The 125,728-nt window shown below is 36.7% G+C and overlaps 8 protein-coding genes, 5 long non-coding RNA genes and 5 pseudogenes across 22 annotated transcripts; 8 read left to right on the forward strand and 10 right to left on the reverse strand.

Moving 5' to 3' along the window:
- Window positions 1–7,469: 7,469 nt before the first annotated feature.
- Window positions 7,470–10,637, reverse strand: LOC137726274 (uncharacterized). Of its 2 annotated transcripts, none has more exons than XM_068465175.2 (4): window positions 10,473–10,637; window positions 10,179–10,281; window positions 8,592–8,763; window positions 7,470–7,776 (listed from the first exon to the last, which is right to left on the reverse strand). In XM_068465175.2, exons 1-4 carry the CDS (start codon window positions 10,545–10,547, stop codon window positions 7,716–7,718), a joined length of 411 nt encoding a protein of 136 aa, XP_068321276.1. In that variant the 5' UTR covers window positions 10,548–10,637; the 3' UTR covers window positions 7,470–7,715. The 2 variants fall into 2 exon arrangements, with proteins under 2 accessions (XP_068321276.1, XP_068321275.1); XM_068465174.2 differs by having other exon boundaries at window positions 7,470–7,779; window positions 10,473–10,636.
- Window positions 10,638–10,987: 350 nt separating this feature from the next.
- On the forward strand, window positions 10,988–16,207 carry LOC137724644 (multiple RNA-binding domain-containing protein 1-like; annotated as a pseudogene). The gene is made up of 9 exons (XR_015962121.1): window positions 10,988–10,991; window positions 11,198–12,294; window positions 13,172–13,229; window positions 13,671–13,851; window positions 14,605–14,710; window positions 14,790–14,891; window positions 14,976–15,146; window positions 15,456–15,587; window positions 15,675–16,207. The product of XR_015962121.1 is annotated as a multiple RNA-binding domain-containing protein 1-like (transcript).
- A 2,516-nt stretch (window positions 16,208–18,723) lies between these two features.
- On the forward strand, window positions 18,724–19,378 carry LOC148696630 (polcalcin Phl p 7 pseudogene; annotated as a pseudogene).
- Window positions 19,379–20,908: 1,530 nt separating this feature from the next.
- On the reverse strand, window positions 20,909–22,475 carry LOC137722770 (transcription factor JUNGBRUNNEN 1). 2 transcript variants are annotated; one of them, XM_088693959.1, is made up of 3 exons: window positions 22,168–22,475; window positions 21,683–21,969; window positions 20,909–21,446 (listed from the first exon to the last, which is right to left on the reverse strand). In XM_088693959.1, exons 1-3 carry the CDS (start codon window positions 22,430–22,432, stop codon window positions 21,048–21,050), a joined length of 951 nt encoding a protein of 316 aa, XP_088550085.1. In that variant the 5' UTR covers window positions 22,433–22,475; the 3' UTR covers window positions 20,909–21,047. The 2 variants fall into 2 exon arrangements, with proteins under 2 accessions (XP_088550085.1, XP_068317961.1); XM_068461860.2 differs by having other exon boundaries at window positions 21,683–21,972; window positions 22,168–22,418.
- A 4,422-nt stretch (window positions 22,476–26,897) lies between these two features.
- On the forward strand, window positions 26,898–31,349 carry LOC148696631 (CBBY-like protein; annotated as a pseudogene). The gene is made up of 10 exons (XR_015962384.1): window positions 26,898–27,236; window positions 27,427–27,475; window positions 27,579–27,642; window positions 27,998–28,046; window positions 28,159–28,226; window positions 28,493–28,871; window positions 29,521–29,601; window positions 30,172–30,326; window positions 30,387–30,519; window positions 31,025–31,349. The product of XR_015962384.1 is annotated as a CBBY-like protein (transcript).
- Window positions 28,819–31,249, forward strand: LOC148696632 (uncharacterized). Its single transcript, XM_088693326.1, has 5 exons — window positions 28,819–28,871; window positions 30,172–30,326; window positions 30,435–30,575; window positions 31,025–31,088; window positions 31,237–31,249. Exons 1-5 carry the CDS (start codon window positions 28,819–28,821, stop codon window positions 31,247–31,249), a joined length of 426 nt encoding a protein of 141 aa, XP_088549452.1.
- On the reverse strand, window positions 31,312–32,762 carry LOC137726941 (uncharacterized). Its single transcript, XR_011067703.2, has 3 exons — window positions 32,722–32,762; window positions 31,729–31,833; window positions 31,312–31,625 (listed from the first exon to the last, which is right to left on the reverse strand). It is a non-coding gene; the product is annotated as an uncharacterized LOC137726941 (long non-coding RNA).
- Window positions 32,763–32,812: 50 nt separating this feature from the next.
- On the reverse strand, window positions 32,813–36,662 carry LOC148696633 (protein ROOT HAIR DEFECTIVE 3 homolog 2-like). Its single transcript, XM_088693327.1, has 8 exons — window positions 36,612–36,662; window positions 36,054–36,212; window positions 35,899–35,967; window positions 35,710–35,801; window positions 35,544–35,622; window positions 33,793–33,955; window positions 33,374–33,498; window positions 32,813–32,875 (listed from the first exon to the last, which is right to left on the reverse strand). Exons 2-8 carry the CDS (start codon window positions 36,102–36,104, stop codon window positions 32,813–32,815), a joined length of 642 nt encoding a protein of 213 aa, XP_088549453.1. The 5' UTR covers window positions 36,105–36,212; window positions 36,612–36,662.
- A 101-nt stretch (window positions 36,663–36,763) lies between these two features.
- Window positions 36,764–37,470, reverse strand: LOC148696634 (uncharacterized). The gene is made up of 4 exons (XR_015962385.1): window positions 37,399–37,470; window positions 37,206–37,280; window positions 36,925–36,972; window positions 36,764–36,823 (listed from the first exon to the last, which is right to left on the reverse strand). It is a non-coding gene; the product is annotated as an uncharacterized LOC148696634 (long non-coding RNA).
- Window positions 37,471–41,298: 3,828 nt separating this feature from the next.
- On the reverse strand, window positions 41,299–48,662 carry LOC137724647 (putative LRR receptor-like serine/threonine-protein kinase At1g56130). Its single transcript, XM_088693963.1, has 24 exons — window positions 48,375–48,662; window positions 47,838–48,036; window positions 47,621–47,692; window positions 47,229–47,300; window positions 46,911–46,982; window positions 46,380–46,451; window positions 46,190–46,261; window positions 46,013–46,084; window positions 45,851–45,922; window positions 45,629–45,700; window positions 45,445–45,516; window positions 45,289–45,360; window positions 45,040–45,105; window positions 44,827–44,889; window positions 44,594–44,638; window positions 44,431–44,489; window positions 43,894–44,282; window positions 43,552–43,747; window positions 43,287–43,451; window positions 43,047–43,165; window positions 42,696–42,906; window positions 42,355–42,586; window positions 42,053–42,203; window positions 41,299–41,962 (listed from the first exon to the last, which is right to left on the reverse strand). The coding sequence occupies exons 1-24, from the start codon at window positions 48,586–48,588 to the stop codon at window positions 41,567–41,569; spliced, it is 3,225 nt and encodes a 1,074-aa protein (XP_088550089.1). The 5' UTR covers window positions 48,589–48,662; the 3' UTR covers window positions 41,299–41,566.
- An 11,910-nt stretch (window positions 48,663–60,572) lies between these two features.
- Window positions 60,573–61,432, forward strand: LOC148696635 (uncharacterized). Its single transcript, XR_015962438.1, has 4 exons — window positions 60,573–60,908; window positions 61,014–61,069; window positions 61,167–61,257; window positions 61,360–61,432. It is a non-coding gene; the product is annotated as an uncharacterized LOC148696635 (long non-coding RNA).
- A 3,992-nt stretch (window positions 61,433–65,424) lies between these two features.
- On the reverse strand, window positions 65,425–66,496 carry LOC148696636 (uncharacterized). Of its 2 annotated transcripts, none has more exons than XR_015962436.1 (3): window positions 66,121–66,496; window positions 65,825–65,905; window positions 65,425–65,726 (listed from the first exon to the last, which is right to left on the reverse strand). It is a non-coding gene; the product is annotated as an uncharacterized LOC148696636 (long non-coding RNA). The 2 variants fall into 2 exon arrangements; XR_015962437.1 differs by having other exon boundaries at window positions 65,821–65,905.
- A 6,003-nt stretch (window positions 66,497–72,499) lies between these two features.
- LOC137724511 (putative LRR receptor-like serine/threonine-protein kinase At1g56140) lies at window positions 72,500–79,847 on the reverse strand. The gene is made up of 24 exons (XM_068463254.2): window positions 79,654–79,847; window positions 79,084–79,270; window positions 78,867–78,938; window positions 78,474–78,545; window positions 78,157–78,228; window positions 77,658–77,729; window positions 77,469–77,540; window positions 77,292–77,363; window positions 77,130–77,201; window positions 76,908–76,979; window positions 76,723–76,794; window positions 76,567–76,638; window positions 76,337–76,402; window positions 76,124–76,186; window positions 75,892–75,936; window positions 75,726–75,784; window positions 75,097–75,485; window positions 74,755–74,950; window positions 74,490–74,654; window positions 74,250–74,368; window positions 73,897–74,107; window positions 73,556–73,787; window positions 73,254–73,404; window positions 72,500–73,163 (listed from the first exon to the last, which is right to left on the reverse strand). Exons 1-24 carry the CDS (start codon window positions 79,763–79,765, stop codon window positions 72,768–72,770), a joined length of 3,111 nt encoding a protein of 1,036 aa, XP_068319355.2. The 5' UTR covers window positions 79,766–79,847; the 3' UTR covers window positions 72,500–72,767.
- Window positions 79,848–83,772: 3,925 nt separating this feature from the next.
- On the forward strand, window positions 83,773–84,633 carry LOC148696637 (uncharacterized). Its single transcript, XM_088693977.1, has one exon. It carries the CDS (start codon window positions 83,773–83,775, stop codon window positions 84,631–84,633), a length of 861 nt encoding a protein of 286 aa, XP_088550103.1.
- Window positions 84,634–84,912: 279 nt separating this feature from the next.
- On the forward strand, window positions 84,913–86,237 carry LOC137716949 (uncharacterized; annotated as a pseudogene). The gene has a single exon (XR_015962122.1). The product of XR_015962122.1 is annotated as an uncharacterized LOC137716949 (transcript).
- Window positions 86,238–93,170: 6,933 nt separating this feature from the next.
- LOC137727028 (threonine--tRNA ligase, chloroplastic/mitochondrial 2-like) lies at window positions 93,171–100,093 on the reverse strand (annotated as a pseudogene). Its single transcript, XR_015962386.1, has 12 exons — window positions 99,454–100,093; window positions 98,845–98,992; window positions 98,607–98,754; window positions 98,025–98,271; window positions 97,527–97,904; window positions 97,123–97,436; window positions 96,361–96,914; window positions 96,155–96,203; window positions 95,672–95,838; window positions 95,015–95,249; window positions 93,812–93,852; window positions 93,171–93,509 (listed from the first exon to the last, which is right to left on the reverse strand). The product of XR_015962386.1 is annotated as a threonine--tRNA ligase, chloroplastic/mitochondrial 2-like (transcript).
- A 4,709-nt stretch (window positions 100,094–104,802) lies between these two features.
- LOC148696638 (uncharacterized) lies at window positions 104,803–108,031 on the forward strand. 2 transcript variants are annotated; one of them, XR_015962435.1, is made up of 2 exons: window positions 104,803–105,224; window positions 105,581–108,031. It is a non-coding gene; the product is annotated as an uncharacterized LOC148696638 (long non-coding RNA). The 2 variants fall into 2 exon arrangements; XR_015962434.1 differs by having other exon boundaries at window positions 104,803–105,212.
- Window positions 108,032–108,124: 93 nt separating this feature from the next.
- LOC137724508 (putative LRR receptor-like serine/threonine-protein kinase At1g56140) lies at window positions 108,125–117,978 on the reverse strand. 2 transcript variants are annotated; one of them, XM_088693970.1, is made up of 25 exons: window positions 117,537–117,978; window positions 115,578–115,745; window positions 114,980–115,166; window positions 114,396–114,467; window positions 114,000–114,071; window positions 113,695–113,766; window positions 113,124–113,195; window positions 112,935–113,006; window positions 112,763–112,834; window positions 112,604–112,675; window positions 112,446–112,517; window positions 112,273–112,344; window positions 112,107–112,178; window positions 111,857–111,922; window positions 111,647–111,709; window positions 111,410–111,454; window positions 111,245–111,303; window positions 110,637–111,016; window positions 110,295–110,490; window positions 110,066–110,194; window positions 109,826–109,944; window positions 109,483–109,693; window positions 109,140–109,371; window positions 108,841–108,991; window positions 108,125–108,743 (listed from the first exon to the last, which is right to left on the reverse strand). In XM_088693970.1, exons 1-25 carry the CDS (start codon window positions 117,577–117,579, stop codon window positions 108,423–108,425), a joined length of 3,090 nt encoding a protein of 1,029 aa, XP_088550096.1. In that variant the 5' UTR covers window positions 117,580–117,978; the 3' UTR covers window positions 108,125–108,422. The 2 variants fall into 2 exon arrangements, with proteins under 2 accessions (XP_088550096.1, XP_088550097.1); XM_088693971.1 differs by lacking the exon at window positions 113,695–113,766 and having other exon boundaries at window positions 117,537–117,726.
- Between the last annotated feature and the right edge of the window lie 7,750 nt (window positions 117,979–125,728).

Consider the following 125,728-nt stretch of genomic DNA (forward strand, 5'->3'; position numbering starts at 1 on the left):
TTATTTTCTATTTTATCATTTAATTATGTTTCCTAGTTTTATTCTAAGATCTTTTCAAGGTAGGGTTTTATTTTCTATTAGTATAAATAAGACTTTGTAGCCATTCAAAAAAGGGGAACGTACATGGAGAATTTAGCTAGGCTTTAACGCTTTGTATTTACAAGGTGTTTTCTATCCATGTTTTTAATAATATTTTGGTTTATGGTTGTTCGCAGCTAATTTTCGTTTGCTAGGGCGATGCCTTGAGCCTTAGCATGAATATGTAGTCTTTATTTAATTGCTTATGATATTATGCATGTTTACTTTGAATTATTAATCAATGTGCTTTAAAATGTCTCTATATCTTAATGCTTAGCTACCATTATGATGTTTAGATAAGTAATCGGATGAAATTCGGTCGGAATACCACCGGGGGATTGAGTATTGCTTTTTGTGATTGATAGTTGTAATTTCATCCAGAATGGATACCACGTCTTAGGGGTTGCATATTTTTTCAAAAGGTTTTCACAAAACGTAATGAGTCATGCATGTTTATATTTGATATGAATACCACAGATGGATTGCATGTTTGATATATGTTCTAGCTTGAATACCACGAGTAGAATATGCATTAGGAAAACCTAACCTTCAAAGTTGCATGGGTAATTCATAAGTAATTGATAAATCTACATAGGATTGTTAAAGGGACGGCAGAACCCTAGGCTTTTACAATTTGGTTTTCAAAACTATTTTTCTTTTGTTTTCTTTTCTTTGCCAATTTATTTAATTATTTTTAATTAAATTCGTTTTTATTATTTTTAAATTCAAAATCAAGCTCTTCCCAACTTTGTTTTCAAATAATTAATTAAGAATTAGTTTAAATACAAATTATTCATTCAATCATTGTAGAAAACGACCTTACTTGAGTTATTTATACTACAACTACCTTGTTCTCTTGCAAGTATTTTAAGTGTTTTTATCCTGACTTTTGCAGGTGGTAAAAATACCTATCAGATGTCATTGATTTTGGATACGACATAATTAGAAAATAAAAAAATAAAAAAATAAGATAGCTAATTATTACTTCTCATTCCCATCCCAAGTTAACATGCTCTAATTGTTTAGGAGTAATTTTACTTTTAGGTACACCGAAATCAATTCCACCAACAAATGCAAAGGGGATTATTTTATATACTCAGAAAATTGCAAAGAAATGGATGGAGGATGCAAATTGTATGGTCCCAGAAGCTAACTCATAATGGAGAGATTTTTCACTGTTATCAGAACACAGACAGTAAGCCACGTTATTTTACAATTGGAGGAAAGTTTTCTTTTTTCAAATATTCTTCCAATTGTATAATGACAAATGACGTACCGTCATGTGTTCCTATCAGATTAAGACTCTTTCCTCCAAATTCCTCACCCCCTTCAGTCATTTCTTATTTGAAAGGTCACGATTAAGCCATATCAAAGTGTGGTGTTGACTTCTTTGTAGAGAAAGAAAGACCAAGATGAAAGTGAGAAAAGAGGAGTGGATGGGAGGAAATTTAAAGGGCAGAGAATCTGGATAGTGTTAGGGAGACCAAAATTTTAAAATAAATTTGCATACCAAGTGATTTAGTTGTTGATGATTGAATTATTATTTAAGCGTTGATTAACGTGTTTATTTCTTATTAGTAATACATCATATGATTTAAAATTTTAATCTCTCTAGCATTACCCTAAAGAATCCTACTCGCTAGAATCACACTGAAAAATCCCTACTCATAATGAGGTGCTCAATGGCAGGATCTTAGAGTTTATGGCTTTAATGATTGTTTCTCGGTCAACTTAGGGTTAGGGGTCTACTGGCGGTTGGTCCATGATTATGTTTCAACACTGATTAGAGCTCCACTACCCTAATGTACTGGTAAAGGTTAAAGAAAACTAGGTCAAGTGGTCGTTGAAATTTGTGGCAAGAGCTGCACTATTTTGAATCGTGTAAATAATTATTTGATAATTTTTTTTTACCAGTAATATTCTAATTAATTTACTAAAGAGAGATGCTTGAATGCAAAATGCAATAAGTTGAAAGGAAAGATTTTAACCATCAAGACAATCCACTATTAACTAATTGTTAAATAAATGATAGCACACTTGACCAACGCAAATCATTATCTACAAAAAATAATCGCCTAGTTGTAATAAATTGGTTTCGAATTCCTTCTTAAGGACTAATTGACCCTTTTTTTTTACTTGCGCATTTATACTTTCTTTTGTTTCTAAATTTTTCGGCGCATATAGACTTTGAAAATCCAAGTGATGATAAGTATGGTCCTCATCTCTACTCTCTAATCCATGATTAGGGATGGCCAAAAGAAAAGTCTTGAACTGACTGGTTTTTCAACAGATAACGAATTAACCCTATTTACCTTTTGACTTCGAATCAAATTAAAAGGTTAATAAAATTAAGATGAATTAATTAACAACCCTTCTTTAGCCATGTATGCTCCTAGTCATAAATTAAGTTTCCCTTCCAATGAAGTGTGTGTATATAAGAGGTTCTTTTGCATTTTTGGTCAATATGTAACAGTTTATTACACTACTTTGCAAGATATGATTACTTGATATTTTATATACAAGTTAGTACGTAGGTATAAAGAGTTGTTATTAGCACTCTAAATTCATAAAAAACGCACGAAATTTTTTATACGAATATCAAAACCCCCAAGTCTATGAATATACACACTTTAACAAAAACTTACTGATCATAAATTACCCATACATAATTGTGATCGCTGATCAATATATGGGTATATATGGGTGATAACCACTAGTTTTGTTACAGTCCAGCGGGAGACCCTTACTAGTGGGGGGAGTCCATATATATGTATATAACGTATTATGTAAGTATATATATACATACTACATACATAAAAAGTATTAAGCATCTGATCTGAATATGGCCATGAGAACCGAAAAAAATTCCAATGGCAGGTGAGTTCGGTTAATTAATCATTTGGCGCGTGGAGACTTAATAACCAACCAGCCCTTTAGGACAACACAATTAGGTGGTGTTGGTCAAGATGATGAAAATATATCAAGATGATCTACAGTGATGGAGTGACAGCCACTGTGGTCAACCTCCATATTTCATTTGAGCACCATTCATGCACATTCGAGGTCCTTAATTGAAAGGAAAAGGGAAGCCGGCCCTTTGGGTTGGTAGAGAAAAGGAGGGAATTAGAAACAAGAGTTTAAAATTTAGAAACCCAAGTAAAGGATGTATTTTCAAAGCACAAGGGTCCCAAACTTGGTACAAATTATCAACTTTCTATCCCCAAAACACCTTCCACTATGTTGGCTTCATGCTTAATTTCAACCCTGAAGTCCCAATACAAATCCAATGTAGAGGGAACATAAGCATAGCACATGTGTTTTTTTTTTGTCTTACAAATGTGTAAATATTTAATTTGTCTTCACCTAATGTCTAAGAATTCAAAACTCAAAAGTCTATTTCTCATGGTCATATTTTCATGGCTAGCTATACGGTAACTGGTTCATGCACAAATTAGTGTTTGACCTTCTAACATATCTGTGTGTATATATAACGGTATCCAAACCCTAGAAATTCTAACATGCATGAGACAACATATAGTTGATGTAACATTGTCCAAGTTTCTTTAAACAAAAGTTATTGTGTATATCGAGCATTGAGAAAATTTTAGCTAATCTCAGGGACTAAGATAAGGAGTTGTGCTAATTTTAAAATCATTTTAACTATAAAGTTAATTGTAAATTAAGCAGTGCAATTAACTAGTCCTTTATATTCTTAACTAAATCTTTTCATAACCAATAGAATCGTATATACGGGAATGGTATAATAGTGATGTGATATAATTGCATTTTTTTTAGCTTTAGAGTATTTAACAATTAATTAAAAGTAAATTCTAGTGAAGTAATGTCACCAAGATTTTCTTTTGATTGCAAATGCAAGATCCTGCCTGGAGCTGACATGCATGAACAAAATGAAGGATTGCTGCAGTGACACTGACCCTTTCATCAAATATTTCTTTAAGTATAATTATATTTCTTTTCTTTGGAAATTATGACATTGACATTGAAGGGACTTCATCCTAGCCATTCATCCAAGGTCCTATTGAATTTATATAATAATTGCAAAAAAAACGAAAAACAAAAGTTGAAAACCTCTCATAGCTAACTTCTTTAGTTCAGACATCCCATGTTTAGGGATCACATGTGGGAATATTTTTAATTGGAAGATGTAAACATCATCGAGAGAGAGTGCCTTGATGCTTAATCAAATCTTTTGCGTCTAATAATGCCCATTATCCACTAATAACAAGTGATTAGCTAGGGGACCATTTGTTAATCTAATCAAGCCGACACCAATATATATACAAACAATCTTTAGGATTAAGATGCGATAAGATTCTCATACATGTTTCTTGTTGACAAGTGCTTTTGTTCCTTTAAACATCTCATTGACAAACATTCTCCTCCACGTAACACCAAATTATTATGGTCCATGTAGAAATATAAAATATCTCGATTATTGGAAACACATCATGTGTATAATATTGAATATGATTATTTTGTCTTTGACGATATACGCAAATCATTAATCGAAGTCTAACAGGCTAATGGACCATATTCTCTACGAAGGCCCACAATCAACATGCCCCTGGGCCCAATTCCTCATCAATAGTCCAAGTCGATCGTCATGCGACCTATGCAGATTACTCTAATATGTAATTGGGTTACTTATCAGTCTCTTAGCAGAGCAAGACTTTCCGATGCATATTCCAGGAATCTCAAAGAAATATGCCTTGACCAATGTGGAGATTAGCCTGATTAGGTAACACTCTACTAACAAGATCAATGAACCTGGATGCTAGGGTTAACTCCTCAGTTCTCTATAAATAGCCAAGGTCAACCACTTTATTTCTATAATCTATAACTCTCTCCATACTCTTATTACTTCTTACAGTCTTTTTGACTAAAGCATTAGATGCTCTTTGGCTGACACCAAACTCGTATAACTTCGTTTATCTCTTTTCTTTATTTGTGTAAGTTTTCGATTCAATCTAAGGCGGAAATTTTCTCCCACAATCCATTTTCAAGGTTGGCCTATCTGTGGTTGGGACTGAGACACTGCCCAGACTCTTATGAGAGGCAGCAGTGGGGAATTTTCTTCAATGGGTTAAAGCATAACAAAGCAATGCCGTGTGGAGGTAGAAGGCATACGGGTTGTGAACTTCTTTTCTAGGAAAAGAAGCAATGACGATATCTGGGGAATAAGCATCGGCTAACTCTGTGCTAGAACCCGCGGTAGTACAGAAGACGCAAGCGTTATTAGGAATGATTAGGCGTAAAGCTTCTGTAGGTGGCTTTTTAAGTCCACTGTCTAATTTGAGGGCTCAACTCTGGACAAAACGATGGAAACTACCAAGCTAAAGTACAGTAGGGGCAGAAGGAATTTTCGATGGAATGGTGAAATGTGTAGAGATCCGAAAGAACACCAATGGCGAAAGCACTCTACTGGGCTAACACTGACATTGATAGACGAAAGCTAGAGGAGCAAATGAGATTCGATACCCAAGGTTTAAGATGAAAAGGAAATAAGATCTTGATCTAAATGCCGTCTGTTAACCAATTTTTTGGAAATTCTTTTTCTGATAATTTGAATTGTCTTTTAGTCTCTCTTTTGAACTTTAAGGTGTATGAAGTTTTATTTTTAATTCAAGTAGGGTGATAGAAACTCCATTTAACTTAAGTTGTTCTAGGCCAGAAGTAGACCTATGTCGGTAGCTGCATAACCCTTAATGCTTCATCTATTAAACAAAAAACAATATTGAACATATTTATCCATTATCCTGAGCGGATTAGCGGGAATCAAATCCGTATCTTCTCCTGGCAAAGAGAAACTTTCTCATTCGACTATACTCACATTATATATATTTTATTGAGTATGGGCCAATTTGATAACTAGGTTAATTTGATGACATGATATGACAGTTTTATACTAATTTTCTTCTTTTAGCATGGTCATTTAGTAAATATCTTAAACATTGAAAAACTAGTTAGCAGTTAAGCACTCCCGTATAAGTGTATAGATTCAAAGGATTGTATGGTGCACGTGCAAGTGGATGCAATAAGCCGATACGTGGCTAGAGCATTTGAAAGAGAAAAGGAAATAATTTGGGTCGTGATGGGGACAAGTATGAATATCTTTAATCATTAATTTGGTCTTAATCATACTTTATGAACTACAACTTTAATATTATGCTCTTACATTGGAGGTTAGAAAACCAAGCATGGGAGATATCTTGGTCATGGCATGATGAGTTTGACTTTTGGAGAAATTTCCATTTGCTCAGTGGACCTAGCTATTCTGCTTCCAAAAAGAAATTCCACAATTAAGGCGATGATGATCCAGTATTTGAAGCAAAGTATATACGCATATTTAATTAGAAAATGTTTAAGGAATAATATACTAAGAGAACTTCGTTAATTTTGGTCATACTACAAGTGCAGAGGTTTAAATATAAATAAATGAAGAGGGCAAATAATATATTAAGAGATAAATCCGCTAATTTTGTTCAAGTTACAAGTGCGGAGATTCAAACTTGAATGAAGAGACGAAAACATTCACCTACATAATGTTGTTTAATTAGATTGTCTGTTTGATGCATGCTTAGAACTTAAGTGGAGTGGGAAGGCAAACGGGGTTTTGAGAAAAGATTGGAAATAAAATTTGGCTACATGGGGGGCCCAAAGACCCTTTCTTGCCATGCGGTGCCTAGAACAAACAAACAAAGAAAGCAAAGCATGGCCAACAAGAAAATCATGCTCTCGTCACACCAGCATAACAAGATAGAGTGGAGAAATGACTTAACACAAATTCAAAAAGCTGTTTGATTTATTAAGTTATTGCCTTCAAACATCACCTCCCTTCTTTTGTCCCCCTAGGGTTACCAATGAGCCAAGCTCCAGCATGGGGTTTAAGTCCTCCAAGCCATGCAGAGAAGGTGAACTGGAATGGACTAACATGCCCTCCCTCTCTCTCTCTCTCATACACACACACACACACACCCACCCCCACCCACCATGCATAAAAGGAGGGATAAGAGCCAATGACCCCCTTACTGATTCAGATTGATGACGTGATGAGAGAGATAGAGACAGAGATAGAAATAGAGAGACATTACAACAGTTACAAAGGGGAATCTCTCCCTCAACTTCCATTATCGATGGTAGAGACAAACCATGAGTTCCCTCGTGGGGTTTCAGTTCATTAGTCCATAAGCGCGCTTGAAGCACAAAAAGCCTCTCCAACACACGCACGCAGACACACCAGACATACCTAAAAAAGGGAGGGATAAGAGTATAGGATCGCATTAACAGACTTAATAAAACATTAGAATTTATCTCGAGTTCAATAAATAATAACTATTCTTGAAAAAATTAAATGGCAAGTGCAACAGGACTAAAGTTATAAGAAGCCTTGCATTGATATTTCCAAAATTATGTAAGATCAGTACAAAATTTCAAGTAATATAGACCTTGGCCTTCATACACATATAAAAAAGAACAAAAAGAGATGAATTCTGCTCCTGTATGATCTGTTTGAGTCCAACTACACATTTAGAACCTGTTTCCAAAAGTGGGGCACTGGAAACTCACTGGTGTTATAAACACGTGACTATTCTTCTCTGCCTCTGCAATTCCTGATCTCACAATTCACTGGCTTCAGTTTTCTGTTTCTTTTGATTTCGCTTAGTTTCTTTGTGCGGTCTTCTGGTACAGAGAAAAATGTAACTGAAGTTAATCAACTAGTGGTAGGGAGCTAAAAGCGTAAAATTAACACCTGATGCATATGTACAAGACATGATTGACCTTTCAAAACCATTGCAGATCTTTTTGGCAGGTAAAAAACTTCTGGTAAAAAATAAAATAAAATAAAATAAAATAAAATAAAATAAAATAAAAACATCATGCTCATGCTTATGCTGAATTTGGTAAGGATTAGTATTTAAAGGATGATGGGGTTTGGGAGAGAGGGAATATCAAAAGGGAATTATGAAACACCAAGGTTATCCATGGGGGGAAATTGGCGTCCCATTCAACCACTCATTGCCAGCTAAAAAACAATATCAATTCGGTCTGAAAAGAGTATTAAACTTTGGAGCCACCACATGCATTTGAAACTTGGTAAAAATCGACCCTCAATAAAATTTCATACGATAAACTTTATGAGAATTCCCGTGGTTCCACAAACTAGAGAAAGTAAGCATAAATCAGTATCAACAGCATATAAATACTACCAGCACAGAACCAAGACTCAATAGTGTTTCCTGCGGCATATTGTTGTCTGCATTACTAGACATACAATAATACCAAAGGCATGAAAAAAAACAGAACCACAAGTGAATAAATAGTCTAAGAAAAAAAAGCGATCAGCCATTCTCACCCACATAAACATGTCCATGTACGTTTACATATGCTTTTAGTCATTTGCATATACACACACATATACATATTACAAGTCAAAAGCATCGTACTGTTACCAAAAAAATGAAGCAATATTGACCCTTGTTGTCTGAACTAACCTTTTTATTGGACCCTTTCTCGAATCAATACCAATACAAGCCATTATCTCTTCAAGACTCATAATATCACCAAGGTTATGTTTTAATAGATTGCAACTTCCCATAAATGCAGCAGATTCTGGCGGTGCCAAATCCTTTACCTCATCTTTGACGCATTCCATCAGAACAAATGCTGCACAAATCCTCAGTGATGAAATGAATAAAGTCAGAAAATTGTGCACTTCTAAATATAAAAACTCAAATACAAAAAGTTCTATTACTAGTTATCTAGTAGCTTGAAGCTTGATATTTACCAAGAGTTAACATTAAAAGGCATCCAAAACAGGTAGGAGGGATATTGGTTTCAGGATAATGAGGCCTGATCAAATCCCAAACCAGAAACACCCACGCAAACCAAACACTAACCCGAATGTGATATGTAATGGAGGTATGCAACCAAACCTTCCCAAACAAAACAAGCGAAGCCACACCAAATAAAGCAAGAATTTGCTCTTTCCTTCTGCTAATTTCAGTATTTCAAAAACAGAAAAAGCTCATAAGGAGGATTATTCGAAAAGAAGGAAAGGCAAATCCGAGTTGCACATCCAAAGCACAAGTACAAGAAAATAAAGCTAGCAAGCAACCACAACTACATGAAACTCTGTCATAATAAAACAACTACATGAAACTGTATGAAAGTCAAGCCTAATTGACAGCCCTAGAAAATTATTCTCAAGTATATTCTGAACTGTATGAAAGTCAAGCCCCTTATTGTGCACTTGTTTATTGATATGAAAAAAGCCGCAGATTTGAGGTCGGATTTCATTTGATCTTCACTTGTAGTTAAAAGAAAAGGCACAAGTAGCCCTTTTCGTCTTTCTTAAGCTGAGGCCAACATACTTGTTTACTGTGTCTTTTCTTGAGTCCAGCCTCCGTGCAAGGCAATTACAATATAAAACCTACAGATCTTTTCCAAGTGAAAAACCTGAGGACAAACCACCAGGGCTTACTTTAATTACAAAGTTGAGAAACAAGTATAAATAGCTTATTTCGCCTCTCACATTATTCTCAGGAACGCAGTTACAAGCCACACATAGTTTCCAGCAAAGAATGTCACCAATTATCAGAAAACACATTTCTCATTATTGAAATTGGAAATCCATAATAAACCAGTGAGCTATAATTTAAGTGACAACTACTGCAGAAAAGACAAGCAAAAGTTCTACCCCTCAATCCGAAACCTTTATTGTCAATAAATATGGATGATACCACAAATCCCCTCATAAGTAAACAGAATTGTCAGTTAAAGCATCAACTTTTGGCTTTCATTGTTGAAAACATAAACCAGCCTCAATCCATCCAAGGATCATATAAGACCGCTCATAAGCTTCGGCTTCTGATGCAGATGCTAATCACAATTTTTTAACCGTATCACTCATATACCAAATCCTTAACATTGGAACACAAAGTTTCGAACTTTATGCACAACACAATCAATGAGGTGTTTTACTTTCTTTATTGCTCCAATCAAGAGCTCAATTCGAAATTCGACAGCCAAGCAAAACAAAAAACATCGAAACAGATAAAGCTACCGCCTATCGGACATACCAAGAGCTCGAAGCACCTTGAGATCAAACCTTTGAGCAAGTTCATCGCACCCAATCATCCTTGCACGATGAAGAACAATCCTTTTTATGCTAATCAACATGTCCTGCCATAAAATTGTGTGTTTAATTCAAAATTTTCGACCCCATTAACCATAAAGCTCTAATCTTTAACGTCAACTTGTCTACTTTTCTATGTACAATTTGATATGAACAATGAAATTAACAAACGAATTCATAATTTAAATTTACCAAAAAAATAATAAATCAAGAAATTAAGTATGTAAATAATACTTACAAGTTCGGACTCAGAGAGCGAGCAGAGCCAGCTCACATCGTCAACCTTGTTCTGCCCTAATATCCCTTCCATCATCAGCACGAACTGATTTTATTTACCGGCACTGCCGAGCCTCCGCAGAGCAGACGTTTGTGGAGTTGGCGCACACGGTGGGAGTTTACAAAACCCTTTTCTCTTCAGTTCAATTTACGGAAAACCCCCCGAAGGTTTTAGAAATAACACTGACATCCTTGATGTTTCAATTAGCTTCATAAACTCTGTTTCGTTGAAGTCATCATGAATTTTTACCTGACAAATTTAACCTCAAAGATTAAGCTTACACGCTCCTTCAAGTATATTTGTGTTTTCACATTAACCTCTCGTTCATACCCCTTAAGTATATTTGTGTTTTCACAAATAAAAATAAGGTTGTAAACAACACTACTCGTTCTTCTTCCTTTTTAATCTCTTTTTCCTTCTATTACGGTTTAATTATATTAATTTTTTATATTAAATTTTTTATAATATAAAAAATAATGTGTGAAAATATAAGAGAGATAAAGATAGGAATGAGAGGGAAAAAAATGTTTTATTAACAATAAAACTATTTTTCGACCCAAAACCCTGCTCAGGGTCCTTAAACCCTGCTCTCTCAACACACTCGATTTCCAGAATTCCTTCCAAAAATACGACTCAAGAATCTCATTGTTAGCTCTATAATTCAAACCTCGTATTGAAAATGTGAGTTCCGGTTTATTTTCTGTTTGTTTCCCGGGAAAATTTCACTTCGGCGGTTTCTAACGCACCGCAAGGTTTTTCAATATTCAGGTCGAGGATTTGCGTCAAGAATTTGCCCAAGCATGTGAAGGAGGACCGACTCCGGGAGTTTTTCTCGGCGAAAGGAGAGATTACGGACACGAAGCTGATGCGGACCAAGAGGGGAAGAGCCGGCAGCTCGCGTTCATCGGGTTCCGGACGAAGAGGGAAGCTCAGGAGGCCACGAAATACTACGACAGGTCGTTTTTAGATACGTGTAGGATTAGCTGTGAGGTTGCGAGGAAGGTTGGGGATCCGGAGATTCCCCGGCCGTGGAGCCGGCATTCGAAGAAGAAGGAGGGGAAAGGGGGTGGAGGCGAGAAGAAGAGGAAGAAGGAGAAGCGCGGGGGCAGGGGCGGGGCGAAAAGCGGGAGTCTTGAGGTGGAAGATGAGAGTGGTGATATTAAGCTTCACGAGTTTTGATGCAGCCGAGGGCTAAGTCGAAATTGTGGGCGAACGACACGGTGGTGGCTCCTGTGGCTGACAAAATTGGGAAGAGCAAAAAGGAAAGTGAGGAGAAATCAGGAGCTGAGAAAATTGGAAAAACCAAGAAGGAAAGTGAGCAGAAATCAGTTCTGGTGGATATGGAGGAGGCAGAGAAAGGTGCTAAGAAGAATGATAAACGCAATGTAGCTAAGGACGATGTTGTTTTGGATATGGATTACTTCAAGAGCAGAGTGAAGACTGAATGGTCGGATTCCAAAAGCAGTGAAGAAGATGATAATGAGGAGGAGGAGGAGAAAGAGTTTCGAAAAGTCAATGAGGAGGAGGAGGAAGTATGGTGTGAGCAAAGGTGATTGCTTTGGGAGAAACTCAAGTGATTGCAGAGACCAAAAAGTCTCTTACAAATGCTGGTATAAATGAGAATTTTGCTGCTGGGAAAACTGATGGTGTTAAAAGAAGCAACCATGTTATACTGGTGAAGAACTTGCCATATGGTTCTACTGATGGTGAACTGGCAAAGATGTTTGGGAAATTTGGGAATTTGGAAAAAGTTGTTCTCCCGCCGACGAAGACATTGGCCTTGGTATGTATTCATGTGTTCTTCTATCAAAGACTTTTTCTTATTTTTATTTAGTTTACAGCAGATGTGCATTTGCTAGGTTGATGTTAAAAACATGTTTACAGTGTTTTCATCTTGTATTCAGGTTCTAGTAAAATATATTCTGGAAATCATGTTTCTGACTGCTAATTAAAAGGCAGTTAGACTTTCTACCTTTCACATTTCAGTTCAGACATCATTGTGTTGATGAACACTTGACCTTGCCAATCATAATTTCATCGATTGTTTTGTCAACGGTTTGTTCATTTCTTGCCCTACCTCCCGATATAAAATTGGCGTTCTAATCAAGGTATTGAACCTTATTTATGTTTTCTAATATAGTGAGTTTTATTTAAGAAAAGAGGGATGAGGGAGATACCAAAAAAAAAAAAAAAAAAAGGGTTTTTGATAGGTATATCAATTCTTAAGTGACCCTACAGTAGATCAGTCGGTATGAAGTTGTTCATTGATTTGGAGAGTGGAGTTTTTGACTTGTAGTCTGATAGTATCTGGTAGTTTGCCGGAGTTGGAACAAAGTTTGACCATGATCATTCAGACTAAGGCAATGAAAGGGTGGAAGTGACACGGTTCTCCGAGTCATTAAGATTTTTTGAGGAGTAGAAAATAGTTTTGTAATGTTTTATGAAATTGGACACTTTGCTTTTGGTTTTTTAATTAGTTGAGTTTTTCAACTCCTCTTTGACACTTGGTTAATCATGCCTCATTATGTACTTTTATTCTCCCAATCTTTTGATACTACAGAGAGGAAGAAACTTCTAGATTACTATATTAGTCTACTATGATGCTGTGTTGTTAAAGAGTGATTCTTTACTAATTATTTTCTTGAATTATCATTCTTCAGGTTGTTTTTCTTGAACCTGCTGACACTCGAGCAGCTTTTAAAGGTACAAGCGCTACAAGTAAGTGTTGAAAAATCTTGTATGTATGTAGGTTCCATCTTTCATGTTTGTATTCTCTTTGTGGGGGTGGGGGCTACTTATATTCTCCTAGTTTAGAAACGAGCTGGTTTTTATTTGCTTCCTTGGGGTCAAATACAAGATACATAGTATAAAAGAGTGTAAAGCAGATACCTATTCACTTCAATGGCTTACTTATTTTTGCTTCTGGTCTCTTTGCCGTTGGGTCAATGACAAAATGAATTCTCAACAAATGTAAAATAAGGCCCAGAACTATACCTCATGTCAATTGAAATGTACCCTTGGTTTGACTTGGTATCTTTATGCATAAGTATATGGGTTTTTCCTGTAGGATATCTGTTGAGGCGTATTATTAGTTGCAATAAAAATCTTTTTGTTACTCAGTTATGTCAGAGAATAAATATTCTTTTCCCCATGTACAATGATACAGGGATGGTCCTTTATATTTGGAATGGGCTCCTGGCAATGTTCTTAGTCCAAGTTCAACAACTGAGAGCATTGAAAAGAACAATGCTGTTGCTGGTGAGCATGATGTCAAAAGGGTTATGTTAGAGCAGTATGTGGGAGGAATCGCTGATGTGGATGCGGATCCGGATAGAGTTGAGGTTGGTGTTTGCGTGCTTTTCTTTTTTCCATTAGTTTTATTTTTTCTTCCTCATTTGTCTACACAACTATTCATATGACAAACAAACTTGGTGTGCCCACATCTTTACTTCCTAAATGAAGTTCAAGAAAGTATTCTCACAATCCTTTGCACACAACTTTTTGGTGTTTAGACATGATTAGGACAATTAGTATTGCAAGGAGAATACCACTTTTAGCTGGGATCCAACTGACCATACTTGATTATGGAGACACTAAATCCTTTTAAGTGTTAATCGATGTGAGTTTATAATGCTGCCTTAGTTAATGGCTGGTGTAACCATCCTTTGAGCGTTTATATACATGTATTGTGTATTGTGTATATATGGTTTGTGTCACCTTGTTATTTGTTCAATTGATCTGGTTGGGCAACTACTTTTGCAATAGGTAACTCTTTTGTATTTAATTATTCAGTTTCATCATCTAACAGAACCCATGCAAAGCATTGTTCATGTAACTGTTACAAGACAAAACTCTAGTTTGGTGATGAGAAATTCTGCAATTTTCTTGCGTTTAACTGTCATTTCAAGTTCAATTTTGACGAAACTTAGTTGATTATTCTGTTATAAGTTAAAGCTGGTAACCTTTGGAGGTTTCCTTTAGATAGTTTTACATTTATGCTGCCGTTTCTTGTCTACGAATTGTTGACTCCTCGCTTAACCTTTTGTCTTGCCAATATAATATTTTTTCTGTCTTTGTTGTGTAACATTCTCCCGTCACGATCTCTATATGTCAAGAACCTGAGCTTTAAGACATCGGACGAGAGTTTGAAAAAGCCTTTTAGTGAAAAAGTGAAGGAGGGAAAATTATTAAGTGTCAAGGTAATCATCCGCTGCCTAGAAGCCGTACTTGTATTTGCTTGCTGTATTTCTCATCTATATCATCTTTCTGTATGTGCAGGTAAAGAAACACTTGAAGAATGGGAAGAATATTTCAATGGGGTTTGGTTTTCTGGAGTTTGATTCTGTGGAGACAGCTACAAATGTTTGCCGGGATTTACAGGTGAAGCCAGAATCTGGTCAAAATTATTTGCATTCAGTATGCAATTGTGAAATTCATTGCAACTAATATTTTACCATTTTCTAGGGAACAATTTTGGACGGGCACTCTCTTATTTTGCAACCTTGTCATGCCAAGAAAGAAGAAGTGCCAAAGAAAGTTGACAAGGATAAAAGTTCTACAAAACTACTTGTGAAAAATGTAGCTTTTAAGGCCACAGAGAAAGAACTGAGATAGCTATTTAGTCCATTTGGTCAGGTAAACTACTGACCTTTGATGAGTTACTAGATTCCGGATCCTCTAACATTTTTGTGCAGAATTTGTACTTATGACCACGTCATTTCATACCTTGTTTGATTCTACTGTAATTCTTAAACGGTAAATTTTAGACAATAGATATGTAATCCCGTGAACCCTATGGCAATGTTTTAGCCATCACTGTGACTGCAGCAAGCGTGTCCTTGCCCCCTATGGCAATATGGTGTTCATAGGATGATAGACAACCTGACTTAGTACACCAATGTATTGTTCTTCAGTAATTGACTTTAATTTCTTCTTATATGGCAGATCAAAAGTTTACGGTTGCCAATGAAATTTGGACAGCATAGAGGATTTGCATTTGTGGAGTTCATCACAAAGCAAGAGGCCGAAAATGCCCTTGAAGCGCTTTTGAGCACCCATTTGTATGGTCGGCATCTGGTAAGGCATTGAAACTTATGTAGACATGTGAGTTCTCTTTTGTAAAGTAAAATCAGCCTATATATGACTGCTTGCTATGAACTCCAGGTTCTAGAGAGAGCAAAGGAAGGTGAGAGCTTGGAAGAAGTACGAGCGAAAACAGCAGCTCAGTTTGCAGATGAGCAAAATGGGGTTTCGAGGAAGAGGAAGCACGTGGCCACCTCGGACGAAGGGAAATTCAAGTTTGAAAGACTCGATTAAGATTTCAGGTTGGTGTGTACTACGTGTTAGATGATGATCCGAGTTGCAGTTTTCATTCGTTATAGGTTGAAATTAGTTTTAGTTTTGTTAGGCTAGCCCCAGTTTTGCTTTGATGGGAACTGGGTGATTACAGTTTTGTTATCATACATGTTTTATGTAAATCAATGTTTTAAAAGGCTCGCCTCAGGGCGCGCCTAGGCGCCCTGTGAGGTTGGGCTTGAGGGTTGCCGCCTCTGTTTTGAGGGAGTGGGCGGAAGGCGTCGCCGGAGCTGCCTAGGCACGTCTCAGGGGATTTTTTTATTTTTTTTTATTTTTTTTTTCTGATTTTAATTTTTTTATATAATGGATGTGTGTGCTGTCTGCGTGCATTGTTATATGTATGCTCATTGTGTTTTTCATCCTCTATTTTATATATATATATATATATATATGTGTATGTGTATTTATAATATGTGTGTGCTCAAAGTGATTATTGATTAATAATTTTTTTTTAATATAATATATGTGTATGCATAGTGTATGTATATAAAAATTTAGGCCCAAAGCCTCACGCCTAGACTGGGCTATCCCTCGGACGCCTCGCCCACGCCTCACGCTTTTAATACATTGATGTAAATTAACACATGCTACTTTGATTGCATAAATGTTCGGCCATTCACCACGCTAAAGATGAACACCCGTAATTAACGATCCAGTTGCGGAACAATTTACGTTGGGAAAATCCGCTTTTAGGGTTCCGGAATTGTATGTTGCCTCCGCTTCTGTTTGTCAGTCGACTGGCACCAGAAGAAGAAGAAAGTAACATACTAGATGCTCGACGTAATTCCTCGTGTCTTCGTAGTGACTCTAGGCTTTCTCAAACTTGAGGCATCATGGACATGAACTTTGAAGATTTAATCCGAAAAATGTCAATTGAATTTTGAAATTACAAAAGTTCTCTCTTACATAAATTGGGGATCAACACTAGTTTCGGAGACCAAATAGAATTTGATCAATACTACTTATTTCTTAATATCTGTAGTGTTTATTTGGAAGTGTTTTTAAAATACTAAAATCAGTTTTAGAAAATATGTTTTTGGGTTCCAAAATCACTTGAAATGTTTTCTGCAAGAAACACATAACTTGTGCTTTTCTCAGGAAGCACTTTAAGTATATTTTCATGATTTGTTTACATTTTTACTAAGAATTGATTTCAAAGATATTTTCACTAAAAATACTCTCAGCTATTTTGAAAAATTTTCCAAGCAAGCTCGTATTCATAATTCTTATATGGTCCCATCATATAAGTTGATCAGGGGCCCCTGTTCATTTATGGAATTTTCTTTTTATGAAGAAAAAATTTATTAAAGTTTAAAACCTTTAGTACAACCGTTTCCCATACAATTAAAATTAAAGGCTGTCATAGCCGAAATCGAAAGATAATAATCCCAAAAATAAGGGTTGGCAACAATGAAACCTATATGAGCTAATGCGTTTGGCATGAAATTAGCCAGGTGGAGAAAGATGTTTGGATGCCCCTTGACATCTTAAACCTACCATAGAGGATGTCAAATAGTTGGTTTCTGGACTTTTCAGCATATTAGATGGAAAGATATTTATAGGACGGCGAATTTTTTAATATTTTGAATGTTTTAGCTCCTCGTATCCCTTTGGCACGCTGACCAAGTTTTACTAAGTATAATCCGCTTGTTAATTAGAGACAATGTTATGGCATTTTCGTGATAAATGGAGCCTTTTGGACCATGGCTGCTGGAGACTCAAAGCATAATTAAGCACTAATAGACTAATTTTTAAGTTTTCTTTCCTCCCACGTAAGCACTAGCTAACTAGTAATTGATTAACCACCAAGGGGTGACCCTGTGGATGAGACTAATTACAGACTCGTATTCTACATAGCATGTTTTGAGTTCGATTTCTGAAGCTGGTGAATCACACGATAGTGCCCATGGTGAGGCTGGAATGCCGTGAGTCTTTTTGTCTCCACAAGGGTGGACTATCATATCGAAGTCATCAGCTGGTCCTATTTTTAAAAAATAAAAAACTAGTAAGTGATTAATTTTGAAAGCTACTAGACCCACCCCATTATCTTATTTTCCCACCCATATTATAATCCCACCCACCTTAAAAAATTAAAAAATTAAAATGCTATTTTCCCAACCACTATTATTCCCAAAATAACCTTTAATAAATACATACATATGAAATTATAAAATTGTCTCTTAAAAAATATAACAAATAATATGTAAATAAAAACCACTAGAGTTTGCAAATTCAAATGAAAACTTCAAAAGAATTTAACAACAACAAATTTAAAAATACGATGGACAAATTCAAATGACCTACACACAAATTATTCTTCTACCTTTTCAATAGAAACATAATCTTCTATCTTTTCCGTAGAAGCGTCATCTTCCATCTGTTCAATGAAAAAGTCATCTTCTAAGTTCATTGATAATTTTTTACTTTCTCTGAATGAAAGGAAATGAAAATGTGAGTTAGGGTTTAAGGTAGACAAATCATCTCCCATGCCCAAATTATTTTTTTTAATTAAGCAAAACAATATAATTAATGTCCTTATTAGTCTTTTTGTAAATGGACATATTTGTAATTAAAAATTTCATTAAAAGGTGGATAGGAAGATAAGACATTAAAGTGGGAATAACATCACTCTTAATTTTTTAGGTTATTTGATATGGTTACTACGCAGTACGTACTAATTAAGTAACTTGAAAATTGCCAAGGCCCTAGTAGAAAATATTTGTCTATACTTACGGTTAACTTATGTCTAAATCAAGAAGGTTTCTTCCTTGTTTCTAGGTGATGATCCGCTTCCTGAGCATTAATACCAGGTCCAAGAACAACCCAGATCGATCACATAAACTTGTCAACTATTTGGTTTCGTGCCAAATTCCATAAAAAACCAAAACTTAAAAGAAAGAAACTCGAATACTGCAATCACAATACAAACACAATGGCTGATGATCATGCCAAGGCTGGATGTGAGCGTTTGTTTAAGCGCTTTGATTACAATGGCGATGGCAAGATTTCATTGACTGAGCTGGCCGATGCACTTAAAGCACTTGGCTCTTCTTCGCCGGATGAAGTCCGTCAGAGAATGGAGGAGATTGACAAGGATCGCGATGGGTTCATTTCACTCGAGGAGCTGTTCGATTTCCAACATGCCAACCCTGATTTGATGAAGGAAGTCATCAAGCAATTGTAACAAAAGAAGCCTTATAAAATGTATTATTTTTACTGACCACATCTCTCACAAAAGTTTAATTCATACAAATCAGTCTTGAAAACATGGTGAGAAAACGTGGTAAGAATATGACATGTAGCGCTACTCAATTTTATTTTATTTTTATTATTTTTTTATATAAATTGATTCAAACTTTAAATATGTATGACCTTAATTACTCACAATGGTGAGAGTTTGTACTCTAATCATTCTAGAAGTTCATTTACATATTTATAAGGCCTTTTAGGTTTCATTCATATACCAGCTTCTAGCTTTCATGTGCTTATTAGCCATAAATTTTTCTTTGTGACCTCTACCATTGCATTATGTTGCCAATTCATTCACAGAACACGTGTTTATTTTTACAATATTATAGCCCGAGTCTATAAATTCAACTTTGTTGTCCACTAATATTAAGAAACTTTTGATTGTGATCATCACTTGTGTTACTAATCTACGCGTTATAAAATAATTGATATTTTATGGACATAAGATGAGCATAATAATAATATTACATGATAATGAAGATTATAAAACGTGATTAGTAACATTATGTTACGACACCTTTTCAATTGTGTGTGATGTATCTTCCTTTCATTTTTTTAGTTTCCAAATACCATTTTTAATGAAATATATAGTTTCAAAGTAAATATGTCACGGTTTTGCAGCTATTGATGAATAAGGGCAATAGCCTATGTAGCTTTTGACCACTACAGATTGAAATTTCATCTGGCTAGGACGAAGTTAGTCAAACTAATTGAAGATAGTGATCGAGTTATGCTACAAATCCAGTACAATTCGTCAAATAATAGACAGTGAGTTATCCCATACTACTATTGCTGCTCCCCCTACACCCCAAATCATCACAAAAGCCAAAAATACACAGAAACATTGACTTCAACATTTTAACTAGGATTTTTATCACAAATGATCCATGAAATTGATGCTTACCATCAAAATGGTTCATAAAATTGAAAATCAGTCAATGTAGTCCCTGAAAATAGTTGTCGCAAATCAATGTGTTACTTCCGTCACAATTTTGTTAAAAATTCTATTAAGCGTTGATGTGACACATAAATGGGCCCACGAGATTTACAGGTTTTTATCACAAATGGTCCCTGAAATTGACTCACACTATCAAGATGGTTCCTAAGATTGACCCACATTATCAAGATGGTCCCTAAACCTATTTGTAATTTTATTTAAATTTAATTAGACTTTGTGATCCATTTATGTGTCACATTAGCATATAATATAATTTTTTACAGAATTGTGACGAAATGACTACATTGATTTGGGACACTTACTTGTGTGACTACATTTATCGATTTTCAATTTCAGTGACCATTTTGATGGCACAGGTCAATTTCAAGGACCATTTTGATGTGACAAATAAATTTTGAGGACTATTTGTGAGAAAAAATGACTTATGAGACCATTTATGTGCCACATCAGTACTCAACAGAATTTTTAACAGAATTGTGATGGAAGGACCACATTGATTTGAGGCACCTATTTTCAGGAACTATATTGATTGATTTTCAATTTAAATTACCATTTTTGTGATAAAAACCTTTTAATAATTATTTGTGCCTGTGAGTTTTCGTCTCTTCAAGAATAGGAGGTTAGGGTGGCTTATTTTGTCCAACTACAACTTCTTTTAAAAAATTAAATGATATAAACGTAAAAGAAAGGAACTGTACTAATATAGGGTAATGCTATCCACACATCTCTTTTAACTTTATACCCCTCTTTCAATTTTCGATCGTCGGATTGAGTGAATTAAAGAGGATAAAAATGACAGAAATTAACAGAAGTGTGTAAAATGTAAAAAGAGACATGTGGATAGCACCGTTCATAATATGTTATTCATGTAGAGATAATCATCAACATCCAAGAGTAAAAAAGAGTCCCGCATGCTATGTGGGTGTGTAATCCCCCTAACTATGACAAAGGTTAGAGAACTTAATTTCCGCTAGCTACATATAACTGTATAGCAGTGATGGATTAAGAACACAGTCAACCATTGGTCTGAGCTCATCCCAGTTTCCATTCGATGTTAACATCTCTTCATTCGGAGTATTCGGAAAGCTCATGCATGAGTTTGGATTGTTTACGTCGTCATTTAAGCTCAGCCAGCCTAGGGAGAATTGGTTCCCTTCATACGTTTGAACATTATTGAATAGAGGACTCCTCTCAGATTGATCGTTAGCAGCCAAAGCACCAAAAGTTGCATCTGACTCAGAACTGCATGTTTTAGAACTTGAACCAGCCACACTTTGCTTGGGATTCAAGGTTGTCATACGCCAATTATTTGATGTATACTTTCCACACGAAGTATGATCTCGCTTCAAAATCCGGCAAAGTGTCCAAACTTCCTGCAGTCATATGAAAGAATTAATCAATATATATTGATCGTAGTATTTTCTCAACTAGATAATCTAATATGTTGTATTGTTAAACCATCTAGACTATTAATTATGTCGTTCAATGTGCGATCCAAATTCAGAGTTTGTGGAGTACGTAATATGTTGAATATTGAGTAACAAACGTACAACTAGGAGAATTTAATTAATAGTACTGCAACTCGTTATTTAAGATGAATTAATCTTACAGCTTCTTGAGTACTGTTCTTGATAGAAGTATCATTGTTTGAACTAGCTGGAAGACGAAACTCGTGCATCATCCAATCAGTTTTGGTACCTTTTCCAGCACTTCCTCTGTAGTAGACTAAGGATTTCTTCAAGCCAATGCAATTGTGAAAGTCTCCAACCGAATATACAGGCTTGTCAATGCCAGTAGCTTTCCAAAACCCAGATTTTGTAACCCTATTAGGTCTTATGCTATTTCTGTATTTCCTTCCCCTTCTGCAAAAGAAGTACCACTCCTTGTCCCCACTCTCTTCTACATTTCAACAAATGGAGAAAAAAACTTGCGTAAACACAAAAAATAATACGTAATTTCACTACACGTATGGACTGATCAATTCTATCCATGCTTTACTCACAAGTTGTATCTACATAAAATCATGAGCATGCAAATATGTTGGGAACAATATGTAGTAGTTAGAAATTGAAGGGATGGATCGGAGGAGCTTACTTGGAAGATCCCAAGGGTCATATTTGTAAATATCGACATGCTTGATTAGGTCAAGACGAATAGGTTTGTTCTCCACCTTCCTCCGAAGGTAAAACCTCACCAGCTCTTCATCAGTAGGGTGAAAGCGATACCCAGGAAGCATATTGGCATCTTGATTCTTATAAATCATGTTATTTGAATCACTAGCACTCATCATCTTCTGATCGACCTCCTCCATTTTTCTCTTTAGCTTCTTTTTCTTGGTGTTTTCTGATGATCCATTCATATTTGAGGATTTAAAGAAAAGCTTAAACGGGTGAAAAGAGTGATTTGGTCAAAAGTCGTTTGCATTGACAGACAGTTATATTGACATTGTCACTTTTGGGTGGAGGGCAAAGGGTTGAGAGACTTGGGCGTTGAGAGAGATGTTATGGAAGAAATAAGGCAAAGTACATCAATAGCATTATTAGTTAGAAAAAAATCAAACCGTATTTATGACACATGGAAAAAAAATTTCCATCTTGTCAGATGTTTGACCAAGCTACAGAATTATTAAAAAAAAAAAAATATGTGACGCACTGGCTCTGAAAATGTTTGATAAATTAATGGAATATGGCCCATAGAGGAACAAGTTTGACCAAATCTACAATTCCTAAGCTCTAATTTAATTTTCATTCAGAGGAAAGAAAGCATGTAGCCGAAATAACCCACTCAGAATGCCAAACAAATTGGTGCAACTATGTAAACCTCAAACCTGTGTTTTTCACTTATGCTTCCCAAGTGAGAATGTAAAACTGGTTTTCAGTTACTATGTCAAATATTCAGCATGCTATATATATATCATGCAGTAATGTCTCATCATTTGGAAAACTATCTGATAATAAATAGGACAAAAGACGTTAATACATGATGTTAATGATTTGATATGTGTGTGTTTAAACTATTTCGAAATGTGGTTCAATGATTAGAATTATTTAGTTTTTAAATTCTCTTTTAAAATTAATTCATGCAAAAATCGTCTTCGGTGTCGGCATTTTCATTTCTCACTCTTAGTCTTATGCAGTTTTTTTTTTTTTTTTGGAACTATTATTGGCACTTTACGTACGTCATTATGCCACTCTCAAAAAGAAAAAAGAATAAAAACAACGAGTGTAAATGTTATGTATATTTGTACGTGAAATATGATTCCCCTTCCCAGTATCTTTAAGTTTCAATGTCTCATGCAGTCGAGCTGCATTCATGTCTAAATTGTGCAAAGAATGAAACTAAAGGGAATAGAGATCTCATTGAGTTCCATGTAAAGTTGTTTACTCCGTCTCTCGTTCATACATGTAACCGAAGATTAAAAACTTTGATCTGGAAAAACTTGATTAGTATCTTTACAAAAGGTCAACTTTTTAGATTGACTTTTAATCAACACCCTTAGTTACTTGTAAAATCATACATGCAGACGAGAGATTTTTCAGTGTAACCATTATACAAGATGGTACACTACGTGTCTTATATAAATTGTGAAATATATGTGTTAAAAGGTTAAAAATTTTAAAAATAAAAAATTTCACCACTTACATAAAAACACATGATGTACCATTCGTGTTCCGTCACAATAAAAAATTTCTTTCATGCAGTGCATTTTTGCTCACCATCATTTAATGTAGTGTATGCTCACCATCCTATTTATCACCGTTAGATGAGTTTAAATTTTGAGATTTGTGTTTATCCACTACGCGAATCTTGAAATTCAAACTCATCTAACGATGATAAATAGAATGGTAAACATACACTACTTTAAATAGTAGTGAGCAAAAATGCTTCCCGTTGGCTGCCGGTATTTCTCCCGCAGCAGGCTGCCAAGATTGATTGACTGGACTCGCGCTCAAGCTGGACAACAATGGTCAACATATAGGAAAAATAAATGCACTCGGAATGATAACACCGATGAGGTTTTATTGCAGAAAAATAATTATATTTATAAATTTTAGTGTGGGTTCGATCATTTTCTCTTCTAACAACTTTAACAATTTAATCCACTAATAAAATTCTTTATCTAATAAAAATGATATATCCATATATACTTTAAAATAAAATGTTAAAATTTTCACATTGGAAAATTGACAAACAAATTAAAAAAATTGTTGAGAATGAGTCCTACATTAATGGTGAGTAGCCCAACCTGCTTATAAGTCCATGCACAATCCCTCATCTCATCAATAATGTGAGATTCATTTTCAATACACCTCCTCAAGTGTGGCGAATTTTCAAACGTAACATGTATACAACACAATGGGGTGACGTGGAGCGTGTGTGGCCGTTTGGCTTCACACGTGCGACAACCAGCTCTAATACTATGAAGTTGAGGTTTCACTATAAAACCAATTGGCAAATTGGGGATTAGCCCAACCTATTTATAAGCCCATGTAATGTCCCTCCTTTTATCAATGTCGGACTCATTCTCAACAAAAATATGGTTCTATTCATAATTGCACGGAGACCTTTTAAGATAAAACTCAACTTTAATTAGACTAGCACTAGCAAGTGGTTAAGTTGAAGCGATGTTGGAACATTGACTCATGACAACTTATTTACAAACTCATGTACCTAAATTTAATATATATATATATATATATATATATATATATATATATATATATATATATATATTACTAGAATTCTCAACAATGAATATAATTAAAATAAATTAATAAAATAGTTAATCAACTTGATCAATGATCGATGTTAATGTTCATAGTGTATGTATAAGTACTACGAACACATATTTTTGTGTATATAATTGATTTGTTAAAGTCAAAGCTTCTAAAGTGCTTATGTATATAATTAAAGAATTAAATATAATCCCAACTTACGAAACTATAGTTCATCTCATCCTCTATAAAATTAAAAACAGAGCAGTTTTTTTTTTTTTTTTTTTTTCAATCCAAAGGCCTTTCAGTGTACTAAGAACAGGAGTGTCACAAAACAATTGGTTCAATACTTGAAAAAAAAAAACTTTCAATTAATTATTTTATAACACTTGGTGTTTCGAACTGTGTTTCTGAGTACACTAAAAAATTTCTCCTTTCCCAGACTCAAGTGATCGATGATGGCACGCTATGCGACTTTTCGCACTTTTATAAAAAGTTTCCTTCAAATATTAAAAATGAGTGGGTGAGATGACGAGTGTCACATCCCGGTCTGGGCTCCCATCACATCCCAAACTCGACTTCACCGTAACACGATATTGTCCACTTTGGGTCTCGACCACACCCTCACGGTTTTGTTTCTGGGAACTCACACGAGAACTTCCTAGTTGTCCCAGTGGGTCACCCATCCTGGGATTGCTCTCGCGCGCTACTCGCTTAATTTCAGAGTTCCTACGGAACCCGAAGACAATGAGCTCTCAAAATGCCTCGTGCTAGATAGAGATAAGAATATACATATAAGGCTTACATGATCTACTCTTCTAGACGATGTGAGATGTTACAACGAGATCAAAGATTGTCCATCTTTCCAATTAGAAGTGCGTTGAAATTTTTACTAAAAATTTAAAATGTTTCTTCAAAACCAATTTATGCTCAAAAATACTTTTAGTAAAAGTACTTCTAGTAGAAGTATATTGAAACTTTTACTAAAAATGCAAATGGCTTTTTAACTCTACTTCTAGTATAGTTAGAATTGTCTTTGGTAATCTGCAAACGTTTTTAGTTATTAAAAGCACATTTAAACATATCCTTAACTCCATGTATAATTTACCTAGAAAAACTATATAACCAAATATTTGCATGATCAAATTTATGACCTAAATTAGCAAAGTCGTCTATCTATTGTTCATCGTTCATATTTTCTATTTTGTGGTTTTTTTTTTTTTTAATTTAATTTTTATCTATGACCTTTCGCTCACGTCACCATCACCTAGGCATAAACCTGCTGGGAGCTGGAGTCAACGGTTCACATTAATATGTTGATATTGACCAGGAGGAACATGACCACAACAATTAAACTTTGCTATAACAATTGGATAGCTTTCATTTTCAACATACGTAAGGGGGAAGTTAGGGCTCGTTTAGAAATATTTTTACAATGACTGAAAATATTTCTTAGTGAAAATAAATCTGAAATTAATCTCAATAAAAATCTAAGTAGATTCTAAAAAAACACTTAAAGTGTTTTCTGCAAGAAGCACATATCTGGTGCTTCCTAAAAAAACAATTGAAGTGCTTTTGACAGCCAAAATCAATTTACAAAAACACTTTCAATTATTCAAAAAGTAGTTTCAACGAGCGCAATTCAGACGCTCTTGACAAATTGAAAAAAAATATACAAAATCCTTGTATTTGGTTTTCTAGTCCTCCTCATATAGTGACCCTTGTATTTGGTTTTCTAATCCTCCTCATGGAGCGACTTCGAAAGTGTTCTTTGACTTAGTTCACTAGGAATCCCAAGTGAATCCAAGTTGTAATTTCTTATGTTTCTTAAAAAATAATAATAAAAAATAAAAAAAATATGATCGCAATTGAGCACAATCCCTAATGGGCTAATTTATTAATTAACACTTTGGGTCAAAAAGCCCAAAACGAGCTTGAACTTTATGGGCTTTAACAGAAATTGGACTGCCGAATCAGCCCCGAATTATATCGGGTTTTTCTAGGGTTGAACTTCGGGTCGTCAGGACACAACAGACAGAAAATCCATAAGGGGTATAAGAGTCATTTCATAATAACGCTATTTCTTCTTCAGTTGAAGTTGATATTTTCTTCCCCGGTCAGCTGTAAATCAAACAAAAACCGTTTTCAAGCAATCACCTTTCTTCTGCTAATTGCCATGGATGCCGCTTCGTGCTCAATTCTCCGAGCTCAGCCCTTTTCTTCCACCGCCGCCGTTTTCCCGCCAAGTAACAACCCCACCGCCCGCTTCTTCGCCCTCCCCAAGAGCAACCCCAACTTGGTCCCTTCATTTTGCTCCACTTTCCCAAGAAACTCAACTTTTCCCGGAAAATGCCTGCACTTCGATCGGTTCACCGCTTTCAGCTCGCTATCCAGCGCTCAGGACCAGAACCCATCTCAGGAACTCGCTGTTCTCCTCGAAGTCGACGGGTGGGACGATTTCTTTCTCCTTCTTACTCCAAGCATTTCAATTTAATTGCTTTCCTTTACTTCACAGCTTCTTTGTTTTATTTTTATTATTTTCTTGGTTTATTGAAGCTGTTTTTTGCTGCATTGTTCGAATTGGAGTTGGGTTTTCTCGGAGACCTTTTTCTTGATGATTTCTCTTTGTTTCTTTCAGGGTTCTTATGGATGCTTATCGGTTGGGAACCGCCAAACCTTCAATGCAGGTGAGAAAATGCAGTATTTTCATCCTGTTGTATTAAATTTTCTTGATTAAATTGTGTTTTATGTGTTAATATTACTGTATTTTTTCTTGTGATATATTGGCAGCATTTAAGAAGCTTGGACTTGACTGTGCAAGTTGGACAGAGCCTGTTTACTTGGATCTCCTAAGGTGGGAAATTAAAATGATGAGTAAAGATTCATGAATTTAGATTATTTAATTGGTTTCTTGTTCTTTAAGTTATTTATTTGGTTTCTTTTTCTTTAAGTTATTTAGTAGGCTTGAAATCATGATTCATGACTTGCTTCAATCTAGTATGAGTCAATTTAATTACATTTCCAAGTGTGTATCTGGGTCGTAGGGTTTTTCGATATGAAAAATCACAAGATTCTGACCCATATTACTTGTTCGTTTTACAATCATTCTTTGCCTTGTTCATCATAATTGGTTCGGATAAGCGTCTGGACTAAAGGTTTATCAATTTTTATACTTAAGGTTCTGAAATGTAGTTTATGTAATTTTTCAGGAAGAGCGCTGGTGATGAGCAAAATATGGTGAATTTGTATTTTAATCGGGTGTGTTACTCTTTTGTCGTCTTTGAAAATAATGAATAGCTGAAGTAGCTCTTCGAAATTTTCCTTCATTTAGTATCTTTTCTTCTGAATCTACGGTTAATCTGTCCTGCAGATTGGTTGGCCTAGTTCATTGCCTACAAGTGAGAAGGAGTCATTCGTGAAAAATGTTCTGCAAAGAAGGTATGGTCTTATTAAGGGCAAAGAAGGTATGGTTTTAGGGATGCATCTCAACATTTATTTCTGATCTTACCACTGAGATACAAGTCTAGACTTAGGTACTTGATCATACACAAAAGGAAATATTATAGTCTTTGAGTCAGTATTTTGATCATATAGTTATGTATACTGAGGAACAAAAATAAGGAAAATTTATAATTCCAGGGCTAATGAGGGATCTGCTTTCGGTTAATAACAATAATAAGAGAACTGTTTGTATATTTTTCCAGGGAAGGTGAGCAGGGCTGATTTAAAAACAACAGAACCTTTTTATTATTTTCCACTTGAAGCCACCTATGAAAATTATCAATTTTACACAAAAGAACTGGCTGCTTGTCTGAGATAAGTGCAAACTCATTTCACTTGTTACTTTGATAGCTTATTATTTTGTATCTTACAATACAAGGTAAAACCTTAAAATTACAAAACTCATTACTGAATGGGAGAGTAAATGTCCTTTTATTTTCGACTTGTATCTAAAAAGTAATTAAGTCATGCTTTCCCGTATGGAGAATGAAAGTAGCTAATATTAATTTGTTTTTGGCAGAAAATTGCAATGGATGAGTTTCTGATGTCAGAAAGCTTGACTTTACGACCTGGAGTTGAAGAGTGAGATTCTGATGACAGAAAATTTACTTGGATGATTACACAATCTTTTAGCTCTCAAATATACCGAGTCTAAATTTCTGCTTGATATTTTTACCTTCTTCAAATATGGATAGCGTGGACTAAAACCATGTGCAAAACCTCTTTATTTGCACTCATTTAGTCATTCTTGGCTTCAGCTATACTTCCGGAATTTCCAAAATTTGGAATTAGCTTAAAGCAATACATAGAACTTGGGTGTGAATATTTTTCACCATGACCAGCATTTGGAAATTCTGCTGAAGTGTTGCCAAAGAAATGATGTGAAATCGAAGGTAGCTTGCTACTTGTTATTTTATTTCAAGAATATACCAGACTTTTGCTCTCAGAAGTTTTGGCTTAGACTGGGCCTTAGGCATGCTGGGAGTTTATTCTTGACAAATATTCGCGAGTCTATTGGTTGATAGTCTAGATGAACTGATGATCCTAAATCTATAGGAAGCTAGAAGTGATGAACCATTGACAAACAAAAACAACTGGACTAGAAATAATCAGTTGACCTTTAGTGAGATTTCATTTGCATGTCAATGCCATGTCTAGTTGGATGTTTGTGTATATCCTGTTTCTCCATTGTTTCCAACAGTTAGGCTTATTTTCTCCTTTCCATTTGCAGGTTTATTGATGATACATACAAGTAAGGGATACCTGTGGTTGTACTGACAACTTATAGTAAGAGTGGGGATCGAATTGCCAGGTAATAACAAACATTTTATTCTTTGTTTTTATGCCTTTTTTTTTGTTGAGTTTCCAGACAGTTATGAACATGCTCTGGGCTTTGGAGACTATGGAATGCACTGTAGCTATGACTATAATTGGACAGTAGTTTCTTTCGATGTGGTCATAAAGGACTCAGCCACTGACATAACTGCAACTTTATATTTTAGTTTTTCATTCCAAATTTCTGCAATAGCACAGATTCTAGTGTCACTTGACAGCATATGCGATTTCCATTGTGGAAAATAGTACATAGAATTATGATAAGTTTTAATGCGACTGATTGATCTATTAATCATTCTTAAGCAACTTGTCATTAGCTCTTTGTTTGCAAGTTAAATACAATAAAAGTATGCTAAAAAATATAGTTAAGTACACAGAAAAGCACATATACACATACATATTTGTGTGCATATAATATTGAGCCAAAAGCTGCAGTTAAGTACTCTCTATTAATCCTTACCACCACATACCAGTTTTAGTTCATTATGTTCCTTATGGATGGTATAGGACTGTGCTAATACTCCATTTAACACTTTATAAATGTCAGATCAGTCGTTGGAAAGCTTGGCGAGGAAAGAATTTCAAAGCTAAAGATTGTCGGAGATAAGGAAATTGAACAGAGTTTGTATACCCAACTAGTAAACGATACAGGATTATCGTCTGGTATGGATGAGCAAGTAGCTAAGGAGGCAATAAAAGCAGGTAGACTCTTCATCTTGGGTTGATAGTCATGTATATGTTTTGTGATATACATTTTTCCAGTGCAGAAGGTTGGGTACTAAGGGGCTCTGTTATTGGTTTATGGGTCAGTTTCTGCTGAGAAACAAAGGATTGCAGAGGAGGTTGCATCTATGCTAAAGCTGAGTGTAGATATTGATACTAGCCCGTCTGAAAGGTTGGCATGTTTCATTGATTTTTATTGTTTGTTAATGTTAATTCGGTGCTTTCAGGGTTTGTCTGTGTCCACTGATTATTTTTGTTTTGTGGGTTTTCTGATGTTCAGGGTTTAAGAGACTTATGATTTTGTCATGTTTATATATGATTCTGCTTACATTAGACTAGGAAGAGATTATATGCCAATTTTGAACCGTTTGTGCGATTATGTATGATTCAGCGCTGAACTTAAAGAGTGATTTCATATATCTGGTATTTAATTCTTTGCTCTTATGGTCGGCAAACGCTGTGCAAGTTCTTGTCCTTGTTTTCTTTGCTACGGTATTTACTTTTCTTGATCGCAATTTAATATTTCAGCGTCATATTAGTTGTCTTAATAACTGAGTAGAGTGCTAGGCTGTCTATTCTATGACCGAATTTCTTGTTCGCTTGGGCTGATTCCAACGTTTGCTTAGAGAAGATAATTGCTGCTTTGAGAGCTGTATGCGATTGTGTTCTTGTTGCAGGAAGCCAGTCTGGTGTGGCTGGAGCTGAGCGAGTGGGCATGCCGTGTGTTGTTTTAAGAAGCAGGTGAAGGCTCTTTTTGCTTCATTAATATGTTCCTGTTGCAGATTCTCACCTACATTTTACGTGCTTCATTTTTGAATTGCTCAAAACAAATCTCTCAAACAATTTTTATCCGTGTTGTTTACAATTGCTTTTTCCTGTGTTCATGTAGTTTGACGGCTTAGAGCTGTTTTAATTTCTCAAACAATTTTTATCCGTTAATTTAACCGTGATAAAATTGTAAAAGTTCTCAAGAAAGAAGGAAATACATTAAAACTTTTTGTACCTTCAACAAGAAGCAAACTATTTTATTTTTACACAAATGATATTGGAGAGGTGGATTCAAATTCATGTTCTTAACCAATTTAACTACAAGTCAAACAAATTTAACGGACATAAAACAAAAATATCATGTACAAGAAATAAAATCGGGCATTAAACTAGTATTGATCAAGGACCAGGTGATAATCCTAAAATTGCGAGACCCACATTACACGCAGCCGCTGCCGTACCAAGTGCTAATTTTATAGCTATTTGCCTTTTACGGTGCTTATGAGCCTCCTGAAAATACAAAGTAGCAAAGAATTATAAAAGCTTCACGATATAATCTAGGAATTAAATTAAATTAAATGTAAGATAAGAGGTGATCCGTTATAAAATATACCACGTCTGAAGTAGCTTTCTTGATATGTTTCTGAGTCTTTTCTTTGAACTTGTCCCACAATTGTTGGCATTGTGCCGATGTGAATAAAGCATCCTTCAATGAAACCTAGTTCGGAGTTAATTCAGTTATATATATATATATATATATATATATATATATATATATATATATATATATCTATATCTATAATTCTTGTTTTATCTGATCTATATCTATACTTCTAACTATCTATTAATAGAATGTCTTTGCCAATTAAAAATCAATAAAAATATTATTATACCCTTCCATGCATAATTAAAAGAAAACCAATGAAATTACTCTTACCTTATACATAAACTACATATTAATAAAACCAGATTTGTCAAACAAAAACCAATAAAATTACTATTATACCCTTTATGCATAACTGAAAATAATAAAAAATAAAAAATATGGGCATTAAAGTAATTTCGCACGAACAGGTTTTTGCTGTATTTTTTTTCCTTCCTCACCCACATATGACCATAGTTTTACTCCTCTACTTCTCTCCCCCGCTTCCTACTTTTTTCTTTTTTTAATTTTAATTCCAATTTCTTAATTTTTTAAATTGTCATATATTTAAACACACAGATAATACTAGGGAGACTAAATTTGTAAAATTTGCAAATTAAATGATGTGTTACCAATAAGAATGAGCACGTTTATCAACGCTTAAGTAATAATCAAATAATCAAATTTCATGTCTTTTGTTTACAAAATTTTGTTTATAAATTTAGTCTTCCTAACATTATCCTTAAACACACACATAGTGTATGACTTTTATCTAGGGGGATACCAAATTTGTAGACTAAATTTCGTACACTAAATGATATAGAAGTTGATTAGATTATTACTTAAGTCTTGATTAACGTGCGTATTTTTTTTATTAATAACATATAATTTAGTTTGTAAATTTAGTTAACCTAACATTACTTATTATATAAATTAAGCAAAATACATTAAATGAGTAAATACCTTTTGCCAGCTCGAGGGAAGAGCGTCTTCAGTCTCTTTCAACTCAAAACTAACTTTTATAGTTGATAACCTTGCTATTGCATTTTCAGTCTCAAGCATAAGAATTCTTCTTATTGAAACCCACATGTCTTCTCCACCATGCAACAAGTTGTTCCTACAGTCAACATTATACAAAGTTTCCCAAATAAGTAATTTTCTTTTATTCTTAATACAATGATATGATTTACGCTGAGGGGTGGGGAGATTTTTCGGCTAAGCCTAAGCCCCACAATGACAAAGTCATGATAAATTGATAACGAACTTGTCATTCAAGGGAGTCTAACCTAAGAATTTCCACTTATAAATGGAGAGAAAATAGCATTATACTGTAATACAAGATGCTCCTAATTAAGTAATTTAAGTAATAATGTATAATCAACATATAATTTATTTAATAATTCTATATATTGAATGAAGCACATATAACTGACTACATTGAGTTTAGTCTCTAAGAAGTTAACCCTATCATTGCTCATACACTATCTATTAGTCTCTAAGAAATCAACAAGTTACTGGTATACGGTCTCTAATATGGAGATTGACTCCATCATTGTATGTGCGACTAACATATATTAGACAGTGGAACGAAATTAGTTTTGTGTAGAAATTTTACCTCATATTTGTCCTTCAATTCTGACAACTTTGCACTACGGACACATAATGCATGTGCATTTACATCACGTTGAAGCTTTTCTACAATGCTTGAGAAACTCCAATTACTATGTTGTACGGCAGCATCTGCAAGGATAGCTTGCATGGTTAATTCAAGAGAGTTTTAACGAAAAACCTACGGTATTGTTCATTTTAACGAAAAATCATATTTTTATATTAAAAAGTCAAACCTGGTACTGTTCACTTTACCCTTTATTTTGTCCTTATCGTTAAAACTCCAAGTTGTCAAGTCTTTTTCATTAATTTTCCTTTAATTCAATTCATCCAATTAAGTAGATGAAATGCCAACAATGATGTAAGTTTAAAGAAATTTGTGTCTTGAGAAACAATTAACAGAATGACAAAGGATATTATATATACCAGCACATCCTTGGCGAAATTCATGCATGGAAGAAAGAATACAGGCACGAAGAGACGCAGCAAATCCTTTTTCTGGGTCCAGTGACGTTACCCCCGCTTTAAACCTTTCAAATGCATTAGAGCTTAAGTGTCCCAACATGGTATTGTACACAGCCTGGGCACACTGTACAGTCCAGAAGAAAGCAAGATTACGAATAGGAATGGTAATAAATAAAAATAAAATAAAAGGGTGATTGACATTGAATTATGGTTCGGTTGAATATTTCATATATACATATATTATATAGGCGAAACTCTTATTTTTCAAATAACAACCTACCTAAATTTAAACATTCAAATAAAACCCAAATTTCAAATACCCTGTCACGTAGACAAATTTATGACCAAGTATTACAATACATTTACAACTTATGCCACAAAATCCTAATTTGGTCAATAAATGTTATTGCTCATCCTAATTATGATGAGCAATTAAATCCATATGGATATTTTACCTTTCTTGCATCATAAAATTAGCAACATATATAAATTAATTTACCAAATTAAAAAAAAGACATATCTTGTACGGAAAAAATAATATTGTTTGAATTATGTAATTACCTACATACAAATTAATTTACATACTTATAAAATATTATACTAATTTTCCTGCATTTTGAATCATGTAATTACCTACACACAAATATTATACTAATTACCTACATTTAAATTAATTTACCTATTCCAAAAAAATAAAAATAATAGTGATATTAGATAATGTTCGAATGTTGTGGGTTTGTGCTTGTGCGCAATTAAATAAACGTTTAATCTAATGTACATAAATCATGTAGGTAAATTAGACCATTTTGGAATTAAATTAGACCCTTTAAATTTGGTTTGATGGAATAAGTAAATTAGACTATTTTGTAGATAAAAATTGTGCGGAACATATAGCTTTTGTTTTGTGTATTAGGGATTGGAGTATTAGCCGAAGTTGTTTAGGTTTAATGTTGTGTTGGTAGGTAAATTAACTTATATATTTAATGCACAAAATTATGAAATTAGTATTATTATTTTTCAATTGGCACGTTAAAACAATTTGAAAGTTAATACATTGAATATAGTCAATATACAATGAATGACATGAATTATTTTGTAAAATATAATATAACAGGTCACTGATCCAAAAATCTCATCCAAGTATTAATAGGGGTAGTTTAGGTATTTGGAAAATACACAATTTGAAAAGTCAAACTTAATTAAAGAAATTGTTTAGTTGGAGGCTAGTCAATGGGCTTTATTCAAGAAAACAAAAGGAAATGGATTTTAGTAGAGGAAAATATAGTTTCAAGGGGTAATATCAAATTTTCAGTATTATATATTGTATCTCTTGAACATGCATTCCTCATACATGGAACTGCCTAAGAAACTGAACCTGTATATTTACCAAGAACATGAACTTACAAGCACAAATATCATACTGCTGTGCCCCTATTTTCTTGAACTGCAGTATGCAGACCTAACTAAAATTTTTGTTAACTACACTATTAGAAAAATACTCGTAGAGCACAAACTTACAGGCACAAATATCATACTGTGCCCCTATTTTCTAACATTAAGAACAATTTAGTTCTATTCGTATTCTTTTGTTTTGAGGGAAAAATACTTACTCAGTACAAGTTTACATTGGGCACAAAGAACCGTCCTAACCTGTAAACAATAAGTCTTTGACACAAAACAATTAGCCAGAGAGGAAGATAAAGTAGCCATACCTGCAATGCTCTCGACTCCAACATGTGTCGTTTCATCTTCCTTACACCTTCGTCATAGTACACGACCTCCTTGTCATATCTGTATGTGATGCACAAATAAGCAAGATATATATTTCTCAAGGCATACAAATAAAGTCATAAGTAGTAAAGCTAGAGTGGAACTTACTCAGAAAGATAGTTGTATAGAATTGAGCTGACCCTTCTACCGAAATCTGGTACAGGACCAGTTTCAGCAGCTTTTTGCAATGCCAACCAGCCCTAAATTATGTTCATGTAAGACTTTGTTCATGGTATAGAATTAAGTAGAAGAATTTCAAAGCATCAAATGGATTATAGTTAAGTATAAGATACATACTCTATTTTCCATCAACTGTTTGAATATATCGGTGGAAATCTCTTCACACCGCAAAGTGGCAACCATAACCTAATTAAGGTACAGTGTATGCATAAGAGAGGTGTGGCCACAAATGAATTAAATTCTTTAACTGGGAGTTGAGGAAACTAATAAACCTTGTGAGCAGGAAGGTCCAGGTCCTTGTTCAGTTTGATTACTCTCCACATCTCCTGTGCACTAAGAGAAAATCCTGAGGCAGGGACAACGCTCCTTTTATCACCAACAAGGCCTCCTGGAGAAATAGAATTGACAAAGCGCTGCCTCAGTTGAGCAACCTGCATGATATGTGCAGGCCATACTTGTAAGTATCTATCTACTAAACTCTAACAACGAATGAATTTACTTAAGGCTGTTTGACAACAGTTTTCGGCTTTCAATTTAACAAAAATAAAAACATATATACTATTCGTTTGGTAACTAATTAATTAAAAATTTCGGGGAGGTGAAATTTTGAACCCATGCATGGGTACAACCCTACACCCTATGTGGATTCATACTCTCAACACGCCCCCTCACATATGGTAAATTTCTTAGCCTAATGCAGGTGCGGCTTTCGAACAGATGCTAAAACATACCCCAGGAATTAAAACCCAAGAAAAAAGAAAATGGAATGGGCAATATTATGATTTTAGGACATGGTGAATTGCTTCTGATATATATAGTGTAAGGGTTACCTCCTCCTTGAACTTCTCCTCCTTCTCTTGATAGTTGGACAAAGCAACTACTTGTACCCTTATTTCAAAAATGTTAAAATCAGAGACAAAGAACACGCAGGCTGTCAGACTGTCAGCTAGCAGTGGAAGGTGTAAGAGATCGAACTCACATTAAAAAACACAGTGAGCGGGGAATTTTTATGGGCTTGGGGCTTTGAAACTGCATTCCACATCTGCAGAGTGTAGAATATAGATATATATGAGCAGATACAGAAGAAAAAAAAAAAAAAAAAAAAAAAAAATAAAAGAATAAAAAGGGGACCGACAAAACTACCTTCTCTGTGTCTTCCCTTAAGCGCTTCTCCAGCAGTACAAAAGGGGCCTAAACGAACACCGGCAAACAAGACAGTTAATATGTAAACAAATTTAGAATTTTTCCCACGCACTCTTTTTATCCTCTTACACACTTTTCTTTTATTTCTGACTATCAAACTGAAACAACTAACAAAAATTAATCAAAGGTGTCTAAAGGAAAGAAAATTGACGTGCATTTTCTATCATTTCTCTATATTTTCTATTTAAAAAACATCATTCTTTTGATATGTTTCTCAGTACCTTTGATGGCTTGTCACGCACAACAAACATTAGCGTCGTTTTCTTAGGGGGATCGCTGAATAAGCGCATCATAACCTTTTACATATTCACAAACATTGACAAAAACCAAAAAGAAGATTCAAAAACCAGAAAATGTCAAATAATAACAATGAATGTTGAGATATAAGTACATGGTTACAGTTAAGATGAGCACCTGAAAAATAGTTTTTAGTAAAGGTTTGCTCGCAGCATGCTCCCGACCGATATCATGGTACCACCTGTATATATATAATATCCAAATAAGTACAGAAGATTTGATCTCTGTATATGGCTAAGATTGGCCATCAGTCAAGTAATTCCTGGGTTATCTAGTTAATGAGCTTACATATTTATGAGCAAAATGTCTGAAACTGCCAGCGCAAATAGGGCGATCCGTTTCTCGAATGTATTGTCATCCTGATTAAACCAAATTGCAGAGGAAGAAGTACGAAGAGTGAATATATACGAGGATTTGAGCTGTATTTGCCATATATATTATGATCACTTATAATTACATGAATTTGTTCCAAATTAATTTCATTTAAAATGTTGCCTTTTTTTTATTTATTTTTAATTTTAAAGTAATGTTAGGTAGATCAACTTTTTAGATCCAATTTATAAACTATGTGTCAGTGTCATTATAAAAAATAAGGACTTTAATCAATATTAAACCCTATACTTAAATAATAAGTCAATCATCAACAATCATGTCATATCCCTAGATTTGATATTTGATGTGCTCTTTGAAGTTCTGCAAGCACATGAAATCGAATGAAGATTCTCTTTGGATTCTCTTTATGAGGATATCCTCTATGGATTCTCTTTGTGAGGATCCCTGGGATCCATGAATCGTGTCCGTTCATCATACATCGTGTGGTCAGAAATCATTTTAAGTTTTATTATTCAAAATTGAACACAAATAGTACCTAAAGAAAATTGACCACATAATGTACGATAAACGGATACGATTCACATGTCTCCGAAATTCTCACAAAGAGGATTTAGAGAGGATTTGGATTAGATGAAATCAGCCTCATTTTTGTGCGGCTACATTAATTATGGTTAGTGTCCATATATGGTGAAACGGGTGACCTGATATGTGACCACGTTAATAGTGTACGACAATTTAGCGTTTTAAATAGTGGGAATTATTTAGAAAAACACCCATGAGTTTTTCTTCTGCTTTCCAAAAATAACATTAGTATAAGGTTTTAAATTATTTTCAAAAAAAAAAAAAAGAGAAATTTTATTTGAATCCATATAATCTCTTTCTACACCCAACTTATTTTTTATACCTATATAGTTTTTAATTAAATTATCAATATCTCTTTAAACCCAATTTTACTACCTAAACTACCCTCACAAACCTAATATAATATGCAAATTTATCTTTACACCCATTTTAAAAATAAAAATCCAAAATTAGTGTTCTACAACTACTTTTCCACAACTTGTTGATTGAGAGTGTAATGTCCATACATATATGGAATCGTGTTTGATGAATTGGTCAAACAAGCAATTTGGAATCGTGAAGTTATGTGAGCAGACAAGATTAGATGAAGTAATTAACTCAAATGTTATGGTGTTTTTGTGCTTATTTGATATTGAAATGTTAAAACAATATGCTTATTTCTCTTACAATAGAAATCGAGTTGGTTTTAATCCTTGTGTGCTTTATCTGAATTGCATTCCCATTGTTTTTATCCCATAGCCGCTTCATAAACAAATGCAGTAGCATTTTTCAAATGCTTTAATCTCAAGTTTTTACCTTGGTTTTAAGATTAGGTGTATTGGGTGGTGGAATTGTAATCTGTAAATCCATATTCTTAGGCATCACTTGGGTTTTAGCCACAATAATTCAAATCTGCATGAATTATAGGACTCAAAATCATTTTATACATACACATACACTAGTAATAATAATTAACTTAGGCCCTCAGTTGTCATTGGAACTGGAAGTGGGTTTATTGATAAATTTTAGTTTGATTTCTGATTTCATCTTATATTTGATGATAATTATAGAATAGGGTAAAACTGACAATTCATATTTTCAATTTAAGTTGGGTGTAGAGCGAGGTTATATAGGTTCAAATAAAATTTCTCAAAAAAAAAAATCATTCTGTTAGTTTTTCCATCTAAAAACTGAGATGTCATGATAAATTTTCACCAAATGATAAATTTTAGGGAGTTTTACTGATAGGGGGTGGGTGGGAGAGAGAGGGGGTGGTGACAATCGAGTAGAGAGGGAGAAAAGGCTGGTTTCACATGAATCGTTTTTAATCTTATATACATTTTCTAAATTCGATTTTAATCGCTCATCAAAAGTCATATATATAGCCATGTGATTATGTGAAGATGGTAAAAGTATGGTGGGAAATAATGCCACAGAAGCAAAGACCAGAACAGCAAGCACTGGATTACTGAATGTTTTTGTTTCCCATTTTGCAGAAACCCCAGCCATCAACCCTAAGCACATGACCAGCAATACCAACCTAACCCAATACCACAAAGACGCTAACTTTCTTGGAGAAAAGGGCTCCGCCACCGCCCCCTTTCCTTTTAATTTTTATACTATGCAACAAAATTTATTTTCTTTATTTAATCCACATGGCATTACACAATTGGTTTTGTCCTCGCATGAATGTCACGTCAGCATCCTGACAGACTTTCTAATGGAAGTGGACGGCAAGGACAATTTTAATGACCAAGGCAATGGATAAATGACTAAACTGAAGAGCTTGAAACATAAAAAACTACGCTGATGAGTTGCAAAAATATAAAGCCCATTTTTGATAATCCAACTAAACATAAGAGTAATGCTCAAGAGAATAAAGTTGTAGATTAAATTTTGTAAACTAAATGACATAGAAGTTAATTATTGGATTATTATTTAAACGTTGATAAATGTTCTCATTTTTTATTGGTGTCACATAATTTAGTTTATAAATTTAATCTTCCTAACATTACTTTAAACATAAAGATGATTACCTCGCCTCTCTCGCTGCTATTGCTACCTTCCAAATCCATGGCGATGGTGCAAGGGTCAATGCCGACACACTTGGCTATCCAAATGCCCTTCGTTGTTTGGCTCTTGAATATTTAATTAATTATACACAAATACTGATTATATATATATATATATATATATATATATATATATATATATATATATAACTAGCATATGCCTGCATACTTTGTGTGTATTAACATTTTTTATTTTTGCTTTTAAAATGGAAAATAGAGAGGTAGAGAGAGAACGTAGGTGGGAGTGGGAATAAGAGGATTTTGTTTTTTTATTTTTTTATTTCTAATATTCGATATATCTTAACATCATCCGTAGGTGATACTTCTATAAAAACAGTAAAATATGGTTAAGTGAAATTACATTATACTCATCATTTTTTGTGAGAGAGAGAGAGAGAGAGAGAGAGAGAGAGAGAGAGAGAGAGAGAGAGAGAATAGTGCACATATGAGTGATCATGTAGAAACAAAGCATGCATGCTAAATGCAAAGTCAAAACTAACTAACTTTCCGCATTCTTAAACGGGTTGATCTTGCTTTGGAATTTTTGATTGATCCGAGGTTATTTTTCAACTGAGATTTGCTTTGGTGAGCATGAACTTCCCTACATTTTGGTTTTACTCGGCCCCACCGTTGAGACCACTTATTTTTGAAAGGTGACACTTGCATAGCAATTTAACCAAAGATTTTCTTCAGGTGACACTGATCAACCAACAGTTAACAATCACTCGTGTAAAAGAGTTGGCTTATGCAAAAACCCTACCAAAGAGTCCATTAAGGTGACAACGTAATCAATCAATAATTGACAATAACTCGTCTAGAGCCAACTCGTGGCTTTTGTTTATAGGCATCTACTAAGATTGCTTATGTTTTATTATATGTACTTGGCTATTAGATAGAAAATGGTGGTGCTATTCACACCTATTTTTACCTCCACTCACTCTTCTCAATTTTCAGTTGTCGGATCATCGAATGAATTAAAAAAGGCCAAAAGAAAAAAATTACCAAAAAAATGTGTGAGAAGTTAAAATGAGAATGTGAATAACACCAACTATTGAAAAAGAAACTTCCATTTTTTTTCCTTTTTATTAAAAGAGGAGATTTACACTGCAACATACTAACACAAAATTGACATGCAATTTTGACTCAAATATCTATAAAATCGTATCTTGTTTTAGATATACATCATCATAGCCAAAACCTTAGAGGCAGAAAAGACCCAAGGATAAGTACAGGGGTGCACAAATGGATAAAAGAAGCATGCGGAAATCATTTCCCATTATTTATCACCTTCCTTGTCCTCTAATGCCAGCGAGCAATGACTAAGTGACATTTACAGGAGAAGGTGCAGGGTTAACCCCGAGGGTGTTAGCACCACTTGCATTGCTGCCTTCGGGCTGATAGTTGAGGCGAACATTACTATGCTTGGAAGTAGTTGATGGGGTATCATCCTTCATCAAAAAGTTACCTGTTGACAATGTCGTTACATCTTTAAAATCATAATCTGTCAAATAGCTCGGCTTTGACATGACAATGCCTATGTCAATATCTCCAGAGAGCATTGCCACCACGCGTGACATAGATGGCCTCGTCATTGGTGATGCCTGCGTGCACAGGAGAGCTGCTCTTATCATTCTAGTCGCTTTAGTTTGGTCAAACTCTGTCAATCTGGGATCCACCAGCCCGAGAGTTTGGTTGTTTTCATGTAGAGTCCATACCTGAAAAAACATCATGCCACGGTCAAAGGAACGTATAAATAAGTTTTTCACAACAATGCCAAAATGAAGCTAAACGAATGCAATTCCTACCCATTCAAGAAGATAAATCTTTTCTGGATCCAAGTTATTGTAAGAGTTTGGTCTCCCGCTGAGGATCTCCAAAACAACGACTCCAAAACCAAACACATCGGCCTTCTCTGTCAAATGTCCAAACAATGCATACTCCGGTGCCAAATAGCCTCTGCAATGCAAGATAATCAAATGGTTGCACAATGTTTCTTGAGATCATTAGTGGCATTATTAACATGATGTGTCTTAAAATTTCATGCAAGTATAAATGTGTGTGGCTATAATATATGTAACCTGTGGAAAAACAATAAAGGATGGCTTACATTGTCCCTGCAACTCGGGTGCTGATGTGGGTTTTCTTGTCATCATAAAGCTTTGCCAATCCAAAATCTGATATTTTTGGGGAAAGTTCTGCATCGAGCAAAATATTATTGGCTTTGACATCTCGATGTACAACCCTTGGCCTTGACTCCTCATGAAGGTAAGCAAGTCCTCTTGCTGTTCCTAACAATATATTGAATCGAGTAGGCCAGTCAAAGTGCAAGTTACTTGTCCCTGAAATATTAGTGAAATCTAATCAAAAACATTTTTTAAGTAATTTTAGAGTGCTTGAAACTGCAGAAAATGATGTTTCTATGCAACCTAATAGTAGATAGGTTTGTACCAAAAAGTGCCTGATCAAGGCTTTTGTTTTCAAGATACTCATAAACCAAAATGTGGTGGCTGCCTTCGATGCAGCATCCATACAATTTCACTAGATTCCGATGTTGCAGAGCAGATATGGTAACAATTTCAGATACAAATTGACTCTTCCCTTGGTGAGATGTTACTGAAAGTTGCTTCACAGCCACTACTCTACCATCAAAAAGTGTACCCTACAATGTACACAGAAACACAATTTAGTGACGTGAAAGGAAAGAAAAAAGAAGATATAGTTTCTTCTCTCGCTCACTCGCTCTCTCTCATTTCTCGTCATTACTTCAAGTACATGATATTGATGTAATATAGATTTCACCTTATAAACGGGGCCATATCCTCCCTCTCCTAGCTTATTTGAAGGATTAAAATCTTCAGTTGCAGCTCTCAATTCAGCATAACTGAAAGTATATGGTCGGGTGCCTAATCCTAGAATATCTGCACATTCACGAAACAGTATGACATAAGTTTTACTTTCGTGAAAGCATTCTTATTTCTGTGTGTTAATGTTAGAGCAGAGAAACCTGAATTGGATACCACTAATAATATGGTCATTTACCTTCATCGTCCTCTTTTTCTGATTTTTTCCTCCTCATATATAGAATCGCAGATATTAATAGCAAGCTCACAACTCCAACAGGAACTGCAATACCAATTATCAACCCAGTCCTACTCTTCTTTCCTGGAGTAGTTGGTGGAATCCCAGAAACGGTTGGTGTAAAATCTGAGCGATAAAACAGACGAATTCTTCAGTATCAATTAACAGTTGAAAAATACATTTAAACCACTCATAGGAAATCTCTATAAGTTAACACATACTATACCTGAAGCAGCATGGACAGCTGCTATTAGTGGTCCGTAATCACTACGATCAGGTATGCAACAAGTCCCTTTACCAGCCCAGAACAGATGAATTTCAAGATAATTCTCTGACACGCTAACATTAAATTTTCTCACAACTGCTCGGTTAACACCACCTGCCTCATTCGATATGTCAAAGTCCTTCATCCTGCGGGTACCCTAGCAACCAAATGAAGAGGTAGGTGATACTTCTAGTCTCCTTTAAATCACTATCTTTAGTTAATGTAGCTTAAAACATCGAAAACCTGTCCAATGAGGTGTTTACTTCAAATCAGTTAGAATTTTTATTTTATCAGCAGTCTTACCTGAATATAGATATCAAATACACGCTGTCCTAGACTTTTCCAAGTTTTCGAAGTGCGACTTTCATAAACCGTCTCTGCAAAGTGCAATGTTACAGTGTAGGGGCCATTCTCAAGGCCCAGGCCATAGTATCTCAGTGATCCTGGGGACACTCTTGAAGTCTGGAAAAGCTCCGGGGTCACATCTGTTCCGGTGACTTGTGCAAGGGTATTCACTAGAAAGGATGCGTTCTTTCTGTATGTAGAAAACAAACCGGCATTGCTGACAGCCCATTTCTCTGTACTGGTTACATTGAATGTTGCTGGGCCAAGAGCCGAGTCTTCAGTCTCATACAATATGCCATCACTTCCCGTCATTTGTTTTCCACCACACTTGATTGAGAAGTTTGCATCTGTAAAGTTTCATGTAATACCAGAAGCTGGCCATGATTAGTGATGAAACGTCAAATTGAAGACTCATGCTAATGTTCATCAGTCACATATTTCTAACATGACGTTGCGTTAAAATAGTAAATGATGGGTGACATAAGAACAAATTACATCGTGGGGCATTTCGATTGCATGGAAAATTTCTCTGGAGGCAATTTAATCCAGGAAGACTGCAAACAGAGAACAATTATTAGTTATCTAAATAGAATCATGAAGTGGAAGAGTAGTGATAGTATTGCTTGTCTAAAAACGAGTAAGAGAAACTTCAACTCACGTTATGTTTGAACTGTCAAATGTGAAGTTGTTGACCACTAAGTTCCTGCATAAAACATTAATCAATCAACATATGAAGAAATATATCTTTATCAAATGAAAAATCCATGTACAAGATCAAAACTTAGTAGGCAAGTAGCACTGTGAAAACGAATCTCAAGGATAATTTTTTATCCAAACATATTATGGTGATTTAAATTGTAAAATGAAGATGAAAGATAAAAGGACATGTACAGTTGCGATATTGTGGTCACCCACTGGGGAAAGCTTCCTGATAAAAAATTGTAAGACAAATCTCTGCAAATAACAAAATAGAATCATAAGGCACAAAATGCATGAAAGTTATTAAGAACTTGTGTAAGATAGGATTAGAATGTTTACGATTATACACAAACACATACATGCACTGTGCATTCTATATGAGTACTTTAAGAAACGAGGACTTACATAGTCTGAAGTTGATTGCTCTTTTGGCTCGGAAGAGGTCCGGACAGACTATTGTTTCCAAGAAACCTGGCCATTTGGATTATAGTAGAAGGCACCCAGAAAAGAAAAATAGATGAACAACAAAAGGTCAGCTGTGCACAAAATCTAGAAGGATTAGTCCACATCTTCAATCAAAGTAGGGAATGTTAAGGATTTGATAACTTATGTAAGATAAGGCAATAAAAAGATAATAATAAAGACGGGGATTACAAGGATGTAAGAGAACTCAAGCTGAACAAAAGACTTGGGAGTTGGCCTGTCAAATTGTTGAAACTCAGATCCCTGCAACACCAACGATAAGTTAAGAGGAGCAGTCAGAATGAAACAAAAGCCTTGGGACTTAAGCTTATATGCGCTGGTACGTACAGTATCTGTAGAATTCGATAGTCTCCAATATCAGATGGGATGGTACCAGTGATTAATGCGTTTCGTAGTTTTCTGTATTCCAAAAACATAAAATTTGATAAAAAGTAGTGGAGTAAGATATCAAATTTCAAAAGGAAAAAGAAGTTAGATGAAAGTATCTGGATCGATGAGAATCTTCGCTTACAATTTAGTCAAGCTTTTCAGATTTTTTATGAAATCAAGAGAGGAGCTCCCATTGTATATATCACTGATTCGCCTACATCATTATATGCAAAATCAACTGAAATCCCGTCTTCGGAGAAAGAGAGAGAGAATTACAATTTAGTCAAGCTTTTCAGATTTTTTATGAAATCAAGAGAGGAGCTTCCATTGTATATATCACTGATTCGCCTACATTTGTGCTTACAGAGTTTTCAATGCGATCAGTTGAGAAAAGCTGGTTGGTATTGGGCCCTCGAAAGAGCTCCCTTGTAAATGCCTACAGAAACATATAAGAAGCTTGTGAACAAATTATCCATCTCAGGTCTGCTTTCATAAACTGCAAAAGATCAAAGGTTTCTCTACTTACAAATCAGCGAGTTGTGTCCAATTCCCTATGAAATCAGGTATCTTGCCTGAGAAAGGACTGTTCGATGCCCAGCTAAAATTCAAAAAGTTGACTTATACCAAGCTCATCCAAGAAAAGCAATCTCAAAGTACTGGATAAACGAACAAATGTAAAATACGATTTAAGAGCCGTTCTTACAGGGTTTGCATGTTGGTGAGCTTGGCAAATGTTGAAGGAATTTCACCACTGAGTCCACAGCTGTCCATGTAACTGTGAAAAATCATAAGGCAACTGATTAATACCCATTTCATACTATAAAGTGCAATTTTTGCTCATCCGTAAGGAATTAACATGTAATTCAAATTTGATGATTTAACGAAGCACTTACAGTTCCTTGAGCTTGACTAAATTACCAAGTTCTGGAGGGAGTGTTCCGGAGAAATTATTTGGTCCGATGTCCCTGCAAGTCATGTTGAACGAGCAAACACTTACTTGAAAGCAATTATTGAAGAGTGATAGAAGGTTCTGTTGAATTGTAAGTCCATAACTGATTAGGAAATAAGCTGTGTATCAAATTTGTGTATTCACTTGAGTTTAAAATACCAAGTGTAATGATCCTAGCAACTAGCTAGATGTAAGGTTGAGATTGTTTTGTGAAGAGAGAGAATCCACCTTGGATTCTAACGGTTATGTAAAGCACAGAGTGTGTGTGAATTGTAAGCAGATGAAGAGAATATGCTCTGCTAGATTTTGCAGAGAGAGAGAAACCTTCAGAAAATTCTTCCATTGTTATCCTTCTCATTTTTGGTTCTTCGATTGTTCATGCATAACCAGATTTTTAGCTTCTAACAACAAGTTTTGTATCTAATGTTTACGACACAAAATTTTATTGTACACTATCTAATTTTTCATGGCTTACAGCACAGTTAGCTCCTTAAGGTTTCCAAGCTCCTTGGGGATGGGCCCAGAGAATGAATTGACCCTAATTGACCTGAATGGAGATATCAATTAGTGAAAGATAAGCACCATTAAACTTAATTACATTACATACCAGGAAACTAGTACTGCATTATTCAATAAAAGCATAATGATTTTTTTTGTAGATTACAACATAAATAGTAGCGAAAAGGTGTAAAGAACATAACTGTAGATTATGATATTCAAAATGAAGTATACAAATTGCGACGGGTCTCATCAGAAGTATGAGTACTTAAAGAAATGTTCTCTCACTACTTACAAGTGAGTCAATGCAGACATATTGCCAATGAATGCCGGTAGGGGACCGGTGAAATAATTCTGATTGATCCTCCTACAAAAATTGAAAGGAAGTGTCGTTAACTCTTAATCTTACGACATCATCATATTTTTGTTGAAATCCCACATCGGTTAGAGAAACAAAGAAAGAAGAGCTTAAATATCCAAATCCCACTCCAACTAATGCCGAGGCTTTTTGAGATAAACCCCATTCCTGACGGATTGTGCAAGTGGTAATTACCAAGTTGGAGACAATATCAGTGTTGTTAGAAGTGAGCTTTTGGCCCGTCTCTCTGATAATTCTACAATTTTTAATATTCAATATAATATTTTGATGAATCAAAAACAGAGAAGGGAGTTGAAAAAAATTCATACATATATGTAAGATATCTCAGAGCCACAAATTCTTCTGGAAACACCCCTCGTTTGTTAAGAGCATACACTCTCCTGGAAAGCAAAAAGATTGAACATTTAGAACTACATAAAATGGAGTGACACAGTCAAATTATGACGTTAACATATATAGGTAGCAAGTGAAAAATCAGCAGTGGCATGGAAATCTTGTTCATAAAGAGAGAGTAGTTTAACATACAGTTTGGTGATGTGGCATGTAGTACCGTTGTCGTAAGTACAGTCGCATTCGATGGCTGGGTTGAAATCGGGGTTGTCATTGGGGCTCTCAAAGTCGGTGCTGTTGATGGTAGATCCACTGCAGGGTTCTCCACTGATATTCCACAGCCCCGGCACTGCTTGTGTGTCCCATTGTTCAAATATTGAGTTCAACGCCCTCACTGCACTCTCAGTTAATTCAGTCCTTGTGTGTATTAGATTACATCACACCATAATTTGACTTGTGTTACCACTTACCAGATTATCTCGAATCAACTGAGAGATCAAATTGATTATTACAAAGGAAAATTACCCTTAATTTGGATGTTTTGTACATGGGAAGAAAAAAGGCTTTGCAAATAAGTTCCTCGAAACTTCATTTCATAGTCGAAAAACACTTAAAATGTCATTTTGTTGAGGGAAAAAAGCCCAGTTCCTGGTCAAAAACACTTAAACGTGGCAAAGTAGGTGTGTGCAGAGGGGTGGGAGAGAGAGAGAGAGGAAGAGAGAGAGAGAGAACCTTCAGATGGATCAGTGGTAGGATTTTGAGCAAAGGACAGCTGAAGCCAAAAGCAGCTGAGGAAGCAGAGTAATAGTATCCTCATCATTAACTTCATCTTCATATTGTACATGTGCAAAACTTGCTCTCCTCGACCGCGTGAACTTAAACGACCAACACTTATATTTCGACTGGCTGAATCATGCATTACATGTAAGAAGAGGAAGAAGACCATTAGATTTTAGTCATATTTATATATGTAAAGTCAAGGGCTCAATGAACAGTGTTTTTGGGTGTCACAAGCTTCATACAAAAATCCTCTGATGCGGGGGTGTGGGGGGATCTGGTGGAAGGAGGATATGGGGTGGCTGATATGGATTAGCTATGGCAGATCAGCCATGGCATCTAACAGAATGAGAATTTAGAGTGCAAAATAAAATTTTTAGAGTGTCAATATAATATTCTATTGTTTTAAACTTAATAGTCACTTTCTTCTTTCTTTAACAAAAACATGGAAAGGTACATTGAAATAAGTAATTATCAGTAGCGTACTACATAATTTTCTCATCTATATAGCCAATTGTTACGAAATTTCTTATGTCTTAATTGGGACTGAGATAATTTTGTATGTATGTAAACAACTTGCTTTCTCTCGGTCCATATATTTGCTACTAACGTCTTAATTGGGGACGACTAAAGTACTTTCATGTGTATATAAACTTGCTTTCTCTTAGTCCATATATTTGCCAATAACATCTTAATTGGGACTGAGATACTTTTGCTTGTACGTAAACAACTCGATTTCTCTCAGTCAATATATTCAATGGTAACGTCTTAAATGGGATTGACTTACTTTTCTATGGATGTAGACAACTTGCTTTCTCTCAGTCTATATATTTGCTAGTAACGTCATAATCGGGACGAACGAGATAATTTTGACTTGCTTTTTCTCGGTCTATATATTTGCTAGTAACGTCTTAATCAGGACGACTGAGATAATTTTGACTTGCTTTCTCTCGGTCTATATATTTGCTAGTAACATCTTAATCAGGACGACTGAGGTAATTTTGACTTGCTTTCTCTCGGTCTATATATTTGCTAGTAACGTCTTAATCGGGACGACTGAGATAATTTTGTATGTATGTAAACAACTTGCTTTCTCTTGGTCTATATATTTGCTAGCAAACGTCTTAATTGGGACTTTAATATTTTATATGTATGTAAACGACTTTGCTTTCTCTCAGTCTATATATTTGCTAGCATCTAGAAAAATTCATAGTTGCATACCAATCAACGAATTAAGATCCAACTTTTGAGTCTTGACTAATAGTATTAACTAGAAAATACGCCCGCGCATTGTGGCGGGAACAATTGTTTCATGCGTAATTGCATAAATAAGACAAATTTAACCTGAATAAATTTAACACAATCATAAATGAACAGAGGAACACATGAATGAATGAGGTCGATAAGATAAGCAGAACTTATGTAATCATGTTAACTACAAACTGAGAAATGACTTTCTTTCTGCATAAAAATTTACTGAAGAAACAGAACTTACGTAATCATGTTAACTACAAACTGCAATACAAAAAATTTGAAGTATTTCCAAATATGTTGAAATCTGAAAGGAAAATGATGATAATTCTTCTTACTGCATAAGATTATACAATAAACATAAGATGGTGTGATCTCATAAAACTCAGTATTTAGGAGAAAGGAAGATATAAATGTGACAGCCCGTCCCGAGAAATTTAAAAACGTACGCGTGAAATGACGATTTTTCCCCTAGTTCGATTTCTTTACGTTTATTGGTTGTTTTTGTGTTGTTGGCATGCTTTCAGCCACACACACCTTCCCACACACCCCTAACCTTTCCTCATGTTTCCTGCATCTGTCCCGAGCCCCATTTCCCTTCCCATTCTCTATCCTTTGTACGGACCACACCCAAAACCCATCAAACCTCCACATATCGAGGAAACCAAGACCATATTCGAGCTCGTGAGGCTTGTAGGAGTCCAACCATACCATTTTCAGGTAAGAACACCTTCGTTTTCACGTCGAATCCACGATGTCCGATTTCGAGTACTGTTCATACACACGTGATTTCTCACGTTTTAGGAAATTTCAAGCTTGTAGGTAGCTTGGTGAGGTCCCTAGGAGGCTCGGGGTGGTTCGTTTGAAGGTTTTGGACGTCGGGATCGCGAGTTTCGAGGTTGGGCGGATTTTGGGTGAATTTGCAGGTGAGATTTTGTGGTTTTTAGCACTTGAAAGTGGTATGAATGTGTTCCTCTAGTTCTAAGCTTCATTTTGGTACCAATTTTGTGAAATTTGGGTGAAAAACGAAGGAGATATCGAAGTTTGAAAATTTCTCGATTTTCCGGCGCCGGCGCCGGAGGCTCGCCGGAGAAGGAGACGGAATATTCCGTCAAGTCTGACGGAATATTCCTGACGCCGTCAACGGAATCTGTCAAAACTGACGGAATATTCCTAACAGCGTCAGTTGACGCCGTCAGCGTGCCAGGCACGTGCCTGCGCGTGGCCGTGCCTTGGCCGGCGCGTGGGGGTGCGTGCGACGGTGAAAAATTATTTTAAAAATATGGGGATGTTCCTGAGGTTGAGTAGGTCACGTTGGTATATTCATATACCCCATTTGAGCATTGTATGAGAAGTTATTTCTAAAGGTTGGTTATATGCTTTAAAATTGACGTTTTTGAAGTTGTTTCGCATATAGGTGATACCTATCCCGAGGACGAGCATGGTCACTCGAGGTAGGGGGGCTACGACCCTTCCACATACCAGTGAGTGAGCTTTTGTTTTTCCGTATATACCTATATACTTATATTTTCCCAGAAAATGATTTAAATTGTTATTCGCTATATGCCATATATTATATTGCCGTTGGTTATGCATGGTTATTGCATTTATATATGCGCATGTATTGGTGCTGAGGACGCACAGGTAAGTGCCAGGTAGGTGTTATGCATGTTTACTGTCAGTAGTGATTCGAGATGCTTAGAGAGCTCATAACCTGCACCCCCGGTGTTAGTGCTCCCGCTCAGAGTAGGGCACAGTCCTTCACGTGATGTTCACTTCCCGCACCACACGCTCAGCTTGGATCCAAGTTAGGTGCACAGTCCTGTCGTACAGACCACTATAGGTGGTTCCGACTCGTAGGTGACCCGCGATTATTCGCCCAGCCTTCACGTGATCGTAGCACTAGAGCGTATATATGTATTACACCCAGGCCTGTCGTACAGACCACTTTAGGTGGATCCGACTCGTGTGCAGGTTCAGATAGTGAGATTGAGATTTGAGCTCTAGATGCAGCCGTACAGGTCACGTTAGGTGACTCCGGCTGCCAGATTATATGTTATTGATATGAATTATACCTGAGCACTTGCATTTCATTATGAGGTTTTGGCATGGCATATTCTTGAGCATGATTGGTATATATTATACGTATATCTACTTTCTGGGAAGTATACAGGTTTTACGGCGAGGGGTTAGAACGTATTTGTTAAATGGTTTTTGAAAAGCTTTATTTTTGCCCACTCACGCTTTTGTTTTGCGCCCCTCCAGGTTCTAGTTGAGTAGCAGGTTCGGTGGTTTCCCAGAGGGCTTCCCGGCATTTCTGACAGACCCTCACCAGCGTAGGGCCACCTTCGGGTGTATTGTTGTCGTATCTTTTCCATTTGGACCGCTTTAGGCTTGCTCTGAACTAGGTGTCGCACTTATTATTATTACTTATTGTAAAATCAGTTTTTATTTATTCGTATTACTATTTTTCATTATTATTTTATTAGCTTCCGCACTGTGCACATGGCTACGTCACTTCCACGTGACGGCCAGCACGTCCTGGTCTCGACCGGGGTGTGTCAGTTTGGTATCAGAGCTTAGGTTTGGCAGTCCTATGTTTTTGTGAGTATTTTAATGGTTTTGGTGTCTTCTGTCAGAATTATGCCGCCTCGTCGGGAACCACGTCGCTCTACTGAGCCTAGCTTCCCCGATGTTGCTCAGCTGGGGGAACTTATTGCTATAGCCATTCAGTCGGTGATCCGCCCTCCCCAGAGGACTCCCCTGAAGACTATGTACAATTTGAAATTGGATAAGTTCGAAGGTAGTGAGGGTCACGAGGGTGCAGAGAGATGGTTAGAGCATATTGAGAAGACTTTTCGTGTGTTGCACAACCAAGGGAACCTTCCTGTCGAGAGGTGGGTTGAGACGACATCATGGTTTCTGGGTAAGGAGTCTGCAGCTTGGTGGGAGCAGAAATCTCGTCGTTTGACTCCAGCTGAGAGGACTGATTAGGATGTTTTCCAGGAGTTGTTCAGGAGAAGGTTTGTGCCTCCTGAGTATATTGATCGTAAGAAGCAGGAGTTTACTGAGTTGAGACAGGGGAAGTTGTCGGCGAATGAGTACTATCGGAGGTTCACTGATCTGTCTCGCTACCATTCAGATGTTGCGGGTAATCCGGCGGAGATGCTTCATCGTTTTCGCCTAGGTACTAAGAAGAAGTGGCGTTCGATGGCGACCACTACCCACTGTGATACCTACCAGGATTTCTATGAGATATTGTTGAGGATTGAGGATTCAGAGAACATGCCGAGTGAGAGTGAGGAGGAAGAGAAGGAGGGCAATCAGAAGAAAGATGATAAGGGTAAAGGTCAGGCGTCGCTCGGACCTCGTAGGATGCAGAACTTTAAGAGGGGTGGCACTAGTTCTAGCTCTTCTAGCGGTGGTTTTAGTGCCACTGGTCAGGGACGAGGAGGTAGGTTTGCTGGTAGTGCTAGAGGCCAGAGACAAGGTGATGATGGTCGAGGCAGGGCCTCAGTTTGCCGTAGGTGTAATAACCGACATTTTGGTGAGTGTAGGCGTGGCAACAGTGGTTGTTTTACGTGTGGGTAGATGGGACATCGGGCTGCAAATTGTCCCCAGAGTCAGCAGCAAAAACCGCAGCAGGTTTTCTTGCCGCCACCTGCGCCAATTCAGCAGATTCAGGGTCCAGGTAGTTATGGATAGGCAGGTCGAGGTGGTGCCTATCACTATTAGGGTGATGTTATTCCTTATGCCTCGGGACAGTATCAGTATCCCCAGGACCCGTATTCACATGGTGGTTATCCTCCGTATCCTGGTGGCTATATGCCGTATCCTCCAGCATCAGTAGGTGGTTCTCAGTGGTTTCAGGGAGGCAGTTCCAGTAGGGAGAGATTGCTACGAGTAGTGCGGGGTCTTCGAGGCAGTCTGGTCAGCCTAGTTAGGGGCATGGCACTCAGAGTCGTGGTGGCCAGGCGAGCAGAGGTCGAGGTGGACGACTGCAGACCCAGGGGCGTATTCATAATATTTCTCTGCATGATGCTCAGAACAATCCGGATTTGATTATGGGTACGTTAAATATCCTTGGTTATTTTGCTAGAGTATTAATTGATTGTGGTGCTACACATTCTGTGATTTCTCATACATTTGCTCAAGTGACGCAACCTCGCCCCACATCTCTAGGGTATGATTTAGAGTTCGCTATGCCTAGAGGGGAGAGATGTATAGTAGATTGTGTGTACCTAGGATGTCCAGTGATAGTAGAGAATGTGGTTATGCCAGCTGATCTTATCCTGTTAGATATTGTTGACTTTGATGTGATTCTGGGCACAGATTGGTTGCATTTCAATCGTGCCAATATTGATTGTTACGGGAAAATAGTTATGTTTCATCGTCCTGGACTACCTGTGGTTACTTTTGTGGGCGAGCAGAGTGGGGTGAGACATGACGTTATTTTAGCTTTGCGAGCGAAAAGGTTGTTGTCTAAAGGTTGCCAGGGGTACCTAGCTCATGTGGTGTTGGATGAAGCCGCTCCTAGTAGAGTTGAGGATGTGAGAGTAGTCAGGCACTTTCCCGATGTTTTCCCCGAGGATTTACCTGGTTTACCACCAGACCGAGACATGGAGTTTACTATCGAGTTGCTTCCAGGTACTAATCCTATTTCCTTGACTCCTTATCGTATGGCTCCCGCTGAGTTAAGGGAATTGAAAGTTCAATTGCAGGAATTAGTGGATAAGGGTTTCATTCAGCCTAGTACTTCACCTTGGGGTGCTCTAGTATTGTTTGTGAGGAAGAAAGACGGAACCTTGAGGCTATGTATTGATTACAGGCAATTGAATCGGGTGACGATTAAAAACCGTTATCCGTTGCCACGTATTGATGACTTGTTTGACCAACTTCGAGGTGCTTGTGTATTCTCCAAGATTGACTTGAGGTCTGGGTATTATCAGCTGAAGATTAGTATGGATGACGTTCCTAAGACAGCATTCAGGACTCGTTATGGTCATTACGAGTTCCTGGTTATGCCATTTGGGTTGACGAATGCACCAGCTGCATTTATGGATTTGATGAATCGGGTGTTCCAGCCCTATTTGGATAGGTTTGTTATTGTTTTCATCGACGACATTCTGATGTATTCTAAATCGAAGGCGGAGCATGTTCGACATCTTACTCTGGTGTTGAAAAGATTGAGGGAACACCAATTGTATGCTAAGTTTAGCAAGTGCCAGTTTTGGTTAGACTAAGTTGCGTTTTTGGGGCACATTATTTCGGCTCAGGGTGTTTTGGTGGACCCTCAGAAGGTTGCAGCAGTGGAGAATTGGGAGCAACCGCGAACCGTCATAGAGGTGAGGAGTTTCCTTGGTTTGGCAGGGTATTATCGGCGGTTTGTTAAGGATTTTTCTGTGATTACTTTACCATTGACGAGATTAACGAGGAAAGACGTTAAATTCGAGTGGGATGATAAGTGTGAGCAGAGTTTCCAGCAGTTGAAGTATTGTCTCACTCATGCACCTGTTTTGGCACTTCCGGACGATAATGGTGATTTCGAGGTTTATAGTGATGCTTTTTTAAATGGTCTGGGATGTGTGTTGATGCAGCATGGTAGGGTAATTGCTTATGCTTCACGACAGTTGAAACCTCATGAGTTGAATTACCCTACGCATGATTTGGAGTTGGCAGCTATCATTTTTGCGTTGAAGATATGAAGACATTATCTTTACAGAGAAAAATGTAGGATCTTTACAGATCACAAGAGTCTTCAATATCTTTTTACGCAGAAAGATCTTAATCTTTGTCAACAGAGGTGGTTGGAGTTGCTCAGTGATTATGATTGCACGATTGATTATCATCCTGGTCGTGCAAATGTAGTTGCTGATGCACTTAGCAGAAAGTCTCAGGGCCGCATTAATGCGTTGTATGCGAGTCATATTCCTCTTCTGGCAGATTTACGTTCTACGGGAGTGAGGTTGGAAGCAGAAGATCGAGATGTGGCTTTACTTGCTAATTTTCAAGTTAGGCCAATTTTGGTTGATCGTGTGCTTGAAGCTCAAGTAGCTGATCGGGAGACTCAAGAACTAATTCAAGCTCGAGAGCAAGGAAGGAGGAGAGACCTCAGAGTTCGTGAATCGGATGGCATGTTAATGCAAGAGGGTATAATGTTTGTGCCTAATAATTTGGATTTGAAGAAGGAGATTCTAGATGAAGCACATATCTCGGCTTACGCCATGCATCCAGGAGCTACTAAAATGTATCATACCATTCGACCATTTTATTTTTGGCCGCGTATGAAGAGGGAGATAACTGAGTATGTGAGTAGGTGTGTTGTTTGTCAGCAAGTTAAGGCGGAAATGAAGAAGCCGTTTGGGTTATTGCAGCCGCTTCCCGTTCCAGAGTGGAAATGGGAAAATATCACTATGGATTTCATGTACAAGCTTCCGCGTACACATAATGGCTTTGATGGCATTTGGGTGATCGTTGATCGGCTTACTAAGTCAGCACATTTTATTTTTGTGAGGGAGAAGTATTCTTTAGGCCGATTAGCGGAATTGTTTATCTCGAAGATTGTGAAATACCATGGTGTTCCTGTGAGTATTGTCTCGGATCGTGATCCACGATTTACATCCAAGTTTTGGGTGGCTTTTCAGGAAGCTTTGGGTACGAGACTACTTTATAGTATCGCGTATCATCCTCAGACGGACGGACAGTCAGAGAGAACTATTCAGACTTTGGAGGATATGTTGCGAGTTTCGGTGCTACAGTTTGGTGATGCTTGGCACCAGCGGTTGGATTTAATGGAATTTGCCTACAATAATAGTTTTCATTCGAGTATCGGCATGGCGCCATTTGAGGCATTGTATGGTAGATCTTGTCGCACGCCGTTGTGTTGGTCAGAGGTCAGAGAGAGAGTTTTAGTGGGTCCAGAGATTGTTGAGGAGACTACTCAGAATGTTCAAGTGATTAAGTCTAACCTGAAGGCAGCCCAGGACATGCAGAAGAGTTTAGCAGATCGGCATGCTACGGATAGAGTGTATGAGGTTGGAGATTGGGTATTTCTGAAGCTTTCCCCGTGGAGAGGAGTTGTGCGGTTCGGAAAGAAGGGTAAGTTGAGTCCCAGGTACATTGGACCATACATGGTCACCGAGCGAGTTGGTGAGGTAGCTTACAGGTTGGAGTTGCCTCCGGAGTTGGCTAGAGTGCATAACGTGTTCCACGTGTCTATGATTCGACATTATGTTGCTGATCCGTCTCATGTGATACCTCATCAACCCTTGGAAATTAATCCAGATTTGACTTATGATGAGGAGCCAGTGACGATATTAGATTGGAAAGAAAAGGTTCTGAGGAACAAGACGATGAACTTAGTAAAAGTTTTGTGGAGGAATCATTCAGTCGAGGAAGCTACGTGGGAGACAGAAGATCGGATGAAGGATTTGTATCCTCGGTTGTTCTTTGATCACTAGGGGTTGTAATTTGGTTGTTTTGAATTTCGGGACGAAATTCTTGTAAGGTGGGTAGGTTGTGACAGCCCGTCCCGAGAAATTTAAAAACGTACGCGTGAAATGACGATTTTGCCCCTAGTTCGATTTCTTTACGTTTATTGGTTGTTTTTGTGTTGTTGGCATGCTTTGAGCCACACACACTTTCCCACACACCCCTAACCTTTCCTCATGTTTCCTGCATCTGTCCCGAGCCCCATTTCCCTTCCCATTCTCTATCCTTTGTACGGACCACACCCAAAACCCATCAAACCTCCACATATCGAGGAAACCAAGACCATATTCGAGCTCGTGAGGCTTGTAGGAGTCCAACCATACCATTTTCAGGTAAGAACACCTTCGTTTTCACGTCGAATCCACGATGTCCGATTTCGAGTACTGTTCATGCACACGTGATTTCTCACGTTTTAGGAAATTTCAAGCTTGTAGGTAGCTTGGTGAGGTCCCTAGGAGGCTCGGGGTGGTTCGTTTGAAGGTTTTGGACGTCGGGATCGCGAGTTTCGAGGTTGGGCGGATTTTGGGTGAATTTGCAGGTGAGATTTTGTGGTTTTTAGCACTTGAAAGTGGTATGAATGTGTTCCTCTAGTTCTAAGCTTCATTTTGGTACCAATTTTGTGAAATTTGGGTGAAAAACGAAGGAGATATCGAAGTTTGAAAATTTCCCGATTTTCCAGCGCCGGAGGCTCGCTGGAGAAGGAGACGGAATATTCCGTCAAGTCTGACGGAATATTCCTAACGCCGTCAACGAAATCTGTCAAAACTGACAGAATATTCCTAACGGCGTCAGTCAGCATGCCAGGCACGTGCCTGCGCGTGGCCGTGCCTTGGCCGGCGCGTGGGGGCGCGTGCGACGGTGAAAAATTATTTTAAAAATATGGGGATGTTCCTGAGGTTGAGTAGGTCACGTTGGTATATTCATATACCCCATTTGAGCATTGTATGAGAAGTTATTTCTAAAGGTTGGTTATATGCTTTAAAATTGACGTTTTTGTAGTTGTTTCGCATATAGGTGATACCTATCCCGAGGACGAGCGTGGTCACTTGAGGCAGGGGGGATACGACCCTTCCACATACCAGTGAGTGGGCTTTTGGTTTTCCATATATACCTATATACTTATATTTTCCCAGAAAATGATTTAAATTGTTATTCGCTATATGCCATATATTATATTGCCGTTGGTTATGCATGGTTATTGCATTTATATATGCGCATGTATTGGTGCTGAGGACGCACAGGTAAGTGCCAGGTAGGTGTTATGCATGTTTACTGTCAGTAGTGATTCGAGATGCTTAGAGAGCTCATAACCTGCACCCCCGGTGTTAGTGCTCCCGCCCAGAGTAGGGCACAGTCCTTCACGTGATGTTCACCTCCCGTACCACACGCTCAGCTTGGATCCAAGTTAGGTGCACAGTCCTGTCGTACAGACCACTATAGGTGGTTCCGACTCGTAGGTGACCCTCGATTATTCGCCCAGCCTTCACGTGATCGTAGCACTAGAGCGTATATATGTATTACACCCAGGCCTGTCGTACAGACCACTTTAGGTGGTTCCAACTCGTGTGCAGGTTCAGATAGTGAGATTGAGATTTGAGCTCTAGATGCAGCCGTACAGGTCACGTTAGGTGACTCCGGCTGCCAGATTATATGTTATTGATATGAATTATACCTGAGCACTTGCATTTCATTATGAGGTTTTGGCATGGCATATTCTTGAGCATGATTGGTATATATTATACGTATATCTACTTTCTGGGAAGTATACAGGTTTTACGGCGAGGGGTTAGAACGTATTTGTTAAATGGTTTTCGAAAAGCTTTATTTTTGCCCACTCACGCTTTTGTTTTGCGCCCCTCCAGGTTCTAGTTGAGTAGCAGGTTCGGTGGTTTCCCAGAGGGCTTCCCGGCATTTCTGACAGACCCTCACCAGCGTAGGGCCACCTTCGGGTGTATTGTTGTCGTATCTTTTCCATTTGGACCGCTTTAGGCTTGCTCTGAACTAGGTGTCGCACTTATTATTATTACTTATTGTAAAATCAGTTTTTATTTATTCGTATTACTATTTTTCATTATTATTTTATTAGCTTCCGCACTGTGCACATGGCTACGTCATTTCCACGTGACGGCCATCACGTCCTGGTCTCGACCGGGGTGTGTCATAAACATACGCAATCCGCTTTCAAACTTGTCAAATAAATCTCATAAAACTCATTATTTAGGAGAAAGGAAGATAATCTTGCCAAACAGATCTCATAAAACTCAGTATTTCTAATTCGTTTTCAGACTTGCCAAATGTAATCTCATAAAACTCAGTATTTAGGATAAAGGAATATAATCTTGAAACAAAACTTAACCATCAAATTCAGTTCTTAAAACTGAAAGAAAAGATTATGGTTTCTTAGTTTCTTACCCAAATCCATCAATTTGAATCAAATTTCTGGAGCTCAGCTTGAAATCTGTTTGAAATGACCTCCATGAACACGAATCTTATACATGCAAAACACTTTAGATGAAGTTGTGAGAATGGGTGGTGATGAAATTGAAGAAACCGCCAAATTCCAAACAAATTTTAGACATACAATATTATTTTAACACTCATAAAAGTGTTTCAGAATCCACAAATTTAAACGGAAAAACGGTATAAAATCATGAAAAATTTAATAAAACGCAATTATATGAATCACTCTTCTTGACAATAGGACATTTAATATAGAAAGCTCAAACTATAACAATTGATGAACCAAATATTTTCAATTGAATTTATCCTTTCAATTGGTAGGTATTTTTGTTTATCCTCGTATCTTTCAATTGCCACCCAAAACTAACATCTGAGAGAGCCTTGCACTTCTTATCTTTAAAAGCATGAATGGTGAACTAAATAAAAAAATAAAGAATCTGCAATGAACTAAATAAAAAGACTTTTTACAAACATTATTCGCATAAAAATTACTTTAGTCTAAAGTAGGAGGGGAAATCGCACTATTCATATGAACAGTGTTTTGGACCACATTTCAGTTTATTTACAAGATTGCCACTTAGATGCTTTTAGCTTTTTACGAAGATGCCATCATCAGTTCGAATGACGGGAATGCTCGTCTGGGGTTAACATCACGCGGTTGGGGGTAAAAGTTAGGTGGGCATTGTTGTCAGTTAGGGTTGCATTCGGTGGGATCGATGGCTCGGTGTGGGATTTGGTGGGAAGGCATGATGCTTACAGAGAGGAGGAGAGAGAGGGAAGGAGGGAGAGGGATAGAGAGAGGGGTTTGGTGAGGGGAATGCATGAGACTTGCAGAGAGGAGGGAGGGAGAGAGGAGGAGAGAGAGGGAAGGAGGGATGGAGATGGAGAGATAGGGGTTTGGTGAGGGGAAGACATGCGACTTGCAGAGAGGAGGGATGGAGAGAGGAGGAGAGAGAGGGAATGATGGAGGGGGAGGGAGAGAGAGAAGGGTTTGGTGAGGGGAAGGCATGCGACTTGCAGAGGGAGGGAGGAAGGGAGGGAGCGAAGCTTAAAAGCAACTGCAGAAAGTTCAATGGACAAGGTCGCAGCAATGGAGATACCTCGCTCTGAACCATTTCCCCTCTCCTCAGGCGAATGCTGAACAAAGTTTTGAAGGAACAAAAAGAAGAAGAGCTACACATAATAGAATCCGATTCGCAAGGAAAACAGGAAAGCCAGCTTTTCAACGAAAAAGCTAAAATCAATCCCTTCAACCTCCTCATCGGCGGCGGCACCCACAAACACCAGGTTCACTTTTAATTTAATTTTAATTTTTTGCTTTTTCAATGGATTAAAGAATATGAAACGAATTATAATTTAAAATGGTGAAATTTTGTTGATTTTTGCGTTCAGTGTTCTGAGTGATCATCGAGCTGTGATGGGTTAGTGTTGGATTTGATTCAATTGAGGTAAAAGCTCTGCATGATTGTGATACGGAGAAAATGCTAGATTCTTACCTTCGATCCAAATATCTGATTTTTGTTAAAATTTCTATTTTCATTATAGGAAAATGTGGTGGAGACAATAATTCCCAAATCCTTGAGTTTTATGAATGCATTCCAATTGATAGCCATGTCAAATGATCTCGATTTGCCAGGTTCGAGGAACAGGCAAGTTTACAAGAAATAGATTTACTAAAATAACTAATCCTACTTGTTTAGCTTATAACGAATAATGTTGAACTGTTAACTTAATTTAGGATGAGAAATAGAAGACAACAAGAATTGGACCCAAGCATACCATTACTGAAACCATGAAGAAAATAGAAGCGGACCCAAGAATTGGACTCAAGCCATTTTCTTAATTTATGCGCATATATATTATACGTAACCAGCACATGTTTCCAAAGGATGTTAGTTAGTGTTCATGCTCCGCTGATATTTTATTCTGTTCATTTTGATTTTGTTTTTCAGTTGTGGTTATAGGATTGTTTTGTCTCTTTTTTTTTTTTTTTTTTTTGTTTTCCCTATGTACAGCTTTTCTAAAATTGAACTGTTGTTCTCAATTTGGTTATTTGAACCAAGGCCAGTTAGGATGTGCCTTTGGAAGGTCTCACTGCTTTTAAAGTTGAATGGTGCTAACTGAATATAATGCGTTCATTCTTCAGTGCGTGTGAGTGTATGTGTATGCAGTCTATGTGAGTGCATGCAGTGTGGTTAGGTTCATTCCTGCATGGGTTTTCGTCTTTTTTTTGTTAAATGGTTATGTTCATTCCCGTATGGGAGAGGTGTGTTTTTGCCATCAAATTGGTAGAGACTGATCTTAATCAAATATCATGCCATAAGTGTTATTTTGTTTGCATCTATGGAACTGTATATTTACTTCGTTGTTGTTGACGGCTTCGCATGTTCTTTCCAGATAATGCTGCCTTTTTGGATTTCGTATGAGTGTCCCGAGTCAGTTCTGGACCATCAAAAGAGGGATGATCGATGTCATTCGGACTGCGGGCATCCACTTCAAAATCCTGGTAAACACATATTTTTCTTGATTTTAGGCCATGCAAAATTCATGGTGAAAAAACTGAGCTCATGTCATTGGTTTGTGCCTCTATCCTATTTCTTATTTATTTATTTTATCAATTCTTTTCCTTCTTGGTTCTATATGTTGCTGCTGGTGCCGATATTTCATTGTCCTATCTGTGCATGATATCAGTGCTGCCACTTTTCATATTCTTATCAATGACTCTTTTCCTTCTGTTTCTTTTTTTTTTTTTTTTTGAGAAGACTTCCGTTTCTTTTGCTTAACATGGTTTCGGCTTTTTGAGATTGTGTGTTTGATTAACATTTGATCGTATGGTGTTAGAATTTAAATTTGATGTGAATAAATTCTGCTGGCGGGGATTTTGGTCTCTGGATTTTTCATGGTGTAATTTTTATGGCATGATCCATTGGTGTCGTGTGTATTTTTATCAACAATAATAAGCTTTTTCTCAGTATTGCAAACAAGTTTTCTTATAATTAAGAGACGAGTGCATGGTGCATGTGTCTTAATTTATTCAGGTTAAATGTCTTATTTATGTAGTTAAGGCGGGTGCATTTAAGTCCCGCAGCAACGCGTGGGCATATTTTCTCGTACTAACTATTACTATTCCCAGGCCAAAGCTGTAAGATCATTTACATTTTTCAGAATGAATGATAAGATCTTTAGGGCTAAAAATTGGAGTAACTTCGTTCCTTTTGTTAAAAAGATGAGCACAAATTGGTGAAGCAGCCAAAAAACCCAACTTAAATAGTAAATTTATTGATCTAGAGTAGCAGCCTCACTGCCCTATAATTTGATTAGATTTAGGTGGTTCCACTCATAACTGATGTCATTAAGACATGGGTCGAATCTGTTTCAGTCATTTCCGTCGATGGAAAAGAGGGCCCTGCAAATGTTTATGTAGATCATTGGGAGCTTAATTTATTAGTATTTATGTAGAAATAGAAATAATTATAAATGAAACCTTCTTATCAGGCATGACCTTTCTTTTGTTTGGTTGTGTTTTGCAACTCATCAAGAACAGTAAACAAGTGAAAGGTATAAGCTCTCCATAATAGGGTAGTCATTTATTCATTTTAAAAATCATCCGTATGATAGTTGGTAGATTTTTTCTATTTGAGATTTCTTATTGTTGTGGTAGAGTTGCGTCGAGATTTCTTTTGCTATATTGATATTTTGCTATACATTCTTTACATACAATTTAATATGTCCATTCATGCTCTTGAAAATTGATAAAATAGATATTTTGGTTCTGCATCTTTGTAACAGAATGGACAGCCTCCCGTGAGTTAAACCACCAAGAAAACATAAGGGTCTCTGTATGTAAAGTGTGCAGAAGTTAAGGCAGGTGAATTTCAAAAACTCATGTTTGACAAGCTGTTATAATTATTATTTTTTTACTATAATTTTGGTTTTAATGATAAAATTTGGATTTGCCCATTTGGGGATTTTCCAGTTCAGAACCTTGGAAACAAGTAGCAATGATGAGGCACTGTTGGAGAGATTGTGAACCTTTATTAAATCACAGTCCAGTGAAGGGATTAGCCCGTTCGACTTTGCGTTTTAGATGAATCCGTTTTGGACTGGGAGAAAATTTAAACCCAAAAAGTTGGGTTTCCTGGTGAGTTGTCCGGCAGATTTCAGGTGGCTAATTTCGTGATTACAGTTGTGTCATGACATTGTGGTATGCTGTCGAATCTAATTAGCGATTTTTTTGCATGGTTTTTGTGTGGATGCAGGTCGGCAACAAACAGGTTGATCACATCTTGAGTTTTCCGACTGATTTATTCAATCCTATCGGTTCTGATTCTGTCCCTCCATAACATTTGCAGCACCATCTGCCTTGCTTTCAACACAGCTTGGCTTTCAGTTCCTCAGGTAAAGTTTCCACCTTTTATTCTTCAAGAAAATAACAAAGATTCCAAATTTATTGAACTATTTAGTGATTTTCTGTCGAGTTTTTTCTTAAAATTTTTAATTTAAATTTTTTTAATTTGAATAGGGGGAATGGTGGAATGGTGGATGTGAAAGTTTCTTTTACAGCAATTCAAAGAGAAGAGCTTGACAAACAATGGACTCTTCCCCTATTCCTCCACATTCACTTTTACCAATTTCCAAGAACACATTAAATTCCCTCAAAATATAAGCCGAGGTACGGAAAAGCTTCGAATTCCTTGGTTTCCTCCAATTAGTATGCAGAACTCTCAAAAAAAGAAAGAAGTGAGGGTTGAATGTCTATCCTCATAAATACAGAGACAGATATGTAAAAAATTAGAATGGTGAAGTGAGGGTTTAATGACTTATTATTCATTTGGTTCTATTTAAATAAAGTTCGATGATTGGGTTCAATGACTTATTACTCATTTGCCATTCATAATTCTCTGTTTTTCACTCAAACATTGAGAAAATTGAACCTATAAAATATTTCATATGATTTTAAATCCCGCAGCATCGTGCGGGTACAAATTTCTAGTTAAATCTGTATTGAGAAACTCACCATCCCATTTCTCACAAATGATGTATGATGATAAAACCAATTGGTGGGTGCACTGAAATATATTGACAGCCCCATTAAAGGCACGAACATCATACAGTGAATTGCACATAAAGGACAACATTATCAAGTATACCTTAGGGCGGAATTGGATACGATCATTATCAAGTCTTCATCTCTGACACTAAGAGCACTCGGCATCTCAGAATTCCTCATCTACCATCATATAGCAGCTGCTGCCGCTGAAGCAGTACCCATGTCTGCTCATACGCATCCAAAAACATATCACACATTCGTTATACATTTCTCTATTAATTAATCAGCTAACTGAATTTAAAATTAGCTTCCAAACCAAAAAAGTTCTAAACTTTTAATTTTGCAATCACGTTCAGTTCTTCATCTCTTACTCTAAATCCCAATTACAAAAATATCTAAACTTCATTTCAATTTAATATTGTTTTCCCCAAAAACAGCACAATCCCACAAAAATAAAGTAAAAAAAAAAAAAAAAACAACAACAACAACAATATACCATGAATTAAATTAAAATTCTCACCTCCACCTCCATTCTCAACCTGACGCAAAAAACAAAAAAAAAAAAAAAAAAAAAAACAAAAAAATATCAAATTCAAGTAAAAAAAAAAAAAAAAAAAAAAAGAACTTGAATATAGCAACCCTACTCCCCCTCTTTCTCCCTCTCTGCCTCTCCCTCTACAATTCACGCGTGCACCCCCTCCCTCTGTAACCCTCCCCGTGAAACCCCTAAATCCCACGCGTAGGCCCTATAGCTTCTGGCTGTGACCTCATGAATAGTCCCCATCACCTCGATTCCATCAAACCATGGCCTCAGTCAAATCGAAACCAACCAGAGCCCACTCCCCATAACCCTACCACCCTCCGCCGTATCCCACCCCTGTGATCTTCACCTTCTTCAATCTGTCCCAGACTCCCAGCGATTGGATCTCTGAAATATTCTATTGTACTTGATAAAGAAACCCACTTTAGTTGGATCAGTGATCCAGCAACTATTAAATTTTCATAGTTTCCGGTGGCAACATGCATCCATAGTTGGGATTGTCACTTGAAAGCACCTGAGAAATGAGACTTCAATTTATACGATGAAACATATTAAACAGATAGTGAGCATAGTATATAAGGTGAAACGAAAAAAAAAAGCCTTCTCACTGACAATGCTTCCATTTACAACATCACTTTTGGCAATTAATTTCAGAGGGTGACTTAGAGCTCTTTGAACGATATCTGCTTCGGCCTGCAAATTGCAATATAATTTTAGCCAATATTCAATTCAGCATGTCATCACCAAATATTTTTTTGAGTCAAAACTGATAACTAGGGTAGTTCAATAAGCAACAGATTGTCTACTTCTGCTTGTAGTGTGCTTTAACTACATCTTACATGAAATCACTATGATTGACAACAATGAGAACTCGAGCTATGAGAAACCCTGTTCTTAAAGCCTCATACCTTAACTCTTCAATAAACATTTCATTCAGTACTGACAGCATACGTGTAGGGAACAGTCCCACCTTCCAGCGGTGTTTTGATTGCAGGATGATGTTTGAATTTCTATAAGGAATAAAAATAAAACCAATAAATGTTAGCCTAGGAGTAGGACCGAATACTTTTTTCAGGTCAGATGGAAGTAAAATATGGAAATCACAACCCAAAACACAGGTTAACAATTGCTATCATTTCAGATTTTCACATACAACATATAGCAGATAAGAGTAAAGAAAATTAGAGGGAAATTCGAACAGAATAAGGATAACTACCAATGCATAGACTTACCATTATCACCAATAATATTCCACAAAAGATATATATATATATATATATATATATATATATATATATATATATATATTGGTGACAATCATACATTTGATTCCCACAATATTTCATGTCTTGCATAAAAATTAGAAATTTAAAAAAAAAAAAAAACCCACAAAGAAGAAAAGGGTACCTCATACTTTCCCTACAGCTGCTTTTCAAAAGGCAAAATGCTTTAAATCCTAAGTACCAAGCAAATATAGAAGCAATTCAACAATTATCAAAGAAAATCAACCATGCAAGGAACAAAACTTAGAAACTAAACAATTATCAAAACTTGTGAAGAATGCTAAATCCAACTAATTCGAAACATAAAGTAACCCGAAAGAGATAAAACTTATAAATTCTATATAAATTATAATCCTTTAGAGAAAATCTCCATTATCCATTATCCAATTAACCTAATTGTGTTAAAAACCTAGCAAATCTCCATTAATTAAGCATATTTTGCCGTAAATTATCCATCTTGTTGTACCATATATTGGGCCTCAGTATTTGGACTTCATTACTTAGCCCATGATTCATGTAAGAGGGGAGGAAACCCTTATTCTATAAAAGGGCTCCCTCACACTCACTTAAGGGAGGGAGACAACAAAGGGAAGCACAAAGGGCAGCACACAGAGAGCTCCCTTGCTTGTCCATTGTAATCCACACATTTACATAGTGAAACGGAATCAACACCAGTGTGGACGTAGCCTCAACTTGAGGTGAACCACGATACATCTTGTGTTATTTGTTTCCCTGTCTTTATTCATTTACATACTTATCCAGACTAATGACCAGAGCAACCTAGCGAAGGTCACAAACTTGACACTTTCTGTTGTATCAAAGTTCTCGCCGATTTTGTGCATCAACACATCTTTTCACAGTAAAGCAATAAAAAGATCATGAGCAAGTAAATCTGGACCACTACGATCAAAATTCCAGCAATCAATAACCATGATTATAAATTTTGACAAACTTACAGATAGTCAAACTGGAATGCACAGGGAGAAGCGGAAGAAGAAAAAAGAAGATGGAGAGGGGGTGGTTGATAGCCTACCTGATGCTGGTCAAGGTCAGTGTTGACAGAAATCAACGAAGCCCTGCGCGATTTTGTCATTGTGAGTTGTGAGAGAGAATATGATGGTCACATGACTCAATGTGACATCCAGAAAACTTAGTACTACAACACTAAACTTAAAAGGAAAAGTACAGAAGAATCGAAACCATTATAATTCCTTACATGATACTGAATGCCGGTCAATGGAATTAAGTGAAATCAGATGGGTTTTGATCATGGACATGTCTAGTTTTAAACCATATAATATTGACTGAAAAGGAATCCATGAGGACATAGAAACCAAGAGCCAAAATAGGCTACTTGAAACTTAGTTTTTCTGTGAAGAATTAATAAATTCTCTGCAATTTAGAACCTATACTCTTATAATCCAAATTACATTTTCAGAATGCTTCCACACAATTCAGAATTCATGTTTATAACTTCAATTTCAATTATATTCAACAATTAACAAGACTTGACCTTTTAATCCAAACCCTGAACAAGATATTTGATCACAACACCGAAAGTATAAAATTGAAAATAATAAGAAAGATTGATACAAAGCAGCTATGGAGGGAATAAAGAGAGATGGGAATTGTTACCTATGCTGCGGTAACGATTAATTATTATACATGGATATGAAATTAGCAATTAGCAATTATTATACATGGGAATAAAAAATAAAAAAAACAGCACTGCTGTTTCTTCACAACCAATACAAACAGGGAGAACCAAAGGCATAAAAAACCTGTATACATCATGTCCTTTCGTTTTTGTATATGATGTACAGTTTTAAATCCAGATTAAATTTTCTAATTATTTTCAATTGTATTCATGTTATGTTTTCTATTTAGTTGATTGTGAATATTGTTATCAAATTGAATTACATATTCCAATCCAGTAATGAGTCGTGGCTTGATTTTGCGCTGTGGTTTCAAGGTTTGGCATTTTTGAGGTAACCAGTTTAAACTTTTAAAATGCTAGCCTTAAATTTTTAATATTTTTATTACTGTAATTTGGCTTTTAATACATATTATAATTTTGTTTTGATTTTTTTTCCTTTTTAAATTTATTTTTTTATTTTATTTTTGGCTATCTTATCAAATATTTGTAATGTGTTGGTTTTTTGTTGCTATTATATGTGTGATGTATGTTTATTTCAAATTTGTGCTATATGTTTCTTGACACTTTATTTTTCTATCTGTTTCTCTTGCAATACGGTTTGCAGTAATCCATTTTAAAATTATTGTAAGAATTTGCTTCCTTTGTGTCAAAAAGATCTATAAATGTTTAAACAGATAATGACGTAGAGTAGAAAAAATATTATGTTCATACTCAGTCTAAAGTCTTAGCTAAAGATAACAATCAGTTTAAAAGAGTGTGTAGAATAAGTTGTTTAGAAAATTGTGTCACCAACGTCTTATGCAATAGTGATGTGTTTGTTAGTCAAAATTCATCCACTGAATGCCAATGCAGTACTAGCATGTCTTCTGCCAATCAAAATGTTGTTCAAAATGATGATGATAGGAATTCTGATGCTTCAAATAGTATAAACTTGGTTCAAAAAATTTCTTGCTTGGCTGATAAAAAGGGAAAAACGTTGTTAATACACTGGATCAATCAACAAATTGTTTTGAAAAAACCTTTCATGGCCATAATAGAAATTTTATAAGTAAGGATCAAGCATTTTTTCAAAGAAACAGAGAAGACACATTCAAAGTCACTAATATACTCCTGCTTTTTACAGCAATTACACTTTTTAACATGCAACAATGCAAAGTGTACGGTATTCTAATCTTTTTTCTACCTCCACATGTGTTTGTGTCGATTTACAAATGATTTTTCACTATACTTTTTTTTACTTGAATGTTCATTCTTACATACACCTGCAAAAATGTTTGTTACAGTTAATAGGCACTTTGGAGAACAAATATGAATGCTTGGAGTAGTAGATTTCACACAATATTCAGAATGGTATGTTCATATTCATATGTTATACATTTCTATGTAGAGCTTCCAATTAAATTTTGCAATTACAACTAACTCCTAAACAATGGTATTTGTACGTTATGAGAGAGTTTTCTGAGAAAGATGGGATTTTTACTTATATTATCCGTGTAATCCCAATTGAAATGTCTCTCTCTCTCTCTCTTTTTTCTTTTGTTTTTTTTTTTTTTTTTTGTGACATTTACAAGTCCTTTTCCGATTGGTTACAATGATTCTGTTCATCTCTCCAATTAGTTTTTTCGTTCTCTCTAACCTTTTGTCTAATTTTATTTTTCATTTTTTTGGGTGGCTTTCTGCAAAAGTTAGTATGAGCTTTTTGCATGACATGGATGATGAGTATAAGAAACTCATGCGGAGAATGAACCTACCAAGCTATATGCATAAATCATACCTTAAATACCTCAAAAGCACTTCAATTATTTACCATCTCCCTTATTCAAACTTACACCTCTTCATCCAATATTGTTTCTCTTAGGATTGTACCTAATAACAGAGCAAACAGACATGAAATATTTCTGGAAGTTGCAGAAGTACTTACTGATCTCAACCTTATTGTTACGAAAGCATACATATCTTCGGATAGTGGCTGGTTCATGGATGGTAAAAATCCTTTTATTACGGACTTTTTTATCGCTGTAAAAATTGTCCTTTTTTGTTCGAGCTAGAAACTGATTATGTGATTTGGTTTTCAAATTCAAACAACCCCAATTAGGCTTCCACAACATCAACAACCCTTGCGTTGATCTGTACTTCCACTGCGCCAAGGGACAAGACACCATGTCGACCGTGGAATTCCACTAAACTCTGATGAACCAAGTGCTTCCCTCGGCCTGGTCGCACAATCCTCTAAGCACCCTCAAACTCATCTGCAACTTCATAGATAGACGCGACCACAGTGGAAAACGCAACCAAGACGAAGCTTTCTTCACGGCAGCGGTTTGGCTCCACCAGAACCACCCCAAAACCCTTGCCTACAATCTCGTGCCAATTTTCGGCTCCCTTGGACATATCCTAGACCTTCCTGCATTCTCTCGCAGGTTCTACGGGGCAAAGCTCACTTGAAATTTACTGGGAGGACGAGGGATGAGGCGGATTCAAACGGAATGGTGAAGGTCAAGGAAAAGGATGCCAAGTCAAAGGCAAGCGAATTGTTGTCGAGGAGGAAGGCGATCCACATGGCCAACAAGGTGCTTCTTGCACGATTGCGTTTCAAATATTTTTTGCCCAGTGCTTCAAATCTGATATTGAAAAATTTCATCATCACAAGGACCATGACCATGACCATCATGATGATTACTGCTTGGAGATTACCCAAGCGGCTACCTCTTTGCCTACCATCGTTGATCATCATATGTTGTTCGAAAACATTGCAAGGAAGGCTTTCCCGCCAGAATCATGCCTCCGAGAAGGGGATGGTAGTGTTTGTTGTATTGACCGACTGAGGAAGGAGGTTCTTGTCGCCCTTGTGAAAAACTATGGTGCCAGAAGGCTGGGAACCTGCCAACTGGTGGGGTTATAGAGCGGAGTACAAACGAGAGCAACTGGCTGCAGCCAATGAGATTGATCCTGGCGATGCCGTGCTGCTTCCGCATGACATATTACGCTATATCAAGTATCCTGAGCTCGAGCAGGAGGCTGATGTTAAGTGGAAGAAAATGGTGGTGGTCTACTCAAAGCAGGGGAAGCTGAAGAATTCGTTGGCTGTGTGATGTCGACAACACCTTGTCGGCGGGTTTGGCTTTGGGGCTTTTGTTGCCTCAATTGAGTGACGAGCCATGGAAGGGAAAGGTGGTCACCTAAAGCAAAAACCCTCAGCTGCATTCGATGCAAGGCGAGGATCTCAATTCGAGGGCCGAATATATGCAGACTTTGATCAAAAGCCAGGACTGGACGGTTGATTTCGGGAAGGTGTTCGATGTGATTCTAGAAGAGGCAGTGAATGCGAATTTGAAGCCAGATAAGATGGTCAAGAAGGTGCTTGCCTTGACCACATACAAACACTTCTTGACAGGCAGCAACTTCATCTTCTGAGGGGAGACTAAATGTCTCCCTTTCTTCTTCTAGTTCCTGCTACTACTTTCACTTCTCCAAAGCTCGCATTCTTTCTTTGAGTTCTGATGAGACTAAGAGAGAGTATATATATAGGTGTATACATGCTGCTAATAAGTGTGTGTGTGTGCGCGCGCGCGCGTGTGTGTACATGTAATTAATACTTTTGTAGAGAAGAGCAAAGTGAGTGACAAGAATTAAAATAGTGGGACTGGAAAACGGTAGGCTTATAACGTTCAAATTCTAACGATCACTTTCGGTGGAGGCAATAGAAACGAATAAAATGTGGGGCATGGACTTGTCGCCTCAAGTGATCTGGCATTGGCACTTCCAAATGTAAAGAAAAAAGGCACAAAGACAACTAGACGAGCACCATAGCCTTAAACGGGTTGATCATGCTTTGGAATTTTTTATTGATCCGAGGTTATTTTTCAACTGAGATTTGCTTTGGCGACCATGAGCTTCCCTACATTTTAGTTTTACTCGGCCCCACCGTTGAGACCACTTATTTTTGAAAGGTGACACTTGCATAGCAATTTAACCAAGGATTTTCTTCAGGTGACACTGATCAACCAACAATTAACAATCACTCGTGTAAAAGAGTTGGCTTATGCAAAAACCCTACCAAAGAGTCCATTAAGGTGACACCGTAATCAATCAACAATTGACAATAATTCATCTAGAGCCAACTCGTGGCTTTTGTTTGTAGGCATCTACTAAGATTGCTTATGTTTTATTATACGTACTTGGCTATTAGATAGAAAAGGGTGGTGCTATTCACACCTATTTTTACCTCCACCCACTCTTCTCAATTTTCAGTCATCGGATCGTCGAATGAATTAAAAAAGGCCAAAAGACAAAAATTACCAAAAAAATGTATGAAAAGTTAAAATGAGAGTGTGAATAGCACCAACTATAGAAAAAGAAACTTACATTTTTTTCCTTTTTATTAAAAGTGGAGATTTACACCGCAACGTACTAACACAAAATTGACATGCAATTTTGACTCAAATATCTATAAAATTGTTTCTTATTCTAGATATACATCATCATAGCCAAAACCTTAGAGGCAGAAAAGACCCAAGGACAAGTACAGGGGTGCACAAAAGGATAAAAGAAGCATGTGGAAATCATTTCCCATTATTTATCACCTTCCTTGTCCTCTAATGCCAGCGAGCAATGACTAAGTGACATTTACAGGAGAAGGCGTAGGGTCAACCCCGGGGGTGTTAGCACCACTTGCATTGCTGCCTTTGGGTTGATAGTTGAGGTGAACATTACTATGCTTGGAAGCAGTTGATGGGGTATCATCCTTCATCAAAAAGTTACCTGTTGACAATGTCGTTACATCTTTAAAATCATAATCTGTCAAATAGCTCGGCTTTGACATGACAGTGCCTATGTTAATATCTCCAGAGAGCATTGCCACCACGCGTGACATAGATGGCCTCGTCATCGGTGATGCCTGCGTGCACAGGAGAGCTGCTCTTATCAGTCTAGTCGCTTCAGTTTTGTCAAACTCTGTCAATCTGGGATCCACCAGCCCGAGAGTTTGGTCGTTTTCATGTAGAGTCCATACCTGAAAAAACATCATGCCACGGTCAAAGGAACATATAAATAAGTTCTTCACAACAATGCCAAAATGAAGCTAAGCAAAAGCAATTCCTACCCATTCAAGAAGATAAATCTTTTCTGGTTCCAAGTTATGGTAAGAGTTTGGTCTCCCGCTGAGGATCTCCAAAACAACGACTCCAAAACCAAACACATCGGCCTTCTCTGTCAAATGTCCAAACAATGCATACTCTGGTGCCAAATAGCCTCTACAATGCAAGATAATCAAATGGTTGCACAATGTTTCTTGAGATCATTAGTGGCATTATTAACATGATGTGTCTTATAATTTCATGCAAGTATAAATGTGTGTGGCTATAATATATGTAACCTATGGAAAAACAATAAAGGATGGCTTACATTGTCCCTGCAACCCGGGTGCTGATGTGGGTTTTCTTGTCATCATAAAGCTTTGCCAATCCAAAATCTGATATTTTTGGGGAGAGTTCTGCATCGAGCAAAATATTACTGGCTTTGACATCTCGATGTACAACCCTTGGCCTTGACTCCTCATGAAGGTACGCAAGTCCTCTTGCTGTTCCCAACAATATATTGAATCGAGTAGGCCAGTCAAGGTGCAAGTTACTTGTTCCTGAAATATTAGTGAAACCCAATCAAAATCATTTTTTAAGGAATTTTATAGTGCTTGAAACTGCATAAAATGATGTTTCTATGCAACCTAATAGTAGATAGGTTTGTACCAAAAAGTGCCTGATCAAGGCTTTTGTTTTCAAGATACTCATAAACCAAAATGTGGTGGCTGCCTTCGATGCAGCATCCATACAATTTCACTAGACTCCGATGTTGCACAGCAGATATGGAAACAATTTCAGATACAAATTGACTCTTCCCTTGGTGAGATGCTACTGAAAGTTGCTTCACAGCCACTACTCTACCATCAGAAAGTGTACCCTACAATGTACACAGAAACACAATTTCGTGACGTGAAAGGAAAGAAAAAAGAAGATATATTTTCTTCTCTCGGTCGCTCGCTCTCTCTCCTTTCTCTTGTCATTACTTCAAGTACATGATATTGATGTAATACATATTTCACCTTATAAACGGGGCCATATCCTCCCTCTCCTAGCTTATTTGAAGGATTAAAATCTTCAGTTGCAGCTCTCAATTCAGCATAACTGAAAGTATATGGTCGGGGGCCTAATCCTAGAATATCTGCACATTCACGAAACAGTATGACATAAATTTTACTTTCGTGAAAGCATTCTTATTTCTGTGTGTTAATGTTAGAGCAGAGAAACCTGAATTGGATACCACTAATAATATGGTCATTTACCTTCATCGTCCTCTTTTTCTGATTTTTTCCTCCTCATATATAGAATCGCAGATATTAATAGCAAGCTCACAACTCCAGCGGGAACTGCAATACCAACTATCAACCCAGTCCTACTCTTCTTTCTTGGAGTAGTTGGTGGAAGCCCTGAAACTGTTGGTGTAAAATCTGAGCGATAAAACAGAAGAATTCTTCAGTGTCAATTAACAGCTAAAAAGTACATTTAAACCACTCACAGGAAATCTCTATAAGTTAACACATACTATACCTGAAGCAGCATGGACAGCTGCTATTAGTGGTCCGTAATCACTACGATCGAGTATGCAACAAGTCCCTTTACCAGCCCAGAACAAATGAATTTCAAGATAATTCTCTGACACGCTAACATTAAACTTTCTCACAACTGCTCGGTTAACACCACTTGCCTCCTTCGATATGTCAAAGTCCTTCGTCCTGCGAGTACCCTAGCAACCAAATGAAGAGGTAGGTGATAATTCTAGTCTCCTTTAAATCAATGTCTTTAGTTAATGTAGCTTAAAACATCGAAAACCTGTCCAATGAGGTGTTTACTTCAAATAAGTTAGAATTTTTATTTTATCAGCAGTCTTACCTGAATATAGATATCAAATACACGCCGTCCTAGACTTTTCCAAGTTTGCAAAGTGCGACTTTCATAAACCGTCTCTGCAAAGTGCAATGTTACAGTGTAGGGCCCATTCTCAAGGCCCAGGCCATAGTATCTCAGTGATCCTGGGGACACTCTTGAAGTCTGGAAAAGCTCCGGGGTCACATCTGTTCCGGTGACTTGTGCAAGGGTATTCACTAGAAACGATGCGTTCTTTCTGTATGTAGAAAACAAACCGGCATTGCTGACAGCCCATTTCTCTGTACTGGTTACATTGAACGTTGCTGGGCCAAGAGCTGAGTCTTCAGTCTCATACAATATGCCATCACTTCCCGTCATTTGTTTTCCACCACACTTGATTGAGAAGTTTGCATCTGTAAAGTTTCATGTAATACCAGAAGCTAGCCATGATTAGTGATGAAACGTCAAATTGAAGACTCATGCTAATGTTCATCAGTCACATATTTCTAAACAGTTATGCGTATTACTGAACTTATGAAAACATGCTTGCAATCTGTATCCATATGTATACATAACTAGAGAAGCAATGCCTTTTCCTCTAACATGACGTTGCGTTAAAATAGTAAATGATGGGTGACATAAGAGCAGATTACATCGTGGGGCATTTCGATTGCATGGAAAATTTCTCTGGAGGCAATTCAATCCAGGAAGACTGCAAACACAGAGAACAATTATTAGTTATCCAAATAGAATCATGTAGTGGAAGAGTAGTGATAGTATTGCTTGTCTAAAAACGAGTAAGAGAAACTTCCAACTCACGTTATGTTTGAACTGTCAAATGTGAAGTTGTTGACCACTAAGTTCCTGCATAAAATCATTAATCAATCAACATATGAAGAAATATATCTTTATCAAATGAAAATTCCATGTCCAAGATCAAAACTTAGTAGGCAAGTAGCACTGTGAAAACGAATCTCAACGATAATTTTTTATCAACATATTCTGGTGATTTAAACTATAAAATGAAGATGAAAGATAAAAGGACACGTACAGTTGCGATACTGTGGTCACCCACTGGGGAAAGCTTCCTGATAAAAAATTGTAAGACAAATCTCTGCAAATAACAAAATAGAATCAGAAGGCACAAAATGCATGAAAGTTATTAAGAACTTGTGTAAGATAGGATTAGAATGTTTACGATTATACACAAACACATACATGCACCCTGCATTCTATATGACTACTTTAAGAAACGAGGACTTACATAGTCTGAAGTTGATTGCTCTTTTGGCTCGGAAGAGGTCCGGATAGACTATTGTTTCCAAGAAACCTGGCCATTTGGATTATAGTAGAAGGCACCCAGAAAAGAAAAAGAGATGAACAAACAAAAGGTCAGATGTGTACAAAATCTTCAATCAAAGTAGGGAATGTTAAAGATTTGATAACTTATGTAAGATAAGGCAATAGAAAGATAATAATAAAAGCGGGGATTACAAGGATGTAAGAGAACTCAAGCTGAATAAAAGACTTGGGAGTTGGCCTGTCAAATTGTTGAAACTCAGATCCCTGCAACACCAACGATAAGTTGAGAGGAGCAATCAGAATGAAACAAAAGACTTGGGACTCAAGCTTATATGCACTGGTACGTACAGTATCTGTAGAATTCGATATTCTCCAATATCAGATGGGATGGTACCAGTGATTAATGCGTTTCGTAGTTTTCTGTATTCCAAAAACATAAAATTTGATAAAAAGTAGATGAAGTAAGATATCAAATTTCAAAAGGAAAAAGAAGTTAGATGAAAGTATCTGGATCGATGAGAATCTTCGCTTACAGTTTAGTCAAGCTTTTCAGATTTTTTATGAAATCAAGAGAAGAGCTCCCATTGTATATATCACTGATTCGCCTACATCATTATATGCAAAATAAACTGAAATCCCATCTTTGGAGAAAGAGAGAGAGAATTACAATTTAGTCAAGCTTTTCAGATTTTTTATGAAATCAAGAGAGGAGCTCCCATTGTATATATCACTGATTCGCCTACATTTGTACTTACAGAGTTTTCAATGCTAACAGTTGAGAAAAGCTGGTTGGTATTGGGCCTTCGAAAGAGCTCCCTTGTAAATGCCTACAGAAACATATAAGAAGCTTGTGAACAAATTATCCATCTCAGGTCTGCTTTCAAAAACTGCGAAAGATCAAAGGTTTCTCAACTTACAAATCAGCGAGTTGCGTCCAATTCCCTATGAAATCAGGTATCTTTCCTGAGAAAGGACTGTTCGATGCCCAGCTAAAATTCAAAAAGTTGACTTACACTAAGCTCATCCAAGAAAAGCAATCTCAAAGTACTGGATAAACGAACAAATCTAAAATACAATTTAAGAGCCGTTCTTACAGGGTTTGCACGTTGGTGAGCTTGGCAAATGTTGAAGGAATTTCACCACTGAGTCCACAGCTGTCCATGTAACTGTGAAAATCATAAGGCAACTGATTAATACCCATTTCATACGATAAAGTGCAATTTTTGCTCATCCGTAAGGAATTAACATGTAATTCAAATTTGATGATTTAACGAAGCACTTACAGTTCCTTGAGCTTGACTAAATTACCAAATTCTGGAGGGAGTGTTCCAGAGAAATTATTTGGTCCGATGTCCCTGCAAGTCATGTTGAACGGGCAAACACTTACTTGAAAGCAATTATTGAAGAGTGATAGAAGGTTTTGTTGAATTGTAAGTCTATAGCTGATTAGGAAATAAGCTGTGTATCAAATTTGTGTATTCACTTGAGTTTAAAATACCAAGTGTAATGATCCTAGCAACTAGCTAGATGTAAGGCTGAGATTGTTTTGTGAAGAGAGAGAATTCACCTTGGATTCTAACGGTTATGTAAAGCACAGAGTGTGTGTGAATTGTAGAGAGATGAAGAGAATATGCTCTGCTAGATTTTGCAGAGAGAGAGAAACCTTCAGAAAATTCTTCCATTGTTATCCTTCTCAAATTTTTAGCTTATAACAACAAGTTATGTATCTAATGTTTACGACACAAAATTTTATTGTACGCTCTCTAATTTTTCATGGCTTACAGCACAGTTAGCTCCTTAAGGTTTCCAAGCTCCTTGGGGATGGGCCCAGAGAATGAATTGACCCTAATTGACCTGAATGGAGATATCAGTTAGTGAAAGATAAGCACCATTAAACTTATTTACATTACATACAAGGAAACTAGTACTGCATTATTCAATAAAAGCATAATGATTTTTTTGTTGATTACAGCATAAATAGTAGCAAAAAGGTGTAAAGAACATAACTGTAGTTTATGATATTCAAAATGAAGTATACAAATTGCTATGGGTCTCATCAGAAGTATGAGTACTTAAAGAAATGTTCTCTCACTACTTACAAGTGAGTCAATGCAGACATATTGCCAATGAATGCCGGTAGGGGACCGGTGAAATAATTCTGATTGATCCTCCTACAAAAATTGAAAGGAAGTGTAATCGTTAACTCTTAATCTTACAGCATCACCATATTTTTGTTGAAATCCCACATCGGTTAGAGAAATAAAAAGAAGAGTTTAAATATCCAAATCCCACTCCAACTAATGCCGAGGCCTTTTGAGATAAACCTCACACCTGACGGATTGTGCAAGTGGTAATTACCAAGTTGGAGACAGTATCAGTGTTGTTGGAAGTGAGCTTTTGGCCCGTCTCTCTGATAATTCTATAATTTTTAATATTCAATATATTATTTTGATGAACCAAAAACAGAGAAGGGAGTTGAAAAAAATTCTTACATATATGTGAGATACCTCAAAGCCACAAATTCTTTTGGAAACACCCCTCGTTTGTTAAGAGCATACACTCTCCTGGAAAGCAAAAAGATTGAACATTTAGAACTACATAAAATGGAGCGACACAGTCAAATTATGACGTTAACATATATAGGTGGCAAGTGAAAAATCAGCAGTGGCATGGAAATCTTGTTCATAAAGAGAGAGTAGTTTAACATACAGTTTGGTGATGTGGCATGTAGTACCGTTGTCGTAAGTACAATTGCAAACGATGGCTGGGTTGTTATCGGGGCTCTCAAAGTAGGTGCCGTTAATGGCAGATCCACTGCAGGGTTCTCCACTGATATTCCACAGCCCCGACACCGCTTGTGTGTCCCATTGTTCAAATATTGAGTTCAACGCCCTCACTGCACTCAGAGTTAATTCATTCCTTGAGTTGTGTGTATTAGATTATCTCACACCATGATTTGACTTGTGTTACCACTTACCAGACTATCTCGAACCAAACGAAAGATCAAATTGATTATTACATAGGAAAATTACCCTTAATTTTTGGATGTTTTGTATATGGGAAGAAAAAGAGCTTTACAAATAAGTTCCTCGAAACTTCATTTCATATAGTCAAAAAACACTTAAAATGTCATTTTGTTGAGGGAAAAAAGCCCAGTTCCTGGTCAAAAACACTTAAATGTGGCAATGTGTGTGTGTGTGTGTGTGTGTGTGTGTGTGTGTGTGTGTGTGTGTGTGTGTGTGAGAGAGAGAGAGAGAGAGAGAGAGAGAGAGAGAGAACCTTCAGATGGATCAGTGGTAGCATTTTGAGCAAAGGACAGCTGAAACCAGAAGCAGCTGAGGAAGCAGAGTAATAGTATCCTCATCATTAACTTCATCTTCATATTGTACATGTGCAGAACTTGCTCTCCTCGACGGCGTGAACTTAAACGGACCAACACTTATATTCCGACTGGCTGAATCATGCATTGCATGTAAGAATACGAAGAAGACCATTAGATTTTAGTCATATATTGACAACGTATACATATATAATCTTTATATATAAAGCCAAGGGCTCAATGAACAGTGTTTTTGGGTGTCACAAGCTTCACACAAAAATCCTCTGATGCGGGGGTGTGGGGGGATCTGGTGGAAGGGGGATATGGGGTGGCTGGGGTCCATGGATATGGATTAGCTATGGCAGATCAGCCATGGCATCTAACAGAATGAGAATTTAGAGTGCAAAATAAAATTATTAGAGTGCCAATATAATATTCTATTGTTTTAAACTTAATAGTCACTTTCTTCTTTCTTTAACAAAAAACATGGAAGGGTACATTGAAATAAGTAATTATCAGTAGCATACTACATAATTTTCTCATTTATAAAGCCAGTTGTTACGAAATTTCTTACGTCTTAATTGGGACTAAGATAATTTTGTATATATGTAAACAACTTACTTTCTCTCGGTCCATGTATTTGCTACTAACGTCTTAATTGGGACAACTAAAGTACTTTCATATGTATATAAACTTGCTTTCTCTTAGTCCATATATTTGCCAATAACATCTTAATTGGGATTGAGATACTTTTGCTTGTACGTAAACAACTCGATTTCTCTCAGTCAATATATTCAATGGTAACGTCTTAATTGGGATTGACATACTTTTCTATGGATGTAGACAACTTGCTTTCTCTCAGTCTATATATTTGTTAGTAACGTCTTAATCGGAACGAACGAGATAATTTTGACTTGCTTTCTCTCGGTCTATATATTTGCTAGTAACGTCTTAATCAGGACGACTGAGGTAATTTTGACTTGCTTTCTCTCGGTCTATATATTTGCTAGTAACATCTTAATTAGGACGACTGAGGTAATTTTGACTTGCTTTCTCTCGGTCTATATATTTGCTAGTAACATCTTAATCGGGACGACTGAGATAATTTTGTATGTATGTAAACAACTTGCTTTCTCTTGGTCTATATATTTGCTAGCATAACGTCTTAATTGGGACTTTAATATTTTGTATGTATGTAAACGACTTTGCTTTCTCTCGGTCTATATATTTGCTACCATCTAGAAAAATTCATAGTTGCATACCAGTCAACGAATTAAGATCCAACTTTTGAGTCTTGATTAATAGTATCAACTAGAAAATACGCCCACGCGTTGCGGCGGGAACAACTATTTCATGCGTAACTGCATGAATAAGACACATTTAACCTGAATAAATTTAACACAATCATGAATGAACAGAGGAACACATAAGTGAATGAGGTTGATAAGATAAGCAGAACTTATGTAATCATGTTAACTACAAACTGAGAAATGACTTTCTTTCTGCATAAAAATTTACTAAAGAAACAGAACTTACATAATCATGTTAACTACAAACTGCAATACAAAAAATTTGAAGTATTTCCAAATATGTTGAAATCTGAAAGGCAAAAGATGATAATTCTTCTTACTGCATAAGATTATACAATAAACATAAGATGGTGTGATCTCATAAAACTCAGTATTTAGGAGAAAGGAAGATATAAACATACGCAATCCGCTTTCAGACTTGCCAAATAGATCTCTTAAAACTCATTATTTAGGAGAAAGGAAGATAATCTTGCCAAACAGATCTCGTAAAACTCAGTATTTCTAATTCGTTTTCAGACTTGCCAAATGTAATCTCATAAAACTCAGTATGTAGGAGAAAGGAAGATAATCTTGAAACATAAACTTAACCATCAAATTCAATTCTTAAAACTGAAAGAAAAGATTTTGGTTTCTTAGTTTCTTACCCAAATCCACCAATTTGAATCAATTTTCTGCAGCTTGATGAGCATAAATTATACTACTTATTTTGCCCAAAAAAATTACATTTTTCTTATGATGTGTTGGATTTAAATGAAAGAATTTACTTGTCTTTGTACCATGATGGTTAGGAAAAAGAGATGACTGAATTGCAATATAACTGGCTTGCTTTGTTCATCTTTTGTTTAAAAGAGTAACCATTGTATAATTGGCTCACACAAAAGACTTGTTAGGCTCCATTTTAATCTTGGGAATTATTTGTCATCTTGTTAAGCTCTAGTATTAAAATGCTAAATTTGTTTTCACTTAAACTTTATCCAGGTTTGCCCTTTTGTCTAACAAGGAGCAGCATTTCTATCCTTTTGCAAGCAAAGGAGGTTGACTTGTCAACCTATTAGTGCAATAAATTTGTGCACGTGACTACCAGGCTGGTTTTCCTTGAATTCGAACTGACAAAAGAAAGAAGAATTTGTATTGTCTTATCTCATTTTCCTAGACTCACAACTGACACAACATGGCAGCAGAGGAAGAGAGAATGAAATGAGTAGATCACAACCGACACACCGAATTTCTGTTTCAATCTCTTGTTTGTGGGTTATTGGTGGACGAATGGCATGGGCATATTCAGTTTTCATATTTTGGTTGCCCGTTCCGTTCACTTGCAGTGGGCAATTTGGTTACTTCAAGATTTGTTGGAAGTGGAATTGGAAGATGAAATATCAGTTACTAATGAAGCGGAGAGTGAAAAGAGGCAACATGGGTGCTTGAGTGTACGAAGTGGCAAGTGAAGAATTCAATTCTTTTTCCGCTTCTTACCTGCTATTTTTTATCAATAAATGGGCGTTAAGGTCTCGACAATTACGAAAAAGAAACGGCTGATTGGAGAGTGAAAAGAGGTAGCCTGGTGATGATTGGAAAAAAAAAAAAAAAAAAAAAGAAGAAAAACAGGGAGTAAGGGAAGAAGGAATACTAGAGGTGCAGCAAAGCAGGGGATTTTTCAAGTTTTTTCTAAACTAAATTTTCTTCTTATTTCTTATGGATTCAGTACCAATTTCGATTATGTTTTGGAACTAATTTCATTTGCTAGGGCTACGATGTAGCCTAACTATGAATTCTTAATTTCTCAGTTTAATTATTTATGAATTTTCATTCACTTTGAGTATCATTTTGTTGTGCTTATGAGCTTGATTTTAATTCTTGTGATTAGCTACTACTTGGGTTTGAATCGAGTGTATGTGATGCGAGTGAACGTATATGCCATGTTGTTAATTCAGTTTTAGCGTCTTGCAAGTGTTACCATGAATTCCTTGTTGTAGATGCCATACACTAGGTTTCATGTGGTCTTTTAGTTAGTTCCCAAATTGTTAATGAACTTGTGTGTGTTTAGTAGTCTAGATGCCATAGATTATTAGCACATATGAATATACGTAGTAATCTAGATGCCATGGATACTATATGAATTAGAGGAACTAGACGGTCAAGTTGGATGTTTATTTGTTAATAATTAACTGTTGGAATTAAGTAGGATTGGTTATGGTGAATCGGATGCTCTAGTATTTTTCACAATTGAATTATAATTTGTTTACTTTGTCGTTGTCATCACTTAGCTAAGTGCATTTCATTTTATTTACATCACCAATTTCAAAATTCTCATTCAAATCATCAATTTTTCTTTTCTAATTCAAATGAAACTTAAATTTAGTTAGATAGTTAGAATTATATTCAATCTTAGTTGGAACGATCTTGTGCTTGCCTACTATATTATACTACGATTCGTACACTTGCGAGCATTAAAATTTTGGACTTAATTGGGTTGATTTTGATTAATCTAATTTTAGCAACAAGTTTTTGGCGCCGTCGACGAGGATTGAGTTAGTTCTATTTCTAACTTATTTTTATTGTTATTTGTGTGATTTTAATTTTTGCTTCTATTTTCTTTTGCTTTTAGGTACATTTTGAAGTTTATGCACGGTCGCCTTTCTCGGAGTTTAGAGCTTGTACCATTTGATCCAGAGATCGAAAGGACTTTCTATCACTTACTAAGAGAGCAAAACTAAGCAAGAATTGACTAACGAAATGGCTTTCCATAATCCGAACGAGAACTGAACGTTGATGGAGTATTCCGCTCCTACTATGTCAACCTCACCGTCATGCATCGTTCGATCGGAAATTGCTGCCAACAACTTCGAATTGAAGTCGTCTTTCATTCAAATGATGCCATCATATTATGGCTTGACTGCTGAAGATCCTAACTTGCATATCAATGAGTTCCTCGAGATATGTGACACTCTCAAGATTCATCATGTGCCAAGTGAGGCTATCAGATTACGAATGTTCCCATTTTCCCTGAAAGATAAGGCGAAGAATTGGCTCCATTCACTTCCTTCGAATTCGATAACAACTTGGAATGATTTGGCTAACAAATTTTTGCAGAAATTTTTCCCTCCTTCCAAGACTGCAAAGTTAAGGAACGAAATAATGACTTTTGCTCAATTCGAAGGCGAGCCTTTCTATGAGAGTTGGGAGAGATTCAGAGACTTGTTACTAAAATGTCCACATCATGGTTTGTCGGAATGGTTGCAGCTTCAGTCTTTCTATCAAGGTTTGAGCGCTGACAATAAGCGAATGATAGATGCTGCCAGTGGGGGTGTTATAATGACTAAAACTGTTGACGAGGCATCTACACTTTTCAATACCTTGGCTGCCAATTCTCAAAACTGGGGAGGAGAAAGAGAACAACCAAAGAAAGTTGGCGTACATGAGATTGATGCATTTACGGTTATGCCTACCCAAATTTCTAACTTAAATAAGAAATTTGATTCTTTAATGTCTTCTAATCAGTCAAAAATGGTTTCTAATATGTGTGAAATTTGTGCAGGTCCACATTCTAGTATGAATTGTCCTATGAAGGGTTCATTCCCAGAGTTCATTGAAGAACAAGCCAATCAAATTGGAAATTTTAATCACCAATAGTTTAATCCATTCTCTGACAAGTATAATCCTGGTTGGCGTCATCATCCCAATTTTGCTTGGAAGAACAATCAACAAAATCAAGTGAACCCATCTCCACCGTTCCAGAACAATGAAGCCAAGAAAAGTTCAATGGAAGATATGATGGCTCAATTGGCTCAAACTACCAACACTCTTGCTCAAAACACCAATAATTTTATGTAAGCAACTCAAACTTCTCTACAAAATCAGCAAGCATCTATTCGCAAGCCGGAGGATCAAGTTGGGCAGATTGCACATGCAATGGTTAAGAGGGAGAAGGCCAAGTTTCCCAATCAAACTGAGATTAATCCGAGGAATATGAAGCAATTAAAGGTTATTACACTCAGGAGTGGGAGAACTATAGAGACAAACGGTGAAGAAAATGGGACGTTGGTTGAAAAGTCTGAGAATGTTGTCACCGAAGTACAAGAGAGTTTTATGAATTCAGGTGCTCAAGTGCCGAATATTGTTTCTCATGCATCAAATTCTACACGTCTAGGTGATTCGATTTTGGAGAGGGTCAATGTTGCACCAGTTCCATATCCTCGACGACTTCATAAAGCTAAGAAAGACAAAACTTTTATCATATCTTAGAGTTATTTAAAAAAGTGAACATAAACATACCTCTACTTGATGCAGTGAAACAAATTCCCAGTTATGCAAAGTTCTTGAAGGATGCATGCACAAACAAGAGGAGGTTTTTGGAGCATGAAAAAGTAATGATTTCGGAAGAATGTAGCGCTATTTTACAAAAGAAGTTGCCACCGAAGTTGACCGATCCAGGGAGTTTTACGATTCCTTGCACAATTGGAAAATCTTCTTTTGAAAAAGCTTTATGTGATCTTGGTGCTAGCATTAACTTGATGCCATATTCTATTTTTAAACAGCTAGGTTTGGGCAAAATGAAACCTACTCTTGTGTCTCTACAACTAGCTGATCGATCTGTCACTTATCCACGAGGCATTGTCGAAGATGTGTTGGTTCAAGTTGATTAGTTAATCCTACCTGCAGATTTTTTGATTCTTGATATGGAAGAAGATAGAGAGATTCCAATTATACTTGGTCGTCTATTCTTAGCTACTGCTGGTACATTGATTGATGTCAAAAGTGGTTTGCTTACTTTGCGAGTTGAAGACAAAGAAGTGGTGTTCAAAGTTTTTGAAGCTATTAAGCATCCAAGAAAGCAGGAAGAATGTTTTAGTATTGATATCTTGAATCATATTGTGAGCGAGCAGTTCCGAGCACAACATCCAATTGAACCTCTCGAAGCTTGTCTAGTTCATTCATCCATTCCTAGAGTTGAAGTGGAAGAAGTTACTGAAATTGTCAATATTCTCAATTCTACCCCTCCACATAAACTGCATTGGAGACACCATTACGAAGCTTTGGGACCTGACCCGGTGAAAATTTATCCATCTGTTGAAGTTGCACCAAAGCTAGACTTGAGACAATTGCCTACCCATCTGGGGTATGCATTTTTAGGTGCTTCCGAGTCATTTCCAGTGATTATTGCAGCCAAGTTAACTTCTCTCAAAGAAGAAAAATTGCTTCAAGTACTCAAAGATTACAAGACAACATTGGGATGAACTACAGCTAACATTAAAGGCATCAGCCCAACCTTATGTATACATCAAATTCTTCTTGAAGAAGGCAGCAAGCCTATTATTGAGGCACAAAAGAGACTCAATCCGCTAAAGAAGGAAGTTGTCCGAGCAGAAGTTCTCAAGCTTTTAGATGTGGGAGTTATCTTTCCAATATTCGATAGTAAATGGGTGAGTCCGGTTCAAGTAGTTCCAAAGAAGAAAAGCATCATTGTGGCTAAAAATGATAACAATGAGTTAGTGCCCATAAGACCGAAAACAGATTGGCGAGTTTGCACAGATTATCAAAAGATAAACAATGACACACACAAAGATCATTTCCCTATGCCGTTCATTGATCAGATGTTGGAGAGACTTGCAGGTCATTCCCACTACTGTTTCTTAGATGGCTATTCTGGAGATAACCAAATTGCCATTGCGCCAGAAGATTAGGAGAAAACGACGTTCACTTGTCCATTTAGGACTTTTGTTTATCGAAGAATGTTTTTCGGACTTTGCAACACACCTGCCACTTTTCAAAGGTGTATGATGAGTATTTTTTCTGACATGATTGAAAGGTTTATCGAAGTCTTCATGGATGATTTTTCTGTCTTTGGATCTTCCTTTGATGATTGTCTTCACAATTTGACGCTTATGCTGAAATGGTGTAAAGAGACGAACTTAGTGTTGAACTAGTAAAAATATCATTTCATGGTGCAAGAGGGCATTGTATTGGGGCATCAAATTTCTAGCCTAGGCATTGAGGTTGATCGAGCAAAAATTGAGCTTATTGAAAAGCTTCTAGCACCTACATCAGTTAAAGGAGTCCGAAGTTTCCTTGGCCATGCGGGGTTCTACTGACGATTTATTAAAGACTTCTCCAAAATAGCCAAGCTTCTTAGCAACCTACTACAAAAAGATGTTGCATTTGAGTTCAATTCGGAGTGTTTGTCTGCTTTTAACACTTTGAAGAAGCTTCTCACATCAGCTCCTATTATTACAGCACCCGATTGGAGTCTTCTATTTGAGTTGATGTGTGATGCAAGTAACTATTTCGTGGGAGCAGTTTTGGGATAGCGAAAGGACAAATTACCTCATGTTATTTACTATGCTAGTCGCACGCTAAATGATGCCCAGTTGAACTATTCAACCACTAAAAAAAAGTTGTTAGCTGTAGTATTTGCGCTTGACAAGTTTTGGTCCTATCTTATTTGTTCAAAGGTTATTGCGTACACTGACCATGCTACCTTGAAATATCTTTTATCCGAAAAAGATGCAAAGCCGCAAGAATTTGATCTCGAGATTTGAGATAAGAAGGGGTCCGAAAATGTGGTGGCAGACCATCTATCTAGGATAGTTCGAGAAGAAGATGTTGATCTCATTGTTCCATTCACTAAGACTTTTCCTGACGAACAATTGTTTGCTGCCCAACATGGTGCAGTCCCTTGGTTTGCTGACTTTGCAAATTACTTGGCAAGTGGGGTGGTTCCGAAGGATTTGAATTCTCAACAAAGGAAGAAATTCTTCTCTCTAATTTGTATAAGCATTGTCCAGATCAAATCATTCGCAGGTGTGTTCCCGAAGATGAGCAGCAAAGTATTTTGAACCATTGTCATACATATGCTTATGCAGGGCATTTTGGAGCAACAAAGACATCAGCCAAAGTTCTGCAATCTGGATTCTTTTGGCCAACCTTGTTCAAGGATTCTCATGCATTTGTTGTTGCTTGTGGTCAATGTCAAAGGCTTGGTAATATCTCTTGTAGAAATGAGATGACGTTGAACAACATTTTGATAGTTGAGCTTTTTGATGTATGGGGCATAGACTTTATGGGGCCTTTTCCTTCATCATATAAGCACAAATATATTATGGTGGTTGTCGACTATATTTCTAAGTGGGTGGAAGCCATTGCCACACCAACCAATGATGCTAGAATTGTTCTACGGTTTCTCAAGGCTAACATTTTCACTCGGTTTGGAACACCAAGAGCAATTATAAGTGATGGAGGTTCTCATTTTTGTAACAAGCAGTTTGAAGCTCTTTTGGCCAAGTATAATATCATTCATAAGGTCACTAAGCCATACCATCCTCAAACTAGTGGCCAAGTGGAGGTGTCAAATAGATAGATTAAGCGAATTCTGGAGAAGACGGTGAATGCATCACGTAAAGATTGGTCTCTTCATTTAGATGATGCACTATGGGCGTATAGAACAGCTTACAAAATGCCCATTGGGATGTCTCCATACATATTGGTTTTTAGGAAAGCTTGTCACTTGCCAGTTGAACTCAAGCACAAGGCTTATTGGGCAATCAAGAAGCTTAATTTCGATTTTCAAGTTGCTGGACAGAAAAGGCTTTTGCAATTAGATGAGCTTGAGGAGTTGAGAAACGAGGCTTATGAGAATGCTCAAATTTACAAGGAAAGAACCAAGCGTTGGCATGATAAAAACATCCTGCGAAAAGAGTTCTATGTTGGTCAAAAGGTGTTGTTGTACAATTCTAGATTGAAACTTTTTCCTGGAAAGCTTTGTTCACGTTGGTATGGTCCATTTCTAGTATTACAAGTCTTTCCTCATGGGGCAGTTGAAGTGCAAAATCTGGAGACCGGGAATGCATTCAAAGTTAACGGTCAACGATTGAAGCCTTACTTGGAAGTCAACTTCGATGCAATGAAGATTGACATCCCTTTATTTGATCGTGCCTGAGCAAGACTATAGTCCGACTGAAGACTATAAATTTAGCGCTTTTGGGAGGCAACCCAAATTTTCTTTTCCTTTATTTTTCCTCTGTTTCCTTTTATTTTCTATCATTTTATTTAGTTTTGAATTTTGCTTTCTCTCTTGCTTGGCTACTGATTCTTTCCTTTTACTCTTTGTTATTGTAGGTTCATGTTGCTGCCATCCAACACAAGTTAGGACTGTGAAACATCAAAGTTTGGTGGTGGTGATTTCTTTGGAAATTGCATTTACGAATTAGAATACAATGGCTGCCATGCGGTGCAGCAACGAGGGAAGTGTCTTACTCCCAATGTTTTTCCTCATTCATTTTCATTTGCTTGTCTTTAGTTCTTATGTTTTTAAACATTGGGGACAAAGTCCAGTTTAAGTTGGGGGGTATTTATATTTATGACAGAAAAAATTGAATTGGACAAGAAATGGTGCTTTGTTTCTATGTTGCTTCATGCATTGCACTGGAAGTCTTTATTTTTTTTTTTTTAAATTTAAAAAAAAAATCTGAAAATTTGAAAATCCAAAAATCATTGTTTTACTTTAAATTTTTGTTAGTTTCCCAACTCAATGATATGATTGGATTGAATTCAAATGACGGTGATTGAGAAAGTAGTAAGCATGTTGTAGGTGAAATTCCTTATTTCTTTGTTAGCTTTGTATACATTGGATCATCCTTGAAACACAAATGCACATAGCCTTGTTGGTGTGAAACTAGAGCATGACTTAGCGCTTCATGTGTAAATTTAGTGATCTAATGCAACCCTTGTGAGATTTTGAGCCTAATATGGTTGAACTATCATGCATCAATCACATTTATTCTTGTGCGTTTAATCTCATTTTTACATGTATCTCTAGAACTTGCTTTATACCTCTCGATTCATTCATCAATTCATGTAATAACTTGGAAAGGAGATAGGCCATTTTTGGATCGTTTGAGCCTTTCATGCCTACCTTATATGTTAATTTTATCCTAGCAGCCCTTTGAGCCTTAAATTGAGCCTCTTCTTTGTTAGCCATATCTCCCTACCATTCTCCAATATTGGAGTTGAGCTCTTGCACATACCAATCCTTTATTGTTTTGAGAAATACATAGGTCGTGCAATTGGGATTTTGTTTACATAGAAGAACTAGATGGAGAGTGTGATTACATTAAAAAGTGAAAAACAAGGGGAATTGTAGCTTCGTGTATTCGAGCATCATTAAAAGCCAGAAACTGCTAGAAACGATATTTCTGTGGGGGTAGTATGAGTTCATTCATTGGTGTAAAAACACCCCTTCATAAATGCTCAGATGTGGAAATGTGTTGTATATTCACTGTTATCATAAGTGAACAGTATGAAATTGTTTATCCTGGAAGTGTTGGCTTATGATGTAAAATGTAACTTCTCATTTGAAGTTGTGATGGGGAAGAAGTAGGTGCTTTTGGTTGTGTTGTTGATGTTGGAAGACCTCTACGGTATACTTTCTCAAACTTTTTGAATTCCTTATCTTTTCTTTCATTAGCCTATCACCTTTAGACCCATTACAACCTGACAAAAGACCTTTTGATCCAAGGAATTACTTGAAATTGATATCGAGTTAGGTTGATAAGCAAGCATATGGTGTCATGTTTTAATGAGATCACTAGAGTGAAATATATAACCTAGAAATATGTGTGAAAGAGTGTATGCCCTGTGAGAAGGTCATTTGTTTGCATATGATGATTTAAGAAGCTTGGAATTGCATTGGCATGGCTATTACACACACTACACCTCAAGGATGATTGAAAGGTTTCGGCTAACATTTGGAATATGGTTGATTCACTTGCTTTGTGCTTATGAAAATTCTTGATTATTATGAACTCTTGACTAAGATTCTTTGAGGGTAGCATAGGGGGAAACTAACGTTTTCTATGCTTTTACTTTTTCATGTTTTTCTTTCTTTGCTCGGGGACTAGCAAAATGTAAATTTGGAGGTATTTGATGAGCATAAATTATACCACTTATTTTGCCCAAAAAAATTACATTTTTCTTATGATGTGTTGGATTTAAATGAAAGAATTTACTTGTCTTTGTACCATGATGGCTAGGAAAAAGAGATGACTGAATTGCAACATAACTGGCTTGCTTTGTTCATCTTTTGATTAAAAGAGTAACCATTGTATAATTGGCTCACACAAAAGACTTGTTAGGCTCCATTTTAATCTTGGGAATTATTTGTCATCTTGTTAAGCTCTAGTATTAAAATGCTAAATTTGTTTTCACTTAAACTTTATCCAGGTTTGCCCTTTTGTCTAACAAGGAGCAGCATTTCTATCCTTCTGCAAGCAAAGGAGGTTGACTTGTCAACCTATTAGTGCAATAAATTTGTGCACGTGACTACCAGGCTGGTTTTCCTTGAATTCGAACCGACAAAAGAAAGAAGAATTTGTATTGTCTTATCTCATTTTCCTAGACTCACAACTGACACACCATGGCAGCAGAGGAAGAGAGAATGAAATGAGTAGATCACAACCGACACACCGAATTTCTGTTTCAATCTCTTGTTTGTGGGTTATCGGTGGACGAATGGTATCGGCATATTCAATTTTCATATTTTGGTTGCCCGTTCCGTTCACTTGCAGTGGGCAGTTTGGTTACTTCAAGATTTGTTGGAAGTGGAATTGGAAGATGAAATATCAGTTACTAATGAAGCGGAGAGTGAAAAGAGGCAACATGGGTGCTTGAGTGTACGAAGTGGCAAGTGAAGAATTCAATTCTTTTTCTGCTTCTTACCTGCTATTTTTTATCAATAAATGGGCGTTAAGGTCTCGACAGTTACGAAAAAGAAACGGCTGATTGGAGAGCGAAAAAAGGTAGCCTGGTGATGATTGAAAAAAAAAGAAAAGAAGAAGAAGAAGAAAAACAGGAAGGGAAGAAGGAATACTAGAGGTGCGGCAAAGCAGGGGATTTTTCAAGCTTTTTCTAAACTAAATTTTCTTCTTATTTCTTATGGATTCAATACCAATTTCGATTATGTTTTGGAACTAATTTCATTTGCTAGGGCTACGATGTAGCCTAACTATGAATTCTTAATTTCTCAGTTTAATTATTTATGAATTTTCATTTACTTTGAGTATCATTTTGTTGTGCTTATGAGCTTGATTTTAATTCTTGTGATTAGCTACCACTTGGGTTTGAATCGAGTGTATGTGATGCGAGTGAACGCATATGTCATGTTGTTAATTCAGTTTTAGCGTCTTGCAAGTGTTACCATGAATTCCTTGTTGTAGATGCCATACACTATGTTTCATGCGGTCTTTTAGTTAGTTCCCAAATTGTTAATGAACTTGTGTGTGTTTAGTAGTCTAGATGCCATAGATTATCAGCACATATGAATATACGTAGTAATCTAGAGCCATGGATACTATATGAATGAGAGGAACTAGACGGTCAAGTTGGATGTTTATTTGTTAATAATTAACTGTTGGAATTAAGTAGGATTGGTTATGGTGAATCGGATGCTATGGTGTTTTTCACAATTGAATTATAATTTGTTTACTTTGTCGTTGTCATCACTTAGCTAAGTTCATTTCATTTTATTTACATCACCATTTCAAAATTCTCATTCAAATCATCAATTTTTCTTTTCCAATTCAAATGAAACTTAAATTTAGCTAGATAGTTAGAATTACATTCAATCTTAGTTGGAACGATCTTGTGCTTGCCTACTATATTATACTACGATTCGTACACTTGCGAGCATTAAAATTTTGGACTTAATTGGGTTGATTTTGATTAATCTAATTTTAGCAACACAGCTCAGCTTGAAATCTGTTTGAAATGACCTCCATGAACACGAATCTTATACATGCAAAACACTTTAGATGAAGTTGTGAGAATGGGTGGTGATGAAATTGAAGAAACCGCCAAATTCCAAACAAATTTTAGACATACAATATGATTTTGACACTCATAAAAGTGTTTCAGAATCCACAAATTTAAACGGAAAAACTGTATAAAATCATGAAAATTTTAATAAAACCCAATTATACGAATCACTCTTCCCAAAAACAGGACATTTAATGCAGAAAGCTCAAACTATAATAATTGATGAACCAAATATTTTCAATTGAATTTATCCTTTCAATTGGTAGGTATTTTTGTTTATCCTCGTATCTTTCAATTGCCACCCAAAACTAACATCTGAGAGAACCTTGCACTTCTTATCTTTAAAAGCATGAATGGTGAACTAAATAAAAGAATAAGAATCTGCAATGAACTAAATAAAAACAGACTTTTTACAAACATTATTCGCACAAAAATTAAAACTGTATTGAGAAACTCACCATCCCATTTCTCACGAATGATGTATGATGACAAAACCAATATTGACAGTCCCATTAAAGGCATGAACGTCATACAGTGAATTGCACATAAAGGACAACATTATCAAGCATACCTTAACCTTAAGGTGGAATTGGATACGATCATTATCAAGTCTTCATCTCTGACACTAAGAGCACTCAGCATCTCAGAATTCCTCATCTACCATCATATAGCAGCTGCTGCCGCTGAAGCATTACCAATGTCTGCTCATGCGCATCGAAAAACATATCACGCATTCGTTATACATTTCTCTATTAATTACTCAGCTAACTGAATTTAAAATTAGCTTCCAAACCAAAAAAGTTCTAAACTTTTAATTTTGCAATCACATTCAGTTCTTCATCTGTTACTGTAAATCCCAATTACAGAAATATCTAAACTTTACTTCAATTTAATATTGTTTTCTCCAAAAACAGCACAATCCCACAAAAATAAAGTAAAAAAAAAAAAAAAAAAAAAAAAAAAAACAACAGCAATATACCATGAATTAAATTAAAATTCTCACCTCCACCTCCAGCAGAGTTTTCGTATTCTCAACCTTGTCGCCTAAAAAAAATAAAAAAAAAATCAAATCAAATCAAATTCAAGTAAAAATAAAAAAGAGAGCTCGAATATAGCAACCCTACTCCCCCTCTTTCTCCCTCTCTCCCTCTCCCTCTGCAATTCATGCGTGCACCCCCTCCCTCTGTAACCCTCCCCGTGAAACCCCTAAACCCCACGCGTAGGCCCTATATTGTCTGGCTGGGACCTCATGAATACTCCACATCACCTCAATTCCATCGAACCGTGGCCTCGGTCAAATCGAAACCAACCAGAGCCCACTCCCCATAACCCTACCACCCTCCCCAATATCCCACCCCTGTGATCTTCACCTTCTTCAATCTGTCCCCATAACCCTATATCAATTGGATTTTAATGGTAAGTAAAACAGTTGTATAATGAACAAACAATGAAAGAAGGAAGCCAAATAATGAGAATGAAAAGAAGAGAATTCAAACACATTGAGAATATTAGTATTAGATTTTGAGAGCATATTTATTCCATTACCTTTTACCTTTCCTCTCTTTTAGCAACAGACAATAGTCACTAAATTTCTTCTCATGGCGTGTGTGTTGTGAGCTTGGCGAAGCCATGTGATCCTAATTGCTTTTTTTCTTTTTTCTTTTTTTTTTTGGGGAAAAAATTATACAAATGGTACGGTTTCAACTGTACATGTTTAACCTCAGTGTTTTTCAATTTCAGTTTTACCTTTACAATCCATTGATTTTCCTATCCAAAATGTTTTGAAAAATAAATCTATACCTGCTAACGGTCTATATGCTTCATGCTGTCAGACTCTGCAATCTAAAAATTCATGTAAATGCAGAGGTTTGGCTGAAGGAGAGGCATCGAAGAAATCCAGAAATCCTTCCATGGAAAACTTAGTTCTACACCATGGCATGTGTGTTGTATGCTAGATGCCCCCTCTCTTTTAACAACACACAATAGCTTATGCAAATGCAAAGAGACTTCAACATGTTTCATTTAAAATAAGTTTACATTTTGTAGCAAATGCATTTGGCGAAATAGTCTATAAGTAATCATATTGGCAACCAAACAGAACAGTTCAAAAAGTTCAATGGAAATATAAATTGCACAAAAAAAAAAACTTGAATTTCCAAACCCACAAAATAAAAAAGTCAATCAGGTTAAATGTAAGAAGAAATACCAAGAACTGAAAGCTGCAGACAATCAAAATGCTCATGATCTTGGTCGTGCTGATGAAATCCAAATCTGTACTTTCATGTCCTCCAACTCAGTCAATTCCTTGAGAAGCTTCGATATCGCCAACAATGTCTCCTCTTCGTGGCCGTGGCCATGGTTGTGCCAACTGCCATGGATCTCTCTCCTTCTAACCAGACACCACTTCTACCCTTTCTCCTTTCAAACTTACCTTTCATCATCTGCGTTAACAGAAACAATAACTTTTGTCAGTGCATTCAAACCAAACCCATAAATCAATTCCTAAAATCAACTGCAAATCACAAATTTACCCAAAAAAAATCCCATAAAGACCCAAAATCCCTGAAAATTACCATATTAGCACTCCCTCCACCCCAAAATTAGAAAATTAGAACATAGAATATGAAACATTGTACGTAGAAAGCAAGGAATCGATAATTTAGGAGGTTTCCCAGGACAATAATGAGCTTTTAAATATCATATTCCCATATGGATGCACAAATACAGAGAGACACTTCAGAGACCAGTGAAAAAAAATAGACACTCAGAGACTCAACAGACACCATTCATAGATCCATGACTTAGAATTTCTCAGATCCGGTTGAAATTAAAAAAAAAAAAAATCAGGGATGTGAATTTATACCTCTGATAGTCTGAGCTCCGTTACCCTGATTCCTTTGCCGGCTTGGGGCAAACCTGAGGAGATCAGCGATTAGGGGATACGAATTCAAAATAAAAATTTCTAGTAGTCATCGTCGCTGCTGAAGTAGTCATCGTCCTCGGATTCCATCATTGTCCGACCACAAAAACCTAACGGCAGCCGGAGAACCACAGAACCAAGAGTAAAAAAGGGAGTGCGGGAGAGAGAAGCAGCAAAAATACAGAGAAGATGGCAAGAGAGGGGAGAAATGGAAAGCAGACAAACAAAAAGCAACAGGGTGCTAGCCAATTTCCCAAACCCCACTTCTGCTAAAGCTACATGCTATTGATTATGATTAAAAACTAAATTAATCATATCATTAATCGCTAATAAATAATGGGTTATGTTTGTTTTCATGAATTCAGGCTCAAAATACGAACTGTAAATCCAAATTTTGAAATTTAATTGCTTTAATTATCTCCTTACCCGATAAAGCCGGACGATTACTGATCACTAAGCATCCAATTCTTGAAAACTACCGAAATCAAAACAACAACTTCCACTCAATTTCTCAGCAACAGAAAGATCAAGCCAAATCAAAACCAACTTTCAAATTGCACAAAAGAGTCAAAATTTAATTGCTATACAGAACTATCGGTTCAATCGAAAACAATTAGAATTCGAGACCCTACCTCCTCCATTCTCTGAGAGCGAAGCCCTCCTCAGGCAGCATATCCAATGGAGCCAGCAAAACTGGGTCGTCGGACCCGCCAAACCCTCCATCAAAGCCCTGGCCGTTCGACTCGGCGTAGATCAATGGAGGAGAGAAGGCCTCCGATGCCGGCTGAGTGGCGAAAGCGTCGTCTACAGCGGAGCTGTGGAAGATTGGGGAATCGGTGGCGGCGTCCTTGAGCGACTCGGAGTCGACAAAGGAGTCGAATCGCAGGGAGGAGAGTCAGGGGTTGTAGCCCAGGTAACCGTTGTGCAGGTGTGTTGAGGGTACTTGAGTTAATTGAACCATTACACGTGCAACTGCTTTACAAACCTGCGAGTCAGTAACTGGTAAAACATAAGCTTGTACCGGCGAAAGCCATAATGGAAAATCCCTGGCATAATGCTCTATAAGGACCCCAAAAAATCGCTTCAATGACCCAAGAACAGCTCTATGAATCATGATAGACCGCTTCTTTTCAGAGTTTGAGTCAGCATATGTTAAGTCAAAACGCTGTGGTAGGTTAAAATCAACCTGTACAATTTGGGAAATACAAAAGATCAAACAATTTAAAATAACAATAATAAGTGGCTTTAGTCTATCAAACAAATCCATGTAATTCGCTCAATTCAAAAAACATGCCCAAATCTCTAATGAACATTTTACAAAGTGATACAGAGATAGACGGGGCATCCTCAACTTAAGATCAATCTCATTATCCCGTCATGAGTTCAGGATTAACCTGTATAGTTGAGCACTGCCACTTCCTTCCAAGGGCATCCTCAACTTAAGATCAATCTTTGGACCATAAAAGGCACCACCACCTTCATCAATTTGATAGCTCCAACCTTTATCATCCAAAGCATCTCTAAGGGCAGATGTTGCTTTTACGGTTTCACCCATAAATCATCATCTCCAACAGCTTTCTCTGGCCTCGTAGAGAGATTGACCTCATATTTGATGAAGCCAAATTGCAACAAAAGTTCTTCGGTAAGATCTAGGACACCCCTAATACATCTTTGATCTGATCTTCTAGACAAAATATGCGGCATCATCCTGCAACAGGTCCCGAGGTTAAACAAAAAAAAAAAAAACTTTATACACCTAGGATTATAGACTAACAGTTTGCAAATACTAACACCATACCTGAGTAAAACCTCTTACACGAAAAAGACCATGCAAGTTTCCAGATAATTTGTATCTATATACGGCTCCCAACTCAGCTACTCAAATAGGAAATTCATGATATGAGTGAGGCTTCCCTTTGTAAACCAAGATATTAAAGGGGCAGTTCATCGGTCGAAGCTGATAAAGTTCATCCTCAACATTCATTTGATCATACACATTCTCCTTGTAGTAATCCAGATGACCACTTATCTGCCAAAGGTTCACCTTTGCAACATGTGGAGTATACAGCAGATCATAACCACGCTCTATGTGGATCTTTTTCCACAAATCTTCCATTACATGCCTCACAATAGCACCCTTCAGATGCCAGAACACTAAACCCCCACCAGCATCATTCTGTGAAAATTCAACAATGAAAATGTTCAATGCAAGAATCCTCATAATTACAAAAAATGGGATTGCTAACTGATAAATCTGTGTAAACAGCAGAAAGAGATTCAGGGCAATTCTGAGTACCTGTATAGAAAACAGGTCAAGAACTTGACCAAGGCGCCTGTGATCTCGACATTTAGCTTCCTCTTTGAAATGCCTTCAATTGATCCTCACTCTCCCATGCAGTGCCATAGATCCTCTGCAGCATTGGTTTCTTTTCATCTCCTCTCCAGTAGGCACCAGCAATAGACTCAAGTTCGACAACTTTTCTGTTAATATTTCCAGTTTTTTTCAACATGGGGCCATGCACATAGGTCCCACCATTCATCACCTATGAAGAATTCGGCATACTATGAGGAATTATGACATAAAGACAGTCCAATATGACAGGATGCTAGTTCAAAACACAATCAAATCCCACTACAAGCATGCATATGTGTAAACATAAGTATAATTTGGTTAGCTTGACCAAAAGGTTCCTCCCACCTTCAAATTAGTCTCCTTTTCAACCTGCATATCAATAACTCATTTTTAAAGAGCACCAACAACATTGTTTTCCCTGAGCACAGCCCCGCCCTCTCTTTTTTATTCCTTTATGCACAGTTCCTGCACATTAAATCATCACCTTCCATACTATATTGAGCCTGAAAATAGTGAAACCCTTACCAATATGATATATGGTAACGGGATCTTCTTTAATACTATCCAAAATTTCCAATTTGTATGGTTCGTTGAGAGCGGTTATTCTTTTGTGAGCTTCATCTCTTGAAACTTCTTCTCTTATGAGTGGTAAGTTTCTTCCAATGATGCGATCCTACAAATCACAGAAGAAATAGTTTTCAAAAGTTTCATGGTTCCAAAACTTTGATACAAACATGATAACTTACACAGAAATTCCACTTACCTTCTCTTTCTTGATTCTCTTCAACTCTTTGTCCGTCAAAGGCTCCATATCAAAATCATAATAGAACCCATTTTCTATCCACGGACCAATTGTCACTTTTGCATCCGGGAAGAGCTTTTTGAACAGCCATGGCCATCACGTGTGCACACTGCAGTCAAACACATATAAATAGTTCATCACCATAACAGCGGAAAAGGCACCATTAATACCAAACTACAAGGAAATTCAGAAAAAAATGAACATAGCTCAACCTCAACACTTTATCAAAATATAGAAACCCATGTATCTTCTCACATTCCCAAAAACAGGATGAAAATTTTCGCAGCTTATGTACTGCTGTACACCCATTTTTCCATGTGCTATTCGATCAAATTTCAAATTACCGAAAAGTTATGTTCTTATTTTCTTCATCCTCACTTCCTCATTCTTCACAACAGAATCAGGTGACAATTAGTAACGTAGAATTGAAAATAGTTTATTAAAAGCATCAAACTTTCAAAAACGGGAAGCTCCTAAGAGTCTAAAAGTTCAACAGGAAAGCACTCCTACTTCAATTTAACATAACACAATTATAAATCCAATCCAAAGCAATGAAATTTCAATAAATACCGTGTGTCGAATTGTGATGAGGCTTTCGGAGGACTCGTTGGTTGGAAGCACGACTTTCTCAGGCTTATCAGCTACCTCCATCTGGGCATCCTTCAATTTGTCGTCTTGGGTCGAGATCTGAGCCTCCGTGGCCATCGCCGAGGAGGTGGAGACTCCATTTCAGCCGCCGTAGAGGGACAGAGCCCCGAACTCGGAGCTCAGTGACGAAGCGCAGTGTTTAACTGGGGAAAGCAAAGAAGAGGTCTTTAGGAGAGGGATTGAGAGGAAGGAAGAAGAAGTGGCCATTGCCATTCTCTGAAGGATTAACATCTGGGTTGTGTATGGATTTCAGAATTATGATTGGGTTCGTGTGCAACGGTGGAGGGTGAGTGAGAGTGGCGTTCGTGACTGCATTTGTCCCTCGGACGCCTTAGAAAAGGCGAAGATCGAGAGCGACTAAAGCAGAGGCTTGTGAGAGAGAAGTTGGAACGGAAAGAAAAGTCGAGACGTTGTGGTCGAAGCAGACCTTTCGACGATGATGGACACGTAACCATCCCCTCACCAAATCCCACACGGCCGGCGATCCCACACGGCGATGATGAAAGTGTGGATCGCAAAACCGAAAATTCCAATCCGAACGGAAATTCCAGCCCAAAGACCCAAAACCCTTTCTGAAGCCCAGTCGCAATTTTGCAAATAACGTTAAATCAGGGGGCAGAGACTAAATGGCAATTTCGTAAATAAACTGAAATTTACCCCAAAATTGCACAGTGCCACCTCTCCCCTAATTTAGACTAAAGTAATTATAATGTTCTGACAGACAAATTCATATTACATAATTTTTCATTTTTTTTCAAAAATTATATAGAAATGTATATGGCTATAACTTTTTATCTAATTATTTGTTATTATTTGGATTAATTTGCAATTTTAAGTTTATATGTTACTGATTTTGTTTTCCAGTCTCTAAAATTCATCTTCACTCCCTAACAAAAAAAAACACTATCTTAATTTAAGAATAACGGGCGTCGAAGAAAACATACAAAATCACAATAAAACAATTAACGTTTAAATAGGAAAAGAAGGATTCTGATATTTATTTTATTCCCTAAGAAAAGCTTCAAGGTCCAAAATCTCCGAATTTTAAAGCTGAATCTGACACATTTCCTAGTGTTTTTAACTATTAGACATAAAACCTTAGATCTCAAAGCCAACGGTTTTTTATTCTTTCAAAAAGAATAAACAAACAACCAGTACAAAACCATGGACTTTATTATCTTCAATGTTCAAAAACTCACAAAACTTTTTTAAGTTCGAAGCCCTCTTTTTACTGAGGGATCCAATTAAATTAAAAAATTATGCAAATAATCTTTGGCATGTCCAACCGAATTGTAGACTGAACGAAAAACTAGACTAATGGGAAAAATTGCAAAGCCAATATCCAAATTCATAATCTATATTTCATCAAACTGTGAGCATCATCGTTCTCGGGTTTGAGATTGGAAGGTGATGATGTTCGTAAACTTGTAGAGGAGAAGAGCTAACCAACGAGTGAGACATTATTTACACCATGCATCCATTGACACATGGACCTGTGAGGTGTACAATGGTGTGCGGTGCAGGGGAAGAGACAACGTATGCATGCTATGAGAAATTTTTAGTATGTTGAAAATACAGTTCAGTACATCAAGTGTCGTAATATAATTAGTTGAATTTTTTTTTTTAATTTTCAATTAATTATATTATTACACTTAATGTATCGAAATGTGTTTCTGGTACACAGGAAAATCTCTAGCATACTGCTTCCATAGACCTTGCAACAAATGGCAAAGCAGCAAATACTCACCAAGAAAGAGGTCAAACTTGGTAATTTACCCCATGAAAGTCCGCCATTTTCTCAGTTGGCAAAAATTCTAGGATAATACTTTGTACTCACTAGAATATTGAATACCTATATAATCATTTTTCAATTTGACTTAATAATATTTTAATACATGTTATATTATTTAAAAAAATAATAGACATGTTATTTAATTTGTCTTGAGCTTTAAAAACAAAGAATCTTTTCATTGGGGGTGAACCGAACGTGATGTTTATGGGTAATTTGGTAACAAAAAATAGGACACTAGAATCCAATTAAAACTCGTCACATGGTAAGTTTTTAAAATATATCTTATCATCCTTCTATTTTAAATTTTCCATAATTATCTTTTTTACTAATAATATACACCAAGAGATTGATCTAACCGTTCATATTTTTTTCCTCTCCTTCTTTCTCTCTGCCGTTGCAGTCTTCTTCCCAGTTTCTTTACTTTCTTCATAAGGACACGAGAAGAAAGAAAGAAAAACTAATCTTCTCCAACTATCAGGGAATGAAAAGTTAAAAAAAATTCAATTTCATAAACGACCACATACCTCATCGTGGACCAACTGTTTGAATTTCTGGTTGGCAATCTCTTCACACCGAACCGTAGCAACCATAACCTAATTAAATTACAGTATGTGTACATAATATATGCATATGAGAAGTGAAGACCACAAATTATCAATGGGTGTGAGCGGAAAGATCCAAGTCCTTGTTCTCTTTGATTACTTTCCAAATCTGTTGTGCACTAAGGGAAAATCCTGACGCAGGGACAACACCCCTTCTATCGCCAGCAAGCCCTCCTGGAGAAAGCCATCTCTCTTTCTTTCTCTTTTGTGATGCGTCCATCTCAGTCTCCCCAAGCAACTCGGCCGCGGCGTTGCTGCAGGCCATGGCGAACAGTTCCACTCGAAAATCCGTCCAATTTGAGCGAGAGTCAAAGAACCCGGGGAGGAATCGGACCTCGTAGTTTTGGATATGGCTTGCCAGATAAGCCATGGTTTCCAGCGAAAACGAGCACCAAAAATTTTGCTCTCGGATCTTCGACCTGGATCCCCATCGACAAAATCGAACAACACAGATGGACGGTAGTGTATATGTGTGTCTGGGGTTTGAAATTAGGGGAAGGGCGGCTGAGCCATGTGAAATTCGGTGAGATGACATAGAGCCGGGAGTGATGATGAGTTTTGGGCCGATTTGGGGATGGAGTCGACGACAGTGAGATTTGGATTGGATTTATATTTGGCGGCAGAGAGTGATGGGATTTCGGTTGGTTTGGGGAGATGTAGCTTTATTTAGCTGTAGGGATTTTAGGGCCAGCCAAACTAAGATTTTAAAGGATTTTAAAAGTGATAGATTGAATAAAATTTACGAGGATTTAAAACTCTTACAAATTCATATGAATTTTAAACAATATAAATGAATTTAGTTTGTAGATTTGGGTGGATTGCGGTAGATTTTCATATAATTTTTTTATTGAAATAAAAAAGAGAAAATCTTCCCAATGGAGCTCTGAATATTTTCAATTTCTGGAGCTTTAGGGTGCTGTGCTGCTTCTGCGACTGGGTCTTGCAAAAAAATATGGTGTATTTGCATAGAGGGTTGTGACTGAAATTGCAGCGAAGAAAACTGAGTCTTGGGGGTGTTAATTGGAGTTATTGTACGAATTGGTATTGTCCGTTGGGCGCCCTCGCAGCTTTGATGGTTTTAACTTACCAGGTCCAAAGAACTGCCTTCCTCCTCTCCAGGCCCTGCCCCTGCCAATATATTTAGTCTTTAAATTTTTCCAATTGTATACTTTTCTTATACAATGTGATGCAACTAGAGTCATGTTTTCTAATGATCCTTTGCTCGTCTGTGACTACTTATTCAGCAGCAGCAGTAGCAGTAGATGGAAAAGGATTTGAAATCCTAGGAGGTGAAGTTTGATTCTTTTTAATTTTTGTTATATATACTTCTTACTTTCAAATCCCACAAAATCCACAACTTATTGAAATCCTCTAAAATCTTAGGGGGTGTAGTCAAATAAGGATTTAGAGGGATTTTAAAGGATTTTAAAAGACTTTAGAATCGAGGAGTAGTCAACTAGGATTTTAAAAGAATTTAAGAGAGTCCATTCAAATACAGGGGTAGTCTACTAAAGGATTTTAAAATATTTTAGAATCCTGGGATAGTCAACTAGGATTTTAAAGGATTTTTATTGAGTCTATGCAAATCTATATGTATTCAAAAATTTATAGATTTTGAAGGATTTCATTGAATGGGTGATTTTGTAGGATTTGAGAATAGATGGTAAGCTTAAAAAGACTATAAATAATCATACCTCCACCCTTAGGATTTATTTCAACCCCCTTCGATCTCTCTCTCTCTCTCTCTCTCTCTCTCTCTCTCTCTCTCTCTCTCTCTCTCTCTCTCTCTCTCTCTCTCTCTCTCTCTCTCTCTCTCTCTCTCTCTCTCTTCTCTTCCCATTTCATTGAGAATATTTCTTCTTATTTAGATTGCTTTTTGGAGGTGTATAACACACAAAGGCAAATCAAGCTAATTATCCACTGCATCCCTCCCTGACGTGGTAACCTGAGCTTCATTGCTAATACTGATATCGTTTTCCTATTTACATAGGAGTGAACCTATTTACAGTGTTGTCACAATACATAGTTAGAGATAGGGTTAATTCAAGTTTTGGTTAAGTATACTATATATATTCTTTTGTAAATTGCATGGATGTTTTTAGAGATAGGGTTCTTCCTGAAATTTCGTAAATACCAATGTGATTGGTATGGGTTGACTATTGAATCCATCTGATTGCTGTTGTTTGTGTCTCTTCATGGTTGAACAATATATTTTCCTTAATGTGTCAACAATGCTTTGATGTCGGTTGCTTGTGAGAAGTTTTTCGTTACTTTTGTAAGGCTGATGTAATGCTGAAGCAGTTATTCCATTTTATGATTTTGAGGTCCTCTGCAACGAGGAATAAAATGGTAGTGGCAGAAAATGGCATGTACTATGTCCAATTAAAACATGGAGGGTTGGGAGAACTAGGTGAAGTTCTTAAATTTTCTTTTCAAGTTTTTATTATTTTTAATCTTTATTTTCTATTTAAAAAATAATTTTCTTTTTAAATGACAATAAATCTCTCAAAATCCATTCAAATCTTTAATCAAAATCCATAAGAATCCTTAAAAATCAATCTGAAAGTTGTAAGGATTCTACAATCCTTTGAAATCTGTCACTTTAAAAAGTCTTTTAAAATCCTGTGAAATCCAAATTGACTACACCCTCCTTAATTTTTTTGATATACTTAGATTTGGATGAATTTTGAAATCCTTTAAAAAAATTTAATCGACTACACTTAGATTTGAATGGATTCTAAAATCCTTTAAAATCTTTTAGTTGAACACACTAAGATTTTAAAGTCTTTTAAAATCTTCTCAAATCTAAGTTTGACTACACCCCCTTAATTTCGGCATGGGAAAGTTCACTTATTTGTCTAATTAGATTGTGTATGCCTTCAGTTCTTTATTTAATTCTACTGTTTGCGTTCGGTGTGATGATCAAAATTTTATATGTTTGGAATTATTCACTTAACACCAATTTGTTACATTCAGGTCTCCACCCCACACTTCACAAGTTCAATAGAAGACGGTTCTGTAGATTGTGTCTGCAATTAGATCAGAGATCAACCGTTATTTTGTTATCATTTAAATTATATAAGTCGCGCGTAGAACGCCTCAATTACAAAAGGGTCTTCCGCACGCGCGTGAGTGCGTGTAGGGAGGCTAGTGTTAACTAAAGTTGATTTGAATGTGATGATGATGGCAACCACTAAAAACAAAACAACAATCTCCTTAATCTAGGAGAAAAAACCAAAAGGTGAGGAAGAAAAGAAAGGAGGAAAGAGAGCTCTGCACATGCAAATGTCAGTGTACATGTAAAGCAGAAATTTCTCTTTCGTGTTGTTGTTTATCTCTGTCTAGCTTTGGTATTTTGAGGGTCTCCGAGAATACAATAAACTGTGACTCGGATCTCAAAGCTCTCTTGCTGTATGATATCATATAAGTAAATGCTAGAATGCTAAGTTTTAACCAAGACCATACTCACAAGCAAAATACAAATACAAAAGTCCATTTTAAAATGAAGGTTGTGATTTATCGAAAGATGTTTCGTAGACATAGGAATTATGGATATGTAGGCATATGTATTTTAGCATTATGTGATGAATAGGTTTATTTTCTTTGGGTATTGCATGTCGTGATCACCACAGTGATGTTTGATGTTCTTCTTCAGGTGCTTCTTGGGGATGTTGGAGCTGGGAAATCAAGTTTGGTGTTGCGCTTTGTAAAACAACAATTCGTTGAATTTCAGGTTTGTTCTATATCTTTCAAATGATGCATTTTCTTTTTTATCCATAACTTTGCATTTATAGTATGTTATTACAAGAATCAATTGCCACCCTTAGTTGGTGGTATTATCTTTACAACACATTCAAAGCAGCGAATAAAATCGCACTTGCTATTTTTTTCTGTCAATTGGACTACTAGAGTAGAACTATAGAAATATTTGGTGAAAGCAATGAAGAAATCATTATGATTGATCTGCAAAGAAGCTCTAATAAGTTACAAGAGAGTAGCAATGTAAATTGAACTACTTATTTTATGGATCAATTCACCTATCTCTTGCTTTTTCTTTCATTTGGAGATAATTGTGTAAATGTGTGGTTTTGTGAGCGTTACTCATGTGAAACGTGTGTTGTCTGAATTGCTACATTTAAGAATGCGATTGTATTTCTGTAGCATTTTCAGTTAATTTTTCTACAAATATTATTCATGGTTTGAAAACTCGTAGCAAAGCGCGGGCATTCCTGCTAGTGATATTGATTCTGGAAGCATGTCGAAACAAGGTCGTTTGATCGCAATTCACAAGAATTGCTCCGCCAATTAGGCTTCCATAACATCAATAACCCTTACGTTGATATGTACTTCCATTGCACCAAGGATGCCATGTCGACCATGGAATTCCACAAAACTCTGATGAACCAAGTGCTTCGCTCGGCCTGGTCGCATAATCCTCTAACCACCCACAAACTCATCTGCAACTTCATAGACAGACGCGGCGACGGTGGAAAACGCAACCAAGACGAAGCTTTCTTCACGGTGGCAGTTTGGCTCCACCAGAACCACTCGAAAACCCTTGCATACAATCTTGTGCCAATTTCCGGCTCATTTGGACGTATCCTACACCTTCCCTGCATTCTCTCGCAGGTTTTACGGGGCAAAGCTCACTTGAAATTTACTGGGAGGACGAGGGAAGAGGCGGATTCAAACGGAATGGTGAAGGTCAAGGAAAAGGATGCCAAGTCGAAGGTAAGCGAATTGTTGTTGAGGAGGAAGGTGATCCACACGGCCAACGAGGCGGCTTAGAGATACAAGCGCGACGTTGATTATCGCTTCTTGCACAACTGTGTTTTGGATATTTTTGCCCAGTGCCTCAAGTTTGATATTGAAAAATTTCATCATCACAAGGACCATGACCATGACCATCATGATGATTATTGCTTGGAGATTACCCAAGCAGTTACCTTTTTGCCTACCATCGCTGATCATCATATGCAGTTCGAAAACATTGCAAGGAGGTTTTCCGGTCAGAATCATGCCTTTGAGAAGGGGATGGTAGTCTTTGTTGTATTGACCGACTGATGAAGGAGGTTTTGTCGCCCTTGAGAAAAACTATGGCGCCAGAGGCCTGGGAACCTGCCAACCGGTGGGGTTATAGAGCGAAGTACACGCGAGAGCAACTGACTGTAGCTAATGAGGTTGATCCTGGCGTGCAGCACTGCTTTCGCATGACATATTAAGCTATATCAAGTATTTTGAGCTTGAGCAAGAGGCTGATGTTAAGTGGAAGAAAATGATGGAGGTCTACTCAAAGCAGGGGAAGCAGAAGAATTGGTTGGCTGTGTGATGTCGACAACACCTTGTCGGCGGGTTTGGCTTTGGGGCTTTTGTTGCTTCAATTGAGTGACAAGCCATGGAAGGGAAATGTGGTCACCTAAAGCAAAGACCCTCAGCTGCATTTGATACAAAGGGAGGATCTTAATTGGAGGGTCGAATATATGCAGACTTTGATCAAAAGCCAGGACTGGACGGCTGATTTCGGGAACGTGTTCGATGTGATTCTAGAAGAGGTAGTGAATGCGAATTTGAAGCTAGATAAGATGGTCAAGAAGGTGTTTGCCTTGACCACATACAAACACTTCTTGACAGGCAGCAACTTCAGCTTCTGGGGGGAGATTAAGATGTCTCCCTTTGTTCTTCTAGTTTATGCTACTACTTTCACTTCTCCAAAGCTCTCCTTTCTTTGAGTTCTGATTAGACCAAGAGAAAGTATATATAGGGGTATATGTGTTGCTAATAAGTGTGTGTGTGTGTGTGTACATGTAATTAATACTTTTGTGGAGAAGAGCAAAGTGAGTGACAAGAACTAAAAAAGTGGGACTTGAAAACGGTAGGCTTATAACGTTCAAATTCTAACAGTCACTTTGAGTGGGCAATAGAAACGAATAAAATGTGGGGCTTGGACTTGTTGTCTCAAGTGATCTGGCACTGGCACTTCCAAATGTAAAGAAAAAGGGCACAAAGACAACTAGATGAGCACCATAGCCTTAAACGGGTTGATCTTGCTTTGGAATTTTTGGTTGATTCGAGGTTATTTTTCAATTGAGATTTGCTTTGGTGAGCATGAACTTCCCCACATTTTCGTTTTACCCAGCCCCACCGTTGAGACCACTCATGTGAGAAACAATTAATAATCAAAGATTTTCTTCAGGTGACATTGATCGACGAACAATTAATAATCATTCATGTAAAAGAGGTTGCTTATGCAAAAACCTTACCAAAGAGTCACATTAGGGTGACACTAATGAATCAACAATTGGCATTAACTCATCTAGAGCCAACTCGTGGCTTTTGTTTATAGGCATCTACAAAGGGGTAAAAAGAGCGTGTGAAAATCAGTTCTCAATATTTATCACCTTCCTTCTCCTTTAATGTCAGCTAGCGGTGATTGAGTGATGTTTACAGAAGCACCACTTGCATTGCTGCCTCCCGACTGATAGTTGAGGCGAACATTACTACCCTTGGATGCGAACATTACTACCCTTGGATGAAGTTGATGGGGTATCATCCTCCACCAAAAATCTACTTGTTAACGATGTTGTTACATCTTTAAAATCATAATCTGTCAAATAGCTTGGCTTCGACATGACAGTGCCTATGTCAATGTCTCCAGAGAGCATTGCAACCACGCGTGACATAGATGGCCGTGCCATCAGTGATCCTTGTGTGCACAGGAGAGCTGCTCTTATCAATCTAGTTGCTTCGGTTTCATCAAACTCTGTCAATCTTGGATCCACCAGCCCCAGAGTTTGGTCATTTTCATGCAGAGTCCACACCTGAAAAACATGATGCCACAGTCAAAGGAAAGTATAAATAAATAAATAAGTTCTTCACAACAATGCCTAAATGAAGCTAGGCGAATGCAATTCCTACCCATTCAAGAAGATAAATCTTTTCTTGATCCAAGTTATTGTAAGCGTTTGGTCTCCCGCTGAGGATCTCCAAAACAACGACTCCAAAACCAAACACATCGGCCTTCTCTGTCAAATGTCCAAACAATGCATACTCCGGTGCCAAATAGCCTCTACAATGCAAGATAATCAAATGGTTGCACAATGTTGCTTGAGATCATTAGAGGCATTATTAACATGTGTGTTAAAATTTCATGCAAGTATATATGTGTGTCGCCATAATGTATGTATCCTCTAGAAAAACAATAAAGGATGGCTTACATTGTCCCTGCAACCCGGGTGCTGATATGGGTTTTCTCGTCATCATAAAGCTTTGCTAGTCCAAAATCTGATATTTTTGGGGAGAGTTCTGCATCGAGCAAAATATTACTCGCTTTGACATCTCGGTGTACAACCCTTGGCCTTGACTCCTCATGAAGGTAAGCAAGTCCCCTTGCTGTTCCCAACAATATATTGAATCGAGTAGGCCAGTCAAGGTGCAAGTTACTTGTTCCTAAAATATTAGTGAACACATCCAATCAAAAACATTTCTTAACAATTTTAGAGTGCTTGAAACTGCAGACAATGTTGTTTCTATGCAACCTAAAAGTAGATAGGTTTGTACCAAAAAGTGCCTGATCAAGGCTCTTGTTTTCAAGATACTCATAAACCAAAATGCGGTGACTGCCTTGTATGCAGCATCCATACAATTTCACTAGATTCCGATGTTGCACAGCAGATATGGTAGCAATTTCAGATACAAATTGACTTCTCCCTTGGTGAGATGCTACTGAAAGTTGCTTCACAGCCACTACTCTACCATCAGAAAGTGTACCCTACAATGTACACAGAAACACAATTTAGTGACGTGAAAGGAAAGAAAACAAAAGCTATTTTCTTCTCTCGCTCTCTCTCCTTTCTCTTGTCATTACTTCAAGTACATGATATTGATGTAATACGAATTTCACCTTATAAACGGGGCCATATCCTCCCTCTCCTAGCTTATTTGAAGGATTAAAATCTTCAGTTGCAGCTCTCAATTCAGCATAACTGAAAGTATATGGTCGGGGGCCTAATCCTAGAATATCTGCACATTCACAAAACAGTATGACATAAGTTTTACTTTCGTGAAAGCATTCTTACTTCTGTGTGTTAATGTCAGAGTAGAGAAACCTGAATTGGGTACCAGTAATGATATGGTCGTTTACCTTCATCGTCTTCTTTTTCTGATTTTTTCCTCCTCATATATAGAATCACAAATATTAATAGCAAGCTCACAACTCCAACAAGAACTGCAATACCAACTGTCAACCCAGTCTTGCTCTTCTTTGTAAAATCTAAGTGATAAAACAGACGAATTCTTCAATGTCAATTAACAGCAGAAAAATACATTTAAACCACTCACAAGAAATCTCTATAAGTTAACACATACTATACCTGAAGTAGCATGGATAACTGCTATTAGTGGGCCGTAATCACCATAATTGGGTATGCAACAAGTCCCTTTACCAGCCCAGAACAGATGAATTTCAAGATAATTCTCTGACACGTTAACATTAAATTTTCTCACAACTGCTTGGTTAACACCACCTGCCTCCTTCGATATGTCAAAGTCCTTCGTCATGCGGGTACCCTAGCAACCAAATGAAGAGGTAGGTGATAATTCTAGTCTCCTTTAAATCACTGTCTTTAGTTAATGTAGCTTAAAACATCGAAAACCTGTCCAATGAGGTGTTTACTTCAAATAAGTTAGAATTTTTATTCTATAAGCAATATTACCTGAATATAGATATCAAATACACGCCGTCCTAGACTTTGCCAAGTATGCGAAATCCGACTTTCATAAACCGTCTCTGCAAAGTGCAATGTTACAGTGTAGGGCCCATTCATAAGGCCCAGGCCATAGTATCTCAGTGATCCTGTGGACATTCTTGAAGTCTGGTAAAGCGCCGGGGTCACATCTGTTCCGGTGACTTGTGCAAGGGTCTCGTTCAACGATGGGGGGGTATCTTGGTCAGGAAACGAACCGGCATTGCTGACAGCCCACTCTGTATTGGTTACACTGAATGTTGCTTGACCAAGATCTGAGTCTTCACTCTCATACAATATGCCATCACTTCCCGTCATTTGCTGTCCACCACAGTTGATTGAGACGCTTGCTGTAATACCAGAATCTACCCATGATTAGCGATGAAACTTCAAATTGAAGACTCATACTAATGTTCTTCAGTCACATATTTCTAACCAGTTATGCGTATTACTGAACTTATGGAAACATGCTTGCAATCTATATCCATATGTATACATAACTAGAGAAGCAATGCCTTTTCCTCTAACATGACGCTGCGTTAAAATAGTAAATGATGGGTGACATAAGAGCAGATTACATCGTGGGGTATTTCGATTGCATGGAAAATTTCTCTGGAGGCAATTCAATCCAGGAAGACTGCAAACACAGAAAAAAATTATTAGTTATCAAAATAGAAACATGTAGTGGTAGAGTAGTGATAGTATTGCTTGTCTAAAAACGAGTAAGATAAACTTCAACCCACGTTATGTTTGAACTGTCAAATGTGAAGTTGTTGACCACTAAGTTCCTGCATAAAATCATTAATCAATCAACATATGAAGAACTATATCTTTATCAAATGAAAATTCCATGTACAGGATCAAAACTTAGTAGGCAAGTAGCACTGTGAAAACGAATCTCAGCGATAATTTTTTTTTTCCTGAACTTATTCTGGTGATTTAAACAGTAAAATGAAGGTGAAAGATAAAAGGACACGTACACGTGCGATATTGTGGTCACCCACTGGGGAAGGCGTCCTGATAAAAAATTATAAGACAAATCTCTGCAAATAACAAAATAGAATCAGAAGACATAAAATGCATGAAAGTTATTAAGAACTTGTGTAAGATAGGATTATAATGCTTACGATTATACACAAACACATACATGCACCGTGCATTCTATATGACTATAAGAAACGAGGACTTACATAGTCTCAAGTTGATTGCTCTTTTGGCTCGGAAGAGGTCCAGAGAGATTATTGTTTCCAAGAAACCTGGCCATTTCGATTATAGTAGAAGGCACCCAGAAAAGAAAAAGAGATGAACAAACAAAAGGTCAGATGTGCACAAAATCTAGAAGGATTAGTCCAGATCTTCAATCAAAGTAGGGAATGCTGAAGATTTGATAACTTATGTATGATAAGGCAAGAAAAAAATAATAATAAAGACGAGGATTACAAGGATTTAAGAGAAGTCAAGTTGAACAAAGAACTAGGGAGTTGGCCTGTCAAATTGTTGAAACTCAGTTCCCTGCAACACCAACGATAAGTTGAGAGGAGCAATCAGAATGAAAGAAAACTAATTGGTCTCGTTGGGACTCAAGCTTATATTTGCTGGTACGTACAGTGTCTCTAGAAGTTGATATTCTCCAATATCAGATGGGATGGTACCAGTGATTAATGCGTTTCGCAGTGTGCTGTATTCCAAAAACATAAAATTTGATAAATAGAAGATGGAGTAAGATATCAACTTTCAAAAGGAAAAAGAAGTATTGGATCGATGAGAATCTTCACTTACAATTTAGTCAAGTTTTTCATATTTTTTATGAAATCAAGAGAAGAGCTCCCATTGTATATATCACTGATTCCCCTACATCATTATATGCAAAATAAACTGAAATCCCGTCTTCGGAGAAAGAGAGGGAGAAATACAATTTTTGAAGCATTTGTACTTACAGAGACTCCAATGAGATCAGTTGAGAAAAGCTGGTTGGTATTGGGCCTTCGAAAGAGTTCCCTTGTAAATACCTACAGAAACATATAAGCTTGTGAACAAATTATCCATCTCAGGTCTGCTTTCATAAACTGCAAAAGATCAAAGGTTTCTCTACTTACAAATCAGTGAGTTGTGTCCAATTCCCTATGAAATCGGGTATCTTTCCTGAGAAAGGATTGTCCGATGCCCAGCTATAATTCAAAAAGTTGACTTACAGTAAGCTCATCCAAAAAAAGCAATCTCAAAGTATAAACGAACAAATCTAAAATACGATTTAAGAGCCGTTCTTACAGGCTTTGCACGTTGGTGAGCTTGGCAAATGTTGAAGGAATTTCACCAGCGAGTCCACAGCTGTCCAAGTGACTGTGAAAATCATAAGGCAACTGATTAATACCCATTTCATACGATAAAGTGCAATTTTTGCTCACCCGTAAGGAATTGACATGTAATTCAAATTTGATGATTTAACGAAGCACTTACAGTTGCTGGAGCTTGACTAAATTACCAAGTTCTGGAGGGAGTGTTCCGGAGAAATTATTTGATCCGATGTCCCTGCAAGTCATGTTGAACGGGCAAACACTTACTTGAAAGCAATTATTGAAGAGTGATAGAAGGTTCTGTTGAATTGTAAGTCTATAGCTGATTAGGAAATAAGCTGTGAATCAAATTTGTGTATTCACTTGAGTTTAAAATACCAAGTGTGCAGCTCTAATGTAGTAAGGCAAATAATGCCAGGTGTAATGATCCTAGCAACTAGCTGGATGTAAGGCTGAGATTGTTTTGTGAAGAGAGAGAATTCACCTTGGATTCCAACGGTTATGTAAAGCACAGAGTGTGTGTGAATTGTAGAGAGATAAAGAGAATATGCTCTGCTAGAGAGAAACCTTCAGAATATTCTTCCATTGTTATCCTTCTCATTTTCTATTCTTCGATTGTTCATTCATAACCAGATTTTTAGCTTATAACAACAGGTTCTGTATCTAATGTTTACGACACAAAATTTTATTGTACTCTCTCTAATTTTTCATGGCTCTAATTTTTCATGGCTTACAAATATGTTAGCTCCTTAAGGTTTCCAAGCTCCTTGGGGATGGGCCCAGAGAATGAATTGTAGCGAATATACCTGAATGGAGATAAGTACTGCATTATTGCCAATGAATTACATTACATAACAAGAAACTAGTACTGCATTATTCAATAAAAGCATAATGATTTTTTGTAGATTACGGCATAAATAGTAGCGAAAAGGTGTAAAGAACATAACTGCAGATTATGATATTCAAAATGAAGTATACAAATTGCTACGGATCTCATTAGAAGTATGAGTCCTTAAACAAATGTTCTCTCACTACTTACAATACAGTCAATGCAGACATATTGCCAATGAATGCCGGTAGGGGACCGGTGAAATAATTCTTATGGATCATCCTACAAAAATTGAAAGGAAGTGTAATCGTTAACTCTTAATCTTGCAACATCACCAGATTTTTGTTGAAATCCCACATCGGCTAGAGAAATAAAAAAAAAAAGAGTTTAAATATCCAAATCCCACTCCAACTAATGATGAGACCCTTTGTGATAAACCCCACACCTGACGGATTGTGCAGGTAGTGATTATTAAGTTGGAGACAGTATCGATGTTGTTGGAAACGAGCTTTTGGCCCGTCTCTCTGATAAGTCTACAATTTTTAATATCTAATATATGATTTTGATGAACCGAAAATAGAAAAGGGAGTTGAAAAAAATTCATACAAAGATGTGAGATATCTCAGAGCCACAAATTCTTCTGGAAACACCCCTCGTTTGTTAAGAGCATACACTTGCCTGGAAAGCAAAAAGATTGAACATTTACACTATGTTTGGGTGAAGAAATTTAAGATTGTTAAGGAATTTAAAAATGACGGAAATTGAAATGAAAAAATTTTATTTTCTAGAATTTGTAAATTTTCTTATTTGGTTAACCTAAAATAACAATGGAATTGAATACGGAATTTGTTATTTTTAAACTCTCAATCATAGAAATTGAGAAATGACACCTATTTACATGGAATTTGAACTTGAGATTTGGAGGTCCCAAATTCCAATTTTTTTTTTCCACGCGGAAATTCTAAATTTCTATGTTTATGAATCCAAACAAGAGAATTGGTGTCTGTCAATTTATAAATTATAACTTTTACCAAAAGTCCATGTTTATTTTCCTCATTCAAACATAGTGTTAGAACTACATAAAATGGAGCGACACAGTCAAATTATGACGTTAACATATATAGGTAGCAAGTGAAAAATCAGCAGTGGCATGGAAATCTTGTTCATCAAGAGAGAGTAGTTTAACATACAGTTGGGTGATGTGGCATGTAGCATTATTGTCGTAAGAACAGTTGCAAACGATGCCTGGGTTGATATCGGCGCTATAAATGTCGGTGCCGTTGATGGCATATCCACTGCAGGGTTCTCCACTGATATTCCACTGCCCCGGCACTGCTTGTGTGTCCCATTGTTCAAATATTGAGTTCAACGCCCTCACTGCACTCTCAGTTAATTCAGTCCTTGTGTGTATTAGATTATATCACACCATAATTTGACTTGTGTTACCACTTACCAGACTATCTCGAACCAAACGAAAGATCAAATTGATTATTACAAAGGAAGATTACCCTTAATTTTTGGATGTTTTGTATATGGGAAGAAAAAGGGCTTTACAATAATTTCTTCGAAACTTCATTTCATATAGTTGAAGAACAATTAAAATGTCATTTTGTTGAGGGGAAAAAACCCAGTTCCTGGTCAAAAACACTTAGATGTGGCAAAGTGTGCGAGAGAGAGAGAGAGAGAGAGAGAGAGAGAGAGAGAACCTTCAGATGGAAAAAACCCAGTTCCTGGTCAAAAACACTTAAATGTGGCAAAGCGTGCGTGAGAGAGAGAGAGAGAGAGAACCTTCAGATGGATCAGTGGTAGCCTTTCGAGCAAAGGACAGCTGAAACCAGAAGCAGCTGAGGAAGCAGAGTAATAGTATCCTCATCATCAACTTCATATTGTACATGTGCAGAACTTGCTCTCCTCGACGGCGTGAACTTAAACGACCAACACTTGTATTCCGGCTGGCTGAATCATGCATTGCATGTAAGAAGCAGACCATTAGATTTTAGTCATATATTGACAACGTATACATATATAATATAGTATAAACTACAAAAAATTACATGTCAAATCACAATTTCATATTTCATATTTTAAATATTGTAATGTCATTTCTCAATTTATGAATTTATTGCAATATCAAATTTCTGTTAAATTTTTTATCAATCTGACTGTTAAATGATGACGGGTAGAAACGAGACCCACTTTTCTGCCAACTTGAATAAAAAAATTAATTAATTATTAATAAATTATTAATTTTTTATTGACAATTAAATTAACCAAAAAAAAAACCCCCCTCCTCCTTGTTCCCTGGAAATCGTCCCCTTTCCTCCTCCCATCACCCCTTCCTCCGCTCCCCTTCTTCCTCGTCCTCCTTAAATACAGCTAATTTTCGTCCTCCCCGGGAACAACTGATACACCGCCGATCGCAAAACGCAGGTGGGTTTCGATGGCAAACCAAAACCAGACCCCAAATAAGTGGGTTTTGATGGCAAACCAAAACCGAACCCTCATCTTGCTCCAACAGTCTTTGCAGAAAACTAATTTGATTTCTTCATCAAAAGTTCACTAAGATTTCGGAAAACTGAGCATCAGAAACCATCCCCTTATCCTTTTCCCTCTCTTCAAATCCCATCACCGACTGGGGCTTTCGCCCCACTGCCATTTCTTCAATTTCTTCTTGTTCACCATTGTTCTAAGAAATACCACCAAATAAAATTGCAAAGCGAGAGTTCCAGGAAGCCAAAAAGACGAACCCCAAAAAACAAAACCCAAAACAAAAAACACAAATACAAACCCAGAAAATTCAAGAAATTAGAGAAATTAAATTTTCAAAAATTCAAGAAGTGGCCATTTGAAAATTCGCCCAGAACTCCGGATTTTCCAAATCCTCCATAATATTAATTGAAGAATGGAAGTTCATTACAGTCAAACTTTTTTCTTTTTCTTTCCCCTTTTTTTTTCCCATTTTCTGGGTTACCACCACTTCTACAGATTCGCTTCCCCGATGCGTGTCAACCTCTACACCTTCTCATTTCCGTCTCCGTCCGTTCGGTTCTCCATCAACCACCATTCGATTTCTCCCAACCATCATTCGAATCGATCCACTGCCGTTTCAAAGAAAACCGAACCGATTTTGATGCCGAAGAAGACATGTATGTGCTCGCCGACGTCGTAGCCAGATCATTTCGTTGCAACCCCCACAAGAACCAGGGAGGGAGTCAAAACACCGGATCTTTCCCGTCGAACAGATTGAATATGTGCCGATCTGATATGACGAACTCGCTGGTCCGAATCGGTGGACTCGAAGGCGGCGGATGGACGAGGAAGAAGGGGGACGGATGAGGGAGTGAAGGGAACGAATGAGGAAGAAGGGGGACGGAGGAGGGAGGGGGAGGAGACGATTTCTGGGGAAATGACGAGAGTTTTTTTTTTTTTTAATTAAGTTTAATTGTTAAATAAGAATTAGTAATTTATTATAAATTAATTAATTTTTTATTCCTACTACATCATCATTTAACAGTTAAATTGACAGAAAATTTAACCGAGGTATGACATTGCAATATTTAAAATATGAGGTATAAAATTGTGATTAGACCGATAGTTAAGCTTGTTTTATGTAATTTATTCTGTAATATATTTTGTCCAAGTTGTATGATCAAATGGCGGCCACTTTTTTAATTTCCCACCTGGAGTTGGCCAAGACTTTGATCATATTAGTTGAATTGTATACTATAATTTACCCAAAAGACGTACCCAGAACCACTTCTCTGCCCTTCGCCGGAAACCATGTCATCATCGGCCACTTCCTTTTGATGTTGGTTCGAAGAGAAAGAACGAAAGAGAGAGCAAATCCTCTGATGCGGGGGTGTTGGGGGATCTGGTGGAAGGAGGATATGGGGTGGCTGGGGTCCGTGGATATGGATTAGCTATGGCATCTAACAGAATGAGAAAGAAGATGAAAGGTGTTTGGTTATGAGTTTAAAATGATAATTGAGTGTCTGGTTATGAGTTTAAAGTTTTGAAATACACATGTTTACATGTTGTAATATTATTGGGGCACATCAGAAGTGAGTAAATTTCGGTACTCCCCGTTGAGTACCTAAGTATTGTTCTTAAAAGAAAGACAGCTACAAAATATGCGACTTGTATCATACATTTTCCCCAATTACGAAAGTTGATATTCAACAATAAAATCAAGAGTAATGTTACGCTTACTACCTATTTATATCATCATTTATTTTATCTCTCTAATAACTGTAGTGTCCACCAACGCATATGAATCATATCTCTATTAGAAAGATGGTATAAATAATGATACAAATATATGGTAAGAGTATCATTTTTGTAAAATCAATTAGCAATATGAGAAGTAATACAACCATTTGTAAATCCTTATATAATTTAGTCTCTTTTTGTCCTCACATTCTCACACCCAACTTTACATTTGGACCAAGTCTCTGCATACGCTTTCCTCCTCAGCAACTTGCCGTTGTTGGATGTTCTCATTCACTTGGGGATGTAGATAACACTAGGTCATTATATTTCCTCTTCCATTAATTGTAATGATAGCAATATTCTCATTAAAATAATTCCGCTCTATTTTATTTATTTATTTTCATCTGGTGTACATAATTTAAATCTTTTACTTTCAAAGTCACTCTTTAAAAATTAATTATACTAAAATTCAGCCAAATTTAATAATCTAATAGTCATATAATAAATAAACAAACCATGTTATTAGACTGGAAGGACGATGAAGAGGAGGCTTCATGAGATGGGTTGTCATGACGATACCCATCGTTATGGCACTGCAGTGGTTCAGATCACGACTGAAAAAAATGGTTTAGGGTTGTGTTTTTGTTTAAAAATGATGTGTGTAATCATCTAGTCCAAGTGAAAGACTCTTAAAGTGTCCTCTGAAAGAAAAGCACCTTCAGGCGAGGCCCTAGGGAGACAAAAATGGTCTTGTAACCCTACCGACACGTAATTGGACGGTGGAAAATCATGCGGAGCTACCTTTTTTGAAAAAAAAAAAGAAAAAAAAGAAGAAATATCAAAGAGAATCTTTCAAAATAAAAATTTTCATCAACTCTTGAACACTTCATCTTTTTTATATAATTTCTTTATCAATATTATAAAACATTTTGTCAAAAAAATAAGGTGACAAAGAGTACAAGTGAAGAACGTTGACGGTTAAGATTGAAGTTTCACTACATATATGAATGGTGGGTACTGATACATATTGAAATATCTAAACCCAAAGTCAACCTCGGGTCAACAAAAGAAAAAGTCATCCACGTCCATTAAGTTGATATAAAATCGTGTATCCCAAAACGTGTGGCAACAACGTCTTGTTTTTCATACTTGCTTCGCGTGAGACGACGTCCACACGTGAGAGATATTGGTCTTCCATGGATTTTTGCTAGGAATCAGTACTGGTGACTATCGAATCCTATCTCATCTTCTCACTTCCTCGTTAACAAGATTTCTTCACACACCTATTTTTGCTTGTCACAAATCCTTTTTAATTTTAAGCAGTCAAATCAAATGAGTTGAAGAAGATTTATTATAAAAAATTAATAAAGAGGTGTGAAAAGTAAAAATAAGTGCGGATAGAAAATACAGTCGCTTTTAATGCCGAAGGCCTATCTCATTCGTTGGAAAGTAGATTATCGTAGCGAAGCGTGGTAGTTCATATAGTTGGCAATGGTGTTGGGATATTAATGGCAAAATTTAATGCCCAAGGCCAAGCATTGAAATATGTAACGCCACAACTGCTGGTTCATATATGGTTCCAAGAGAATTTTCAATATGACCAGTACACAAGATGGTATACCACTCGTCACTATACAAATAGTAGGATATGTGTGCTAAAAAGTTAATAACTTAAGAAATAAAATTTCCCACACTTCCATTAAAACACGTGGTGTACCACTTATGTTCCCGTCACAATTAAAAATTTCTCATTCAGTTGCAAAAACTCAATAATTCCTTCCAATCCACCACATACAACAGCAACAATGCTTTGTCCCGCTAAGCGGGATCGGCTGTATGTCTCTCGGAACGTTACTGTGCTTTGATTTGCGTCAAGTCTGCCGTCATCTCCGGGTACTCCATGTCTTTTCTTAAAGTCTATTTCCAATTATAAAAAATTAATCAAGATGTATGAAAGGTAAAAATAAGTGCTGACAGAAAATACAGTTGCTTTTAATGCCCAAGGCCTATCTCATTCATTGAAAAAGTAGACTATCGTAGCGAATCGCGATAGTTCATATATAGTTGGCAATGGCGTTGGGATATTAATGGCAAAATTTAATGCCCAAGTCCAAGCATTGAAATATGTAACGCCACAACTGCTGGTTCATATATAGTTGCGAGAGATTTTTCAATGTGATCAGTACACGAGATAGTATACCACTTGTCACTATACAAATAGTGAGATATGTGTGCTAAAAAGTTAATAACTTAAAAAATAAAATTTCCCGCAACTTCCATTAAAACACGTGGTGTACCGCTTGTGTTTCCATCACAATTAAAAATTTCTCATATAGTTGCAAAAACTCAATAATTCCTTCCAATCCACCAAATACAACAGCAACAAAGCTTTGTCCCACTAAACGGGATGGGCTATATGTCTCCCGGAACGTTACTGTGCTTTGATTTGCGTCAAGTTTTCCATTAACCCTGGGTACTCCATTCTTTTCTTAAAATCTATTTTCAAGTATTATGAGGTTTTCCTTTACTTTAAAATCTAAAAATAGCATTTGTAGGACTTTTGTTCACATATCCATTCATTTTAACCGATTTTCTCTCATTTTATGTTTAATTGCTACCACTCCTATTTTATATCGAATATCTTGGTTTCTAATTTGGTCCTTCTAATCCACCCAATAATTGGTGGAATTTGTGGCCATGTGTTTTCGATGTGCACACCTTGACAAAAATATTGTTTGAAATTTCAATAAAATTGACCAAACTGCAAAGGCATTTACATAATTGAACATGTATTAGAACAACACAAGATGGTAGTCAAAGAGATTGAAACGTCTCTATAAGTTTTTCGACTTTTAAAAAGATGCATTTTCGTAGCTTTGCCACCATGTAGTCCTTTTTTTCAAAACAAAAAAGTAAACATGGTAATCAAATTCTTCATAAAGCCTTTTCATTCCTCATCATCACGAAAGTTTAAATTCATTCCTTGTCAATTTTATTCCCTTTCAATTTCGTTTCCCATTTACAAATTAGAAAAACATTTATAGTGGGAGGTTTTTGAATATACTCAACAATAATATGCGGAAGTTGGCCACTAGGCATATAGGGTCAATTCGTATTTAAGAATTCAAAACGACATGCAGGTAATTAGCCTAATTAGGCGAGCTTCGGTCATTGTCTGTTTGAGGATGACCTAACATGGCAATCATAAGTGTAGAGTTTGCCATAACGTGTGTCGACATCCAGTATATATTAAAAAACAGTGCCTGCGCGTTATTGCGGGATTAGAAATTGCAAAATAAATTGTATCAAAGATATAGAAGATTTACGTTGAAAACGTTAAGAAGATGTTTACATACAAAAAAGATTACGATTGGAACATGAAAAGTTTTCGTCATGTACCGTTGGTTGAGGTAGCAGAAGATGTTGTCCCATGAACTGAGCTAGTAAAAGCTAGTAAAAGCTGTATTTTAAATCATATGGTGTTGCGTTTACTCCAATAAAAAAATTAAAAAAAAAAGTGAAAACAGTTATGATAGAAATTCAATTAGCAAAGCTACAACCCAGTGAGAATATGAATTTACAAATTAAATTCACTTACATAGAAACAATTACCTTAACATTTGCTAACTCTGTGTAAGTTGTTCATGAAACGCAATTTAGAGCATTATTCTTGAAACCATGTCATCATCGGCCACTTCCTTTTGATGTTGGTTCGAAGAGAAAGAACGAAAGAGAGAGCAAATCCTCTGATGCGGGGGTGTGGGGGGATCTGGTGGAAGGAGGATATGGGGTGGCTGGGGTCCGTGGATGTGGATTAGCTATGGCATCTAACAGAATGAGAAAGAAGATGAAAGGTGTTTGGTTATGAGTTTAAAATGATAATTGAGTGTCTGGTTAGTAAGATACAAATATTGGGATAAAGTTTTGAAATACACATGTTTACATGTTGTAATATTATTGGGGCACATCAGAAGTGAGTAAATTTCGGTACTCCCGTTGAGTAACCAAGTATTGTTCTTAAAAGAAAGGCAGCTACAAAATATGCGACTTGTATCATACATTTTTCCCAATTAAGAAAGTTGATATTCAACAATAAAATCAAAAGTAATGTTACGCTTACTACCTATTTATATTATCATTTATTTTATTTCTCTAATAACTGTAGTGTCCACCAACGCATATGAATTCTATTTCTATTAGAGAGATGATATAAATAATGATACAAATATATGGTAAGAGTAGCATTTTTGTAAAATTAATTGGCAATATAAGAAGTAGTACAACCACTTGTAAATCCTTATATAATTTAGTCTCTTTTTGTCCTCACATTCTCACACCCAACTTTACATTTGGACCAAGTCTCTGCATACGCTTTCCTCCTCAGCAACTTGCCGTTGTTGAATGTTCTCATTCACTTGGGGATGTAGATAACACTAGGTCATTATATTTCCTCTTCCATTAATTGTAATGATAGCAATATTCTCATTAAAATAATTCCGCTCTATTTTATTTATTTATTTATTTTCATCTGGTGTACATAATTTGAATCTTTTACTTTCAAAGTCACTCTTTAAAAATTAATTATACTAAAATTCAGCCAAATTTAATAATCTAATAGTCATATAATAAATAAACAAACCATGTTATTAAAAACTGAAATTTTGACTGGAAGGACGATGAAGAGGAGGCTTCATGAGATGGGCTGTCATGACGATACCCATCGTTATGGTACTGCAGTGGTTCAGATCACGACTGAAAAAAAAGGTTTAGGGTTGTGTTTTTGTTTAAAAATGATGTGTGTAATCATCTAGTCCAAGTGAAAGACTCTTAAAGTGTCCTCTGAAAAAAAAGCACCTTCAGGCGAGGCCCTAGGGAGACAAAAATGGTCTTGTAACCCTACTGACACGTAATTGGACGGTGGAAAATCATGCGGAGCTACCTTTTTTGGAAAAAAAAAAGAGAGAGAAATATCAAATAGAATCTTTCAAAATAAAATTTTTCATCAACTCTCGAACACTTCATCTTTTTTATATAATTTCTATATCAATATTATAAAATATTATGTCAAACAAATAAGATGGCAGAGAGTACAAATAAAGGACGTTGACGGCTAAGGTTGAAATTTCACAAGATACATATATGAATACGGTCGAGATCATTGGCAACTTCTGTGGTGGGTAATGATACATATTGAAATATCTAAACCCAAAGTCAACCTCGGGTCAACAAAAGAAAAAGTCATCCACGTCCATTAAGTTGATATAAAATCGTGTATCCCAAAACGTGTGGCAACAACGTCTTGTTTTTCATACTTGCTTCGCGTGAGATGACGTCCACACACGAGAGATATTGGTCTTCCATGGATTTTTGCCGGGAATCAGTGTTGGTGACTATCGAATCCTATCTCATCTTCTCACTTCCTCGTTAACAAGATTTCTTCACACATCTATTTTTGCTTGTCACAAATCCTTCTTAATTTTAAGCAGTCAAATCAAATGAGTTGAAGAAGATTTATTATAAAAAATTAATAAAGAGATGTGAAAAGTAAAAATAAGTGCTGATAGAAAATACAGTCGCTTTTAATGCCGAAGGCCTATCTCATTCGTTGGAAGGTAGACTATCGTAGCGAAGAGTGGTAGTTCATATAGTTGGCAATGGCGTTGGGATATTAATGGCAAAATTTAATGCCCAACGCCAAGCATTGAAATATGTAACGCCACAACTGCTGGTTCATATATAGTTGCGAGAGAATTTTCAATGTGACCAGTACACAAGATGGTATACCACTCATCATTATACAAATAGTGGGATATGTGTGCTAAAAAGTTAATAACTTAAAAAATAAAATTTCCCACAACTTCCATTAAAACACGTGGTGTACCACTTATGTTCCCGTTACAATTAAAAATTTCTCATATAGTTACAAAAACTCAATAATTCCTTCCAATCCACCAAATACAACAGCAACAATGCTTTGTCCCGCTAAGCGGGATCGGCTGTATGTCTCCCGGAACGTTACTGTGCTTTGATCTGCGTCAAGTCTGCCGTCATCTCCAGGTACTCCATGTCTTTTCTTAAAGTCTATTTCCAATTATAAAAAATTAATAAAGATTATGAAAGGTAAAAATAAGTGCTGACAGAAAATACAGTTGCTTTTAATGCCCAAGGCCTATCTCATTCATTGAAAAAGTAGACTATCGTAGCGAATCGTGGTAGTTCATATGTAGTTGGCAATGGCGTTGGGATATTAATGGCAAAATTTAATGCCCAAGGCCAAGCATTGAAATATGTAACGCCACAACTACTGGTTCATATATAGTTGCGAGAGATTTTTCAATATGATCAGTACACGAGATAGTATACCACTTGTCACTATACAAATAGTGGGATATGTGTGCTAAAAAGTTAATAACTTAAAAAATAAAATTTCCCACAACTTCCATTAAAACACGTGGTGTACCGCTTGTGTTTCCGTCACAATTAAAAATTTCTCATATAGTTGCAAAAACTCAATAATTCCTTTCAATCCACCAAATGCAACAACAACAAAGCTTTGTCCCACTAAACGGGATGGGCTATATGTCTCCCGGAACGCTACTGTGCTTTGATTTGCGTCAAGTTTTCCATCATCCCTGGGTACACCATTCTTTTCTTAAAATCTATTTCCAAGTATTATGAGGTTTTCCTTTACCCTTTTTACCCTGATCCTCCGTCTTTTTCTAACAATAGCATTTGTAGGACTTTTGTTCACATGTCTATTCATTTTAACCGATTTTCTCTCATCTTATCTTTAATTGCTGCCACTCTTATTTTATATCGAATATCTTGGTTTCTAATTTGGTCCGGTGGAATTTGTGGCCATGTGTTTTCGATGTGCACACCTTGACAAAAATATTGTTTGAAATTTCAATAAAATTGACCAAACTGCAAAGGCATTTACATAATTGAACATGTATTAGAACAACACAAGATGGTAGTCAGAGAGATTGAAACGTCTCTATAAGTTTTTCAACTTTTAAAAAGATGGATTTTCGTAGCTTTGCCACCATGTAGTCCTTTTTTTTTCAAAACAAAAATGTAAACATGGTAATCAAATTCTTCATAAAGCCTTTTCATTCCTCATCATCACGAAAGTTTAAATTCATTCCTTGTCAATTTTATTCCCTTTCAATTTCGTTTCCCATTTACAAATTAGAAAAACATTTATAGTGGGAGGTTTTTGAATATACTCAACAATAATATACGGAAGTTGGCCACTAGGCATATAGGGTGAATTCGTATTTAAGGATTCAAAACGACATGCAGGAAATTAGCCTAATTAGGCGAGCTTCGGTCATTGTTTGTTTGAGGATGGCAATCATAAGTGTAGAGTTTGCCATAACGTGTGTCGACATCCAATATATACTAGAAAACAGTGCCCGTGCGTTGTTGCGGGATTAGAAATTGCTAAATAAATTGTATCAAAGATATGGAAGATTGTGACATAGAAGATTAATATTATTTACGTTGAAAACGTTAGGAAGATGTTTACATACAAAAAAGATTACGATTGGGACATGAAAAGTTTTCGTCTTGTACCGTTGGTTGAGGTAGCAGAAGATGTTGTCCCATGAACTGAGCTAGTAAAAGCTGTATTTTAAATCATATGGTGTTGCGTTTACTCCAATAAAAAAAAAATTGGTGAAAACAATTATGATAGAAATTCAATTAGCAAAGATACACCCCAGTGA

This window comes from Pyrus communis, chromosome 5, assembly GCF_041283825.1.
Source record: "Pyrus communis isolate YQ-2024b chromosome 5, ASM4128382v1, whole genome shotgun sequence".
In the NCBI taxonomy this organism is placed as follows: Eukaryota; Viridiplantae; Streptophyta; class Magnoliopsida; order Rosales; family Rosaceae; genus Pyrus; species Pyrus communis.

Excerpts from the sequence above, each read along its gene's own strand:
- LOC137726274 (XM_068465174.2), bottom strand. The coding sequence starts at position 10,547 with ATGATGGAAGGGATATTAGGGCAGAACAAGGTTGACGATGTGAGCTGG. Across the intron at positions 10,282-10,472 it reads CGCTCTCTGAGTCCGAACTT|GACATGTTGATTAGCATAAA; the intron begins GTAAGTATTATT and ends ATTTTATGGCAG. Across the intron at positions 7,780-8,591 it reads AGAAAGGGTCCAATAAAAAG|AAGACCGCACAAAGAAACTA; the intron begins GTTAGTTCAGAC and ends TCTCTGTACCAG.
- LOC137722770 (XM_088693959.1), bottom strand. The coding sequence starts at position 22,432 with ATGAATGGATCATCAGAAAACACCAAGAAAAAGAAGCTAAAGAGAAAA. Across the intron at positions 21,970-22,167 it reads TGACCCTTGGGATCTTCCAA|AGAGTGGGGACAAGGAGTGG; the intron begins GTAAGCTCCTCC and ends GAAATGTAGAAG. Across the intron at positions 21,447-21,682 it reads AGAACAGTACTCAAGAAGCT|GAAGTTTGGACACTTTGCCG; the intron begins GTAAGATTAATT and ends ATATGACTGCAG.
- LOC148696632 (XM_088693326.1), top strand. The coding sequence starts at position 28,819 with ATGGATGAGTTTCTGATGTCAGAAAGCTTGACTTTACGACCTGGAGTT. Across the intron at positions 30,327-30,434 it reads TAAGGAGGCAATAAAAGCAG|TTTCTGCTGAGAAACAAAGG; the intron begins GTAGACTCTTCA and ends TTTATGGGTCAG. Across the intron at positions 30,576-31,024 it reads GTTAATTCGGTGCTTTCAGG|GAAGCCAGTCTGGTGTGGCT; the intron begins GTTTGTCTGTGT and ends TTCTTGTTGCAG.
- LOC148696633 (XM_088693327.1), bottom strand. The coding sequence starts at position 36,104 with ATGTGGAGAGTAATCAAACTGAACAAGGACCTGGACCTTCCTGCTCAC. Across the intron at positions 35,623-35,709 it reads CTATACAACTATCTTTCTGA|ATATGACAAGGAGGTCGTGT; the intron begins GTAAGTTCCACT and ends CATCACATACAG. Across the intron at positions 32,876-33,373 it reads AATTGAAGGACAAATATGAG|GAACAACTTGTTGCATGGTG; the intron begins GTAAAATTTCTA and ends TGTTGACTGTAG.
- LOC137724647 (XM_088693963.1), bottom strand. The coding sequence starts at position 48,588 with ATGGTCTTCTTCCTCTTCTTACATGTAATGCATGATTCAGCCAGTCGA. Across the intron at positions 45,923-46,012 it reads TGGACACAACTCGCTGATTT|GCATTTACAAGGGAGCTCTT; the intron begins GTAAGTAGAGAA and ends ATGTTTCTGTAG. Across the intron at positions 42,204-42,354 it reads ACCCGAGTTGCAGGGACAAT|AGGCTATTTGGCACCGGAGT; the intron begins GTAAGCCATCCT and ends CTTGCATTGCAG.
- LOC137724511 (XM_068463254.2), bottom strand. The coding sequence starts at position 79,765 with ATGTACAATATGAAGATGAAGTTAATGATGAGGATACTATTACTCTGC. Across the intron at positions 77,541-77,657 it reads TTAGTCAAGCTCAAGGAACT|TTACATGGACAGCTGTGGAC; the intron begins GTAAGTGCTTCG and ends TGATTTTCACAG. Across the intron at positions 73,164-73,253 it reads AGATTTATCTTCTTGAATGG|GTATGGACTCTACATGAAAA; the intron begins GTAGGAATTGCT and ends ATGTTTTTTCAG.
- LOC148696637 (XM_088693977.1), top strand. The coding sequence starts at position 83,773 with ATGGAGTATTCCGCTCCTACTATGTCAACCTCACCGTCATGCATCGTT.
- LOC137724508 (XM_088693970.1), bottom strand. The coding sequence starts at position 117,579 with ATGATGACATGGTTTCCGGCGAAGGGCAGAGAAGTGGTTCTGG. Across the intron at positions 114,072-114,395 it reads CTGAGATATCTCACATCTTT|GATGATCCATAAGAATTATT; the intron begins GTATGAATTTTT and ends CAATTTTTGTAG. Across the intron at positions 113,007-113,123 it reads TTAGTCAAGCTCCAGCAACT|TCACTTGGACAGCTGTGGAC; the intron begins GTAAGTGCTTCG and ends TGATTTTCACAG.